At 32.7% G+C, this 121,896-nt stretch overlaps 3 protein-coding genes and 1 long non-coding RNA gene across 7 annotated transcripts; 2 read left to right on the plus strand and 2 right to left on the minus strand.

Annotated features, from left to right (window-relative positions):
• Positions 1-16,303: 16,303 nt before the first annotated feature.
• On the minus strand, positions 16,304-22,794 carry LOC114329344 (nucleolar GTP-binding protein 2). Its single transcript, XM_028278403.2, has 3 exons — positions 22,474-22,794; positions 20,014-20,722; positions 16,304-17,314 (listed from the first exon to the last, which is right to left on the minus strand). Exons 1-3 carry the CDS (start codon positions 22,681-22,683, stop codon positions 16,320-16,322), a joined length of 1,914 nt encoding a protein of 637 aa, XP_028134204.1. The 5' UTR covers positions 22,684-22,794; the 3' UTR covers positions 16,304-16,319.
• A 368-nt stretch (positions 22,795-23,162) lies between these two features.
• On the plus strand, positions 23,163-72,525 carry LOC114329345 (actin-interacting protein 1). Its single transcript, XM_028278405.2, has 11 exons — positions 23,163-23,462; positions 23,570-23,691; positions 28,280-28,370; positions 32,811-33,139; positions 39,056-39,340; positions 39,741-39,835; positions 41,835-42,067; positions 45,947-46,129; positions 52,539-52,732; positions 64,024-64,174; positions 72,268-72,525. Exons 1-11 carry the CDS (start codon positions 23,447-23,449, stop codon positions 72,375-72,377), a joined length of 1,809 nt encoding a protein of 602 aa, XP_028134206.2. The 5' UTR covers positions 23,163-23,446; the 3' UTR covers positions 72,378-72,525.
• Positions 72,526-77,399: 4,874 nt separating this feature from the next.
• On the plus strand, positions 77,400-114,984 carry LOC114329343 (zinc finger protein 664). Of its 3 annotated transcripts, XR_007699458.1 has the most exons (4): positions 77,400-77,682; positions 94,424-94,555; positions 106,980-108,737; positions 113,654-114,687. XR_007699458.1 is itself a non-coding variant. In XM_028278401.2 (3 exons), the coding sequence occupies exons 1-3, from the start codon at positions 77,562-77,564 to the stop codon at positions 112,959-112,961; spliced, it is 1,071 nt and encodes a 356-aa protein (XP_028134202.2). In that variant the 5' UTR covers positions 77,400-77,561; the 3' UTR covers positions 112,962-114,984. The 3 variants fall into 3 exon arrangements, 2 of the variants coding, with proteins under 2 accessions (XP_028134202.2, XP_050512241.1); XM_028278401.2 differs by lacking the exon at positions 106,980-108,737 and having other exon boundaries at positions 112,144-114,984; XM_050656284.1 differs by lacking the exon at positions 113,654-114,687 and having other exon boundaries at positions 106,980-109,521.
• Positions 107,238-112,747, minus strand: LOC126888225 (uncharacterized). Of its 2 annotated transcripts, none has more exons than XR_007699459.1 (3): positions 112,615-112,747; positions 112,447-112,530; positions 107,238-107,363 (listed from the first exon to the last, which is right to left on the minus strand). It is a non-coding gene; the product is annotated as an uncharacterized LOC126888225 (long non-coding RNA). The 2 variants fall into 2 exon arrangements; XR_007699460.1 differs by lacking the exon at positions 107,238-107,363 and adding an exon at positions 107,975-108,041.
• Positions 114,985-121,896: the final 6,912 nt, after the last annotated feature.

The following is a 121,896-nucleotide window of genomic DNA, read 5'->3' on the forward strand; positions in this document are numbered from 1 at the left end:
GCCAAGTATGATAAGGATACGTCAAATAGTTTTAAAGTACTTGGTAACAATCATTTTTAAATTTTTAAATAAAACACCCTGTAACTCAGTAAGTAGCCACATTTTATTTAAAAGATTTTAGTTAAATCTTAATATTTTTAGGTCTAGAATCTACAACTCAGAGATTCGACATTCTTAATAAAATTAACCCTAAAAGGGCCCGTAGTAATATAACTCCAAGAAGAAAAAGAAGAAGAAAAAACGACAAAAAATTTTTTTAATTAGTAAAAAAATCCCAGAAACCCAATGATCGAAACGGCATTTCAAAATACTTAATCCCCGCGACGTTATTAAAAAAACAAATTATAAACAAATTTGAATAATTTTCAAATGCCATTTAAGGGGGGAGTTTAACTGAAATTTGAATTTATCAATACATTTATCGAAAATATACATAAAAATAAAAATATTAAGCAGGTGAATATTTCTTTGGCAACAACCGCGTTTTTGCAATTGAAAATATAGTAACATTTAATAAACAAATTCAATATCTCAAAAACTATTAAATATTTTTCGACCAATTTTTTTTGCTTGATACTGGTAACATAGCGCAACTTAGTCTGTAAAATAAGATATTTTATAGTGCTTATTTAAAACGCTAAAAATAATTTTTTGCAAATTTGTTTTTAAAGCAAAAACTTTAATTTAGTAAGTCTTATGAGAAATATTTACTCTTCAACTTTGCAGAAAAAAATCCTATAGACCTTCGTTGGTAATTGAATGACCTCAGCAGTTAAAAAAGTATTTTTTTGCAAAAATGACCCCTTTTTAATTATTTAAACAATGATCCCCTTGTATTATTTGGATACTTTCTTGAAAATATCTTTTGTACCCACCTAAACTTTGATATAAAATTTGTTTTAACCTGTACGAATTTACATATTGACTTTTTTTATTTTATTAGGCTATAGACCTATAGACTATATATTATATTTTGATATTTTTTACTGGACCACTCAGGGCCGCTTTATTCATTAGGTAGTATAGGCAGTTGCCTACGGCGGCAAATTATGAGAGGGCAGCAACAATTCTCCTTGCAATTTTTTTTTTCGCAAAAATGGTACATGGTACATATGTACCATATGTTTGATGAGCGGCTACTACAATTGGCCCACATCTTAACAACCTAATAATATAATATGTACCTATACAGTGCACTGGAATAGGTGTTAGCACCCCTTATTAACTTATTCATTTTTAGCACATAAGCAAAACGCTCGGACAGGCCGATTTTTAAAATAATCATAGTATGTTATAGCATCAATGTTTCGAACTTTGAGCGATCCCTCTTCAGGTGACAGGCAAAATTTTGATTTTTTTTAATGGAAAAGTACATCATGTGACACCTCATTTAAAAGCTTTTGAAATACTGATTACAAAAATTTATAATACTTTAATTCTTTTTAAGAGCGTAGGCGTAGGCGCAAAATTTCGTTCAAATTATTTTTAAACGCATTTATATGTTTTTCGAATCCTGAGAAAACTAATAAGTGTTTTTGAAAAATTTAAACACATAATGAAATATTACACTTTTATCGAGGGTCGAAAGTCCCTGAGAACTTCTATAATGATTATTTTAATAAGTCACAGGGGGTGAAAAAAAAAAGAATGTGTGTGTACTTTGTACGCACGTAAGAAGTTATACTTCTATTATATGATTATATGATTATAAACGAAATTAATATACTTTTTATTTATATTTTATTTAAATATTAAACTAATTTATACTTACTACTTCTCAAACATTTTTATTAAAACAGTGCCAAAAATTAAAATAATAAAAGAATAAAACACACACAAACACATTAAAAATGCCACAAATGATTTCTGAACATTAATTATCGGAAATTTTTTTAACTAAATACGTATTTTCTGAAAATAAAATTATATAATAAATATACTTACAATCATAAAATGTATAAAAAAATAAAAGTTTCTATTGGGATTCGAACCAACTTATCAGCGTGGTTGGTATTGGCGTTGTATTGGGGTTCATTCGCATTAAACGCTTCGCCACGGAGACAATGTGTCATTATGTGCGAAGATCGACTAACTAAACGGATTAAACTTTTGACATTTTTGAATTAAATCAAATTATTTTGATTTTGAATTGAAATGATTTAGAATTGAAAAAATACAACAAAACATAGAGTAAGAAAACAATATATTAGGTGAATATTGATAGAAATTTTGATGGTAATCAAATTATGTAAATAAAAGTATTACATACTATGTATTTTGGTAGGTTCAAATAGGTAGGTACCTATGATACATTTACAATTATTACGTACCTGTTGCTTTAAAAACTATTTAAAAGTCACTACAATTATAAACTTTTTTGTTTCTGTCCTCACAACAATAAAACTAATATATTATACATTTGTTTACCTTCATATTGAACAATTATTTATTATTGACAGATCATTTCAACACCCAATCAGAGCCCGTATAACGACTAACACCATACTGTCGGTGTGCGCATGCGCGCAGATTAATATAAATTCACCCTCAATCTCAATCGCGCCTAAAGAAGTATAACTTCAAAAAGAGAAAATTCAGTCTGATTTTTAATTTCAAATATATCATTCAAAAGAAACGTTTTGCTTATTCCAAGGGACTTTCAACTCTCGGTAATAACGTAGTCTTTCATTCAGCGTTTAAATTTTTCATTCCCGACAAAATACATTGGACGTTTTCGTAGTCTGACGTTCGAAATCTGTAACCTGTTCCACAATTAAAACTGCCCCTGTTCTAGTGTTCCCATATATCAAAGTTTTTCCGACTAGACATCGTTAAGCTATTAACAAATTTTCAGCTTGCTATTAATAAACTTTTTTTGGTACACGGAATCCAGGCCTAATAAGGAACCTTCCTTATTAACAATTAAAAAAATATATTTTAGAATAAAACATTACAAACATAATGGGTACTGAAGAGAAAAATTACAAAAGACCTTTTTTGTTTATAATGATCCAAAAAACCTTAAATACCTAATATTTTAATTAATAAAAAAGTCAGTTTTTAATTATTCATTAATTTAGTCAGAACAAAATTAGATCGGGCACCTCTTGTTTTTTATAATTGATAACACACTACATTAATATATCCATATAATTTTTATTCATTAAAGAGATGGGTGCAAGTCGACCTTATATCGGATTCTCTACTACAAATACGAGTATATACATATTTGCTATTTTTTACTGACCCAAATATTAGCAGCCTAATGACTCGTTTCAAAAATCCACGAGTTCCAAATATAGATTCTATGCCGTCAATTTGTGACTATTTTGCATTCGAGTTTAAAATCATCGACTTACATGGTTCACTGGGCTGAAATGGATAATGGTTAATTCTCCCACCAATATTTGAAGCACTGTAACCTGATCAAATAAAATAAAATCAAAATTTAGTTCGGTACAGGTTGGAACAAATTTTGTATCAAAATTTAGGTGAAAATACAAGATATTTTTAAGAAAATATATGATTTATACAGTGAGCACGTAAAAGTTGAAATAAATGAATTTTTTCGTGAATGGGTGATTTTGGAAATAAATCCCGAAACTGGTCAATTTTTATATTATGATTTTTTGGCCCATATCATATAGTAGTGACGTCATCCATCTGGGCGTGATGACGTAATCGATGATTTTTTTAAATAAGAATAGAGTCGTGTGCTAAACATTAGCATAATTATTTATACAGGGTGTCCAACAATTTTTTTGAATTAATTGAGAGAAAAAGATGTATGTAATTTAATTCTTTCAAAAAAAATTTGCTGCTGTCAGAAAATAGTAAAAAATGTTTATTCAACAAATAAATATTGTTTTTCGCTTAAATTCACTGTTAAAGCTGCCACGCACCGCTCTGTATCTTCTCAGTTTGAACATATAATTTAAGCGGAAAGCAATATTTATTTTTTAAATAACCATTTCCTTGTATTTTGACAGCAGTATAATGTATTTTGACTTAAATAAATTACATACATTCTTCTTTTTGTGGCAATTATTTTTACTTCAAAATAAATTGTTTTGGGCACCCTGTATAAATAATTATGTTAATGGTTATATTACCCCTGTTCTCATTTAACAAAATAATCGATTACGTCATAACGCCTAGATGGATGACGTCACTAGTATATACTATGCTAAAAAATCAGAATTTAAAAATAAATATCGACCTCTTTCGGGATTTGTTTCCAAAATCGCCAAGTCTTGTTTGAATTTATTGTCTTGAATTTATTCCAACCATTACATGCTCACTGTATAACGTGATCACTGACATAATGAAAAATTACTAATTTTTGCACACAATTTACTTTTTTTACTGCTTCGGTAATTCATGTTTCTATGAAGCTTGTTACGATTTTTTTTCTGCAAAGTTAAATGGAAAAGCTTTCATTTAATACTTGCTAAATTAAATTTGACCCTTAATTTATTTAAAGAATTATAAATAAAGCTTTAAAAACAAATTTGCAAAAAAATTATATTGGCATTATTAATAAGCACTAGGTATATCTTATTTTGCAGGAAATGCTGTGATATACAGGGTGTCCCGAAAATATTGGTCATAAATTATACCACAGATTCTGGGGTCAAAAATAGGTTGATTGAACCTAACTTACCTTAGTACAAAATGTGCACATAAAAAAGTTACAGCACTTTGAAGTTATAAAATGAAAATCAATTTTTTCCAATATATCAAAAACTATTAAAGATTTTTTATTGAAAATGGACAAGTGACATTATTATGGCAGGAATATCTTAATAAAAATTATAGTGAAATTTGTGCACCCCATAAAAATTTTATGGGGGTTTTGTTCCCTTAAACCCCCCTAAACTTTTGTGTATGTTCCTATTAAATTATTATTGTGGCATTATTAGTTAAACACAATGTTTTTAAAACTTTTTTGCCTCTTAGTACTTTCTCGAAAAGCCAGTTTTTATCGAGATATTTTGAATATTTGTCAAATTCACTACATATTTGTATATGGTTTAAATACGATAGAGATCTGGTAATAATATGACAATTTATTTATAATTTACATTTTTAGGTATATTTTGAATCATATTAAACAAGAAGCCACATCTCGATAAAAGGTGCCTTATCGAAAACATACTAAGAGGCAAAAAATTTTAAACATACTATGTTTAATTAATGGTACCGCAATAATAGTTTAATTGGAACGTACACGAATATTTGGGGGATTTAAAGAAACGAAACCCCCATACAATTTTTATGTAAACATTGGCTTATCGAAAAAATACTAAGAGGCAAAAAAGTTTTAAAAATATTGTGTGTAACTAATGGTTCCACAATAAAAATTTAATTGTACACAAAAGTCTGGGGGGATTTAAGGGAACAAAACCCAATTCAATTTTTATTTGGTGTACAAATTTCACTGTGGTTTGTTTTTTAAGATGCTCCTGCCATAAGAATGCCACATGTCCATGTTCAATAAAAATCTCTGAGTTTTAGATATATGAAAAAAAAATCGATTTTCGTTTTGTAACTTCAAAGGGCTGTAACTTTTTTTGTGTGCATCATTGTATATAGGTAATTAAGGTTCAATCAGCCTATTTTTGACCCCAGAATCTGTGGTATAATTTATGACCAATCTTTTCGGGACACCCTCTATATCAAAAATATAAAGCAAAAAAAAATTGGTTGAAAAATATTAAATAAAAGCTTTTCATGAAAGCTTACAGAAACCTTTCCACTGATTCAGTTCTGCTCTCTGTTCCTCAGTAATTTACCACTTCGAAAGCTACTTTTGATATAACTGCTGGCTTATATCATATTAGGCTATGCTTATTTTTAATGACGACAATACTCACCATGTCACGATACTTTTCCTGAGCTTCTGTAGCATTTTTTAAGCTCCGCTTTCCTAAAAGTCATACCCACTACACCGTCCAGTATTGTCGCTGCTTGGTTGAGGACGGCTTATTCAATATATTCGCAGGTAACCTTCATATCTGAAGGCCATACGTGTATTCTTTGGCCATACACTATTCGCCACCTGTCACCCAGCTGGTATACTCTGCAGCTCAGCCTCAGCCGGCAAAGAATAGTTACACAGTTTTGCAGTAAGTAAAAACTCCAAACCACAGTATATGGCTTTGTACAAGAATTCGTAAGCATAAAAACTGTGTCCAAACTGATAATGTATAAAACAATAATAGATTTGTTCCAACACAACGAGAAACCGTCCATGTAACGATCACTGTCCTGCGCATAGTACCATGAAACGTATTATTTCGTTCTCATGGAACGTTAATGATCTAGTAACGTGATCGTTACACGGTTTTTCGTTGTGTTGGAACAAACCCAATAAGACCAACGGTAACTTACGCAGCAGAAACTACAAGTCTTACTTATAAAGAAGAGGAAATGTTAAAGATCTTCGGAAGAAAAATTATTAGAATGACTAACGCCCGGTTTCATAATCAACTTAAAATGAACATTAACTGAAGTCCACTTTATTGTGTATTACAATTCCATATTCCATTGATAAATTGATAAAGGCATAGGCGTAACCAGGATGATCCTAAGGGGGGGGTTACAACTACTGGAAGGTCTCCGAGGGCTATGGTGTTAAGCGTATAGAGCTCAAAGTACATCCCAATGGGGGGGTTATAATCCCCAAAACCCCCCCCCCTGGTTACGCCTATGGATAAAGGTACCATCTTAAAATTCAAAGTCCACTTGAACTATTATGAAATCGAGCGTAAGGGATCCAAAAAAATGAACCAAAACTCACCATATATTATTACACTCACAATTAACAACAACGGAAATAACATGAATGAATTTTGAAACAGCTATTTTTTTCTTAGTACGGACATATAGACTCACCGGCACAAAATTCCGCCACCCAAAATTTTTGATTAAGTTTGACAATTTATAACTTCATTATTTGTGCTCCGATTTTCAAGATTCTTGCACCAGTTTGTAGGTGCATGTCGTATTGATATCGTTTGGTATTATTCCGGTAACACAAAAATTTTGCTTGCATGGCATTATACAGGGGTGAATGGAAGCGTTGTATTTTCTCCTAACTTTAAAAAACTCTGTGGAAAATGGAAGACCTAATTTTGTTTCATAGTCCTGTCATATTCTCCCGGAACTATCACTAAAATTTTTGTTTTTTGAAGTATCCGAATATCTCTTTTCTTGTAAGAGCTGTACCATTTTTTGTAAATAAAAACACTGATGGACTCATAAAACAGAGGTTTGAGTGATAAGATTAGAATGTCCCGCACGCAGCCCAGATCTCAATCCTATTGAGAATTTATGGGATGACTTAAAAAAAACATCAAAGCAGTGTTTTATTTACAGCTCTTACAAAAAAAGAGATATTCGGATAATTCAAAAACCAAAACCTTAGTGATACCTCCGGGATAATACAAAAGGAGTATGAATCAAAAATCAGCCCTCCAATTTTTCCACAGAATTTTTTAAAGTTTGGAGAATATACAACCCTTCCATTCACCCCCGTATAATAGCCCAATAAATGACCGTTTTGGAGTGTAATTTCCAGGGGCAACTCCGAATTGCATGAAAATTTGGATTTAGGTTCTACTTACCCTCCACTTCAAAGTTGAATTTGGGCCGTTGGTTGCTTTTACTTGGGGGGGTGACATTTACCCCTTCTCGGGGGGTGAAACACGCGTGTTTAAAATAAGGTCGGAAATGGATAAACTGACTTATTTTAAGCAACTTTTGTTCTATAAAGTTTTTTACGTGAGTCAATACTTTTTCAGTTATTCGCGATTTAAAATGTTGATTTTTCGACAAAAAAACTACGTTTTCAGACAGTTTTTCTTAAACAACTCAAAAAGTAAATATTTTATCGAAGAAAATATTTTTAGCAAAAGTGTAGCCTACAAAAAAACGAAAAAAATGGTGTACCAGTAAAGTCTACAAATTGAGTAGAAGCAAAGTTGTAGCTCATGAAAAATACATTCTTATTCGTCTAATTCCAAATCGAATAATTCAACGCGAAATCACCGAAGAAAGAAGCGTTTTTCGGGAAAACCTTATTAACATTTTTAAAGTATCGAAAAAGGCTTATTATTTGTTTTTTACAAAAGTATACAGCATCAAAAATAAAGAGTTACACTGAAAAAAAAGTTGGCCCTTTTTTTTGGTTAAAAAAATCGTGAAAACCTCCCTCTATTTAGCACCCTAAATGAAATGAATCGTTTGGCTTTACCATTTATTTTAACTGTATGTGTATTGTTTATATGATCTGTAAGTTTGATTGGTTTGAAGGGCTTATTTTTGAAAACATTTGGTTTTACAGTAAAATAAAATTTTCTAAAAATTTTTGAAAATTTTCATTTTTTCAAAATAACTTAAAAAGTATTAGTGATAAGAAAAATCTTAAAGAGTAAAAAAATGTAGATTTTGCTATTATAAATATGCTAGTTTTATTTTGTTTCTCCGTAAGACAAAAATTGGTTAAGATATGGCTGTTCAAAATTTGCATACGCTCGTGATTAGTGACCCATTCAAGCTTTCTCAATTATAACCCTTTCAAAAATAAACACTTTAAACCGGTGAGACTGACAGATCATATAAAAAATAGATAGGTAAGTAAATTGTTTGTAAAGCGGTAACGATTAATTTCATTTGGGGAGCTAAACACGGCGAGATTTTCATGATGTTTTACAAAAAAAAAAAGAGGGCCAACTTTATTTTGAGCGTAACTCGCTTATTTTTAATGCTAAAACTTTTATTTAAAAATTAAAACAAAGCTTTTTATAAACACTTTAAAAAAGTTTGAATGGGTTTTTCCCGAAAAGTGCTTAATTTTTCGGTGATTTCACCTTGAAATATTCGATTTGGAATTAGACGAATAAGAACGTATTTTTCATGAGCTACAACTTTGTTTTTATTTGATTGATAGACTTTACTGATACACCATTTTTGGGGGTTTTTTATAAGCTACACTTTTACTAAGGATATTTTTTTCGATAAAATATTTACTTTTTGAGTTCTTTGCGAAAAACCGTCTGAAAACGTAGTTTTCTTGTCGAAAAATCAACATTTTCAATGGCACATAACTCGAAAAGTATTGACTTAATTAAAAAACTCTATAGAACAAAAGTTGCTTAAAATTAGTCAGTTTATCCATTTCCGGTCTTATCTTGAACGTATGTTTCCCCCCTAGAAGGGGTGACTGTCACCCCCCAAGTAAAAGCACCCAACGGCACAATTTCAACTTTGAAGTGGAGGGTAAGTAGAACCTAAATCCAAATTTTCATGCAATTCGGAGTTGCCCCTGAAAATTACACGGTATCGCCGAATTTCCCGTTCATTTACTGGGCTATAATGCCATCTAAGCAAAAAATTTTTGTTACCGGAATAATAACAAACAACATCAATACATGTACCTACAAACTGCTGTAAGAATCTTGAAAATCGGAGTAAAAATGAGAAAGTTATAGATTGTCAAACTTAATTAAAAATTTTGGGTGGCGCAATTTTGTGCCGGTGAGTGTATTTAGGAAGGCAAAAAACGCAGCTCAATGAAGATTAATGAAAGAGATAGCAGAAAGAAAAATACCAGAAAGGAGACCAAAAATACGATGTCAGAACCAAGTTGAAATACACTCCTGGCCAAAAAAATCGGGACACCTTAAAAATGGGTCATTTTTGATGTCTCGAATCTCCTAAACCTGTTGTCCGATTTTAGTGATTTTTTTAATATGTCATAGCCTTATTTTCTAAGAATGTGGATGTAGTAATAGTGTTGCCGAACAGGTAAATATCATTGTATACCGGGTGTAACAATAGTACTGTTTTTTCCTGAAAGTTCGAAACACCCTGTGGAATATTCTAGCATTTAAAAAATATTGAAATTAAAACTCAATGTAGCCCTAGCCTTTCTTAACATTCTGCTTTTTGACTCATTCACTTATGTTGGATAATGAAAAAGTTAGGTACTTTGACAACTAGCCATGTTCTTCATCAATACAGGGTGTTTCTAAATAAGTGCGACCAACTTTAAGGGGTAATTCTGCATAAAAAAAAGAATGTGTGTGTACTTTGTACGCACTTAAGAAGTTATACTTCTATTATATGATTTCTTAAAAATAAATATACTTTAAAAAGTTTGTTTTAATTTTTTTTTAAACACCAAACTAATTTTGTGCTTACCGCTTTCAAAAAAATAAAAAAAAAAGTATAGGATTGCTCCGGAATCGAACTCAAGACCTCTCGATCTCTGGCCGAATGCTATACCAAATACGCTTACGACGACTGTGTCTGTATCGGTTCGGACATACCTAATGACAATTCACGGTAACAGACAGACAAGGTGAACTATAATAAATATACAATAAAATGTTTTATTAATACTCATCTTACTCCTGAGGAAGACAAATCCAAAGACACAAAAATTATAATAAATACATTTACTAAAAATACTAATATATTCTTTTCACAACTTTTCTTGCACTGATATATTTATACATAACTTGAAAGATTTAGCAACTAAACGCTATACTGTATGTGTGCGCATGCGTGCAGTATTATGAAATTTTACTCTCAATCTGGCCTAAAGAAGTATAACTTCAAAAAAAAAGAATGTGTGTGTACTTTGTACGCACGTAAGAAGTTATACTTCTATTATATGATTATATGATTATAAACGAAATTAATATACTTTTTATTTATATTTTATTTAAATATTAAATTAATTTATACTTACTACTTCTCAAACATTTTTATTAAAACAGTGCCAAAAATTAAAATAATAAAAAAATAAAACACACAAACACATTAAAAATGCCACAAATGATTTCTGAACATTAATTTTCGGAAAAATTTTTAACTAAATACGTATTTTCTGAAAATAAAATTATATAATAAATATATTTACAATCATAAAATGTATAAAAAAAATAAAAAAATAAAAGTTTCTATTGGGATTCGAACCAACTTACCACGCGGCTGGTATTTGCGTTGTATTGGGATTCACTCGCATTAAAACTTCGCCACAGAGACAGCTTGTCATTATGTGCGAAGATCGTCTAACTAAACAGATTAACCTTTTGACATTTTTAACTTATGTAAATCAAATTATTTTGATTTTGATTTGAAATGATTTAGAATTGAAAAAATACAACAAAACATAGAGTAAGAAAACAATATATTAGGTGAATATTGATAGAAATTTTGATGGTAATCAAATTATGCAAATAAAAGTATTACATACTACTTATGTATTTTGGTAGGTTCAAGGTAGGTATCGGAGCCCGTATAACGACTAATAAATTTCGCAATCACTTGCGTCGTGCAAAGTGGCTATGTTCAAATATCATAACAAAATTTGATCAACTATTTATAAAACACTTACCAGTGAAAGATTCTTTAGCTTTGAATAAGCGAGATCTGCGGCACTCATAGGTACTAGTCACAGTTTGATGAGCTTTCACACTGGCATGCACCAATCATCTCTTCTATGTAAATAAGTCCAAAAATATAATATGAAAACTATTTAAAAAGGCAGTATAACCATTAACTAACTTTTTGTTTGTTGTTTCTCTTCCTACAAATTTTAAAACGCAACAAGCATACATTATAACCAAACCACAGTCCCACAGCTGTGCCACAGCTGCCATATTAGATAATTTTTGTCATGTCATTTGAACATCCAATCAGAACAAAGTTATAATGCGCATGCGCCCGGTCGCTAGGTTTTACCATATAAAATTTCACCGCCATTACGCCCGTAGAGAAGTATAACTTCAATAATGCCCGTTTGATTTATAAACATATGTCTGCAAATTCTTCGTTTCCGAGATACCTACAGGATGTTGAATTTTTTCTTACACACGGACGATTTATTTATTGCTCTAAAACCGGTTGAGATATGCAAATGAAATTTGGTGGGTTTTAAGAGGCAGTTATTGCGCATTTTTTGACATACAATTATGTATTTTATATTCACCATTGGCATGCATACGGGCCATATTACCTGTATGCACGCCAATGGTGAATACAAGATTTTTAGGTGTATGTCAAAAAATGTGAAATACCTATCTCTTAAAACCTACCAAATTTTATTTGCATATCTCCGGTTTTAGAGCAATATATCGTCAGTTTGTAAGAAAAAATGCAACATCCCGTATCTCGGAAACGAAGCATTTGCGGACATATGTTTATAAAGCAAATTATCATTATTTTTTCATGCAGAATTAACCCTTAAAGTTTGTCGCACTTATTTAGAAACACCCTGTATTGATAAAGAACATGGTTAGTTGTCAAAGTACCTAACTTTTTCATTATCCAACATAAGTGAATGAGTCAAAAAGCAGAATGTTAAGAAAGGCTAAGGCTACAATTGCGTTTTAATTTCAATATTTTTTAAATGCTAGAATATTCCACAGGGTGTTACGAACTTTCAGAAAAAAACACAGTATTATTGTTACACCCGGTATACAATGACATTTACTTGTTCAGCAACACTATTACTACATCGATATTCTTAGAGAATAAGGCTATAATATACCGGGTGTCCACTTATATTTTCCCCCATTTTAACTGCCTATAACTTCTAAACGGCTCAAGATAGAAATATGCGGTTTTCGCTGAAATGTTTTATTTTAGTAAAAGTTTTTTCTGAATGGATTGAATTTTTTATATCGCTTTTAAATACGAAAATAAAAATGGCTGATTTTTGAAAAAAACGTTGTTGAATTTTTTTAATGGAACACCCAGTATATTTTTTTATAAATTGAAAGTAAGGTCATTCACCTATCCAGCGATGTAAAGTTTTTTAAAATCGGTTGTCAAATCACTGAGTAATTAATTTTTAAAATGAGAGGTGTAACGTGGATATCACATACCTAAATAACATATCTAAGCACATTGATATTGTTATGTGATTTCCACATTGCATCTCTCATTTTAAAAATTAATTGCTCAGTCATTTGACAACCGATTTTAAAAAATGTTATATCGCTGGATAGATAAAACCCGTTTTTTCAAGTTCTTAGGTAAATGACCATTTTCTATATCGATTTTAAATAAAAAAATGTCTGATTTAAAAAAACGTGGTTGATTTTTTTTATTAAAAGACCCAGTATATTTTTTTGTAACTTGAAAAAAAAACGGTCATTTACCTATCCAGCGATATAAAAATTTTTAAAATCGGTTGTCAAATGACTGAGCAATTAATTTTTAAAATGAGAGATGCAATGTGGAAATCACATAACAATATCAATTTGCTTCGTTATGGTATTTAGGTATGTGATATCCACGTTGCACCTCTCATTTTAAAAATTAATTACTCAGTAATTTGACAACCGATTTTGAAAAACTTTATATCGCTGGATAGGTGAATGACATTTCTTTCAATTTATATAAAAATATACTGGGTGTTCCATTAAAAAAAAGTCAACAACGTTTTTTCAAAAATCCGTCATTTTTATTTTCGTATTTGAAAGCGATATAAAAAATTCAATCCATTCAGACAAAACTTTTACTAAAATAAAATATTTCAGCGAAAACCGCATATTTCTATCTTGAGCCGTTTAGAAGTTATAGGCAGTTAAAATGGGGGAAAATATAAGTGGACACCCGGTATTTAAAAAAATCACTAAAATCGGACAACAGGTTTAGGAGATTCGAGAAATCAAAAATGACCCACTTTTAAGGTTTCCCGATTTTTTTTTTTGACCAGGAGTGTAAATTGAAAAAGAATGTGTGTATACTTTGTACGCACGTAAGAAGTTATACTTCTACTACATATTATGTGATTTTTAAGACAATACCAAAAATTTTTAAAAATAAAAGAATAAAACGCACACAAACACATTGAAAAATGCCACAAAGAAAAAATTATTTCTGAACAATAATAATTGTTGGCAAAAATTTGAAATACGCATTTTCTGAAAAAAAAATTATATAGCAAATATACTTACAATCATAAAATGCATAAAAAAATAAAAACTTGCATCGGGAATCGAACCCGTGAATTTCGCGGCGCTTTGATGCGTAATCGAAGCTTAGACTCACTCGTCCAATTCCACATTATTTGTCATGTGGAAAAATAGGGTAACTGAACGTTTTACTGTTTGACAGTTGTTTTGAATATAATTAAATTATGTAGTTTAAATTTTGTGGAAGAAAATATTAAAATATAACAAAACAGTAAGAAAACAATATATTAGATGAAGATTGGTAGAACTTTTGTTGGTAATCAAATTAAGTATGTAAATCAAAGCATTACATACCTACTAGATAAATAAATCTACGCCAAAAAATCATAATTTAAAAATAAAAATCGGACCTAATTTGGGATTTCTCTCTAAAATCCCCATTCTTGAGAAAGTAAATGTATGTATTACAACATAATCCAAATGTATAATTACAATATGATTATAATAAAAGCTACTTACCAAATTAGAACGAGTTTGCCTTGTCCAAAAATATAGGTATATGAAAACTATTTAAAAAGGCAGTATAACTATTAACTAACTTTGTTTCTTTTCCAACAAATTTCAAAACGCAACAACCATAAATAATCAAACTACGTACAGCTGTGCCACAGCCGCCATATTGAATAATTTTTGACATGTCATTTGAACATCCAATCAGAACAAAGTTATAATGCGCATGCGCCGGGATCATAGGTTTTAACATATAAAAATTCACCCTCATATCGCCGGTAAAGAAGTATAACTTCAAAAACACTGAAAATAAAGAACTGGACACACACACTATTGGATCGAGCAACTTGGAGGCAATTTTCAGAACCAGGACTTTTAACAATAAGACAAAAATGTTATTGTTGAAAACAATAACAATTTAGCGGTTACGCACAGCTTCTGACAAAATTATCTTTTAATCTTTTCTTTGAGGACGATATCCAGAGTGGTAATCGGAACGTCAGTATTTTTTAGGTAATAATGTAATTTTCATTACAACCAAACTCCTGCTCATCATATACAGGGTGTCCAGAAACTCTACCGACAAACGAAGACAGGAGATCCCTCAGATAATTTTAAGACAACTTAACCCAATTCACCTAGTCCGAAAATACTTCCTAAGGGAGCTAGAGCTCTTTGAAGATGGCGTCATGTAATTAGTTTTTCTTAAATACCTCCAGAACGCTTCTATTTAGAAGAACAAAAATTGGTATGCGTATTTACTTTCCAGAAATGAATCGAATTCCATCTATTGCGAATTTCTAGTACCGGTCATAGGCGTCCGTTTTGGGTAGAGCAACGGTTATTTTATCGCCTAACTTTTTTGTCTTTAATTTTTAAGCATTTTTGACTCTGAATTATTAAATTGTTAGGTATTCTAGTACTAAAAGGTGCTCTTACTTTAAGTCGATAGGATATACCGTTTTCTAGAAAAATCGATTTGAAAATTTTTCGTTCGTTGAATGCCAAAAAAAAAGATTAAAAAAAACTATTTAGAAAGATGAAAAACTGGTACATTTATTTATTTTCCAGAGATTAATCGATTTCATTAGTGGCGAGTTTCTACTACCGGTCATAGACGTCGGTTTTGGGTAGGTCAACAGTTATTTTATAGCATAATTTTATTATCTTTCATTTTTAAGTATTTTTGACACTAGGTTATTCAATTATGAGATATTCGAGTACTAAAAGTTACTCTTGCTTTAAGTTGATAAAATACATCGTTCTTTTTTTAATTTTTTTCAATTTTTTTTTCAAATTCCCAAAACTAAAAACTTTCAAATCGATTTTTCTAGAAAACGGTGTGTTCTACCGACTTAAAGCAAGAGTACCTTTTAGTATTAGAATACCTCGCAATTTAATAATCCAGTATCAAAAATGCTTAAAAGTTGAAGACAAAAAAGTTATGGGATAAAATAACCGTTGCCCTACCCAAAACGGACGCCTATGACCGGTACTAGAAATTCGCAATGAATGGAATCGATTAATTACTGAAAAGTAAATATGTATACAAATTTTCGTTTTTATAAATAGAAGCGTTCTGGAGGTATTTAAGAAAAACTAATTACATGGCGCCATCTTCAAAGAGCTCTAGCTCCATTAGGAAGCATTTTCGGACTAGGTGAATTGGGTTAATTTGTCTTAAAATTATCTGAGGAATCTCCGGTCTTCGTTTGTCGGTAGAGTTTCTGGACACACTGTATAAACATAATTGTTAAACTTGAACATGACTCAAGACAACAGCTTCAAAACCTTATTAAAAATAGATATTTGAAAAACCTTTTAGGCCGCAAAGGAACAGTTTGATTAATATACGTAAACAATTTTAAACAGAATTTATTTTTTCTTATTTCTATTTCTATTCTTAACATTAGTAACTTCATAAAAGTTACTACCGACCTTTTTCCGCTTTTGACTCCTATCGATAGCTCTTTTTTGTTTACTCGTCAACTTTTTCTTAACTACTCCCTTCTCACTTCCTCCTTTAGCAGTTTTCGATTTGAGTTTTGAAAGTTTCTTCACTGGTCCACTTGTAGAATCTTCGTTTAATTTACTATCTTCATCGTTTGTTTCCATATCTGAATAAAAGCTGACATCAGAATCTGAACTGTCGCCTTCATTGGTATTCTGTTCTGTAGTGGCCTCTTCTGACTCCTCAACATCACTTTCACCATCAGATTTATCGTTTGTTTCAGAAGTACTATTTAAATCTTTGATAGGTTCTAAGGCTCTAACATCTTCTCCTTCAAATGTCAGATTAACTCTAATCTTTCTATAATCTTGGACTACCCCTACAGGTTCATCTTCAGAAGCTTCTTGTGTTTGTGATAAAGGTTGTTCATATCCAGGCGGGCAACAATAAAATGGTAGCTTACCTCTTTGCCAATCATTCAAAACCATTTTTGATACACCCGTGATATCAGGTTCGCCTTTCTTCAATAATTTTCCAGACTTATGCGCAATCTTTTCCAAAAAGTCAATAGAATCATTCCACTGATCTACTTTGTAAGTTTTTCTAATGTATTCCGGTTTAACTCTTTCCAAAATATGCTTTACATAATCTTCAGGGTTGTTAACTAATTCCACTCTTACTACTCCTTTCAATACCTTCTCTGAGTCTGTTTCTGCTGAAGGATAAACAACACCTGGGCAATCTATGAGGTAAATCCTCTTCATTAGTGTTATGTACTGCCACACTTTGGTCTCGCCAGCTATCGGTGCTACTTTACAAACTTTTTTGCTTCGTAGGGTATTAATGACAGATGATTTACCAACGTTGGGGTATCCTATAAAACCTACTGATATCTGTTTCTTGTCTATGTGCAGTTTTGCTAAAACAAAAACAATATGCATTATTATACAAAAATACAACTGAAAGTTTAATAAATATAATGTATTTATTATAGACCTTTGGATCACCAAAAACATAAACGCTGAGTTGTGATCCCTTATAATATGCAATGAAGATGACTATTGAAGTAAGACAAAGACCTAAAACACTAGACGCTATCACAAACTTAAGTGTACTAAAAAATTTTGTTTTGTGAAAAAAAAATCAGAGATATGCAAAATTTTCAAGTGTCGCTCTGTTTCTAATTTTAATGAGCTTGAATAAAATCCCCCCCACCATGCTGTCCCGATGACCTATCTGGTTTACTAAATTTGTTAATACACAATACATATCCACATTGTTGACTATGCAAATATTATATTTTAATTTTAAGTTTAACTTGGTTAAATTTTAATTGAAAAACTGTTACCTCATTGACCAAAAGCCCAAATTCCAGCTCTTAATATTCAAAAACAATTACGCTGTAAACAAAAAAATTTCTCTGGTTCTATGAGTCATACGATGTTAGTCTTTTTTTAAGATGTGTTTTATCATAATCCTTTACAGTGTGCATTTGATTTTTATTGTAAAGGTTAAAACAGAGCAGATATTGAAGACCTGCCCGGAAAAACGTTACAAACGCCAAAATGAAATGTCTTAGATAATAACAAAAAACTGTTTTCATAATATTACTCACCAAATTTTATGAATTTAGGTGTTGCTTATTTGTATTACTTGACTATTAATAATGAATTGAAATTAATGCTAATAAATAGCGTCACTTGTTTGCTTAACGCATAAAGAATGCTTTTTTCACTAAAACATTACTTTAAAAAAAATTGTCGCTTACAACGTTTTTCCGGGCTGGTCTTCAATTGTTTATAAGGTGAAAAATGTTACTTCATTTTGCATCAATTACACTGGGGTGCAAAATTAACTGAACACCTTAAAAATGGGTCATTTTTGATGTCTCGAATTTCCTAAACCCCTTGTCCGATTTAAGTGATTTTTTTATATATTATAGCCTTATTCTTTAACAATATCTTTGTAATAGTATTGTTGCTAAACAGTTAAATTTTAATTATATACCGGGCACCGGGTCTACCAATCAAACTGTGTTTTTTTCTCCAAAGTTTCCATCACCCTGTGGAATATTCTAGCATTTATAAAATACTCAAATTAAAACCCAACTTTGGCGAATGGATTTAGTGTCCGCAGTCATATAAACCCAAACAAACAACAATAAAACCCAACTATATCCTCATGTTTTCTCAATGTTCTGTTTTTTGATTCATTTGCTCATATTGGACCATAAAAAAGTTAGGTACTTTAACAATTAATCGTGTTTTTCATCAATACAGGGTGTTTTTTAAATCTTCTTCTTCAGGTTCCTTCCCCTATCGGAGGTTGGAAATCATCATCGCTATTTTAACTTTATTAGCCGCACTTCTGAACAATTCTAATGAGCTGCAACCGAACCACTCTCTCAAATTTCTTAGCCAGGATATTTTGCGTCGTCCTGGGTTTTTTAAATAAGTATGGCAAACTGCAAGGGGTAATTCTACAAGAAAAAATAATGGCAGTTTGCTTTATAAACCTATGTTCGCAAATGCTTCGTTTCTGAGATAGAGGGTGTTGAAATTCTTCTTACAAACTAACGATTTATTTATTGCTTTAAAACTGGTTGAGATATGCAAATGAAATTTGGTGGGTTTTAAGACGTAGTTACTGTACATATTTTGAGATACAAGTAAGAATTGAATATTGACCATTGGCGTATGTACGGGTAATAAGACCCGTAAAAACATGGCTACTTGTCAAAGTACCTAACTTTTTTATGGTCTAATGTAAGAGAATGAATCAAAAAACAAAATGTTGAGAAAACATGAGGCTATAGTTGGATTTTAATTTCAGTATTTTATAAATGCTAGAATATTCCACAGGGTGATTCGAACTTTGAGAAAAAAACACAGTTTGATTGGTAGACCCGGTATCCAATGAAAATTTAACTGTTTAGCAACAATACTATTACAACGATATTGTTAAAGAATAAGGCTATAATATATTAAAAAATCACTTAAATCGGACAAGATGTTTAGGAAATTCGAGACATCAAAAATGACCCATTTTTAAGTTGTTCAGTTAATTTTGCACCCCAGTGTATTTGTAAGTATGCAATTAAAAATTAATATCATTTTTCAAAAACATGAAAGTTTGAGACCTTATGAAGAGAATGATAAAAACCATTCTAAATATTGACAATGCACTTGTACAGCCATTTGAAAATGACCTTTTTTTCTCAAATGGAATAAACAAATAGAATTGTTTCAAACAATTGAAAAAATGCTTATTTTCAGGTTTATTTGCAATAACTTTTTTGTTTATTAATGTTTTTTAATTTAAAAAAATATTCTAAAAAGCAAGTATTTTCAAGGTAGTCGTCTGTTGAACGTTTTCATCTTGCAACAATACATATCTTTTTCACAATACATATTAAAATTAATGAAAAAGTCACTTTTTTGCTTAAATGTTAAAAAAAAACCATGATGTAGTAAAACTATCGATACCCATGAATTGTACGCATTTTCTATTGACATCCCTCAGATTTTCCAGTTCAAAAATAGCACCCAGTAATTTTTAAATGCATCGTTTTCTGAGGTATTAACAAAAAAATCAATTTATCTATTTAAAAATAATTACCTAATTGTCGTAGAAGGTTGATGAGAGATCCTTTGCCGAAGGGATGTGTAATGCTAGCATGGAAAGCCACAGTTGGGTATTCTTTATTTAATATAGCAACCCATCTCTGTGTAACCCAAGTAGGAACCAAATCAACTTTATTTAAAATAAATATAAGATGTTTATGAGGTTTCTCTGTCTTCAAATACTTTTCCAAATAAGCTGATCTAGTTCCCATTGGATCTCTGGCATCTAAAACTTGTAGCAACACATCAGAACTGTCGACAACCTTGTACAGTTCATTCCATATTCTTCTGGATTGACCTGCTGCCATAACCCAGTCTCTAGGTAAATCACGGACTCCACCATCATCTCGAACTACATTTGAGTCTTTCTCTTGAGAATATTCATTAGCAGACTTGTCTGCTAACTCAGTTAATTCTTCCAGGCCTTTTACGCCAATATTTGGTCTCTTTCTGCTTTTCTTTGGGCCAAAAACACTTTGAAAACTCTCTGTGTCTAACAGATGTACTCTAGCATTTTTGGCTTTTTCATTGAGCAAAGTTATAGGTAGTGTAGTAGGTTTCATAACCACTTGAAATGGATTTTTTAGTGCGCTTCCTACCTCTGTTTGAAATTTTTGTAAGGTGTTTTGTGAAATTACTCTACTATTTCCGAACCACTTTTGGTTTGGCTCCACTCTAGCTTGTGTACCTGATGGCAACCTTCCCTAAAAAAAAAAGAGAGAATGAATTATCTGAAGTACAGTTTCAAAATTGTAGACAATATATTCATAGAAATGATGTTTTAACCTAATTCGTGAATTGAAAGGGATTCTTAATTATTTATAGGATCCTTATTAACAAAATTCTTAATATTTACAGGAATGCAGAGTGCAAATACAAGGCGATCTGTCATAAGCCTTTGAAACATATGCAGGGTTACAAAAGGGAGATGGGCTGGCCTGTCTTCTCTTCAATATAGCATTAGAAAAGACTATAAGAGATGCCAAGTTACACAATAGACAATCTTTAATATGTGAATGCATATTATGAGTTATGCTGACAATTCGGATTTTATTGCACACATCACACAAGCACTTAAACAGTTTCCATCTTAAACAAGGAAAAATCGAAGAAATCAATTCCAAATAGCAAAGATTGAGCTGGAAACGCCAAACAAAACTTCAGCATAGACCACTATAATTTTGGGGTAGTAATTAAATTCACCTATTTGGGTTTCCTCATAACATATCTGAATAAGTAAAACAAAAGATCCTACAGTAAACAAAGTTATTTTGGGCTAAACAAGCAACCAAAAAACATACATTTAAGCCAAAAAACCAAACTAACAATACGTAGAACACTTATCAGTACACAGTGCTGACATATGGCTCAGAAACATGGACTATCTTCAAAACAGACACACGTTGTCTGCTCCAGTGGAGGATCTACAAGGAGGGAAAATGGGGAAATTCCCCCTTTTCCTAACACTGTCCAAAATTAAAGAAAAAATTGTTGAAACATAAAAATATATTAGCTGCCATGAAACTTAAGCCACAGACAGACAAATCAACTCAATAAACACGCTAGTTATGAAAATTAAGGGAACTTAGTGAATGTAAGATATTTTTACAATTTTTATGTAGTTTGGGTTTATCTTTTTTATATCTTTTGGTTGGTGTTTCATTGGAAGTTCCCCTAAGGCAAATTTCCCCTCCTATTCTAGGATCTAGACAAATGTCTAGATCCACTACTGGTCTGTTCATCTTTAAAAGGAAGATACTAAGAAGAATAATGGGTGTGATCTGTGAAAATGGTATTTGGAGAAGGCGATATAATTTCAAGTTGTACAAGAAGTATAAAGAAAAAGTAAATGGTAGAGATGGGATGGATATATGTCAAAAGCAATGAAAATTACCCACCCAGGTATACCCTATTAGCACTACCAGTAGAAATAGAAGCTGGCAACAGTTGGAGATAAACAGAAAAGACTTTCAAAACAGACTCGGAAAGGTTGAGGCAGAGCTAGGGCTGTAGCACCACTTATGATGATGTATATGCATGTAAAACATCATTTAACTCCATGTCATTTAATGTAGTGATTTCTAGGTTCCCAAAGTTTGGCTGACATAGTTGTGGCTATGGTACTGGCTTATCGAGCCAGACAAACCAGGTTTGGTGACTGGTACCGACACCAGAAATATTTAAATTTCTTGTTTAAAAGTCGGACCTAAATGCATCGGTAATCAATATAATAAGTCATGTTTATTTACATTACATCTCCAAATCTGTTGACTAACTTACAGAAAGCTCTGAATTTTCTTAAGTGATATGATAATGTACATTGTTACACATCAAAGTTAACAATTTTACTTTTCAAAAAGCTTATATTATGAAGACAACTCCAAAATTGAAACCAGAATGCTAGGTTATTCGGATTAAGCATGAATTTACAGGTGAGATTTAAAAAAACATTTACCTGAAAAGGTGCTGGTGTGAGAATTTTACCAGTTTTGTCCCTCTTAGCTTTGAAATTCCTGTACATCTGAAGCCTTTTTATTGTTCCCTTAGTTCTCACTTTAGATACCCCCTTTAATCCTTCAGTCGGTCTTTCGGGGTTCATCGAATGATTCGATCTGTTGAACCCCTGCTTCCGAGGGGCTCCAGTTGTGGATCTCACTTTCGGCATTTTAACAAAAAAGTCCTCTGTTTAACTGAACAGATAATTATTTTATTTAACCCTATTCCACTTCACCTAATGTACACACGTGTGTTTCTTTCAAATATGTCAAATTAACTGACAGTATTGACAGTTCTGACAGGACAGTACGGTTTATGTCATACGGTTGGCCATAGACCGAGTTATTATTTAGCTACCCGCAAAGCTTGTGGCAACACTGTCAAGCTGTCAAATAGAGGGCCGATTTATAGATGTCTATAGCGGGAAGAATCGGTGAAAAGTACAATTTTAAAAAGTTATTAGTATTATAAAGTAAAATATTATTTATTTACTGTTATAATTTCACAATTACAAGCAAAATTTTCGTTTAAGCTAATTAACAACTACTTAATAAATCCAACACCTTAAAATAATACCTTTATACCCGTCTATGACTGGTTCTCCGATTTTTGTATACTCTATGAATAAAGAGAAAACTACTGAAAGTCAGTGAAGTCTATTTTCAGAGAGTGGCAGGGTTTTCAGAGGCCGGCCACAGATTTGATACTATTCCAGTTGTCAAGTGTTGTCAAAAGATTCATCCTATCTACTTTTCCTTATAAGGCAACATAACCGCTAAGATACGGTTTAGTGATTCAGTTCTAAGATAAAACTTTTACTTTTATATAAAAAATACACCATTGCTGTACATTAGCGAAGAAACAAGTTATTTATTCTGTTTATATAGATAAGAAAATATTTAAAGAAATAGAAGAAATCGCCGCCCGGAAAAATGTCCTACACACCAAGTAAATTATCTTTATTATTATTTTTTGTATAGGTATATTGTAAATTTATTATAATAATTGTTTTTGAATTTTATTTGATTACACTAATTCTTTTATTCTTTTTATAGAAAGTATTTATGCCGCTCTCCCTAGAACTCAAAGAGGGCAACCACTTGTATTGGGCGGAGATCCTAAAGGAAAGAATTTTTTATATACCAATGGGAACTCTGTCATCATAAGAAATATCGAGGTAAACTACATTTTTATAATAGTTCAATATGGTCAATAAATTCAGATGTTATAATAATAGAATGAAATGGTATATAAATAGACCAAAACAAGTCTATAATAAACATATTAATAGCAAATTGGTATAATGCAGTGTTTTAAGAGGTACACAATCCTGAGATATCACATTTGATAATATGAAGTTTTAGTTTTTGAATAGCTAAATGTGAACTAAATATAATTATGAGTCATGTACTATATTTAATTTTTGTGCATTATTAAAATAACTAAAATACATATTTTTTGGACATCAATTTTATTGCCATATATTTTGTACAAAACAATACATTTGAGTGTCAACACTTTAAGCACCATGGTGGTCCCTAGGGACCGATGTAGGAAGTTCCTATACTCCATGGAGGTCCCTAGGGGCCACTGTGTATTAATGAAACTGCTATGACGAAATTCCTTGGCCCAGGGGGGACATTTTTTCAATATTGTGTCTAGCGCTTAACATGTTAAGAGAGTGACACTGTCAGTATTCACCCAGTGGTGAATACCAAGAGTACAATAATAATAATAGTATTAATTTTGGGTTTTAGTTTAGTTTCTAGTGTTAAGGTCAAGATTGTTTGCTCGTTTTAGTCTTCTGTTCTGTAAGGTGTCAGGAGATTGATGACCAATATGTTTGGGTGGTCCTGTAGCCAATTGTGGTACTTGGAGCACAGAGAAATAATTTCTTCCCTTTAGTCACTCTTTATTGGCAGAGTTAAAGGTTACAGCTGGATTGATCCCCTTCCCTAATGTAAATGTAATGTGTGTTGACTCAGAGCTATTAACTTTAACTCTCCGCAGTTTGAACCATATTCCAAGTATATTTAGGTGACTTTGTAGTATCTGAGAGGCTGGGTCGGATTTTCGTGGCAGGCCATTGGGACAGTATCATCAGCATATGTTGCAATTGTTGTACAATCTGAAGTTGGTATGTCTGCTGTAAACATCAGGTTGAGAATGTCCTTGAGGTACGGCAGACTGGATGGGATGTAGATTAGTTAGAGCCTCTCGAAGTTTTATCTGGAATGATCTGCTGGTCAGATATGTTTGTATGAGCAACCCGATTGGATGAGGCAGGTGTCTCTTAAGTTTTGATATGAGACCTTTATGTCAGACCTTATCAGAGGCTTGGAAGACATCAGAGAAGGCTGCTGTACAATATTTCTTGTTTTTGAGAGCATCTCTTAAGTTCTGAATGCCCTATGAACCTGTTCGATTGTGCCGTGTTGTTGTTGAAAACTAAATTGATAATGTGATAGTATCTTTGTTTTCTGTAATAAAAGTGTCTATACAAGAGACAGAGAGAGGGAGAGGATGAAGGTTGAATAATTGATTCTTTGTTGGGTTTGGATTAGGATGATTTGAGCTACCTTCCATTGGGAGGGAAGTAGCACAATCTTAGGAGAGCTTTGAATATGTGCATTAGTAGGTTTATTGCTTCTTCAGGTAGTTCTTTAAGTACTGTACTAAATTTACAATAAAGATGCAGTAGAAACCAAGACACGTTAAATGCTACTAGGAGCACTCCCGAATCATAATTTACAATGTATATACATTGTAAATCCCAAATCATGATTTCGAAAGTTTATACATTGTAAATTATGATTCTGGAGTGCTCCTAGTAGCATTTAACATGTCTTGGTTTGTTTATTTCTACTGCATCTTGATTGTAAATTTAGTAAAGTCCTGGTATGAGGTCGTATCTAGGAGATTTTTTCGTATTTGGATTTTAGGTTTTTGTATTTAGGACTTTTTTCTGGTAGAAAGACACGTCTGGTAGAGTCCAGATGCTTTAATAAGAGATTGAAATGGTATATAAATAGACCAAAGCTGTCTATAAAAACAATAATAATAACAATTTGGTATAATGACGTATTTCAAGAGGTATACAATCCTGAGATACGAGATACCACATCTGATAAAATGAAATTATAGTTTTTGAATAGCTAAAGGTGAACTAAATATAATTATGAGTCATATACTATATTTAATTTTTGTGCATTATTAAAATAACTAAATATAAGCATGTTAAAAAGAGCAGAACAGGTCTTGATACAATTTTAAAGTATGTATCTATTTAAATATATTAAAGTAACTGTAATGTAAACATTATTATTCATGCATTACTAGAATCTGCTGACACTGATATGAATTGTTTTTGCAATGTTGCTAATATAATAAATAAATAAGACTATTATAAATTACAGAATAATTATTTTTACTATACCTTTGTTTTTGTTTTTCCAGGTTTGCAGAAAATATTAAAATCATAACGCATGTTATTTGTATCTTAATTAAATAAAAAAATAGAGATATATATCAGGACAATATGCTTAATATCATTGAGAAATTATCCCTTGAAAATCTCATTGTTGTTGGAAAATTTAATTTTCCAGAGATTGGTTGGCCAATTATTTTCAAAACTAATACTATCAATTCCCAAAATTTGTTTAAAAACTTATAAACTTAAATTTGATATAACTGAACCTACAAGGTTTAGAGCTAACAATCATCCTTCAACTTTAGATTTATTTTTCACAAATGGCGATCAATTAATCTATATACTTGCAGAGTCCTCTCCTGTGGGTGTTTTTGATTACTTGCTTATTACTGCTCACATTCAATTTAGGCCAAAGTTTAACATCATTTCGTAACATATGCCACTACTGATTTATTTAATGTTAATTTGGTTTTATCCCAAATCAACTGGCAAACTATTTTTCTTAATCGCTCAAATCCATAGTCAATGTGTCACTCTTTTCTTGTTGTTATTTACATTTTATTTATTTTTTAATTAAGGAACATTACTTATAGGTCTGGATCCCGCATATGAAAAAAAAGTTGATTAATAGCAAGCTAAAAATTTGTTAATAGTTGAAGGGTGTCTAGGCGGATAAACTTTGATATATGGGAACACTGAAACAGGGGCAGTTTTAATTGTGGAACAGGTTAAAAATTTGGAACGGCACATTTATTTTGTCCGACAGAATAGACTTAAACTCTCCGAACAGAGATTAAACTCTCATGCAAAAATCAGACTGCTATTTATCACCTGTCATAATTCCTGTCATTTGGCATATTCTACATGTTCCACTCATTAAAACGCCCATTTGGTGATAAATAGCAGTCTGATTTTTGCATGAGAGTTTAATCTCTGTTCGGAGAGTTTAAGTCTGTTCTGTCGGACAAAATACATGTGCCGTTTTCGTGGTCTGACCGTTCCAAATTTTTAACCTGTTCCACAATTAAAACTTCCCCTGTTCCAGTGTTCCCATATATCAAAGTTTGTCCGAATAGACACCCTTAAGCTATTAACAAATTTTCAGCTTGCTATTAATCAACTTTTTTTTCATACGCGGGATCCAGACCTATTAATCTTCATAAAGCAGTTAGTTGGATACGAGAAGCATATTATGAAACAAGCTTATTGGGACCGTGCAAGTTCGGAAAAGCGACACCTGGTTTCTTTGCTGTACACTTTTATTCGCACTTTTAATTATATGGTCCTGGTTGCTGGATAATTGTCAAGGCCATAGTCCAAAAAAAATAATAAGAAGAAAAAATAAGATTCAGGTTATGTTATTAAAACGTAAACAATTGTATTTAGTAAATAAAATTAGTTATTAAAATGCAGTAATGCAAGCAAAATACAATTACATAATTACATTTACCTTTATATAATAATTGCATATCATATCAATATTGTGGAGCAATATATAATTTTTCTTCTTCATTGACAGTAAATATGAAATATACGTCAATTTGACAATTTCAATTGACAATGAATTATTTAAGAAAGTTACAATATTTCTCCGCTATTCTCGCACGATCGTTTCTCGTATCGCCTCCAAGTACTTGCACACCGCGAATAAAGTGTGAAAGGCACTTACAGAATAAAATTATTTCTGTCCTTGTTTCAAAAAATGATAAAAAACGCCGAGACCCGTCGATTTTTACATATAAATGTGCACTTTTTAAACATAAATTTAAATGTACAGGGTGATGGAACCACTTATGGAATAAAATTGTTTGTGTCCTTATTTTAGAAAATTATAAAAAATACTGGGACACGTCAAGTTTTAAATTCAAATGGGTGCCTTATAAACATAAACTTAAATGTACAGGGTGATACATGCAAGTATAGCATAGTCCATGATCTTTAGTTTTAATGAATCATCCTGTATATTTTTGTTTGTAACAACTAGTTAACAATCTCATCTCAACAAAGTGTATTATGACTAATTCAAGGTGAAATTTGGAAGTCATGTATAAATTTTGTCATACACACATTTTGTCGCTCATACACAAAATACACATATATAGTATTTTTACTACAAAAGCGATATTACGTAGGTCAAAATTTTTGATGTAAGAGAACTGTCAAAACATTAGAATGTGACTTTTCATTATTGCCATGTTTATTATAAAAGTCACATTCTAATGTTTTGACAGTTCTCTTACGTCAAAAATTTTGACCTACGTAATATCGTAAGATCGCTTTTGTAGTAAAAATACTATAGGTAACTACATTGGTATAATTTGAATCTTTCTTTCAGAATCCTTCAATTTCTGATGTTTATACAGAACACTCATGCCAAGTTAATGTTGCCAAGTATTCCCCAAGCGGCTTCTACATAGCTTCTGGAGGTGAGTATTTCATATTATATATAAACCAATTGCTCATATAGCATGTGAGATCACCATGAGATTATACAAAAGTTTAGATACACAAATATCTCTTAAATGATAGTAATTACCGGTTATATTAAGGGGATAGGCGCAAAATTTCGGCTCCAATGCATTTTAAATGCATTCATTATTTTTTAATCCTGAGAAAACTAATACTTAAGGTACTAGTACACTTTAGAAGACCAAAAATAAGCATTTTTTCAATATTTTTTTCTCAGAACCTTTATTAAAAATGAACATAAAACTTTTTACATATATTAATATCTAACTCTTAGAAAGTACAAAAAATATATCATTTTTCATTCGTGCACATACACTAATATTGTAGAGGGTGCAAAAATCGAGGCCTCGAAAAAAAAAATAGTTCCGATGGCGGACAGTTAAACTCAGAATTGGGATCTCTGAAACAAAAAAATCGTGCGGCATTTGAAAAAGGAAGGTTTCTTATGTGACAATTTACTACCATTAGTGGAAAATTCCACAAAAAAAATTTACGGAAATTTGAAAAAATTTTGTGAAGAAAAAACCTTTTTTTTCGCCCTTTTCTTCAGTTTTTCGTGGTTGAAAAATATTTAGTTTTTATTTTTTGGTCAAATTGTGGTAAATTGTCACGTAAGAAACCTTTCCTTTTTCAAGTGCCGTACGATTTTTTTGTTTCAGAAATCTCAATCCTAAGATTAACTGTCCACCATCGGAACTATTTCTTTTTTCGAGGCCTCTACTTTTGCGCCATCTACAATATTAATGTAAGTACATAAATGAACATACAGTAGAACCCCTCTAATCCGCCCTCGGATGGTCCGACGCTCCGGGTAATCTGACCTGCCCGCATGCCCCGGCAAATTCCTTCAGTTCCTGCTCGCAATTCTTTCAGTGTTATTTCGAACCTTGTGGTGTGTACATATGTTTTCAAAATCTCCGCGAAACATTACTCTTTCGTTAAGTGAAAAACTTGCAGTGCTTCAAAGGCTTGATAAAGGTGAATCACTACAAAAAATTGCCAATGAACTGAACGTAGGCGTGACAACAATTAAGGATTGGAGAAAAAATCGGAAAGACATTGAATCACATACAATGACGATAGATGGAGAAAACGCTCTTAAGAATCGAAAAACATTGAAAAAGCCTAAACTTGAACTGCTTGATAGTGCATTATGGATGTGGTTCAGCCAAGAAAGAAGGAAGGGAACTCCGGCCCAATATCTGGCCCAATCATAAAAGAAAAGGCAATAATTTTGCACAAAAAACTAGAAGTCGGAAGTGAGTTTAAAGCTAGTGAAGGCTGGATTGATCGCTGGAAAACCCGTCATGGTATCCGGTTTATCTCAATTTGTGGTGAAAAATTATCTGCTGATGCTGAGGCGGCTAACGAGTTTTCGGTGAAGTTTCAAGAAATCGTAAAAGAAAATGAACTGTTACCTTGCCAAGTCTATTCGCGGTGTGCAAGTACTTGGAAAGGGAAACGAGAAACGACCGTGCGCGAGTCGCGGAGAAATATTGCAACTATCTTAAATAATTCATATTGTCAATTGAAATTGTCAAATTGACGTATATTTCATACCTTCTGTCATTGACGCAGAAAAATTATATATTGCTCCACAATATTGATATGATATGCAATTATTATATAAAGGTAAATTTAATTAATTGTATTTTGCTTGCAGTACTGCATTTTAATAACTGATTTTATTTACTACATACAATTGTTTACGTTTGCTAAACATAACCTGCATCTTATTTTTTCTTCTTATTATTTTTTTGGACTATGGTATTGACAATTATCCAGCAACCAGGACTAATATAATTGGCCGATATAATTAAAAGTGCGAATAAAAGTACAGAGCGTAGAAATAGAGGTCGCTTTGCCGAACTTGCACGGTCCCAATAACATAGACGAGACAGGCCTAAATTACAAAATGCTTCCCAGTAAAACCTTAAGTGCGCCAAATGAAACCGTAGCGGGAACGAAACTGTTAAAAGATAGGTTAATTGTTGCTCCTTGTAGCAATGCCGATGGTACACACAAGCTTTCCCTGTTTGTTATAGGCAAATCTAAGAAGCCTAGGGCTTTCAAAAACATCAATTTATCATCATTGCCGGTTTATTACCGCAATCAAAAATCTGCTTGGATGGACTGCAATCTTTTCAAATCGTGGTTTTTTGACGAGTTTGTGCCATGTGTTGAGAAGGATTTGAAAAAGAAAAATTTTCCCGTTCGAGCTCTACTGCTATTGGACAATGCACCATCGCATCCCTCTGAGGAGGATTTAGTAAAAGGAGATATAAAAGCTATCTTCCTCCCACCAAATGTCACAACACTTATCCAGCCAATGGACCAGGGAGTGATAGAATGTTTTAAGAGGCGTTATCGCCGAAAATACATAAGTTCTATCTTAGAAAAATCCGAAGAAGGATATGACATTTTTCAAGCCATGAAATCCTTCAACATTAAAGATGCTATCTATACAATGGCTGAGTCATGGGCAGAACTGAATCCTGACACGCTAAGAAAATCTTTTATGGGAAATAAGCCACAGTTTTATTAAAAAAATGAATTTATTAACGTTTCGAAGTCCAAATCGGGTTTCGTTGTCAAAATACAAAATACTATTGTATAGTATTTTGACAACGAAACCCGATTTGGACTTCGAAACGTTAATAAATTCATTTTTTTAATAAAATTGTGGCTTATTTCCCATAAAAAATACGTAATTATAAAAATGCCACAAGGAAATAGCTTCAGAACAACATTAAGAAAATCTTGGCGTAAGCTTTGGCCAGAAGTTATGACCGAAATTGACCAGATCGAAGATGAGCAAAACGACATGCAGGAAATCGTTAAAAATCTTCAAACCCTGAATAATTCAATCCCTGCTGGTGAAGTTGAAGAGTGGATTGAACAATGCGACAAAAACTGCGAAACCAGTAAAGTGCTGAATGATGACGACATTGTTGCCGCGGTTTTGGAACATGATGGTGATGAAAACGTGAACTCAGAATCCGACAGTGATGTTGACGAGCCTCCTGTCCAGATTTCACACACCGATGCCAAGAATGCATTTGAAATCGGCCTTCACTACATAGAGCAGAATCCAGCATCAACACCGATGGACATCTTGTGGATCAAAAATTGGAGAAACATTGCAGCTAAGTCCAGAATTTCGTCTTGTAAACAGAAATCTATCACTGACTTTTTTTCCAAGTAGACTACTAATTTTTTCAGTACATATGTACCTTTTTTTTGCAATTAATTTAATAAATACATAACAAAGAATTCTGGCATTTTAATGCAATATAATTATGTACATATGTATGGTTATTATATCACTGAAGAGAATAATACAGGCTTTTTTTTTCTTGTACAGACGTATTTAATGACTTTTTCTGATAATCCGACCTTTTTTGCGTTCCGACCATACTCCTAGTCCCGAGGGTGACGGATTAGAGGGGTTCTACTGTAGATATATTTTTTGTACTCTCTAAGAGTTAGATATTAACATGTAACAAGTTTTATGTTCATTTTTAATAAAGGTTGTAAAAGAGAAATTCTTGAAAAAAATGCTTATTTTTGGTCTTCTAAAGTGTACTAGTATCTTAAGTATTTTTAAAAAATTTAAACAGAGATTGAAACAATACGTTATTACCGAGGGCCGAAAGTCCCTGAAAACTTCTATCTATACAGTTTATTTTAATGTCTAAGTTACAGGGGTGAAAAAGAAAGAGAAAATTTAGTGTGATTTTTAATTTCAAATGTCTCATTCAAAAGAAACTTTTTGTTTATTCTAAGGGACTTTCGGCCCTCGGTAATAATGTAATGTTTCATTTTGAGTTGAAATTTTTCAAAAATATTTATTAGTTTTTTCAGGATTCGGAAAAAATGGACACCATGTCCGTGGTGATATTTTCCAAATCGAACATTCGCTATCTTTGTCATTTTTTGTCTTTTGCCTTTTTTATCGAAAAATAAATCATTTTTAGGCTAAGTACACTCAACCGACGCGACGGGTCTTAAAAGTAGACAAGTTTCGTAAAAGCCTCAGCTTTGCGTGTAAATTTTTTGAAATTTTTTGATTGCAACCCACTGAAAAAAGAAAAAATAATAAACGAAAGAATTACGTTTTTAGGAGCAGGGGCGGGCTAAAACTGCACTGAGTCTTATTTTTTTAAACTTAAGAAGGCAATAAAATGAATAAATGAGTGAGGCATTTTGCCTATTTTAACGGGTACTTTTTCACATCCCTTTTGTCATTTTGATTGCGTTATTCTGGTATGACTGTTTGCTTCAAAATTTTATACTGACACTTCTAATAAATTATTCATTTTGTAACTGATTTAAAATGTAACATAAATGACATATACAATGAATTATAACAAAAACCTGATTCATTTATATTTCAGATCAGTCTGGTAAGATAAGAATATGGGACACGGTGAACAAAGAACATATCCTCAAAAACGAATTTCACCCTATCGGGGGCCCGATCAAAGACATCGCATGGTCTCCAGACAACCAGAGGATGATAGTTGTAGGGGAAGGCCGTGAACGATTCGGGCATGTCTTCATGTCAGAAACAGGTACGTCAGTCGGAGAAATTTCTGGTCAGTCCAAACCCATAAACTCCTGCGATTTTAGACCAGCCAGGCCTTTCAGACTTATTACCGGATCAGAAGACAACACCATCGCTATATTCGAAGGACCACCGTTCAAATTTAAGATGACCAAACAGGTACATAGTTACGATTAAATCTAGTACAAATCTACAGAAATATCTGAAACGGCCAAGGTCAAGAACTTTGGTTACGCAACGTTGTCAGATCAATCCGGTTTCAAAGGCTTTTCGGTTTTTTATTTGTTACCTGTTTCACTGTACAATTTTCTTCTGTTTACTCCTGCGTAAATTTTAAAACATTGTGTATAATTTCATAGAATTGTTAGAGTTTCACGATATTCGATAAAAATATCGATATTGTATTGATATCGTATCGAAAATCAATACGATACCGATACAATACACATCTTAGCAATATTAATGCCGATACGATACCCATTATCTGAAATCAATACAATACGCTTGTATTGTCGATACGCTTGCCTCGATATTATTGAAAATATCGATATCGAGAAAAAAAAATAATAAAACGGCACAGTTGTTTAATTATATTTCGTGGAATAGGCATTTAGATAAGTGATCTGCAACCCAAGCATCAGCTGCTATAATATTTTACACTTGAGTGCTTGAAATTGAAGCTCTTGAGAGTGACTAATGCCTGGTTGCACTAATAGAGCTTAGGCTTAACACGTGCCTTAATCTCCTCTTACGAAACATACGCGTTGCACCAATGAGTCTTAGATCAATTTTCAGCTTGCCATGATGGATTTCCACGTGCATTTTAACTTTAACTTATTATACTCCGGTCAACTTACGCATCCGAGGCTACAAAAATAACCATCAAGCTGAAAATTGGCAGGATTGTTAAAAATACCATCATAAATGAAATCTAAAAAGTCCTCATAAATCCGACCCCTGCTAAAAATTTTACGCGGGGTCAAAGGTCACCAAATATGGTTTTTAGCGATTTTCAGCGAAACGGTAAGTTTTATGGCAAAATTAGTGCTAACAAAAAATGTAGATTAGATAATTATCTATAAAAAATGCCTGATTACTTTTTTTCCTGGGAGCCACCGTTTTTGAGATATAACGATTCAAAAAGTGGTAATCGTCATAATATGCGCACACGTTTCCACACCACCTTTGAGGTAGTGTACTTAGCGCGTTTTTTTAACGTGGTTTCCCCAGTAGGCCTATTCCATGGATCTGTTATGATTCTGTTTAATTTAAAGCTATTTAATAATTGATATTGGCAAGGGTTAAAAATGATTAAACTTTATATAAAGCGGTATAAATTTAAAAAAAGGGAAATTTATCAAACTGGTTCATCATTTTCTAATACTTCTGCTTCCCTTGTTCTTCTTCTCATTGTTCTTCTTCCTCTTCTTCATCTTCTAGTTCTTCTTCTTCTTCTTGTTCATGCTGGGTGCAAGTAAATTGTCCCAATAATGACACATCGCATGGCTCCTCGATAGAATCAAATGAATCCTCAATTGTTGGTGATTCAACATTGGAGCACGACCGGTTTTGACAATTAGTACATGCTACCGAACAAAACAGTCCAACCTTTTTGCAACCACATTTAGCGCTACATCCCTTTTTACAGTTGCAAAAAATTATGTTCAGTTTTTCCGGCGCAGGGGGGAGTAAAGTTTGAATTGGTTCTAATGAACTGTCGACTAATTTCCATCCCCAGTCTTTTGGATCTAGCTGATAACCAAGCCACACTTGAACTTGGTAATATACCCGAAAAAGATGTTGATGAGCAGCCGCTGAGGTTGGAGGAAGACAAGATAACTGCACTTGTTTTTTGTTTCGAGTACTTTTAAAAAAACATGCATATCGAAACTTATCTAAGCACGTATTTTCTTAGGCGCTCCATACATAGAGAGAAGAAAGCTAATTCCGTTGGAAATAACTTCTTGTGGAGTTGAATTAGTTTTTTTAAAAACTTCAGCACATTCAAGTAAATCTTGTTTTTCAAACATTTTAAAAACAGTCGTTTTACCCCTCCTGAAAAATTAAGATGTCGTATCACAGCCAGTTATTGCGTGTAAAAATAGTATATGATTTTGACATTTTGCAAAAGTAGATAAACTTTTCGATGAATATATTTCCGATTGGTGTTGAGCTTTTCCAGGTTTTAAAAAAAAGATAGTTTTTTCGATTGGAGTTCTACCAGTGAGTAATACGAGCAAGTCTACATCTTCACCTACAACAATAGTTGTATTTGTTAAATTGAATTGCTCTATGACTGTTTCAATTATCATTACGTCAAATAATACGCGCAAATACGCGCAAATAAAACAATATTCTGACATTTTTGTTATAACAATGAAAATAACACGAAATACACGATAAAAAAATATAGGTTTAACACGTATTTTCACTTCGGAGTAGTACTCAAGACTAATATATACCTCGAGGGTGTCATCTACCTGAAGGATTTCGCCACCCAGGAAAATTACGGTGTAATTTGCATAAGTATTTATTAGTACTTAGCAATAAACATTTTGCCTAGAAAGTTGTCTTTCATTATTATGTTCAAACCCTTCGGAGAAGAGAATAGGTAGGGTGATTAGATTAGCTGACGAACGTGTTTATTCCGACAAAACCCATCTTTGCAAATTGAACTAAGGCGCATAAATAAAAAGAATTATTATAAGTTAATACTTTGTCATTTGTTGTATTTTGTTGTGTATTTTTGTTGGGATTAAGCCGTAAAATTCAAATAATTCTTATTATTTTCGCGTTACATTCACTTTGTAAAGATTTTTTTGTTGGCACTGTAATATAATACAGCTTATGGATTGCATCCCTCGGTAAACCGCAAGCTGTATAGTAGAAACATTATCATATTTATAATCTTATATTATTATGTGTAATATAAGTTAAGTTGACCGTAGAATATTATGTTTACTTGTATTACAGCTTCAGTGATGTATATACCTGGTGTACTAATACATATATTATGACGATTAGAAGTCTTTCAACTCTTTGAATCGTTATATCTCAAAAACAGTGCCTCTTAGGAAAAAAACTATTAAGATATTTTTTATAGATAATTATCTAATCTACATTTTTTGTTAGAGCAAATTTTACGATAAAACTTACCGTTTCGCTGAAAATCGCTAAAAACCATATTTGGTGACCTTTGACCCCGCGTAAACTTTTTAGCAGGGGTCGGATTTATGAGGACTTTTAGATTTCATTTATGATGGTATTTTGAACAAACCTGCCAATTTTCAGCTTGATGGTAATTATTGTAGCCTCACTCCTATTTTTGAGTCTAACTAGACCGGTCTATTATTTAAGACGTGCTAATATAGACGAGCCCTATCTATAAGCTGAGCTGGGCTACGCTGGAGGTTAAGATTGGTTGGTGCAACCAGGCATTAATGACTGTTATGATTACACTGTTTATATCATGTGGCATTTGTGGCAATATTATGGAAGTAAATGATGATGACGCAAAAATAATTTTCAACAAAAATAATGAATTGCGATTTATTCCGAATCTCCGGGATTTTCCTATCTTTTCAAAAGTAGTTTTTAAACAATAGATACAGAACTAGTATCGAAGAAGCATTCAGCCATATTCAATTTTTATATGAATCTATAAGTTATAAGAAATATTTGTAATATTTTTAGAATAATGCTCATTTGCCAAGCATGCAAAAGTGGGCATAAAGAGCCTACACAGCTCAGATGTATAATTATTCTTTTTATGTCGATATTTTATCGAGTATTGTATCGATCTCGTATCGAAATCAATATCAATACGATATTTTTATAAGAAAGTATTGCCGATATCGATACTCGATACGATACTTCATTGGCATAACCAATACAATACTCAATACTTAAAAAGTATCGATATTGTATCGTATTGTGAAGCTCTAGGAATTGTGCACTTAGTCTCCTATTTTTCACGGAACTTACAATATTCATGTTTATTAAAAAAATATTGAATGTTTTCCAAGTGAACATCTATTCGAAAATTTTATCTGGCAATGTCGCAAAACCACTGATTTCGTCCACAATGCTTTTTAAATGATCGTTTACTTTTTGCACCAAAGCGTTTAACTGAAATCCCCTCTCCTTGATTTGCTACCTGAGTGACCTTCACGGTACATATCTGTACAATTGTAGTTAGTCCATTCTTTCACGGTTTTTGCTCGGGGTTTTAAAGAACCGCTTCTATTGACTTGGAATTTAAAGTATGTATAGGAAAAATGTCAAAAAAAAGTTATATAGTGCCTATGTGTGCTTTTACCCTAGATATGAATGAATTACTCTCTTCTCAGAGGTGAAAATATTTAACCTTTGAGGGTTGCGAAGTAAGGGGTTCTGTAAAAACAGAAACACATGTGTATAAATACATTGGGCATGAGATACACATTGAAAAGAACAACCATATACACGAGATACAGCACAGAATAGGCTTGGGCTGGGCTGCGTTTGGTAAGCCAAGGAAAATATTCAAAAATGACATGCCCATATACAGGGTGTTTGGTAAAGAATGGACCATAGCTTAACCTTAGATTCCTGAGCTAAAATAGGTCGATTTAAGCTAATTTACCTTAGTACCAAAGTTGATAATAACCGAAATACAGGGTGTCAAAGTTAAACTTTAATTTTATTTATTTTTGAATATTTCCTGACAGGCATGCGACAACAACACTAAATTTGGTAACTGGTGCTGGTACTGTACACCCCTACTAAATTATGTTAAACAAACGTTTCTGGCTACCACCAGAGGAGTACGACGGGGGAACGTGAATGGTTGACCCTTCCCAAATTCTTCGCCACTGGCGGAATTTCTATTGTAGTGCAATTTTTTTATTCTCCAATACGTTCTATGTAAATAACATACTCTTCATTCGTAACGATAAAGCCATTAGTTTTCGAGATATTTGAAGTTAAAAACGAAGGAGCATAATACATTAATCAAAATAAGTGTGCCTTTTCATTTTTAACTTTAAATATCTCGAAACCTAATGACTTTATCGTTACGAATGAAGAGTATATTATTTGCATAGAAAGTATTGGAGAATCTAAAAATTATGCTAAAATAGCAGTTTCATCAGCGGCGTAGAATTTGGGAAGGGTCAACAATTTATTTTCTCCTGTCGTACGCCTCTGGTATTAACCACAAACGATTATTTAACATAATTTAGTAGGGTGTACAGTACCTGCATTTTCTGCCAAGTACCATAAGGATATGTCAAATAGTTTTATAGTACCGAACACACATAGTTCTTAAAGTTTTAAATAAAGAATAAATTATTTAAAAAAAGGAATACTTTAAAATAATTTGACATATCCGTGTGATACTTGGCAGAAAGAGTAGGCACTGTACCCCCTACTAAATTATGTTAAATAATCGTTTCTGGCTACTACCAGAGGCGTACCACAGGGGAAAGTGAATGGTTGACCCTTTCCACATTCTACGCCACTGATGAAACTGCTATTTTAGCATAATTTTTAGATTCTCCAATACTTTCTAGGTAAATAATATACTCTTTATTCATAACGATAAAGTCGTTAGTTTTCGAGATATTTGAAGTTAAAAATGAAAAGGCACACTTATTTTGAATAGTGTATTATGCTCTTTCGTTTTTAGCTTCAAATATCTCGAAAACTAATGGCTTTATCGTTACGAATGAAGAGTATGTTTTTTACATAGAAAGTATTGGAGAATCAAAAAAGGGTCAACCATTCACGTTCCCCCGTCGTACGCCTCTGGTAGTAGCCAGAAACGTTTGTTTAACATAATTTAGTAGATTGTACAATACTAGCACCACTTACCAAATTTCGTGTTGTTGTCCCATGCCTGTCAGGAAATATTCAAAAATAAATCAAATAAAAGTTTAACTTTGACAGAACAGCCCATACCTTACCTAGCCTTTCCTTATTATGTCTATGGAGAGAATGGACTAGATGAGAAATTCTAAGAAGTAAGAAACAGTTGTTTATAATAAAGTCACAGTAATACCATGTCACTATTGGCTGAATTTATCCATTTTTCAGGAACACTCTCGCTTCGTTCAAGCTGTAAGATACTCCCCCTCAGGAAACTTGTTTGCTTCAGCAGGTTTCGACGGTAAAGTTTTCCTCTACGACGGTACGTCGTCCGACTTGGTAGGCGAAGTCGGAGCGCCAGCTCATTCTGGAGGCGTCTATGGCGTAGCTTGGAGTCCTGACGGCAAACAACTGTTGACTGCAAGTGGAGACAAGACTGCTAAGTTGTGGGACGTAGAAACGAGGCAAGTAGTGTCCGAATTTGTCTTAGGAAACACTGTTGATGACCAACAAGTAAGTTTAACATTGTGTTTTTAACTTTATTATTATTGTTGTCAAGTTTCTAATATGTGATCATGATTGACGGTCACAGGATAAACAGGGTTTATATCTAAAAAAAGAAACTAGGGAACAAGTTTTATATTAAAAAAATAATAGAAAAACCTTAAGAATGTAATGTTAAAATCTATTTATGGTTTTTATTGGGAAATATGGAGGTTTCATCTAATTATTCTACTTAAAAACCTGCAAAGTTCTTTTCAAATAAAAATACCTATTGCTCAGCTGCCCCCATGTAGATTGTTATAGTGGTAATAAAGAGGAAGAATAATTGTACAAAGCTTAAAATTTAAACTGTTTTAAAAAATCCTATTGATGATTATTTTAAACATATTCACATATTATGTCATTTCAGGTATCATGTCTTTGGCAAGGCGACTACCTCCTAACGGTGTCTCTAAATGGTTTTATTAACTACTTAGACGTCAATGATCCAACTAAACCCCTAAGGTAGGAAATATTGTAAACAATAACACAATTTATTATTAATATTACATCATCATAGCATATCGTAGCTGCGTCTGCAAAACTCGACAAACACAGACTTTTTGTAATATAAAGCTGTTAAGATCCCCGTAACATTAGAACAAGTACTTTTTTTGTACAACTTTTTTTATCGATTCTTGAAGTCACGAGGCACTGGGTGTTAAATCCTCCGCTTAGCCCATAGATGGCACTGTTTCAAATGAAGTATTGTTGAATATGTTTATGCTTTCAGTTTACTTTGTTTTAATAGGAAATATATCCTCATTTGGCTTGTAACGTTACAAACGTCACATCTTTGTTATTTTATTTTTAAATAATTATTTTACTTTATTTTCTTAATATTTCATTAACAATAATTTTCTTCCATTTGTTTTACCAGTTTTCTTCGTTAAAAACTCGTTGGCGCCCTCTTTTATTTTTAATATCCTCTTTTATTATCTTCTATTTAATATATCTCCTTTCATTTAACATCTAATTCATCATACTGAACGTACCCCGTATATTCTTACTCTGTAAGTATCTGTCTTTCAATACGGAACATGCCTGCTACTTCATACGTACTTGGTCGTCATTACAAATGTCGTTTTCAATGACAGTGTCACTCCATTGCCTTTTTTCGTTTCACTGGCGCCCAACGTGGGGATTTTGTAACATTTGAGTGCGTTTCGGTATGGAATCATCAAACTTTCCATAGTTTTCTGTTATTGTTTATTTCTTATCTTATCTAATTACAGAAAATAAATAATTGTTTTAACCCCGATAGTTGTCATTTTTATAATCAAAGTAAAATTCTTTAACTTGGCAATTCTAACATTCCATTATCTACTCTAAAATTACAAGTTAAGAACTATTATGATGAAGTGAGATCTAAAGACTTAAAACATTTCACCGAGTTAGCATTATTAAACAGTAGATCCAGAAATGCATTGCTGGTATTTGACGTATCATTTATTTAAGCAAGAAAGATTCAGCTAGTGAATTAGACTAACAAACTAATCAAGGATGTTGATAAAATACTTTTTAGAGAGAACAGAAGGTTAGGGAGAAGAAAGAGGTATGAGAGAGGGAGATAAGGATATATACAAGGTAGCAAAGAGGAGAGCTAAGTAGCCACTGCCAAGGAAATATCTTCTGCAAAGCTACATGAAAAGTTGGAAACCGACGTGGGGAGGTTAAATTGAAAATTAAGAAAACCCTAATCCCTAATATATTTCTCCAAAATAAAATCACAAAAACTTATACTTCTACTTCTGGAAGGCGAACGAAGACAAAAATTTTTACCTGACTCTCAGATGGGCTAAGCGGAAATTGATGGTACTGGGAGAATCCCATCACCATCTGACTGAATTCCTTATTCTTTGAATCTCCCTGGTACCATACGAAGGGGGAATCTTGAGTTATTTATTTGACGCGTAGAAAAGGAACTGCGAATCACTGGCCGATATAGATTCAAAACTCAGTTATTCTTTTAAATGACTATAGGCGAAACAGAGAAGAAACACGAATTCAGAAAAAGACAATAAATAAAGATCTCGGTAGACGGGTAGAGGTATTTATCAATGTAAACAAACAATTGTAGATTATGTATTTCTACTCGAAGAGACACTCAAGTGTTTTTCTCCGAAGTTTGAGATGAAATTGGCAAGACCTCGTTAACTGCTAACAGAGATAAAATTATTAACCAACAATACAGTCGGAAAATTGAAAGATACTCATGAACGATCACATCAATCACTTATTTTGTATTTGCTGTCTTTTTCTATAACAAACTTTTTTTATTTATAGAAAAAGACAGCAAATACAAAATAAGTGATTGATGTGATCGTTACTGGGTATTCTTTCATTTTTTCGACTGTATGTATTTATTTACATCATTTCGTAACGTGCTATACCCGGATTATATTTGATACTTATTGTTACTATGTATACCTATACCTACCTTATCTATTTTTTTATTTTATAGGGTTATTAAAGGTCACAACAAACCTATCACTGCCCTAACCCTCAGCGAAGACAGAACAACGATGTACACTGCCTCTCATGATGGATTTGTTACCAATTGGAATGTAGAAAGTGGAGAGAACAATAGGGTTACCGGTGCAGGTCACGGTAATCAAGTTAATGGTATAAAAGTCGCAGAAGAAACTGTCTATACATGCGGAATTGATGATAGCTTAAGGCAAATTGATGTAGAAGGTTTGTTAGTAGTTTTTACTTTATCTTGTGTATCTGCAGCAGTTTTGTGAAGATTTAGGTCCCGTTCTAATGACAAGCGCTTAACGCGCGTTGTTTTGATAACGCGCGATTACAGTTATTCTTTTTCTCATGATCATCTTTCAGTGCGTCACAGTTTTTCGATTTCTCTCTAACGCATTAAATTGTATGTGACAGAAAAAAAGGCACGTCTGGGAATACTTCGGTAATTATTCTAGTTCGGTGATTTTTCTAGTTGTCGATAGATGGCGCCATAATCAAAAAAGAATTATTTATTAAATAAAATAATAATATTATCAATATAATCTGTACAATTTATAAGACTATACAAATGAAAGAAAATACCATTTTATAAATGCAATAGACACAATTGATTTGGTTTTATTCCAAATTGAAAATAAAATTTGACAACTGTCAGATTTAACTAAAATGTCACGTTAGAATAAATGTCATAAATGTGTATTATCACGGACTTACCTTTTTTTCTATAATTTGTGACGCACTGAAAAATGTTCATGAAAAGGAGAATACATACATTTTACTTGAGACCGTTCACATGCTAACGCGCGTTTTAAGTCATTACAACGCACGTTGGCATGTGAACGGTTTTAAATAAAATGTACGTATGTAGTTGTAATAGCGCGTTAAGCGCCTGTCATGTGAGCGGACTCTAACAAAGTGGGGCGGTATAATACGACTGCAGTTTCGGGGTGCAACCAAATTGAAAATGTTTATTCATTTTTAATATATACAGGGTGTCCAGAAACTCTACCAACAAACGAAGACAGGAGATTCCTCAGATAATTTTAAGATAATTTAACCCAATTCACCTAGTCCGAAAATGCTTCCTAAGGGAGCTAGAGCTCTTTGAAGATGGCCTCATGTAATTAGTTTTTCTTAAATACCTCCAGAAGGCTTCTATTTAGAAAAACGAAAATTGGTATACACATTTACTTTCCAGAAATGAATCGATTCCATCCATTGCTAATTTCTAGTACAGGTCATAGGCGTCCGTTTTGGGTAGGGCAACGGTTATTTTATCGCTTAACTTTTTTGTCTTTAATTTTTAAGCATTTTTGACTCTGAATTATTTAATTGTGAGTTATTCTAGTACTAAAAGGTACTCTTAGTTTAAGTCGATAGGACACACCGTTTTCTAGAAAATTCGATTTGAAAATTTTTCGTTCCTTGAATTAAAAAAAAAAGATTAAAAAAAACTATTTAGAAAGATGAAAACTGGTACATTTATTTATATTCTAGAGATTAATCGATTTCATTAATGGCGAATTTCTAGTACCGGTCATAGGCGTCCGTTTTGGGTAGGTCAATAGTTATTTTATAGCATACCTTTATTGTCTTTAATTTTTAAGTATTTTTGACACGAGATTATTCAATTATGAGATATTCGAGTACTAAAACTTACTCTTGCTTTAAGTTGGTAAAATACATCGGTTTTTTTTTTTATTTTTTTTTAACTTTTTTTTCAAATTCCCAAAATTTTTCTAGAAAACGGTGTATCCTATCGACTTAAAGTAAGAGTACCTTTTAGTACTAGAATACCTCACAATTTAATAATCCAGTATCAAAAATGCTTAAAAGTTGAAGACAAAAAAGTTATGCAATAAAATAACCGTTGCCCTACTCAAAACGTACTACTCACGTACCCGGTACTAGAAATTCGCAATGGATGGAATCGATTCATTTTAGGAAAGTAAATAAATATACCAATTTTCGTTTTTCTAAATAGAAGCGTTCTGGAGGTATTTAAGAAAAACTAATTACATGGCGCCATCTTCAAAGAGCTCTAGCTCCCTTAGGAAGCCTTTTCGTACTAGGTGAATTGGGTTGTCATAAAATTATTTGAGGAATCTCCTGTCTTCGTTTGTCGGTAGAGTTTCTGGACACCCTGTATATCTAATCTATTTGGAGTACGAAGGGAACCATTCTTGCTGAAAATTTAATGCCTGGGCAGATGGGATGTGAATTATAAATTGTAAAATTCCCTCATCGTCCTATAGTCTCAGAATCCTTATGTCTTGCATTTTTAGAAGTCTCGGAGGGTGTAACCAGAGAAGGTTTTCCATTGTTTTTAATCTGGTGGGATATAAAATAGTATTTTAAATATCATTTTATGTGCTATTAGATTAAAAACTTAAACTTTTTTCTAGCAGATGTCGCTAGGGCAGTGGTTGGCAAAGTGCGGCTCCGAAACCGCATGTATCTCTTTGGCTCCTTAGGTGGGGCTCTGGCACAAATATCCACAAAAGCGCAATAATATTTTCATTTAAAAAACTTGGTAGAAAAAACATTTCCTACATCATGTTTTGATAAATTAGCTTTTATCAAACTTACAAACTTTAGAATTTGTCAAAAATCCTCTTGATGCTACGATAACGGAGTTGAAATTTTCTCCTTTTGAAATTGGCATTAATAGCTTTGAAATAAAATTTCTGGATTTAATAACAAGGAGATAAGGCGCTCTCTAAATTCGAATGTCTTTGTGTTGAATTGGAAATATTGGAGAAGAAAAAAATGTTCACAACACAAGTGATTTGCTTTGAATGACCTGGAGAAAGTAGACATGATCATTTTCAACGCTTGGAATAGTATTCCTGATTCTTATGATCAGCTGAAAAAGCTCGCGTTTGTTGTTCTTTTCCTTTTCGGTTCTACATATCAACATTTAAAGAAATGAATTTTGCGCCAAAAATTTTGTAAAAAATACAGTGTTGTAGGAAATAAAACCTTACAAACGAAAGAAAATAGAAGTTTCTACGATGATCAGAAACGAAGATATCGCCAAAGAACGAAAAAACGCGTTTTAATTTTTTGGGGGTTATGGATGGGGCTAGATGTTTAAAAATTTTTTTGGTCGAATACTTCTTGATGTTGAACATGTGATTTTTTTATTTTTGGAATATGGCTGGAACCATTTTTCACTATCTTAACCCGACTATAACTGGTGAAATAACGTTTCACCTTGTATACAAATAATGTTCGTTACACAAACCAATGCTATATTTCAGGAGTGACCTAACCGGTCCCTTAAAATGCCGCCAAAACGAAAGGTTTACCGCGCTTTTTCTAGTTCCAACAACTCAGTTCGCCACTAGCAATCGAGTAGAAAAGTTCGCTATCAGTCCTCAGAAAGGACAGTCGCCAGTCGCTTAATATCGCAATCTTAATGCCGCTAAAAACAACGCAAAAGTAATGTTGCCAGTGTTACTCGTAGCCTAGAACGTTCCTGTACGCAGCAAACCTTATCGTTGTAGTAATTATACAGTGAAGTGAAGTGACAGTCCAACGTCAGTGTTATCCGTACGTCAGTGTCATACGTTAGTTATACGGACATTACCATCCTAGTTTATTATCCACCATTCTTCATAAAATAAAGTTTGTTGCTTGTAAACCGCTTTTCTTTCCAGCCCATGGCTTGTGGTCCTTCGGTCTATGCTTAACTACGCCCTTTCTGAACCAATAACCTTTAGTTTTAGTGTAATAAAAGTTTGCTGAAGAAGCAGATTTGGCTCCCATTTTTTTTAAATTGATGTAATGTTCATATTTGGCTCTTTGGCTAAAAAGTTTGCCGACCACTGCGCTAGGTCATCCCTGCCATTTCGTTCGTTGCAATTCATGACTGCACGTGGAGTATTATCCTGGTTCCGTCAGAGATACGAGCATATGCATCTCCTTATGAGGGGCTAAGAAACCCCGAAACCGGTAGAGATGCTTGCTGTACTCTCCGATTGAACTAAAATATAATACGACCGCAGTTTGGGGTTGCAACGAAATTGAAAATGTTTATTCATGTTTAATTTTAAGGATATTTTATTATTTATAAACGTTTTGTTTAATTTCTAGGAAACACGTACAAAGCTCAAAGTCTGAAACTCGGTTCTCAACCGAGAGGTATGGATATACTTAAATCCGAAAACGTTATTATAACTGCCAGTGTAAATGAAATTACGGTAGCCAAAGATACCCAAAAACTTAGCACTTTAAAAGTGAATTACGAACCTTCCAGCGTTAGTTGTTCCTCGAATGGTAAGTAACATTGAAAATATGAGTATTTCTGCAGGTTTGTTATACATATTTATACTCTATGCTAATTAGCAAAATACAAGGAAAAGTTATTTACCAGCAATGCTGGAATCGAATCTTATGATTCTATAATATATTAATAATATAGGTATACAAAGTCCGCAGATAGTGTGCTACATTTTTTTATAAACAAAATGGCGCCCCCAAATCGTGTTTTTTTTTCAATTATTGCTCTGTAACTCCAAAGATTTTAAACTTTACATCAAAAACACCCAAATAAAAATTCACCGTAATTAAATTCTGCATAGAGAAATGTTTTTCCCGATTAACTTCGATGAAAATTTTCCCCGGAAAACGCGGATTTTTCCAACAAAATCTTTAATCTTCAACTAAAATTTTAGGTAAATAATTATTTATTAATAATTAAATAACTTAGTGACATAAAAGCCCTTTTGGTATAGATTATATTTCAGAAACCGATGGAAATTGAATGAATAGTTTAGCAACAATTAAATTGTTAATAATATCAATGTACAATTGTGTCCTACATTGTTCTGCTGCTTTATCACAGGCCTAAAGTTCTTCCTTAGGATTTTTCTTTTTCAAATATTAGTCTCTCTTCGTTTGCCTTTGTTATCGCCACATTTCGCTACCATACATCAGTACTGGTCGTATGACTGTTTTATACAGGGTGTCTGTGTAACTTGGAACCATATGGGAAACTTTTTTAATATGAATTTTACGAAAAAAAGTAATTCTTTATAAAGTGCTCTGCCTAGTCTAAAACCTAAGATGCAATCATCAGATATCAAATTTTGTCAACAGTATACGAGGTATGTCAAAAAATATGAATTTCGCTCAAGAGCAAACTACCTTTATATTTCAAAATATCAAAAAATTTCATTATAAAAAGTTATTTGTAATTAAAAACCATATTCAAATATGCAATAACAGCCTTCTACTTGAAAAAAAAAAAATTCTGAAATTTTCCTAAATTACCGATTCCGAACATCATTTTTATTTATTAGACATGTAATAACTCTTTTATTAATAATTTTAGGAAAAAAAGTTATTCTTCATAAAAATCTGTGCATGGTCTAAACCTCAAGATGCAACCATCAGTTATCCAAGTTTGTTAATTTTATACGAGGTGTGTCAATTTGAATTTAGAAAGAATTCTTTCTAAATTATTTAATTCATATTATTTGACACACCTCGTATAAAATTAACAAACTTGGATAACTGATGGTTGCATCTTGAGGTTTAGACCAGCGGTTCTCAATCTGTGGTACATGTACCACTGGTGGTACATTTCATTATTTGAGGTGGTACACAAAACTCAAACAGCCAAAATATCAACACCACTATTGGCACAATTATAGGTAATTAGATCACCTAGCTAGATAGGTATTTTAGTTAGGTGGTACCAAAAATAATAAAAAGTATTTGGTGGTACCTGACTCAAAAAGATTGAGAACCGCTGGTTTAGACCATGCACAGATTTTTATGAAGAATAACTTTTTTTCCTAAAATTATTAATAAAAGAGTTATTACATGTCTAATAAATAAAAATGATGTTCGGAATCGGTAATTTGGGAAAATTTCAGAATTTTCTTTTTCAAGTAGAAGGCTGTTATTGCATATTTAAATATGGTTTTTAATTACAAATAACTTTTCATAATAAATTTTTTTAATATTTTGAAATATAAAGGTAGTTTGCTCTTGAGCGAAATTCATGTTTTTTGACATACCTCGTATACTGTTGACAAAATTTGATATCTGATGATTGCATCTTAGGTTTTAGACTATGCAGAGCACTTTATAAAGAATGACTTTTTTCGTAAAATTGATATTAAAAAAGTTTCCCATATGGTTCCAAGTTACGCAGACACCCTGTATACCTTTATACCTAGTTGTATGTTTGTATGTCTTATAGCCCAATAAATGACCGTTTTGGAGTGTAATTTTCAGTGGCATCTCTGAATTGCATGAAAATGTGGATTTAGGTTCTACTTACCCTCCACTTCAAAGTTGAATTTGTGCCGTTGGATGCTTTTACTTGGGGGGTGACAGTCACCCGTCTCGGGAGGTGAAAAACGCTTGTTTAAAATAAGCCCGGAAATAGATAAATTGACAGATTATAAGCAACTTTCGTTTTATAAAGTTTTTTACGTTAGTCAATACTTTTCGAGTTATTCGCGATTGAAAATGTTGATTTTTCAATAAAAAAACTACGTTTTCAGACCGTTTTGCTCAAATAATTCAAAAAGTAAAAATTTTATGGATAAAAATATTCTTAGCAAAAGCGTAGCCTATAAAAAAATGGAAAAAATGGTGTATCAGTAAAGTCTATAAATTGAGTAAAAGCAACGTTGTAGCTCATGAAAAATACGTTATTATTCGTCTAATTCCAAAGCGAATAATTGAACGCGAAATCACCGAAAAATTAAGCACTTTTCGGGAAAACCTTATTAACATTTTTAAAGTATCTAAAAAAAAGCTTAATATGTACTTGTTTTTTACAAAAGTTTCTAGCATCAAAAATAAACGAGTTACACTGAAAAAAAAAGTTGGCCCCTTTTTTGGTAAAAAAAGTCGTGAAAACCTCCCTCTATTTAGCATCCTAAATAAAATTAATCGTTACCGCTTTACTATTTATTTTAACTGTATGTGTATTGTTTATATGATCTGTAAGTTTGATTGGCTTGAAGTGCTTATTTTTGAAAAAATTGGTTTTATAGTAAAACAAAATTTTATAAAAATTTTTAAAAAATTTCCGTTTTTTAAAATAACTTAAAAAGTATTAGTGATAAGAAAAATCTTAAAGAGTAAAAAAATGTAGGTTTTGCTATTATAAATATGCTAGTTTCATTTTGTTTTTCCGTAAGACAAAAATTGGTTAAGATATGGCTGTTCAAAATTTGCATATACTCGTGATTAGTGACCCGTTCAAGCTTTTTCAACTGTAACCCTTTCAAAAATAAGCACTTTAAACCGATGAGACTGACAGATCATATAAAAAATAGAGAAGTAAGTAAATTGTTTGTAAAGCGGTGTCGATTAATTTCTCTTGGGGAGCTAAACACGGGGAGATTTTCATGATTTTTTTACCAAAAAAAAAAAAGAGGACCAACTTTATTTTGAGCGTAACTCGCTTATTTTTAATACTAAAAATTTTTAAAAATAATTAAAATAATGCTTTTTATAAACACTTTAAAAAAAGTTTGAATGGGTTTTTCCCGAAAAGTCCTTAATTTTTCGGTGGTTTCACCTTAAAATATTCGATTTGGAATAAGACGAATAAGAACGTATTTTTCATGAGCTACAACTTTGTTTTTACTCCATTGATAGACTTTACTGATACACCATTTTTTCGGTTTTTTATAAGCTACACTTTTGTTAAGGATATTTCTTTTATCAAATATTTACTTTTTGAATTATTTGCGAAAAACCGTCTGAAAACGTAGTGTTTTTGTCGAAAAATAAACATTTTCAATCGCAAATAACTCGAAAAGTATTGAATTACATAAAAAACTCTATAGAACAAAAGTTGCTTAAAATCAGTCAGTTTATCCATTTCCGGTCTTATCTTGAACGTATGTTTTTTCACCCCCGAGAAGGGGTGACTGTCACCCCCCAAGTAAAAGCAACCAACGGCACAATTTCAACTTTGAAGCGGAGGGTAAGTAGAACCTAAATCCAAATTTTCATGCAATTCGGAGTTGCCCCTGAAAATTACACGGTATCCCCGTATTTCTCGTTCATTTGTTGGGCTGTTATTAGTTGTTTCGATTATACAGGGTGTCCAGAAAAGAATGGTCATAAATTATACCACACATTCTGGGGTCAAAAATAGTTCGATTGAACCTAACTTACCTTAGTACAAATGTGCTCACAAAAAAAGTTACAGCCCTTTGAAGTTACAAAATGAGAATCGATTTTTTTCAATGTATCGAAAACTATTAGAGATTTTTTATTGAAAATGGACATGTATAATTCTTATGTCAGGAACATCTTAAAACAAAATTATAGTGAAAATCCACCCCATAAAAAATTTATGGGGATTTTGTTCCCTTAAACCCCCCAAACTTTTGTGTACGTTCCAATTAATTCATTATTGTGGTACCATTAGTTAAACACAACGTTTTTAAAACTTTTTTGCCTCCTAGTATTTTTTCGATAAGCCAGTTTTTATTGAGATGCGGCTTATTTTTCAATATATTTACGTAAAAATTTTATGGGGGTTTTGTTCCTTTAAACCCCCCTAATGTTTGTGTACGTTCCAATTAAACTATTATTGTGGTACCATTAGTTAAACACAGTGTTTTTAAAACTTTTGTCTCTTAGTCTTTTGTTCATAAGTCACCTTTTATCGAGATGTAGCTTCTTTTTCAAAATATACCTAAAAATGTAAATTATAAATAAATTTTCAGATTATTAACAGGTCTCTATAACCGTACTTAAGGAGGGGGTATGGTTTGAAATATTTAAATTTTTTTATTATTTCAAATAAAAGTGCATACTTTCAAGAATACTCTCTGAAAATTTTAAAATAATCGGAGTAAAATTACCAGAGATACAGGGTGTTGAATATCCCTACCTTCGACTCGCTTTGCCGCGGCTTCGCGCCAGCACGCCGGAGCGTAGTGAGAAACGTTAAACAACTGTTCGCCTTCTCTTTTGTAGATTACTCCCCAATTTAAAAAACATATTCCAATGTTCATCACTTTACGATTTGGCAGACAAATAGGAAGATGAAGATGCAGTTGTCAAAACTTTAAACGCATTTTTCTCAAAACTGCTTTTTCAAATGCGGTGGACATTGTAACTGAAAAACTACTCGGCCGATCTACCTGATATTTTGCACAGATTTTCTTTAGACATTTCGTGAGGTAACAACGTCGAGATATTTTTCGTTTTGTGCTTATTTTTTGTTCAGCAATATTAAATCTGTTGGTTTTCACAAAATTTTTATCAAAAATTTCGTATTTTTGACTTTTGAGTGATACCAAAAATTCAAAAATCATTAAAAATAGAAAAACTCGACGTTGTTACCTCGTGAAACTCATAAGCTAATAAAATATTTTTGAATTTTTTGTTTCGTATAATCCAGTGATGAGTTCTGATGTCCACCGCAAAATTCATTTTTTTTGAGCTGCCTGCCAAAATTTGTCGCCAATGGCTTATTTTTCAATATTTTGGATTTAATTTTTTCTTAAATATTCTTTGAATTGTACTTAATGTGTTTATTTAATTTAAAAATAAAATAATTCTACCATAGTTTCGAAAAAAATTCACAAAAATGTGTTTGATATGTTGATTTCAAACCATACCCCCTCCTTAACCATATACAAATATGTGGTGGATTCGACAAATATTCAAAATATCTCGATAAACACTGGCTTATCGAAAAAGTAATAAGAGGCAAAAAAGTTTTAAAAATAATGTGTTTAACTAATAGTGCCACAATAATAATTTAATTGGAACGTACACAAAAGTTTGGGGGGGTTTAAGGGAACAAAACCCCCATAAAATTTGTATGGGGTGCACAAATTTTACTTAAATTTTTTTTAAGATATTGCTGTCGTAAAAATGCCACATGTCAATTTTCAATAAAAAATCTCTGAGAGTTTTCGATATATGAAAAAAAATCGATTTTCATTTTGTAACTTCAAAGGGCTGTAACTTTTTTTGTGTGCACTATTGTATATAGGTAAGTGAGGTTCAATCAACCTATTTTTGACCCCAGAAAATGTGGTATAATTTATGACTAATCTTTTCGGGACACCCTGTATAAGGTTTTGAAGGGAATAAAGATATCTCTCTTGCCGGCTTGTATCCTATTGTTCATTTTTTATGATCCGTTATTGTCTTCAGTTATTGTTTTTCCAAGATACTCAAATTATGTGACTCGCTCAAAGTTATCGTTGGTGATGTTCTGTCCGATTCTATCTCTGTTGTGGTTATTGGTGGTCTGTGGTCTCGTTCAGCCTTAATCTGGTGTTATTCTCGTTCATCCTGTGTGTGATTTTTGTTAATTACTTTAGTTATCCCACCACTCTTTTACTTTGTTCTTTCACCTTGGTTTTGTGTCCATTAATATACTAAAATCACAATAAAGATGCACTAGAAATAAACAAACCAAGACACGTAATTCATGATTCGGGAGTGCTCCTCGTAACATTCAACATGTCTTGGTTTGTTTATTTCTAGTGCATCTTTATTGTGATTTTACTATAGTTTTAGTGATCATAATCTATTGTAAAATATTTGTTAGCAATGTTAACATAAACTAGAGCAGCATTTTTAGTCTGCAATTCTCTTGAAAAGTTTTAACATGTTTTTGCATGTATTATTGTTTCTAATACTTGGTTACTTACTTACCAAAATTTCATTTACTATCCATTTTCAGGTCACATTGCTATTGGAGGAACTGTAGATAATAAAGTACACGTGTTCAAACTCGAAAATAATAATTTGGAACCAGTTACAGAGTTGACCCATCTCGGTCCTGTAATGGACGTTGCCTATTCACCGGACGACAAGTATTTAGTAGCTTGTGATGGTCATAGGAAGGTAGTACTGTATGAGACAGAAGAATATAAGGTAAAGTATTATATGCTTCTTTTCATGAGCATTTTTCAGTGCGTCACAAATGATAGAAAGAAAGGTAAGCCCGTGATAATATACATTTTAGTGACATGACATTTTAGTTAAATCTGACAGTTGTCACATTTTATTTGCAATTTGACATAAAAACAAATCAAGATACTCATGTTTATTGCATTTATAAAATGGTATTTTCTTTGATTTGTATAGTCTTATAAGTTGTACAGATTATATTCGTAGATATATTATATAATTCGTAAATATTTTTTTTCGATTATAGTGCCATCTATTGACAACCAGAATAAATGTTATAAATGTCACCGACGAAATGTAATCACCGACGTGAGTTTTTTTCTGTCACATATAATTTAATTCGTTAGAAAGAAATCGAAAAACTGTGACTCACTGAAAGATGCTCATGAGAAAAAGAATAGTTTCACCTAGTCCTAGGATATTCATGGTCATGCACGGAATGAATATTATTTCTATGTTTTATATAATCTACAGAGTCTCATGTAAAAATGCTTTGGTATCTACTATTATCCGTTTTAAGGGGAGGGTATGGTTTCAAATCAGCATTTCAAGCACATTTTGGTGATTTTTTTTAAACCATGGTGCAACTATTTTATTTTTAAATTAAATAAGCATACTAAGTACAAATTAAAGAATATTAAAAAAAAATCAAGGAAAAATATTGAAAAATAAGCCAACGGTGACAAATGTTGTTCTGAAGCTATTTCCTTGTGGCATTTGTATGATTAACTATTTATGTGGGAAATAAGCCACAATTAAATTGAACAAAATACTTTTATTAACGTTTAGACGCCCAAATCGGGGGTCGTTGTCAAAATACAAAATACTACTAAATTAAACAAAAATGTTGTTGCTAAGTGAAATATTCTTCTAATAATTTATTTAATCTGACTCATTTATATTGGCAATTCAGGCATATATTATACATTTTAAAGTAGAAGACTTTAAAATGATATTGCCAATATTTATGAGTTGCGTTCCTGATTTCATGTAATCGAATTAACTATCTTTCAGTAAAGTCGTCCCAGGAACGCAACTCATAAATATTGGCAATATCATTTTAAAGTCTTGTACTTTAAAATGTATAATATATGTCTGAATTGCCAATATAAATGAGTCAGATTAAATAAATTATTAGAAGAATATTTTACTTAGCAACAACATTTTTGTTTAATTTAGTAGTAATTTGTATTTTGACAACGACACCCGATTTGGGCGTCGAAACGTTAATAAAATTATTATTTTTTATTTAATTGAGGCTTATTTCCCATATAAATAGTTTAACGGTGACAAATTTTTACAGGCACATCCAAAAAAAATGGATTTTGCTGTGGACATCAAAACTCGTCACTGGATCATGTGTAATAAAAGATTTTGTTATTTTTAAAAATCTTTCATTTTTTGGTATCACTCTGGAAGTAAAAAAAGCTAAATTCTTGCTAAAAAAGGGTGAAAATCAACAATATTATTGTTAAACCGAATGTATTTAAAACCAATTTAAAAAATTTAAAAAACAAATACAGTGGAACCAATTTAAGTCGGCCTCCGATAACCCGGACCGATTTTCATCAGACAAACATTTCAACAATAAAAACGTAATATTGACAACCGAAACTGACTGAAATTTTTACCAAGGAATGAACAATACTGTATACAGAGTCGGTATTTTGTTATCGATGGTATGCGCATTTAATAAGAGCAACAAAGAGACATGTATTTATTATACATTTAAAACGGGTTAGAAGATGTGGGACGGTCGAACGTGGCGGAACTGGGAAGGGTCACCAAAAAATTTCGGGTCGTAGGTAATGGCTTTGTCAGACAGTGTTGCCAAAGTTGGAAATTATCGAAAGAAAATATTAAAATAGAAAAAATAATATATTTAACTTTTTGTAAACAGATATAATAAACAAATTATTTAAAAGAAAAAAACTTAAGTAAAAAAATATTGTTTTCGCCAATTTTAAAAAATGTGAAAACGTTGAATTATATTTCAACGTTAATTTTTTTATTAATTTTTTCTTTTAAATAATTTGGTTAGTACCTACACTATTTGTTAACAAAAATTAATATAATATGTTTTCTACTTTAATTATGCAAGTTTTTCTGTCCCAGAGACTTTGTAAACACAACTTTTCCGTCATAAGATCAGACAGAAGGACAAATGAGGTGTAAGAGTGAAAGCTCTTAACCCAAGGATGTTATTAAAGTGAGAAACTTGATCGCACAAGTACTATTTTAAAGTCGCCGAAATAGAACAAGCGACATATTATTCGACGCGCCGTAGCAAGATGCTTCCGGTATTAGTCAAGTCCGACAAAAAAATAGAATGACAAATGATGTGTCGAATGAGAGCTTATAACCCAAAGATGGCATTAGAAGTAAGACATTTGACCTCGGACTTCCGTTTATAGAGTTACAACCGGGAGTACGGTTTTAATGACGCCGAATTAATACAAGCAATGTATTATTTAACACGCTTTAGCAAGACGAAAACAAATGTATTGTACTATTTCGGTGATTTTAAAACAGTACTTCCGGTTGCAACTGATACCATCTTTGGGTTATAAGATCTAATTTGATACCTTGTCTTCGTATTGCTAAAGCGCATCGAATAAGATGTCGCTTGTACTATTTCGGCGGCTTTAAAACACTACTTCCAGTTTCAACTCTGCAACCGGAAGTGTGAAGTCCAATTTCTCAGCTTTAATACCATCCTTAATTCGACACCTCATACTTACTACGTACTACGTGACGTTACAACCCTTCGTGGGTTTTAGCCCACTCAACAGCATGCCTTCACTCTTCTCTGTCTTAGACAATATCTGTCCAGTTCTCCACGCCCGTAGCTTTCAGGTCTCCTGCTATATTATCTTGCTACCGGAGTTGAGTGTTTTAATAACGTAGGAGTTATATTCGATATACAGACGGACGGACAGACTTGCACAAAGCCGGAAAAATATAATGGTTTTCGTCTTGCTAAAGCGCGTCCAATAATAAGTCGTTTATAATATTTATTGGGTGACGTTAAAATAGTACTTCAAGTTTCAACTCTAAAACTGGAAGTGCAAGGTCAAATTTCTCACCTTAATAAGATCGTTGGGTAATGAACTTTCATTCGACAGCTCATTTGTCCTGTCTTATCTAATGACGGAAAAGTTGTGTTTACAAAGTCTCTGAGAGAGACAGACATGCGTAATTATCCATCAAAGTAGAAAAAAAAATAATACAGTGATGAGCGCGCTAATAACCGGCAAAATAACGCAAAAGATGGAAAACTTAATACGTTGTGAAATAAAAAGAGATGAAACTAGTAGATGTGTAAAATTATCGATAGGAACCTATAAGTTTACATTACATCAGGTACCTACATAGTTTCCCTCCTTTAGACGTCTGTGACAGAAAACATTTAGAATTTTATAAAATTCTGTCACGGTTAGATTTGTTATACTCCTCAGATATGTCTAAAGGTGCGAAACTATGTAATGTTATGTAAATTTATAGGTTCCTATCGATAATTTTACATCTCTATTAGTTTCATCTCTTTTTATTTCACAACGTATTATGCTTTCCATCTTTTGCGTTATTTTGCCGGTTCTTAATAGCGCACTCATTACTGTACCTATATTATTTTTTGTGAACAAATAAGTACATCTACTAAACAAATTATTTAAAAGAAAAATATAAGTAAAAAAATAAACGTTGAATTATAATTCAACGTTTTCACATTTTTTTTAAAATGGATGAAAACAATATTTTGTTATTTTTAAATAATTTGTTTATTATATCTGTTTACAAAAAGTTAACTATATTATTTTTTCTACTTTAATATTTTCTTTTGATAATTTCCAAATTCGGCAACGCTGTCTGACAAAGCCATACCTACAACGCGAAATTTTTTGGTGGCTCTTCCTACTTCGGCCGCCCAATATCTTCTAACCCGTTTTAAATGTATAATAAATGCATGTCTCTTTGTTGCTCTTACTAAAAGCCCATACCATCGATAAGAAAATACCGACTCTGTATAACTGTACGTAATTCACATGTACTGTGCATAATGTATTTTATGTTTTTGCAATTATAATGGAGCTTATCTCTAAGGATACCGTATTTTATTAATTTTTACTATATTCTACGGCTAACCCGGATCGGCCGCGGTCCCGATTAATCCGACTTATCATCGAAGTTCCACTGTATATCTCAACAGCGTTACCTCACGAAATGTCCAAAGAAACTCTATGCCCCAGGCTGTGGGTGAAAAATCGTGATATAATTCAGGAATTTTTGAAACCTATCAGGTGTTGTAAAGGACGATGCCAGAAATAACTTCTACTAAAATGTGACCAAAAATATTGTGAGCTTTTTTTTATTGCGATTTTCATTTGTTAAATTTGCAATTTTTAAAGATTTTTAATTTTGCAGCTTAGGATATTGATTTTAGAGAAAAACTTTTTAATAGAGAGTTATAGTAAATTAAAAAACCTACAATTTGAGCTATGGTACGTTTAATTTCGTTTATTGGTTATTGCAAAACAGCCTGCGAAAGTTCCAAAATGGTCGTTTTTTACAATTGCGTTATTTATTGTACAAATAATTTTTTTATTTTTTAAAGCTTTAAAATGAAGATCTTTCAATTCCAAACATAAAAAAAATTGTAAGGCCGGATTAACGAATTTGTTGCTTAGATATTATAAATTGTTTATCCCAAGAGGTCGAAGGCTACAACTTTTTGAAAAAAAAATCGTAGAGAGTTGGTGAAACATCCAATCTCCTTCTAAAGAGTTATATTTTCATATTCTGATGTAAATAAATGCGTAAAACATTTTTAAACCTCTAATTTTTGGGTTTGAAAATAAGGGGGCAAATTTCGTTATAAACATTTAGAGCTGAAGCGGCCCTGTACATCCTATGAGTTTTTAACTTACAGATTATTGTTGCTGAAGACGAAACGAAGATTTATAAACAAAATAAAAAATTTCTACGACCAACTGAAGCCAAGCTAAATGTTGGGTTTTAAAATAAGGTGGCAATTTCGTTAAAAACATTTAGAGCTGAAGCGGCCTTGTACATCCTATGAGTTTCTAGCTTACAGATTATTGTTGCTGAAGACGAAACAAAGATTTATAAAAAAAAATAAAAAAAATTTACAACCAACTGAAGCCGAGATAATTGTTTCTTTTTTCTTAAATCGTAGTGCCTTTATTTATAACAATTAAGAAATTATTTTACAGTCATGGACTAAAGAAAGACTTATATTATCTTAAAATAAAAATTATTATAAAATCTAGTTACATTTAATTATTAAAAATTATTTTTAATATCGGTGCTCTTGCGAGCGGCCGAATTTTGCAAATCGCCCGGCTCGCTTCAAATCCGCGCGCTCGGAAAATGTTTACGTAACTTGTATTAAATTTTGGCCGAAAACAATTTAATAATATTACCATTATAATATACAGTCTATTTACCACTGTATTTGTTTTTCTTGATAAACTTTTATATGTGCAATCTCATTTCTAAAGAAATAATATTACAAAAATGATACATATATATGAAACATATAACTATATTTTTAATTTTTTCATTGTTATATAGATATAATAATAATAATGTTACTTCTTATTATACAATATAAAACTTTTTCTTCTTGTAGTGACTATCCGTTTTGGATGTTGGCGACCATCATGGCAATTTGGCAAACCCCATTTGGAAACTGAGAACCAGGAAGGCGAAGGATTACCTTTCTAGAAAATTTACGTACGTCGTTCAACACAACAACTACAAATCTTTTTAGAGCAGCAGTACCGATTTAGTGTGCAAGTACAGATTGCCATGATGGTCGCCATCATCCAAAACGGATAGTCACAACAAGAAGAAAAAGCTTTATATTGTATAATAAGAAGTAACATTATTATTATTATATTTATATAACAATGAAAAAATTAAAAATATAGTTATATATTTCATATATATGTATCATTTTTGTAATATTATTTCTTCAGAAATGAGATTTCACATATAAAAATTTATCAAGAAAAACAAATACAGTGGTAAATAGACTGTATATTATAATGGTAATATTATTAAATTGTTTTCGGTCAAAATTTAATACAAGTTACGTAAAAATTTTCCGAGCGCGCGGATTTGAAGCGAGCCGGGCGATTTGCAAAATTCGGCCGCTGCTCGCAAAAGCACCGAATTTAAAAATAATTTTTAATAATTAAATTTAACTATATTTTATAATAATTTTTATTTTAAGATAATATAAGTCTTTCTTTAGTCAATGACTGTAAAATAATTTCTTAATTTTTGTAAATAAAGGCACTACGATTTAAGAAAAAAGAAACAATTATCTCGGCTTCAGTTGGTTGTAGAACATTTTTATTTTTATTTAAATCTTCGTTTCGTCTTCAGCAACAATAATCTGTAAGTTAGAAACTCATAGGATGTACAGGGCTGCTTCAGCTCTAAATGTTTATAACGAAATTTGCCCCCTATTTTCAGACCCAACATTTAGCTCGGCTTCAGTTGGTCGTAGAAATTTTTTATTTTTTTATTAATCTTCGTTTCGTCTTCAGAAACAATAATATGTAAGTTAAAAACTCATAGGATGTACAGGGCCGCTTCAGCTCTAAATGTTTATAACGAAATTTGCCCCCTTATTTTCAAACCGAAAAATTAGAGGTTTAAAAATATTTTACGCATTTATTTACATCAGACTATGAAAATATAACTCTTTAGAAGGAGATTGGATGTTTCAGCAACTCTCTACGATTTTTTTTGAAGTTATACTTCTTTACCGGCGATAGAGGGTGATTTTTTTATATGTTAAAACCTATCAGCCCGGCGCATGCGCATTATAACTTTGTTCTGATTGGATGTTCAAATGACATGTCAAAAATTATCCGATATGGCAGCTGTGGTTTGGAGGTAAAGGTAAACAAATGTATAATATATTAGTTTTATTGTTGTGAGGACAGAAACAAAAAAGTTTATAATATTGTAGTGACTTTTAAATAGTTTTTAAAAGCAACAGGTACGTAATAATTTAATGTATCATGGGTATAAACCTACCTATTTGATCTGCCAAAATACATAGTATGTAATACTTTTATTTATATAATTTGATTACCATCAAAATTTCTATCAATATTCACCTAATATATTGTTTTTTTACTCTATGCTTTGTCGTATTTTTTCAATTCTAAATCATTTCAATTCAAAATTAAAATAATTTGATCAATTTTCAAAATATCAAAATATCACAAGTTTAATCCGTTTAGTTAGTCGATCTTCGTAAATAATGACACATAGTGTCCGTGGCTAAGCGGAGAAGGCGAATGAATTCCAATACGAGAAGGCGAATGAATTCCAATACCAACCGCTCTTATCAGCGCTGGTTCGAGTCCCAATAGAAACTTTCTTTTTTGTTTTTTTTTTTAATACATTTTATGATTGTAAGTATATTTATTATATAATTGTATTTTCAGAAAATACGTATTAGTTAAAAAAATTTTCGACAATTAATGTTCAGACATCATTTGTGGCTTGTTTAATGTGTTTGTGTGTGTTTTATTCTTTTATTATTTTAATTTTTGGCTGGCACTGTTCTAATAAAAATGTTTGAGAAGTAGTAAGTATAAATGAGTTTAATATTTAAACAAAATATAAATAAAAAGTATATTAATTTCGTTTAAATCATATAATAGAAGTATAACTTCTTACGTGCGTACAAAGTACACACACATTCTTTTTTTTTTCAAAAAGTTATAGCCTTCGACATTTGACCTCTTGGGATAAACAATTTATAATATCTAAGCAACAAATTCGTTAATCCGGCCTTACAATTTTTTTTTGTTTGGAATTGAAAGATCTTCATTTTAAAGCTGTAAAAAATAAAAAAAATTATTTGTACAATAAATAACGCAATTGTAAAAAACGGCCATTTTGGACTTTTCGCAGGCTGTTTTGCAATAACCAATAAACGAAATTAAACTTACCATAGCTCAAGTTGTAGGTTTTTTAATTTACTACAACTTTCTATAAAAAAGTTTTTCTCTAGAATCAATATCCTAAGCTGCAAAATTAAAAATCTTTAAAAATTGCAAATTTAACAAATGAAAATCGCAATAAAACAAAAAGCTCACAATATTTTTGGTCCCATTTTAGTAGAAGTTATTGCTGGCATCGTCCTTTACAACACCTAATAGGTTTCAAAAATTCCTGAATTATATCCTGAAATCGACCTATTTTTCACCCACAGCCTGGAGTACTATGCAAAATTTCAGGTGGATCGGGCAAGTAGTTTTTGTGTTACGATATCCACCGCTTTTGAAAGAGCAGTTTTGAGAACGACGCTTTTAAAGTTTTGACAGCTTTATTTTCAATATATTTTTGTCTGTCAAATCGTAAAGTGATGCACACCGGAATATATCTTTTGAATCGCGGAGTAATCTACAAAAGAGAAGGGGAACTAACAGCTGTTGAACATTTCTCACTACGCTCAAGCGTACTGGCGCGAAACCGCGGCAAAGCGAGTCGAAGGTAGGGATGTTCAACATGCTGTCTCTCTGGTAATTTTACTCCGATCAATCTAAAATTTTCAGAGAGTATTCTTGTAGTAATGCATTGTCATTTACAATAATAAAAAATTTGAAAATTTCAAACCATACCCCTTCCCCTTAGAGGAAGAAAAAACAAAATTGCAAAGTACTCTGGGCTAATTAGCAAAATACAAGGAAAAGTTATTTACCAGCAATTTTATTGCTGGAATCGAATCTTATTATTGTATGTATTAATAATATAGGTATGCAAAGTCCGCAGATAGTGTGCTACTTTTTTTATAAACAAAATGGCGCCCGAAAATCGTGTTTTTTTCAATTTTTGCTCTATAACTCCAAAGATTTTAACTTTACACCAAAAATACTCAAATCAAAATTCACCGCAATTAAATTCTGCATAGAGATGTGTTTTTTCGATTTACTTCGACGAAAACTTTCCCCGGAAAAAGCTGGTTTTTCCAACAAAATCTTTAATTTTCAACTAAACTTTTAGATAAGTAATTGTTAATCAATAATTAAATAACTTGGCAATGTAAAAGCCCTTTTCGTATAGATTATAATTCCAGAAGCCGATGGAAATTGAATGATGAACAGTTTAGCAACAATTGAATTGTTAATTAAAAATTTACGGTCACTATAATAACGACAATAATTATGATGCATAAGAATAACTATGATTTTTTCATAAAAAGACACTATACCTATCTAATGTACTTTACAGAATTGAAATTGGACTATTTAAGCGGCCTAGGGAATATTTTAAAATTATAAACAATTTTTTGGCTTATAAACAAATAGAATATCTCGGGAAATTTTAAACTAAATTAAATTGTGAAAACGATATTCGAAAAGCAGCGGCAGGACGCTTCTTTTAAAAGAAAAAACGTTTAATTATGACCAGTGGTTCCTGAGATACAACCGGTCAAAGTTGACCAGAATTTACGGTAAATATATAAACAATAGGATCATAATTTTCAAACCATCACCTTTTTATTTTTGTCCTCTTTCTCCACACCAATTTTCATATTTTTAAAATACTCATAATATATATTATTATAATAAAAACTATCGATAATACGTGTGAAAATTGACAAAAATAGCAAAATTCCAATCAAAAATTAAGTTGGAGAAAATGTAACCCTCAAAGTTCAAAATCGGTATACGTTAAAAAAATGCATCTTCTCGGCTTCCCATGGAGCAATTTCCTTCATTATTTTTTTGTTCCCTAATAACTCGAGTAGAGCCGTCGAACTAACGTATTATTAAATGTCAAACTTGCTTTTGTTTTGTTATAATAGATTAATTTATTTATAAGAACAGAAAACTACATATTTTTTTCCAGTTGTAGGCTTTTTTTAGATAAACTTACTACAAGTATACCTTTTAAAGTTAAAAACATAAATATTCTCATTTGAAAGCTGTATAATTATTTAAACAATTTTTATTTAAACAGATTAAAATTTTGTGTTATAATAAATAAATTAATTTATTATAACAGAACAAAAGCAAGTTTGACATTTAACAATGCGTTAGTTCGATGGCTCTACTCGAGTTACTTGAGAACAAAAAAAGAATGAAGGAAATTGCTCCATGGGAAGCCGAGAAAATGCATTTTTTTAACGTATACCGATTTTGAACTTTGAGGGTTAGATTTTCTCCAACCTAATTTTTGATTGGAATTTTGCTATTTTTGGCAATTTTCACACGTATTATCGATAGTTTTTATTATAATAATATATGTTATGAGTATTTTAAGGATATGAAAATTGGTGTAAAGAAAGAGGACAAGAATAAAAAGGTGATGGTTTAAATATTATGATCCTATTGTTTATATCTTTGCCGTAAATTCCGGTCAACTTTGACCGGTTATATCTCAGGAACTACTTATCATAATTAAACGTTTTTCCTTTTAAAAGAAGCATCCTGCCGCTGTTGTTCGAATACCGTTTTTACAATTTAATTTAGTTTAACATTTCCCGAGATATTCTATTTGTTTATAAGCCAAAAAATTGTTTATAATTTTAAAATATTCCTGAGGCCGCTTAAATAGTTCAATCTCAATTCTGTAAAGTACATTAGATAGGTATAGTGTCTTTTTATGAAAAAATCATAGTTATTCTTATGCATCATAATTATTGTCGTTATTATAGCGACCGTCAATTTTTAATTAACAATTCAATTGTTGCTAAACTGTTTATTTAATTTCCATCGGCTTCTGGAATTATAATCTATACGAAAAGAGCTTTTACATTACCAAGTTATTTAATTATTGATTAACAATTACTTATCTATAAATTTAGTTGAAAATTAAAGATTTTGTTGGAAAAACCCGCTTTTTCCGGGGAAAGTTTTCGTCGAAGTAAATCGGAAAAAACACGTCTCTATGCAGAATTTAATTGCGGTGAATTTTTATTTGAGTGTTTTTGGTGTAAAGTTAAAATCTTGGGAGTTATAGAGCAAAATTTGAAAAAAACACGATTTTCGGGCGCCATTTTGCTTATAAAAAAAGTAGCACACTATCTGCGGACTTTGCATACCTATATTATTAATATATATAATCATAAGCTTCGATTCCAGCAATAAAATTGCTGGTAAATAACTTTTCCCAAAAATGGCCTATTCTCTGATAATCAGCCCAGACTAAAGCTAATTTAGACAATAAATTAATATGAAAGTTATGAATTCTTTTTTTTTCAGCTTGCCAATAACCAAGAGTGGGGATTCCACAATGCCAGAGTGAACTGTGTTGCCTGGTCACCAGACTCACTATTGGTGGCTAGTGGTAGTTTAGATACAAGTATTATTATTTGGCACGTCGAAAAACCTGCCAAACATATCGTTATTAAATGTAAGTATTAATTATTCATAATGTTCAGTTGTCGATATTAAAATTAATTAAGATCATAGAAACTGAAAAGAAAAAAAGAAAAAGACGGTTTATGCTTTTTTTCGATCCAGAGGGATGCACAATCCCTAGACAGCCGTTTCTGTCTTAGGACTTCTTCAGTAGAGCTAGCGTGCACACCTCTGAAGCAAAACAAAACCAAATCATCTATTTATGTGGAATTTCAAAGATCATTTATAATCCACTCTGGGACGCAATCAGCGACATCTCTTAAATAAAATGAAAATTCTCAGATACAGAATCCACCATTATAATAAAAATTAATAACCATTAAAGATTTTAGGATTTAAATAATTATTTACCATTTTAACTTTTATTATAATGGTTGATTCAGTATCTGAGACTTTTCATTTTATTATCATAGAAACTGTTTGAAACACATAGTACATACATTCTTTCACGGTTTTTGCTGTAAATTTTAAAGAACCGCAAAATTTGGCTTACGCATAGCTAACATGTCAAAGAAAAAAATTGATATGGTGCCGATGTGTGATTTTGCCCTGGGGGGAGTTTCACCCCATCTCGAGAGTGAAAAAATATATATCCAAGATAAATCCCGAAATGGATAAACTGACTAATTTTAAGCAACTTTTGTTCTATAGAGTTTTTTCACCAAATCAATACATTTCGAGTTATTTGCAAGTGAATATGTTAATTTTTTAACAAAACAACCACGTTTTTAAACGGTTTTTCGCAAGTAACTCAAAACGTAAGCATTTTGTCGAAAAAAATATTTTCAGCAAAACTATAGCCTATAAAAAAGTGAAAAAAACGTTGTATATATTAGGTCTCTATACCGAGCAAAAGCAGAGTTATATCTAATGAAAAATAGGTTCATATTCGAAAAATTCCAAATAGAATAATTCAATGTGAAATATCCAAAGTATTCTTGGGGAAAAACATTTCAACATTTTTAATGTGTTTAAAAAAAGCTTTATTTCTGTTTTTATAAAAAAAATTTCAAGCATCAAATGTAAGCAAGTTACGATCAAAATAAAGTTGGTCCCTTTTGTTTTGGCAAAAAAAATCAGGAAGATCACCCCCCAATTAGCAACTTAAATGAAATTAATCGTTACCGCTTTACAAGTTACTTTACTTATGTTGTGTTTATATAATCTGTAAGTTTCATCGATTCAAAGTGCTTACTTTTGAAAAAATTTGGTTTTTAAGTAAAATTTTTAAAAATTTTAATTTTGAAAAAAATGCTTTTTTTTAAAATAACTTAAAAATTGTTAGAGATACCAAAAATCTTAAACAATAAAAAAAGTAGGCTTTACTTTTTGAATATTTTGTATTCTTTTGTTTTTCTGTAAGACAAAAATTGGTTAAGATTCGGTGTTTCTAAATTTGCATACACTCGTGATAAGTGAGTCGTTCAAGCCCTTTGAACTACAGCTCTTTCAAAAATAAGCACTTTGAACCGATGAAACTTACAGATCATATGATCAATACATACGCGAATAAAAAACTTGTGAAGTGGTAACAATTAAGTTCATTTGAAATGCTAATTAGGGGGTGATTTTCCCGATTTCTTTCCAAAAAAAGGGACCAACTTTATTTTGAGCGTAACTCGTTTACTTTTGATACTAACATTTTTTTTTTAAACAAAAATGAATATTTTTTAAACACTTTAAAAAAGTTAAAATGAGTTTTCCCCAAATAAGTGCTTCGTTTTTTGGTTATGGCACGTTAAATATTCGATTTGGAATTTGACGAATATTAACCTATTTTTCATTAGCTATAACTCTGCTTCTACTAGGTATAGTGACCTAATATATACACCATGTTTTTCACTTTTTACATGCTATATTTTTGATAAGATTTTTTTTTTCGACCAAATACTTACTTTTTGAATTATGTGCGAAAAACCGTCTGAAAACGTGGTTATTTTGTAGAAAAATTAACATATTCACTCGCAAATAACTCGAAAAGTATCAACTTGGTGAAAAAACTTTATAGGACAAAAGTTGCTTAGAATTAGTCATTTTATCTATTTCCGGACTTATTTCGAACATATATTTTTCACCCCCAAAAGGGGGTGAAACTCACCCCTAGGGAAAAAGCAAACATTGGCACAATATCACTTTTTTCTTTGACTTGTTAGCTACGTGTATGCCAAATTCCATGTCAATCCAAGCGGTTCTTTAAAATTTAGAGGTTTTGCAATATTTTACCTTTAAAGAACGTACTAACAGGAAACTTACCCTTTTTAAATAATATGAACAAGTCACAAGATGGGGAAAAGGTATAAGTTAGAAACCTCATTTGAATATTTGCTTATCAAAGATGCATACAAAGTACAGTAAGACCTGTGTCAACGACCACCTGCACTAACGGCCAATTTCAAAATTTTCCAAACCGATTATATGTAGATTACTTTATTTATAACCTGGTATTTACGGCCACCTTTATAATAAGGGACGCGGCCACATATTCTAAAATTTTCAAAACACATTTCATAAAAATTTATCTGTTAATATTGGCCAAAATATTTTTGTCTATTTTTTTTTAATGGAAATAGCCAATACGTATTTAAATAGGTATCTATCTAAAAAGGGATGAAATAATTTGCCCAATTAGGGTCAGTCTTTCTGATACACATTTCATTAGTTTAAAGTTTTCTCCGAGTTCGAAAGGATCTTAAGTTGCTATAATAATATGTCGCAAAAGAGAAAACGTTTGTCGCTAAAAGACAAAATAAATATAATCGCTGAAAGTGAAAAGTATGGTTTAAGTCCGCGAAAATTGGCCGAAAAATATGGGGTTGGAAAAACTCAAATTAACGATATTATAATAAAAAATAAAAGTGAGTTAAAAAAGAATATTGAGGAAGGTGTTAACTTGGAGCAAAAACGAAAGTTTCCGAAGTCAGAAGGATTGGTTTTTGCAAAGCCAGAAATATAGCAATTCTAATATCTGGGCCGCTACTTAAGAAAAAAGAACATCAACAGAAGCAGAGGAAACATACGCAGAGTTAAAAACACAAACAAAAATGCTAGGTCTGGAAATGAACACAGAAAAAACAGAAATAATGACTCAGACGAGAAGAAATATAGTCCCACAAAACATTATACATGAAGATGACTTTGAAACGGTTGGAAAGTTTACATACCTGGGAGTAGAAATATATGCCCACGGATTAGAAGATGGAAAAATACGGAAGAGAATAACGCAGGCAAACAGAGCTTATTTTGCCTCTCCCATATATTTCGGTCTAAAAGTGTCCACCAAAATACAAAGCTGAGAATATATAAAACCTTAATTCGACCAATAACATGCTATGGCAGTGAAGCCTGGGTCGTGAAAGAAACATCCAAAAACAAACTCGACACATTCGAAAGGAAAGTACAGAGGAGAATACTAGGACCTGTGAGGGAAAATGGCATCTTCAGAAGTCGATACAACAACGAGCTTTATCAACTTTATAAGGAAACACCCCTGTCAGACTTCATTAGAATACAAAGATTGCAATGGGCCGGACATGTGATAAGAATGGGAGAGGATAGGCTACCAAAAAGAGCACTGAATGCTAGAATGCAGGGAAAGAGACCGGTTGGAAAGCCAAGAAAGCGCTGGGAAGACACAGTAAACAGCGAAGCACAAGCCCTTTAGGAGTCCGTGTATGGAGAAGAGCAGCCACAGACAACCAAGGGTGGAGGCAAAAAATAAAGGAAGCCAAGGCTCAATTTGGGCTGTTGTGCCGTAGAAGAAGAAGACTTAAGAAAAAGGACTCAAAGCAGCACGAAGTTTGAAGATGAAAAATTTTGCAGCATCAAATGGATGCTTGGAAAAATTAATTTTGAAATTTAACATACGTGACGATATTTGAATGAAGTTATTTCTCATCTTATATTATCTATACTTTTTTGGATTGAGGTGGAAAGGTTCTAAACCGACTAGGGAAGGTGTCCCTAGTATTGTTGGATTCGATCCGGAAAGGAACACACGCTAGCACATAGCAATCCAAAAATATGGATTATATGTGCCGAATGCAGCCCTGACCAGTCGCCGACCAACTAAAACCACCCCCTCTTCCGACAAAGCACCCCCGGGCGAGCTCAATCGGTGAACGAAACCTATACTCCGTTCCACCTTTACTTTACAGTATAGGGAACAGAGGCAATGCAGTCTTATGAGAGTTTTTAGCGCGGTGATGCCGATTTTATCAAAAAGAATTTGTAATCGAACATTAGAGAGATTAAAACTGTTTTAGAAAGGCAATCTACAATTTTAGGATTCATATGCGTAATGACTATAGTATAGTGCATATATCAAATAAACTTAAACTCATATGAATCCTAAAATTGTAGATTGCCTTTCTAAAACAGTTTTAATTTAACCTCTCTAATGTTCGATTACAAATTCTTTTTGACAAAATCAGCATCACCGCGCTAAAAACTCTCATAAGACTGCATTGCCTATGTTCTCTATACTGCAAAGTCAAGGTGGAACGGAGTATAGAAGCGATAAGAAACCAGTCAAAATAACGCAAGGACAGTATCTATTGTAAGAATCAAAATACAGGGATGATCAAAAGTTCAGTTGTATGTGACCTGACAAGGGGGAATGTAAAATAAAAGAGAGGATGCAGGTGGTTGTACAGTTATTGTAAGTCATAACTATCGATTTGGCTGTAAGCATGACAGCACTATAAGTAATTAATGCCCGGTTGCACCAACAGATCTTAAGCTTAAGTCGAGAATATCATAAGAATTAATATAATATAATTATAATATATTACAATAAGTATACCATAATATAATAATAGATATAATTGATAATAAGGTAAGAATCTAAAATTATGGTGCAACGTAAGTGATACTCAAGGAGGCCCTATCTATAAGTAGAGCTTAGCTAAGTGGAGCTTAAGATCTGTTGGTGCAACCAGGCATTAGTACCTCATGCCGCACTGTTCCTGTCTCGCTCTTTCTAGAGTCTCCTTTTTCTTGATTATTTACGTAATTGGGTCGACAGTAACATCATAGGATTCTTTGTTCTGCAATGCTTTTTGTATCAAATTGTTGGGCGTTATCGCTCCTAGCGGTGATACTAGAATGTTCCGTTCTCTTTGAGAAGTAGTGCATGCAAAGATGCAGTGTTCTGGGTCGTCTAGGATGCCACAATCTATACACAAATCATTTGTGGTCTTCTTTATTCTGTACGTGTACGACCTAAAGGAGCCATGGCCGGTGAGAAATCGCGTCAAATAATTTAGTCTTCTGAATCTGCATTTGGACCATGTTACCACATCAGGGATTAATATTATCGTCCATTGAGCCTTCGCCGTTTGTGCCTCCCATTTATTTTGTCAAATGATCTTACTTCGTATTTTATTTCCGGTAGATGGCCGTTTTCTCTATTATATAGTATTTCTCTTTCTTTGGCTAGTAGGTGAATGAGGAGTGTACCCGTTATGACCTGTAGGGCAGTCGTAGAAGTGGTCCGGTACTCGCTTGCTACCTTTAGTATGGGCTTTCTTTGTGCATTTGTAAGCAGTTCTTTATATTTAGCCATTCTATACTATCTATGCTTATATATACTCTATATATTATGCTTTCTGTTGTTTTTCGGGTTTGACTCCGCTTTGAATAATTTTGTTTTTGAGAAAAACCATTATTTTGACGACGTTTCGGCAAGAGCTCACTTGCCATTGTCAAGTCAGGTAGTTCCGCTGCTCGCTGCTGCTTGAAGTTGACTGAATTTTTATTTACGATGCCGTCACTTATATAGTTGATCGTTACGCCTGGCCTGCGTGGATTCTCGCTCTGATGATTGGCCCAGTATAAGCTGGGGGCTCCGGAGGGGTGATGCACGTCGATGTTGTTGCCTGATTTATTTTGGTCTTTTTCTTCAGTACCGTTTTCCATGTTGTATGAAGCCGTTGAGCATCATCTCTTTGGTTTAGACTATTGGGATTTCTTTCAACTTCTATCGATTCTCTGATTTCACGTTTTCTTTTTATTTCTATGTTAGCTAACATCGTTGTTTGGTTCAGGTTTATTGTATGTCCTGTATTTGCGACATGTTGTGCAAGGGATTACGTGGTTTCTCCCCTTTCGATGGCATTTCGGTGTTCTTCTCGTCTTACATGGATTCTTCGGTTGGTCTGTCCAACGTACGACTTTCCACAATCCCCACACGGAATCTCTATATACTCCTTGACTTTCTAGCGATATTTTGGTTTTTGGTGTTAGTAGAATAGTTGGGATCTTTCTGTCGGTGTTAAATATCGTTTCTATGTTATGTTTTCTCAGCACTCTCCCTATTTTCTCTGTTGTACTTTTCACGTATGGCAGAATGGTTTTGCCGATCAGTTTTTCGTCTTCTGTTGGGTCATTAATTCTTCTTCGAGCATTTTGAGCTTTTTCGATGGTGTACGTTGAGAAGCCGTTTTTTCTTAACGCTGTTTTCACATTATGCATTTCTTCATTTTGATGTTCTTGTTCTGTCAGTCTTTCAGATCTTGTAATCAAGGTTTTGATGACTGAATGGAATTGTGCAGGATGGTGGTGTGAGTATTTAGATATATATCGGTATGTGTCGGTTTCCGATACACGGTATGGCCTATGTGTCCGTCTTGTTTCTTTATTATTAACACATCTAAGAATGGCATTTGATCGTTTTCTTCCAGTTTCATAGTAAACTGAATTTTATGGTGAATATTGTTGATGTGTTCTAAAAATGCCTTTAGTTTTTCTTCTCCGTGGGTCCAGATTAAATACGTATTTTCCGAAAATAAAATTATATAATAAATATACTTACAATCATAAAATGTATAAAAAAAATTAAAAAATAAAAGTTTTTATTGGGATTCGAACCAGCTATCAGCGCGGTTGGTATATTGGGGTTCATTTGCCTTAAACGCTTCGCCACGGAGGCAATGTGTCATTATGTGCGAAGATCGACTAACTAAACGGATTAAGCTTTTGACATTTTTGAATTAAATTAAATTATTTTGATTTTGAATTGAAATGATTTAGAATTGAAAAAATACAACAAAACATAGAGTAAGAAAACAATATATTAGGTGAACATTGATAGAAATTTTGATGGTATGTAATCAAATTATGTAAATAAAAGTATTACATACTATGTATTTTGGTAGGTTCAAATAGGTAGGTACCTATGATACATTTACAATTATTACGTACCTGTTGCTTTTAAAAACTATTTAAATGTCACTACAATTATAAACTTTTTTGTTTCTGTCCTCACAACAATAAAACTAATATATTATACATTTGTTTACCTTCATATTGAACAATTGTTTATTATTGACAGATCATTTCAAAACCCAATCAGAGCCCGTATAACGACTAATACCATACTGTCGGTGTGCGGATGCGCGCAGATTAATATAAATTCACCCTCAATCTCAATCGCGCCTAAAGAAGTATAACTTCAAAAACCATAAGTACTGAAACTTCTTTCAGTCGCTGTACTGGATGAAGGCATGCTTAATATATCAACTACTATTTTAGTTAATTTTGTTCCGAAACATGTACCTTTTCACCATATGATTAAGTCTAGTTTTTCAATTGATTTTACAACTTATGGTTTTCTAAAAAATCCCTCCTTAGACCAATAAAGTGCCAAATCTGCCATTATATCAGCTGACCTTTAAAGTTGCTAAATTATCTACAAACTCAGTTTCCTCAACTTGTTCTTCTCTGCTTAAATGAACACCATTCTAAATATTTGCACGTTAATATTGCACCAAAACAATAAATATTGACACTGTAAACACCCTTGCTAGTGGTTCATGGGATTGGCAAAAACAATATACCTACATATTTTTTAAATTATCTCGAGAATATTCTCGAGAGAATTTTCTGACCGAGAATATTCTCGAGAATATTCTCTTGAAAATATTCTCTTCTAACATCATTACTTATAGATGAAATAGTATGTATTATTTAAGCAGTGTTTGGTTAGGTTTAAAGTATCTATATATTTATTATCTATACTTATTCCTGTTCTTAATTTGAAAATTGTTGATTTTCTGTAACCATATTAATTTTATCGTTTTGTTTCAGCTGCTCATGCTCAAAATCAAATTACAAGACTTGCCTGGGTAGACAATACCACGTTAGTGTCCGTTGGACAAGACTGCAATACCAAACTGTGGACTATTACCCCTTTTTAGCGCTTTAATATTTATATATCTAACGCATTTGTTATGAACTAATATCGTTTGATAAATTATGTATACTTTCGCTTTCTCATCAATGCATTTATACTAAAACTTATTTATGTACCATACTGTTGACATATTATAACTTTCAAAAAATAAATAGTTATGCTGAAAATTTATTACCCAGTAAAAGTAGCAATAAAAGGTCAACCTTACAGCAAGCCAACATTAAACATATCAAAGCAGTCCAATGTCTCTATAATGGAACGACTGCAAAAATTAAAACTGGATCAAGGATGTCTGAAGTAAGGCCACGAAAGATTGAAGCAGGGTTGCTGTATTTCTCCTACCCTTTTCAAAATTTATCTGGAAGAAGCACTCGAGCTGTGGAAAAGAAAATGTAATGGCATGGGAATCCCTCTTAATGACGAGACAACACTACATTTTTAGTCCATTGAAATGTTACATTTAGTGTGCATTTCTTAGAGGAGTCAATTTTATTTTTTTAATGTGTAGGGGGGTTCAGTAGAAGCTTAAGTTCAAGTTTTTGGTGTTGAGGCCCTTGTCTCCCGGCCGCCATCTTGGAAAAAGAGATGCAAAGGGCTTTCGCGCTGTATCTCGTAAACTAGCTACCCTACAGAAAATTTAATTTCACATAAAATGAAGAAAATTAAATTTTCAACAATTTTATATCTATTACTTTTTATCGTAAAATGACCAACAAAAAAGTTATAAACAAAAATAAGAGAAAATTTTGTAAGAAATTTCCTTTTGGAGGTTTATAACTTTTTTTACGTTCATTTCACAATAAAATAACATCATAGCGATTTTGTAGAGGATTTTTCAATAAACAATTTTCACTATAAAGTTGTTTAATTTTATTTATTATCTAGGTTTTACAGCGCTCCAAACTTGACCAGATTCTCGAATTCTCGTAGAAAAATAATGCTTTTCTATCTATATATTAGACGAGCGGCATTAACCGCTATGCCAACCACGAAAATCAAATTTAAGGTGAATGATCAATTTTGGTCTATTTTTATGTTTTTAAGGTCGCTGAATCCGAATATCAAGTTTATTTTTATCTGGAGTTGGTGGAACATGTTAAAAAAATAAATTTTATACAAAAATGCCAAAAATCAATTTTGATGATTTTTCAAATTTACCTCGCTGTATCTTTGGTCGCTGTAAATATTTCCTTTTAAAAATTTTACTGTGTCATCTTTGAAGTATGTAGATAGCAATGAAATTTGTCCAAAATGTTTAAACACATTAAAAAAGGAGTTGTTAAGAGGATCGGTACGTATTTTCGGCTGCAATGCTATTCAAATGGGGATTCATTTTTTTCGAATCCTGAGAAAACTAATAAGTATTTTTGAAAATTTTAAACGCAGAATGAAAGATTACGTTATTAGCGAGGGCCGAAAGTCCCTGAGAACTTCTATAATGTTTATTTTAATAAGTTACAGGGGTGAAAATCTAAGAGAAAATTTAGTGTGATTTTTAATTTCAAATATCTCATTCAAAATAAACTTTTTATTTATTCTGAGGGACTTTCGGCCCTCGGTAATAATTTAATCTTTCATTCTGCGTTTAAATTTTTCAAAAATATTTATTGGTTTTTTCAGGATTCGAAAAAAATGAACACAATGCCGGGGTAATATTTTCCAAATCTATCTTTGTCTTACAACGCACTCAGCCGAATATAATATTGTCAGCATATATTGTCAGTCAGACACTGACAATTAGTGACAATTTTAAATATTTGACATTGTATCGGGAATATTTTGAAATATTGATTAAATATTATTGATATATAGTGTATTTGATAAATAATTGATTTAAGACGTGAACTTAATAAAAAGTTATTTATTGTGTATTATTTGTGGAAGATCCAAGCAGAGAATACATCAGGATAATATATTCTGTGATCCAAGTATTTTGTTGTTAAAGATGTTCAAAATTGTAAACGTTCCGTAACAATATATTATTAAAAAATCACTTTAACACTTTTCCTCTTTTCTCGATTGAGTATTAGTTTTTGTTGTACAAATAAATTATTACAATCACTGAATACATAGTTAGTGAAAAAATTATCACATTTATTTACTGAATTAATAATTTGCAATTATAAAAATAACAGTTATCCAAGAACATTCAAAAGCCATCTCTTTAAATTAATGATTACATTTTCAAGTAGAATGACATTCTAGTAATGTTTACATATCCATATCAGTGTGAATTTTACTATACGTATTTTGCCGTGTAAAGACAGAAAAAGTAGGGATACATGTAAAATATTTGCGAATTATGTACCCATAGCCTTAATTTATTAACATTTTGTCATCATATTTCGTTAGTTTCATGTTTACTTAAAAAAGTTGAGTGACAAACTTTTTAGTTTATAATTTTAACCAACACTACAATAAAATATAGTTCATGAAGAAGTTTTTTGGAAAATTTTAAGTCAAAATATATAATAGGAAAAAAGTTATGTTACTTCATATACAAGCGGCACACCCCAAAAAACGCTTATATCTCGAGATCCTGACCACGGTGTGGTGAATGGCTAATTTTTATCATACTTTATTATTTTGATATCAAAAATCGTTTTTTACTCTGCTTAAGAATTTTGCATTTTGCGGTTGCGTCATTCTTCTTCTGAAGCGGCGAATTTGTCCTCAAACAACTTCTTGGGCCTTTTCTATATATGCTTAGAGTTATAAGTTTTATAGTGGGAAGAAAGGTCAAAAACAGATTAATAATAGCATAGGAATGTTAAAATCATAATTAATTGTATGAATAAAAAATACATATAGATAGAAAAGTAAGCCTAACTTTTGTTTTTATTGTATCCCTATGAGCATTCGAGAATCTGGTCAAGTTTGGAGCGCTGTAAAACCTATATAAATAAATAGAATTAAACAACTTTATAGTGGAAATTGTTCGCTGAAAAAGTCTCTACAAAATTGCTAAAATGTTATTTTATTTTAAAATGAACTGATAACATCCAAAAGTAAACTTGTTAAAAAAACACATATTTATTTATATATTTTTGGTTATATCTTTTTTGTTGGTCACTTGACGATAAAAAGTAATAGAAACAAAATTGTGGAAAATTTAATTTGCTATATTTTATGTTTAATTAGATTTTCCGTAGGGTTGGTAGTTTACGAGATATAGCGCGAAACCCCTTTGCACCCCATTTCCAAGATGGCGACCCCAAAAACTTGAACTTAAGCTTCTACTGATCCCCCCTACACATTAAAGAAATAAAATTGACTCCTCTAAGAAATGCAAGGTACGGCCTAAAAAATGTAACATTTTAATGGACTATTTATGCTTCGCTAATGACCAAATTCTGATTGCTCAGGATCATAACGACTTGAGTTACATGATGAGGAAGCTAATAGAAGGATATAACAAATATGTGGTCTGGAAGTCAACATTAAGAAATCTGAAGCAATGTGTATTAGAGGGACAAAGCAGTCCATTGCATTAAGACGATGGGGTAGAAATTAAACACTGTCATGAATACCTGGGCATGAAGATAACTCAAGATAAAACACTCAATGCTGGTATAAAAGACAGAAACATACAGGCTAGAAAAGCCATACCCATTAAGAACGGCATTCAGTGCCGCCAAGAGATCGGATACCAAATTGAGAGAATACGAGAAATGATGAGAGTCGCACATACATTAATTCATGACATAAAAGCAAAACAACTAATATGGTACGGGAATGACAGGATTTCTAAACAGATTTTAACGTGGACACCACAAGAGAGAAGGAAAAGAGAAAGGCCGAGAAGAAGCTGAAGGGGGTATTGAAATAGAACTAGAGTAAAGAGAAATCCCTCCAGGTCTATGCATGATACTATAAATAACAGCACTTTATTTATAGTATCATGGGTCTATGGTTAAACAGAGAAGAATGGAGAATTTGAATTGAACATGCCGTCGTATTAGATGTGGCAACGCTCCCGAGCTGTCAAATAGAAGGCCGATTTATCGGCTGTATATAACATGACTACATAACGGGAAGAATTCGCTTCTTTAGGCAAGCCGCACACCAACGAAACGTAATAGCTATTTGTATAACAAGGGAGGAAAGTGCTACTTTTCCTCCCGAGAATGAAGTTTACTGCCCGACGCGTAGCGGAGGGCAGTAATCATTCAAGGGAGGAAAAGGCACTTTACTCCCATGTTATACATATGGTTTTTCCACCTTCCTCAAATAACAAGTCATTTTTTCATTTTAACTTAATTTATTTATGTAACTAACCAACAAAATTTATTAGAACTAAAACTAGCAAGTACGTACAATATAACTGTCAACTGTCAAATATAAGTCAAATTAATAATGTAAACATTGTTAAATCAAAATAACAATTTACTGTTTTTTACCATTCTGCAAAATACAGAGTGTTTTATAAATAAACGTTAAAATGTACAGAAACTTACGTAATAGAAAATAGATATTATACAGGGCGTCAATAAGTTATATTTCATGAATGAAATACCATGACGTCACTTTTACTTTTCCTCCCTAGGGAGGAAAAATATTTTCCTCCCTAGGGAGGAAAAGTACAACTTCGCTCCTTACAATCAGGTCCGGAAAAGTATACTTTCGGTAGAGGTAGGTGGAAAAACACGTTTCATGAAAATTAAACACGGCTAAACAAATCTTGAAGTCCGCCTACCAATGAAACGAGTGTGATTCATGCTCATAACACATTTTTATTTTCGGAAAGTTTCATAAATGGCCGGACGTCTATTTGTTTAGCAGTGTTTTATTTCCATGAAACGTGATTTACGTTTCATGTTTCTTTGATGTGCGGCCTGCCAAAGAGTGTTATTTATAGTATCATGGTATTAAAATAACATTTTACTCATAGAATGAATGAAAACAACGTTCGGCCGTTGTTTGGCAACATTGACATATATTTATGTTTCTGACGTTTCATCTTCATCATATGACATATGACATGTTCTCTGACATCACGCCATCTGTCACACCTGACATGTTATTTATTTTAAGCGTTATCCGTTATCCCAGGAAATTGCTATTTTACTTATTTTTTTATAGTTTTTATCACCAATTAAATAAATTTATTATTTTCAATATTTCAATGTCAGTGTACTAATGACCTAAGGCCACTAAGGGGGTAAAGTTAATTTTTAATTTGTTAGCTATGGAATTTCACATCAAGATTAAGGAAGAGTATGTTGAATATGACCAAAGACTTATGCAGAGTCAGCTATCCACATCAACAGATCTTGGAAACGTGAAAAATGAAGCAGAAAATAACACAGGTAAGAACATTTCAATGAACAATGTACTCGTACTGTCCAAAATTATTTAGAGACTCTTAGAAGCCTGACTTATTTCTTTTCTCCTTGAAACCATTTTATCATAAAATCAGTTCTGCTTTTTAAATAATAAACTAATACTACTGATGCCATGTTTTCTGTACTACATGAGGTTTACCAAGCACTAAACAATAATCTTTACACTGCCACTGTTTTTGTGACTATGCCAAAGCTTTTGACTGTGTAAATCACATTTTGATAAAAAAAACAAACTATTGGGGTACCACGAGGTTCAGTATTGAGTCCTCTACTTTTCCTTATTTTTATTAATGACATCACTAGTTTAAAAATCAATGAAAAATTTTTGCTTTTTGCTAATGATTCCAACATCATCGGAGCAACTCAAGTAGGTATTGTAATTCTTCAGGCTACAATAACTTCTTATCTACTTACAATAAAAACCTGGCCCAATTATAATTTACTCTCTTTTAACATAGATAAAACAGTAGCCTATGAAAGACTCTTCACCAAACAGCCAGGCTCGCTATTCTCGACATCACTCGCAATTAGCGCATATACGTAAGTTGCGAAGGACTGATTTGCGAACATTTCCTAAAAATGGTATTCTTGACCACCATTCGCAGAAACATGTGACTGTTCGCATTGTTCACGTCTAAATACATTTAGCAACACTGTAAATATCTAAAACGTCTATATTCACTGCTGTCTGCTGTAGGAATTCGGAATAGGGTTATGGAACGTTAGGGTTCATTAGGGTTCGATTATTTATTTATCGTTTTTGTTACACATGGTTTTACACAACGTTACACAGCCTAATATTGTTTATATTTGTATTTTGAAAATGGAAATTCCATTAGTTAAAGCAAAACGAACAACCAATGCCAGACGAGAAAAAAAATATGGCTGGAATTTATGAAAACAATCCTAATTTGCTAAGTGCAAACTTTTCAAATGCCTTTACTCAAAAGAATTTTTCTTCTTAAAAATGACTTTAACTTTACCTGGAAAATTAAAAAATGTATTAGATATTAATAAATGAATAAAATTATATAATAACTTATCGCACCAATTATTATTCTACATAAAAGTCACAGCAACAATTAAATATATTATACAATTTCAAAATTCCATTTAAAAATAAACATAAAACATTAGAATCTTCACTTGCGAAGATGATGCAAATGATTATAAGCACTCGTAGCAAGTTTGGAATGTTCGCAGTTGTTGCGAGTGCTCAAGAATACGGAAAACTATTTCATCCGCATCGTTCAATCTTGCGAATGACATTTGTACTTACGAGTGGTCAAGAATAGCGCCCCAGATCAGTACCACTGATTCTGTAAAATGTCTTGGTATTTTTTTAGACAGCAACCTTAAATGCACCCTTTATATCGATTTGTTAAATAAGAAACTAGCCTCAGCTTGCTATGCAATAAGATCTATTTCGAAGAAAATAATTTAGCATCTTCCAAAATAACATATAAATATAAGTAACATGTTCGAGTCCCATCTTCAATATGTTCTTCCTTTTTGGGGTCCTGGTATAGCTGCCCAATCCTATGTTATTTTTAAATTACAAAAAAGAGTAATAAGGTATCTGTTTGACATCAGAAGAACAACACATCGACCCATGCAACGAAGGCTATAGTAACTCAAAAAACGTTCATTTGACTTAAGAGAGAGAGACATACTTTATTGATACAATGTACCAAAAGGCCATCGACCGAAGTCTTTCAGCCAATTTACACAATTAATATACATTATTACAATATGTTTTTTGTTAATATTAATACAATACAATAATTAAAAAAAAAGAATGTGTGTACTTTGTACGCACGTAAGAAGTTATACTTCTATTATATGATTTCAACGAAATCAATATACTGTAAACAGTTTCTCTACTACTTTCCAAAAAATTTTATTAAAACAATACCAAAAATTAAAAAAATAAAAGAATAAAACACACACAAACACATTGAAAAATGCCACAAATGATTTCTGAACAATAATTGTTGCCAAAAATTTTAATTAAATACGTATTTTCTGAAAAAAATTATATAATAATATACTTACACTCATAAAATCTATAAAAAAAATAAAAAAATGATATAACTTGCATTGGGCTTGAACCTACTTCCCGTGTATCCAGCCATACGAGAGTCGAAGCGATTTCAAACTGCACCACCTTCACGTATACGTCATGTGGGAATATACACAAACTGAACAACTTTTTGATATTTTTGTTTATATGAATTTTTATTAGTTTGATTTTTGTCGAATTAAAATACAACAATATATAGAGTAAGAAAACGATACATTAGATGAAAATTTGTAGAAAGTTTGTTCGTAATCAGATTATGTAAATTAAAGCATTGCCTACTAGGGGTATAGCATAGCAAGTACTAGGTAAGTACATTATTTTTTTTACATTTTCCAAATAGGTATGAAGATAATTTTTTATTGGAATACAACTGAAACATTTAGAATTACGTACCTGTGGCTTTTCAAAACTATTTAAAAAGTCACTATAATTATAAATTTGATTTTATTTCTGTCCTCACAACAATAAAAACTAATATACAACAGTTTTGTTTACCGATAACCTCCATATTAAACAATTATTGACAGATCATTTCAACACCCAATCAGAGCCCGTATAAAGACTAATACCAAACTGTCGGTGTATGCATGCGCGCAGATCAATATAAATTCACCCTCAATCTCAATCGCGCCTAAAGAAGTATAACTAAAAAAAAAAAATATTTGTATGTGGCGGTAATCACCATATCACTGACAATTGAGTTGTTTATTGTCTTGATGTGTAGCAGATTTCTTCAAAAAGAGTTCTTCCTGGATATCTACGGGCACTGTCCTCTGGTATCTTCACAATGTGGGGCTCAATCAAATTTTTGTTATTGTCATTAAGAAAGAGATATTTAAACAGCTTATTGAGTCTCTCCTTAATAGGTTCAATTCCAGTTTTCTCGTACAGCATTCTGTTGGATGGATTATGAAGTGGATTATCAGGATGACGCATTCTAGTAATTTGTCGAAGGCTAGTTGTTTCAGCCACTTTTATATTATTTTGGGCAGGACCTTTAGAATTATAGAAAATTGTAGAACCATACTCCAGCATGGGCCTGCAAATCATTTTATAAATATTGGTTGCTGTTTCAATCGTAATTCCCTCATTCTTGTATGTTAAACTTCTGAAGTGTTTTGCTCTAGTTATAATTTTCCTTTTTATAACTGCTGTGTGGTGGTTGAACTTCAATTTGTTATCTATTTCTATTCCCAAATACTTAACAGTTTGGGAGGGTTTAATAATATTGTCGCATATGTTTATAGTTGGTGAGTGATCTTGGATTCTATGGTTAAATATTATTAGTTTGGTTTTAGAAGGATTTATTGTTAATCTCCATTTATTCATCCAAGATATTGTGTCATCCACCTGCCTCTTCAATAAGTCCATTGTCTTTATTAAATTTTTTCCATATGATATCACTGCAGTGTCATCAGCAAATTGTAGCAAATTAGTGTTGGTTAGTCTATTGTCGCATATGTCACTGCAATAGAGATTATACAATAGAGGGGAGAGTGGTGAACCTTGTGGAACTCCTTGTTGCACTGAAAATGAATGGGAATATGTTTCATTGATCTTAACTATACACCTGCGTCTTCTAAGAAATTCGTCAATAATCCATATTAGAGAAGGGGAGCATTTCATTCTGTGAAGTTTATATAACAATCCTCTATGCCAAACGGAGTCAAAAGCCTTCTTGATGTCCAAGAAAACTCCAGCGGCCTTTAGTCCTTGCAATCTTGCTGCCTGTATATTGGATGTTACTATTGAAAGAGGAAGGATTGTAGATGATTTTTCTCTAAATCCAAACTGGTGTGCTGGAATATGTTGGTTTAATTCATTATATAATCTTCCTTGGATAATTTTCTCAAAATTTTTTCCAATTACTGGGAGAAGGGTGATTGGATGGTAATTTTGGGGTAGTTGATGGTTAGTATAACGTTTAGGGATAACTATTACAATGCCTGTCTTCCACTCATCAGGGAAGAAATGATTCGTGATACAATAGTTATATATGCTCATTACCTCCTTATGAATATCTGGATCTAGTTGTCTAAGGATTTTACGATTGATGGAATCTTTGCCTGGAGCTGTATTTTTTCCTTTATATAGAGCCTCGTCATATTTATCTTCTGTGATGTCCTGAAGAGCATTCAGATTACGACTATTTTCATAAAAACTTCCAAACCAACTATCCACCTCCTCTAAGGTATATCTATCAAAATTGTCATCCTCATCAAATTTGTAGGTTTCTTCAAAGTATCTAGCAAAAGCACTACATTTTTCTTCATCTGTACTGTATATCTGGCCATCATGTATCAGTTCTGAAATCTGTTGTCTAAACGATTTATATTTAGACAGTTTTTTTATTTCATTCCAGTATGTTTTTCCTTTCATGGAGTTTATACTTTTACATGCTAGGATCCATTTATGTTGTTTAAATTGTGATATAATTTTTTGAATATCTTTGTTTAGTTCATTAAATTGTGATTTTAATGCATGTGTCTCATTTTTTTGGATCTGCCTGAGTAACTGTCTCTTCAATTTAATCAGAGACAAAATGAAGGGTGGAAGATTGTAATTAAATGGTGATTTCTTCTGTTTGGGCGAATTTTCTATTATTAATTTAGACAACATAGTGTTGAAATTTTTAATGTAATTTGGGCAAATGTCATGCCTTATATTCAAAAATTCTTTCATTCTACTATTTACATTTTGTACATTACATTTTGCTATATTGGGAAGATTAATTTCATTAATGTGGTCAGGATCATGATGTAGATTAAAATCAAATTGCAAAGCCAAGTGATCACTTCCCAGATCTGGAGTTACAAGTATATTTGTTATATTATTTATAATATTTTTAGAACAAAATAATATATCTGGAGTTGTGCTTGGGTTACTTGCCATTATAAATGTAGGAGGAGTAGGTATTTGACAAAAATTAGAATTTTGAAGAAAACCTTTGATTTGCTTCATACATGAGGGGCTTGATTTTGGGTTAAAATCGCTAATGATTATTGAATAATCATAAAGGGATGCTTTAATGAAGATAGTTTCTTCGATTAGTGAGGAATTGTGAATATAGACTACGAAAATATGTAATTTGGAGTTTTTAAAAGGAAATGAGACATGAATGCAGTTATTAAGAGGGTTGTTTATTCGTGGAGGATTTTCTTTACCCATCTTCCATGTTTTTCTGGATTGGATAAGACTGCCTCCTAAGAAGTTTTGGTTTAATATATTTCCTTTTTGTTGGATTATAGACCAGTCACAATATGGGTTAATAAAATCTTTATTTTTGCTTTCCACACACATAAAACTATCGATATTGTTAGCTTGTAAATAGTTGTATATTAAATATTTCTTTGGTTGAAAACTATTGATATTTGAATAAAGAAACCTCACCTTATGAGCCATTATCCTGAAATATTGCAAGGCCTTCCTGTGGCATAGTTGGTGAGTCATTGGTTGGTTTTTCCAGATCGAACATGAGTATAAATAGTCGATTTCCGCTAAATACTGGGGTAGTATCAATGTTATATAGATGTACAAATCTCTTTTTTAGCTTAATTATGATTTCTTGACGATCTTTATTTTTAGGATTATTTAGTTTGTTAGTATATGTTTCAATAATATGATCATGATATGTCATTGGTGAATGTATTCTGCTCGTACCAGTAATTTCTGATGGCATTTCGGAGGATTTTTTGTTCATAGACTTAATGCGTGCATTAGGAATTCCTTCGATAGGTTTAGTTGGTCTGTTAGGACATTTAGGTGACCATGCTTGGTGGTCTTCGGCGTTGCATGACAAACACTTTTCTGGAAGAGGAGAGGTGCACATTTGTGTTGAATGTTTTCCTTGGCATTTCCTACAGCTTATTGATGTGGTGCAGTTCTCTGTAGTGTGGGTATATAGTAAGCATTTGGAACATGGGATAGGAGAAGGTTCGGGTGGTTGACTGGGGTAAACAGGATAGTGGTAGTTCTTAAAGAACACTCCCTCGCTTAATAGTTTTTGAAATGATGAGTAATCTCCCGTAATTATTCTAATCAGAGGTGCCAGTTTTCCGGTTTTTCTTGATGTAATTCTTTTGCAGTATCTGTGTGTTATTCCGATATTGGTAAGGTGGTCTTTTATATGTGTATCCTCAATATCCAATTCCACCGATGATATAACACAGGCGAAAGTTGTATTTTGTGATTTATGTGGTGTTGATGGATTTTGGTTAGAATTTGTTTCTTTGTATTCTTTGACCACACTTGACTGGACTAATGATTTCAGCTTTGTTTTAATATGTTTATTATCCTGATTGCTTTTTAAAATAAAACCACTTCTAGTTTTTATTATGACATCGGAAGAGTTTATATCTCCAACACTCCAATAATTAGCCAACTGTAACCTTGATAATTCTTGATGAGTTGTTAAAAAAAAATTTGTTTATAGTTTTTATTACTGATGGTTTTCATTTGAAGTGAATAGTTTTGTGTGTTGTTGTTAGTTACCTTTTTTTGATGACTTGGAGTGTTGATATCTCTTTGTGAGTTTTGCTGAGTTTGTTGTGTTATGTTTTCAGAAGATTGTGGTCCAATTATTATATCTTGCACTTGCTGTTGAGATAGTTGTGGTTGTGTGATTCTTTTTTTTTTTGCTGGATTATCCAAATGTTTTTTCTTTTTCCTTTTCACTTTTGTCCACTGTCCGGCATCATCCATTTCCATTTTTTCCTCTTCTTCTGTTTCGCTGCTCTCGGAAACCAAGATTCTTAACTATTTTTTTGTATAAATCAACTAGTAACTACCTGCTCACTAATTGCTTTGTAATGAATGAATGAAAGAACTCGTCTTCAATGTGTGTGTTTACACTATGAAGGTTCCAAGCATACTGCATTTGACTTATTATTATGGTATTATTATTCTTTTGAGGCTTTATTTGGTAGAAAAGTATGGTAAATCAGGTATGAATTTTAAGGCAAGCAGTAAATCATTTGCATGTTTATAGTAAGTTTACTGACCCACACTCCTGTAGGCGAAAACGATAGTAAGTTGAGTTACTGTAGTCTACGTTGCAAAAAACAGCGGAAGGTATTGCAAGTTTGAGTCAAACTGTTTGACTTACTATAGTTTTCTCTAGTAAGACGCTAATTTTAGTTATTCCGATTAACTATAGAAATGTGTTTTATTAGAATTTTTTAAATAGTACTGCTTTGCTTCAATAAATCTGTTACTAGTAAATCTAGTCTAGAATAAGTATTTTTTCGTTAACTGTTTCGACGAAAACTATAGTAAGTCTACAAAATTTAGCAAAAAACCTATTTTTTATTATGTTTCATCTGTAAAATCCCTTAAAACCCTTTATATATAACAGAAATTTAAATTTGTAAGACGTATTTCTTCCTAAGATCACGTCATTTACTGTTGCTAAGTCTAGAGTAAGTATTTTTTTTCCTTAATTGCTTCAATGAAAACTATAGTAAGTCTACAAAATTTAGCAAAAAAATGTGTTTTTTGCTATGTTTGATGTGTGAAATCCTTTAAAACCCTTTACATATAATATACCAATTAATTAACATATAATTTTCAGAATAATATTGATACATTGGAAAGAGTCCAGCATAGATTTTTGAGATATTGCGCTTACCATGTTCACACTGCCATTAGAAATCATGATTATTCCTATATTGCACAACAATTATCTTTACCCCCACTTAAGAACCGTCGTGATATATCAGGTGCTATATTTATATATAAGATCATACATGGATTTATTGATTGTCTAAACCTGTTAAATCACATTAAATTCAATGTTCCAAACCAAGCTCTACGTTACCACCAGGTTTTCAACATTCCTTTCCACAGAACAACATATGGCATTCATAACCCATCGGATAGATACATGGGGCTATTAAATGAATTTGATTATGATATTTTCAATTTAACTTTATCTTGGTTCAAAAGATCTCTTGCTTTGTGATATATATGTATGGTATTGTTGAATTTTTTATTTATTTATTTTCAACGGGACACTGCCCAATAAGATTACAAGTTTATAAGTCCAATATACATAATACATGTGTCAATAATAATAAAACTACAATAAAATAGTAATAATAAAACAATAATACAATAAAATATAAATATCACAAACTTAATCACATAAATCAGATTCATATATCACAATAATGAATATCCAACAACTACTCAAACAAACAAACGTCTGAGGCCAGAGATGAATTCAGACTTCGGTGCAAAGAAATCTAGATCAGGTTGAGTGTTTGCCCATCTTAGTGCTCGAGATAAAAAGTTGTTATATGCATAGTTGGTTCTATGGATAGGAACATAGAATGTTTGATTTAATCGAGTTCTGCGGAGAGGTACATGGAGACCAACCTGCTCAAGTAGCTGAGGACACAAAACTGTTGAATTAATTATGCCATAGAGCATCCTTGCATCCTTAATTACTCGTCGGTCACGCAATGAGAGAATACCCAATTGGGTTTCAATTTGATAATAATTTAACTGATTTAACTCAAAAGGTATACCCAGTTTATATGCTATGTACCTTAAGAACTTGTGTTGGACTGTCTCGATTTTTGTTATGTAAATATTGTAAGATGGAGACCAAACAGAGACCAAAGATGGTATGGGGTGAGATCTGAATCGATAAAAATCTTTAGTGACCTATCAATATTTCTTCTGTTTCTGAGTATTGCCAGATAGTCTTTATGATTACGAAGGACAATTCTGTATGAACGGTATCCATTTTTGTTCTTTTTTCCAATTCGTACGGCCTCAGCAATATCAATGGCTGAGTTCATTAATCCAGACAAGAGGTATGTGGCTTTGTTTAAATCGTCATCCTCACCATACTCAGGCATATTAAAAATCATAATGTTGTTGGATCTTTTCTGTCTCTCGATCATTTCACTTAACACTGATTGGTCTGTTGTGATTTTGTTCTAATTATATTTTGTATATTTTTAGTATGTAGTGAACTTTAAATGTAACTTTTGTTATTGTTTTAACACTATAGGTAATTTATGTTTTGAAAACTGATACTGTGTATTTAAATATAAATGGAGTGATAGGTACGCCCAAATCAACATCAATTGGATTGCCTCAAGGAAGTATTTTAAGTCCATTATTGTTTATTCTGTACACTGCTGATGTTACTAGTTCTATTACCGAAGAAACTAGAATACTTCAGTACGCAGACGACTTTTGCATTTATACGGAAAAGAAGTCGATCGAAGCTTCAATCAATGCATTAGAAAACGCCACAGAAAGAATTGTCGAATGGTCACAAAGAAATGGATTCAGCATCTCTCAAGATAAATCAGTCATGTGTTCATTTACGAGAAGACGTTATCAACCACCAAACCAAATTAATATAGGACCTTTCACATTCCCATATAAAACATCTGTTAAATACCTTGGCATAATTTTAAATCAAAAGCTCTCTTGGAAAGAACATATTCATCATTTATCAAAAAAATGTGAAAACGCAATAAATGTACTAAGAGCTTTTAGCCACACAAAGTGGGGAGCCGATCCAAATATATCACTAATCTTCTATAGAGCACTAATACGTTCAGTGATTGACTATGGTTGTATTTTATATGGAAATGCAAATTTAACTCAATTGGAGATATTGGAAAAAATAAAGAATAAGTGTTTACGACTTTGTCTTGGATGTATACAAAGCACACCAACAAATATTTTAGAAATCGAAGCAGCAGAGCCTCCTTTGCATCTTAGACGGCAATTTTTGTGTGATGTTTTTATATCAAAACTCCTAGCACAGAAAAGATCTGAGAAAATACAAAACCTCAATTCAAAAATAGATAGTCCCTTCTGGCGACGTAAAATTCATCCCAAAGTAATAAGCAGTTATCACCTATTAATCCAATTTAATAGCGAGGTTTACAGAAATGACATCCTTTCCTTTTATAATTGTGATTATAACCTATTAGAACTACAAATTCCTTATTATTATCTTAATATTGAACCACATGTTAATCAATTTAACATAAATACGTCTGTTGAGCAAACAATTCTGAAAAGATGGCCGGAGTCCGATTGTATTTATACAGATGGATCCAAATTCGCTGAGTCTACTGGATGCGCCTTTTACCATTCAAATGAAAATCTATCCAAAAAATTTAAACTTTCAAATCAAATGTCTAGTTATACTGCTGAGCTCATCGCAATTCTTCAAGCTTTGAGGTATATTAATGTCCATCACAAGAATAAGTTTATTATATTAACAGATAGCAAAAGTTCGGTAGACACAATAGTACAAACTAAATTATCAAGCACTTCATCAGTAGTAATTATAAAAATTTTAGAAACAATCCAGTTACTTACGAATACAGGTAAACAAATTTCTTTGGTTTGGATTAAGGCTCATTATGGAATTAACGGAAATGAAATAGTGGATAGACTTGTCAAGGATGCTACTACAACAGGGGAAACGATAGAAGAACCATTAATGCCAGTCACTGATCTACGACAATGGTTTAAGAAAAAACAAATGGAGCAATGGCAACTGGAATATGATATCTCTTAAAAGTATACGATTTCATGATATCCAACCAAAAATTTATAGAAAACCGTGGTTTAACGACATTACAAATCGGCACTTCATTAAAACCTTAAATAGAGCAAGGAACAAACATGGTTTATATCCAGTTCACAAAAATAAACTAGGGTTGGCCACTTCTCAAAACTGCACTTGCGGGGAGTTTGGTACATTAGAGCATGTGCTTTTCGATTGCGCAAACTTCCAGATGCTGAATCAACAGTTATATAAGAATCTACAAACAGTAGGAGTTACTCTCCCCACCAATTTAAATTCCATTTTATGTACACGAAATATAAATTTGTGTAAAATTGTTTATAACCACTTAAAAAATATGAAAATTGATATTTAAAAAAAATATATAAAAAAAAAGAAAGAAATATTAAAAAAACAATAACAAAAAACAAAATAAAAAACAAAAAAAAATCACAAAGAAGGCCTAAACCTCCGCGAGGTTGAATCGGGTTTAGGTCTTAGCGCTGAAAAAAAAAATATTTTAATATCAATTAGTGGTTTAGTATAAGTATTTAGTAATAGTGTTTAATATTAGTATGTATTTTTAATGTAATGTATGTAATATATGTTTGTAATTATTAAAATATAATGTATATCAGTTAAAATTAGGAAATTGTGTCTATGAAAATAAAAAAAAAATTTGAGCTGGCCAATTGGTTCAAACCAAGGTCATAAATCTAAACACACACACACACACAACTGATATTGTTTGTAATTCAGGTTGTAAGGCGTATTTCTTCCAAAGATATCGTCGTTTCTTAGAGCGATCTCTTTGCGAAAAATTTTCAAACGCGATTATCTCAGTTCAACCAAAATTGAGTTACAATAGTCTTTGTTGCATGGGTCGACATTATAGAAGCTACTTCAAAGATCACAGGATTTTAACATTTCCTTCTTTATATATTTTAGAAACTGTTTGGTTAATTTGTAAACACCTACATGTCTTTCCAGCTAGACCAAATCATGACTACTCCACCAGAAATTCTACCTTTGATTTTTTGTTGGACTAGTCATGATTTATTTACTGATCCTGTCCACTGAGTTGGTAAAGAAATCTATATTATATTCTACAAAAAAACTATACAACCATTTCTCTTTACGACTTAAATCTGTGACATCTTTTCCTAAGTTCCGTAAAATGGTAAAAGCCAATCTATCTGAAAGACCATATTATTCAGTAGAAAAGTTTCTTCAAGCATTCACTGCCGACCACACCACTGTGTCATGCTCTGCTCTGTACGCCCTGTGCCGACCACGCCATGGTGGTTAGTCCTGTCGCCAGGGGGGGTACAACGGCCTCGTTAATTCAGATGGACTTACCCAAGTTTTTTTTATGTATTTTGACCCGTAGAACCCGAATTTTTTGGGTAACAGTTGATCCGGATGTCGATAAGATTGTTATAGACCAAGAACTTGAGGAATCAAATAACAGCGATTTTTGGCAAAACAAAACAATATTTTGTATTTTTTGGGTCATTTTAAGCAAAAAATATTTCTACAAGTTTTTTAGTAGGATGCACAGTTTTCGAGATAAACGCGGTTGAACTTTAAAAAAATCGAAAAACTGCAATTTTTAAACCCGAATAACTTTTGATTAAAAAATAAAATAGCAATTCTGCTTAGCGCCTTTGAAAGTTCAAGTCAAATTATGTCGGTTTTGATTATTTGCATTGCTAAAAATTTATTGTGTTATTGTTAAACAAAGCTACAAACAACTAGTGCGTGAGTGATGTTTCTATGATTTCTCATTTAAAATCGAACGAGTAGGTAGAATAGGTACTAGTGCAATCAAGACTATTTCTACGTTACATGCGTTAAAACGCATGTAAAAGCACGGGAAACCATACGTGTTTATAGCTTTGTTAAACAATAAAAAAATAAATTTTTACCAACGCAAATAATCAAAACCGATATAATTTGACTTAAACTTTCAAATGCGGTAAGCAGACTTGCTATTTTATTTTTTAATCAAAAGTTATTCGGGTTCAAAAATTGCAATTTTTCGATTTTTTTAAAGTTCAACCGCGTTTCTCTCGAAAACTGTGCATCCTACGAAAAAACTTGTAGAAATATTTTTTACTTAAAATGGCCCAAAAAATACAAAATATTGTTTTGTTTTGCCAAAAATCGCTGTTATTTGATTCCTCAAGTTCTTGGTCTATAACAATCTTATCGACATCCGGATCAACTGTTACCCAAAAAATTCGTGTTCTACGGGTCAAAATACATAAAAAAAACTTGAGTAAGTCCATCTGAATTAACGAGGCCGTTGTACCCCCCCTGGCGACAGGACTAGGTGTGGTGTACCGTTTGTGGGCAACAAATGTTTTTATGTAGTCGGCACCCAAGGTTCTATTCAAATTTTACACTGGTAATGAACTTAATTTAATCAATAACTAAGAAATTACAGTACCCCTATGTTCAAGTACTATTTTTAGCTATATTTAGGTGTCATATGCAACAGCTTAAACTTATTATGGCCATTCCACAAATATACAACTGTTTTGGATTATCGCGATAACACTGGTCAACAAAAAAAATTGAAAAAAAAAATGAACAGACACTCTGATGGGTGTTCTTTACTAATTTTGGGTCGCTGAACTCGAATATGACCTCCGTTTTTTTCCATCACCCTCCATTTTTCCGCTCCCCCCTATTCTTGCCAAAATAGTGGTGAAATAGGTAAATTTCGTTTAATTTGCTCATTTCGCCGCGATAAATGCCAACTTATAGATTAAAATTACAGTAAAATAATGATTAAGATTATGCCCAACGATAAACATAATTGGGGATCCGAGGGGGCGAAAAAAGGGAAAGAAAGGGGTATTTTTCTGAAAAAAACGTAAAAAATCAGCATTTTTCAGTATTTTTTTTGGAAAAAAAGCGACATTACAGGCCTTTTGCCATTTTTTACACCTTCCCAATACCCCCCTTGAACCGCCTTGCATCATCATATCTCTCTTTTTCACCCTCCCCCCCTTAAAGCCCCCTCGTTCTTCAACAAGAAAAAAAAACAGAAATATGGATGTACAAAAAAAAAGAAGTTACCTATTTATTTGAAACAAACTGTTATGTGGTTTTGATTGTATCTGAGAATTATGACAAAAATATGATTAGACAAGGTGGAGGGGGAGAAAAAGTATTGAAATTAATCATAAGGCTAAGCAATCAAAAAGTCTGAAAAAAAAAACATACCTGCATCTACTTGGAAATTTTTCTCCTTTTGTAAGCGTCCTCCGGTGTTTCTCGAATTTGAGTCCAACAGTAGTCCGCCAACATACTAGGGTTCCATTTTCCAGCGTATCTCTTCTCCATTTGGGCAATCTGCTGATGAAATCTTTCACCATGCTCGTCCGAAACGGCTCCACAATTTTCCGGGAAAAAACTCAGGTGGGAGTGGAGAAAATGGACTTTCAATGACATATTGCAACCTAAAGCCTTGTAAGATTTAAGTAGCTCATCAATTCGTTGTTGATAGTCATCTGACCTTTTGTTTCCAAGAAAATTGCGACAAACAAAAACAAAAGATTCCCAGGCTCTTTTCTCTTTTCTTGACAAACTGTTGGAGAAAGCATCGTCATCAAATAACTGTTTAATCTGGGGTCCCACAAATACGCCTTCTTTGATTTTGGCATTACTTATATGCGGAAATTTTTGCTTCAGGTATAAGAATCCTTTACCATCCCTATTTAGAGCCTTAACGAATTGTTTAAAAAGGCCCAGCTTAATGTGAAGTGGAGGTATAATGATTTTTTTTTTGTCTACTAAGGCACCAAAAGCGATGTTTTTACAACCGGGAATATCATTCACGCGCAAGGGCCAGTCTTTTCGCACATAATGTTGATCTTTAGCACGGCTGTCCCATTCACAAAGAAAGCAACAAAATTTAGTGTATCCAGCTTGCAATCCAGTTAATATTGCCACTACTTTGAGGTCAGCACAAACATTCCATTGATGATGATCGTAACTAATTTTTTCCAAAATTTTTCTTAGATTGTCATATGTTTCCTTCATACTGGTTGCATAGGCAACAGGGACCGATGGTAGATCATTTCCATTATTAAGTAAAACCGCTTTTAAACTAGTTTTTGAGGAATCAATGAAAAGTCTCCAGTTTTCAGATACGTATGGTATTTTTAGCTCAGTCATTAGTCCTGCAATGTTGTTACAGCTAATTAAATCTTCATCATCTCGCGAGAAAAAAGAAATGAAGGCGGAATTTCTTTTTCTGAAAAACGTAGTATTGACATCTTTCTGCAGGAGATTTTTCTGCTGAAGTCGTGAACCAAGAAGCTCAGCTTTTATTTTAGGCAGGTCTAAATCGCGAACTAAGTCGTTCAATTCCTCCTGAGTAAAAAGTTGTGGTTCGTTCGAACCGTTAGGCGTGTAGTCTCCATCTTGGCTCCCATGTGAGGTCTCCTCTTCCAGTGGTGACGCAATCTGTTCAGTTGCTGATTCTTCATCATCTAGGGTGTAGTTTACGGGTGGTATGGGAACAGGCAGCATATTACTATGTTCCACGGGTCTAATTGCCGAAGGGATATTCGGATAAGTGATGGTACGTTTCGATTTTCGCGAAAATCCAGATATTTTCGTCTTACAAAAATAACAGTCCTCGGCATGAGAAGTGGGCTCACGCCAGACCATTGGTACAGCGAAGGACATCGGACGTGATTTCCCACGTAACCACGAACTTAAATTAGTGTAACAACTATTGCATGCACATCATTCTTACAAAAACGCGGCATTGTAACTCCAAAAATTTTACAAAGAAATGTACTTGAAGCACAGAAAAAAAACACGTGTGCTAAACGCAAACACCTCACTTTTAAAAACTTCGAGACAGTCTGTCTCGAACAACACGCTCACTGCAACTGACAGGTGCTTGCTTGCGAATTCAAGTAGTGTAAAAGAGAGAAGGGGGGGGTGAAAAAGAGAGATAGGAAGGTGCAAAGGGGTAGTGGGAAGGTGTAAAAAATGGCAAAAGGCCTGTAATGTCGCTTTTTTCCAAAAAAAAATACTGAAAAATGCTGATTTTTTACGTTTTTTTCAGAAAAATACCCCTTTCTTCCCCTTTTTTCGCCCCCTCGGATCCCCAATTATGTTTATCGTTGGGCATAATCTTAATCATTATTTTACTGTAATTTTAATCTATAAGTTAGAGCAAATTAAACGAAATTTACCTATTTCACCACTATTTTGGCAAGAATAGGGGGGAGCGGAAAAATAGAGGGTGATGGAAAAAAACGGAGGTCATATTCGAGTTCAGCGACCCAAAATTAGTTAAGAACACCCATCAGAGTGTCTGTTCATTTTTCCATGTTGACCAGTGTAATGAATATTTTAGTGTGCAACATAAGAAGTACGAAAGTAAACTAATAATTATTCCAATAAACAACAATGTAATTTGCAACTTACTTTCGTTCTTCATATTTTGCCCAGTAAAATATTCGTTGTCGAGATAAGCCAAGACAGTCAATATTCGTGGAATAGGGTATAGTTCCTAAGGTTGATAATAGAATTTGAACTTTATTTAAATTCTGTAATATACAGTGATGAGCGCGCTAATAACTGGAAAAATTAACGCAAAAGATGGAAAACAATACATTGTGTAATAAAATGATATGAAACTAGTAGAGGTGGAAATTATCGATATAAACGTATAAATTAACATAGTTTCCCACCTTTAGACGTCTGTGGCAGGAGTATTTTATAAAATTCTCTTGTCACAGTGACAGTTGTCATTCTCCTCCGATACGTCTAAAGGTGGGAAACTATGTAATATAATGTTAATTTATACGTTTATATCGATAATTTCCACCTCTACTAATTTCATCTCTTTTTACATCGCAATGTATTATGTTTTTCATCTTTTGCGTTATTTTTCAGGTTATTAGGGTGCTTATCGCTGTATTTTTTTTTTGTTATCTTTTATCATTTTTTGTAAATGTACAAATGTCATTGTAAATTGTACAATTTACAATGACAATAAAGCATATTTATATTCTATTCTAATGTAATGTAATTCCCATTTTTTTTAGATGTGGAGGTAAAAACGGACATTAAGGAAGAATTTGTTGAAGGTGACTCCAGCCATAGAGCCATAGAGAGTCAGCTAAGTACATCCATAGATCTTGGAGTCCTAAAGAATGAATCAGATGAGTTTAACTCAGGTAAGATTTAAAGTAGGGATGTAAACAAAGTACCTACCAGTTACAAAGTAACAGGTATTTCTCCAAACCCAAAGTACCAATTCCAAAGATTTGGTAGATATCTATGTTGTGCTGCCAGGCTTTATCTAATATTTATTTTACATTGAATAGTTGGTCAATAGTAGACCGTCCTGGTATGAATCCAGCTTGGTATTCTCCTAGCTGTGTTAATCATATTAATTTTATTTGCAAATTTGATCCTATATTTAATAAATTTATTTAGTTTACCTAACATATGGGGGTTCGGACACAAACCTTCAAATAAAAATCCCCACAAATTATTCCTGGACAAAGAATCCCCAGACAAAACACCCCGACAAATATCCCCACAAAAAATCCCCAGACAAATAATCCCCGGACATAAAATTCCAGACAAATAATCCCCACAAATTTTTTGGACAAAATATCTCCACAAATTTTTTGGACAAAATATCCCCACAAAAAATTCCGGAAAAAAATCCCCAGTAAATATTTGCTGCTGAATAGTTCTCAAAAGTTTTCAGGTGAACGCATTTGACGCAGACATTTTTCAGGTTCAGTGCGTAGTGCATGAGAGTATAGCAATCGCCATGAAACCGCTTTTCGGCACGAAAATAATGATCAGCAATTAAGATAAGCATAAATTGTAATTTCGATTACCAAGTTTTGAATTCCAATTTCATGCCGAAAACTACTCGTCTCCAAGTACCAGATAGCATTGAACAGGTCTTCATTAAGGTTGGATCCAGTGTTTTTAGTTTTATATTAGGAGCAGTCTATTTACCTCCCAACTCTCCGGCACAGTCGTATACCACTTTCTCTGAAACACTGGACTCGCTCGCTCTATTGATGCCTAAGTTAAGCCTACACATGGTTGGGGATTTTAATTTGCCTCATGCTCTTTGGCAAAATGCTCCCTTTAGTTCTGTTGCGACTGCAGGTGGAGCATCATTACAGGAAGTGTCTTGCATCCAGATTATGTCAAATGTTTGCAGTTTCCACAACCTTTTCCAATGTAATCATCATGTTACAATACACAACAGTCTCTTAGATCTTTTCTTGACAAATGACCACCTAGCAGAAACGGAGCTAGCAGACTTTTTTCTGGTTCCTCCAGTCCTTCATCCACCACTCTCAATTACCATTAAATGTAACCTGACTTATGATGAACCTGGACTCGAGTTTGATGGTTACTACAGAGATTTCAGGTCTGCAAACTATCAGAATATTTCCTTATTCCTAGACCAGTTTAATTGGGACATTATCATAAAGAAAAAATTACACAAAAAATATAAGTCAACTGGTTCTTTGAATGACTATTGGGAGTTTTCTAGGGTTAGACAATTGTGCAAGGATCTGACTGGGGAATGCTACTCACAATATGTTCAGTCTACTGAAACAGCTATATCTTTTAATATCAAGAAATTCTGGTCTTTTGTTAATAACAAAAGAAAAAATAGTGCTTTTCCTAATGGACTTAAATATCTCGACAAATATTGTACCTCAGGCAAAGATATTGCAAATTTGTTTGCTGATTATTTTTCCACAGTTTATTCTCAGAGTAATCTCAATATGAATTATTATAATTATTATAATCCCAATCATGAACTATCTTCATCCAATACTCACATCACTAATCATAAAATTTTAATATCAGAAATATACACTAAACTCTCTTCTCTTGATATCAATAAGGGCCCAGGCACTGACAGTATACCTACTTTGTTCTTAAAGGAATGTAGTTTTAACCTTTCCAGGCCATTGTATTACATATTTAATTGTTCCCTTCAAACTGGTGTTTTTCCAGATTACTGGAAAGAAAGTTTTCTTAAGCCTATATTTAAAGACGGGGATAAATCTCTTGTCAATAATTATCGTCCTATTAGCGTCCTTGGTGTGATACCCAAAGTGTTTGAAAGTCTGGTTTGTGACTTTTTAACTCCTTTACTTGAGCCTAAACTTATAGATCAACAATTTGGGTTTAGACCCCATAGATCTACTGAGCTTAACCTATTAACTTATGTAGATTTTTTGTTTGACTCCCTTGAGAGGGGGTATCAAGTGGATACAATTTACACTGATTTCTCCAAGACGTTCGACAGGGTGTCTCATGGTATGTTGGTCCATAAGCTCAGAGTGATTGGTGTTGATGAACCATTGATTTCTTGGTTTGGCAGCTATTTGTCTAATCGTAGACAGATAGTAAAAATTGGTAATTTTCTTTCCAGGTCAATTCTTGTTCCTTCAGGGGTTCCTCAAGGATCACATCTTGGGCCTCTTTTGTTTAACATTTTTATAAACGATATTCACGAATGTTTTTCTTCTTCCCTTTTTTTGCTGTTTGCCGATGACTTAAAATTGAGCTGTCTGATTAAATCTCACAATGACTGTGATAAACTTCAATATGAGTTAATCAATTTGTTGGACTGGTGTACAAAAAGTGGGATGAGTCTGAATCCATCTAAATGCAAAACCATTACGTTTTCTCGATCTAGATCCCCAATCCATTTTGAATACAAGATAGGACAGCATTGCCTAGTACCTTTCATCAAGGACCTTGGTGTTACTTTGGATTCTACTCTACAACTTTCTGATCACTTAAATAATGTAGTCAACAAGGCATTTCAGATGCTTGGCTTTGAAGAAGCACAAAGGATTTTACTGGGATTACTGCCTTAAAAACGCTTTATTGCCTCTTGTCCGTCCCCATCTTGAGTATGCGTCCTGTGTATGGTCACCTTTTTATGGTGTGCATATTGAGACCTTATGTCGTGTTGAGCATAAACTCCTTAAACAGATTGCTTTCAAATTAAACATCTTGGACAACTACAATGATGCAGATTTACTTGCTACATTAAACATGTCACCCATTTCTATGCGTCATAAGAAGAGAGATCTTATTACTTTTTACAATATTCTGCATGGTAGAGCTGCTGCTTCTTCTTTGCTCAATAAAATTAATATACATGTTGCATCTAGACCTACCAGATATATAGCTAGTTTCCATTACCCTATACATCGCACTAACTATGGATTTAACAGCTTCATTTCAAGAACTGCCAGACTAGCCAATCAATACTATAACATAGATTTCTTTGCAACCTTTGGCTCATTTTTGCGTCAGGTTTTGTGTACTCTTGACTTGAGTAATGGATATAGATAACTTTTTGTATTGTATAATAATACAGATTAACTTTTTGTGTAGATAACTTTTTGTATTGCTGTGTATAATAATACAGATTAACTTTTTGTATTGTAACCATAGATATAGTCAGTGTTATGAATTTATAGTTAAACACTATTGTAATTGGGCTTGCCCGTTGATAAATAAAATAAAATAAAACTTCAAATTTTAAATGACAAAAGAGTGTGAGTTTTTCAGAAATTGTGGAAAATTTTCACCATTAAGAAGCGTTGTCATTTTGATGTTTTTTGTTATGCTTTGTATTGATAATCACTCTACCTTTATTTCCTGGTATTTATAACCTCCCATAAGACGTAAGTTTTTAATCAGCGTAATAGGGAACTTGCACATTTTTGTTTTGAGACGTAATAAAGTTCAATTTCGTTTAAAAATAAGATTTCCAAAATTTCACGCCTCAAAAACTTATAATAACTTAGAAGTATTTAAATTTAAAATCTTCTATGTATTTAAATCATTTCAAGCGATCTAAAAAGCGAGCGAACATTTGTGACGTCACCAGGTTATATTCTGCAATGACAGTTCTCCTGTCTCATATAAAAGTATAAACAATTTTGTTTTGTGTTTGATGCAGTTTTTGAAGAGATAGTATTGAATTAAGTGTGTGTTTACCATGGAAAATAGAAGTAAATACTATAAGTGTTGTTTAGTTCTATTGTTTAAAAGTACAAGCATCAAAATCCCCAATAAAATATTTATTAGATCGCCAGTCGATAAGAAACGGAGTTTAATAAAGTGGTTACATGCATGTTGAAAGGGCATTAAATACATTTTAGTTCATTCTCAATGTCTTCATGTATGTGAAGATAATTTTAATGTAAGTATTTAATATCTGTTGTCTGCTTAATAGTTTTTTTTTAAATAAATCAAGTGTATTTTGAACAAAAAGAAAATAGAACTTTTGGTATATTTTGGTAGATGTATATTACATATTGAATTTACCTATGCAATCTTTTTCTGGAAATCTTGTTTTCATATTATGCAATCTTGTTTTTATTATAAAATTAAAATAAACTAATCATAATAATAAAGTTTTATGTTCATAATAGGTAAGTTATCAGACTGCTCTTTAGAAAAACCCTCTTCGATCATTTAAAAAAAATTGTCTTAACAAAAGCACTCAAATGTTATGAAATATATAGTTTACAGCAACTATCTAAAGATTTATAAAACTGAGATACACCATAGACTACAACAAGTAAACAAATATCAAACGTAACGAATTAATGGCGCGGACCTTGAACATTTTTAACTTTATACCGTCACGACCAGATGAAAAATTTGGCAACATAGCTTTCCACTCGTAAGTGCCTCGAGGAAGAGTGTTGTAATGCGCATGTCCAAGGGTACCGGACAGCATATCTAAATATGAGTAGAATTGACTTTTGTTAGATAAAATGTAACGACGCGACTGAAAACGTCAAAATTTGCTAGTATAATTTTCTAGTATTGTGTCTAAGAATTTTTGTCTACTCAGATAAGTATACATACCTAAACGATCCATATCAACCATAAATTAACAGTTGTAGGCATTTTGTGCAAATATGAGCCCGGCATAACAGCGGAATTACTAACTTTGGTTACATTTTAGTGTTTGTGTTTCTTTGTATCTGTTATCTTTTATTTTAGCGTTTGTTCCATTTTCGTGTATTCCTCGAGTTTTCATTTAAAGGACCCCGCACAAACCTTATGGAAAATAGGTCCCAGTGGATTTCGTTCATACTTTGGGAAAATACTCTTTGAAGCATCCTGATAAAAAGTTCTCATGGGCACAACTCAATCGTATGAAGGATTTTCAAGATATAGAGGTCCAAACTCGGAAAATTATAAGATTTACGGGGTATTCCAATTCCGTGAGTTACTGGCTATTTGGCAACATGTAGAAGTTTTGATCAAGGAAAGTACTAGTAGTCTATGATTTTTTCCTGGCTCTCCAATGGCGACCTTTACTTTGACCTTGACCTTCAACGGACGTTATATTCTAGAATTTCGAGGGTTTTCGGCATTCAATTGATATAAACAGATTACTCATGGGTTTTTGGGATCGCTAAACACGAATATGCCATCAGAATTGCCTTCCGGATGACGTGGTGGCCAGGGCCTTTGCAAAGGACGTCATCTTCTAGAGTTTCGATGGTTTTCGGCATTTAATTGATGCAAATGAATTACTGGAGGGTTTTTTGAGGTCGCTAAATACGAATATGTCACCAGAACCGACTCCCGGAGCACCTGGTTTCCAAGGTCAATGAAAGGGACTCCTGGAGTTTCGTGGGTCTTTGGTACTACATTGATGCAAACGAATTGATTATAGGTTTTTGGGGTTGCTGAACACGAATACGTGATCACATTGTGCCATAGGCACAATGTGATTCGTGGGTCGGATCTGATAGTGTATGCATGTTCAGCAACCCCAAAAACCTAAGAGTAATCCATTTGATTCCTCCGAAACTCCAGAAGATAACCTGGCTTAGGTACCAGGTGCTCCTGTGTCTGTGCTGATCACGTATTCATGTTCAGCAACCCGAAAAACCTATAACTAATCCGTTTGCATTAACCCTTAAACGCCCAACCTTTTTTAGGTTCCATGTACGCCAAGGGTGGGTAAAAAATGTCCACCTCGAAAATAGCTAATATATTTATTGAGAGTTGTTGAAAATGGATTAAACTTACGGATCTTATGCTTAATAAACACAGCATTTTGTAAAATATTAATTTAAACAATTTACAAACCTTACAACAAAATTTACAATCTACATCAAAATTAACATACCAGTAAAAGCCAGTAATTCAAATTTGTCTATTTTCTCCACATTCTTCCTTTCAGCCTCCTCATTGGCGGATAATTATGTCGATTATGTAATTATACGTCTATAATTATATGGATTATGTTCCTACCAACGAGAAATTATATAAAAACCTTTAGTAACAAGTTTTACCAAGGGTGTACTTTATATGCCCACCCATATTTAACTCAAGTTATTACTTTTATTTTCAAAAATATCGGTAGAAACAATTTAACATTCGATAAAAGTCTGTCTTTTTAACAATAAATAATTTTTGGAAAATTTTTAAACACGTACTAAATATGTTACAAGGGAATACGCATTAGGTGGACATTTTTTACCCACCCTTGGGCGTTTAAGGGTTAATGTAGTACCAAAGACCCTCGAAACTCCAGAAGCCCCTTTCATTGACCTTGGAAATCAGGTGCTCCTGGTGTCGGTTCTGGTGGCATATTCGTGTATAGTGACCTCAAAAACCCTCCAGTAATTCATTTGCATCAATTAAATGCCGAAAACCATCGAAACTCTAGAAGATGACGTCCCTTGCAAAGGCCCTGGCCACCACGTCATCCGGAGGGCAATTCTGATGGCATATTCGTGTTTAGCGATCCCAAAAACCCATGAGTAATCTGTTTATATCAATTGAATGCCGAAAACCCTCGAAATTCTAGAATATAACGTCCGTTGAAGGTCAAGGTCAAAGTAAAGGTCGCCATTGGAGAGCCAGGAAAAAATCATAGACTACTAGTACTTTTCCTTGATCAAAACTTCTACATGTTGCCAAATAACCAGTAACTCACGGAATTGGAATACCCCGTAAATCTTATAATTTTCCGAGTTTGGGCCTCTATATCTTGAAAATCCTTCATACGATTGAGTTGTGCCCATGAGAACTTTTTATCAGGATGCTTCAAAGAGTATTTTCCGAAAGTATGAACGAAATCCACTGGGACCTATTTTCCATAAGGTTTGTGCTGGGTCCTTTATATTTATTTATATACGGTTACAATCATTTATAAAAAAAAAACAATACATTAAAATACCAATTACAATAAAGAAAACAAAAAATACAAATTATCAATTCAAATGTAATACCAATACAAATTACACAAACAATCATACCTAAGGACAGTCTAACCTCCTAACTGCTAACCTTACTTGATATAGGGACGAATTAAAAATATCTATATTACACCTCGGTAGTAAGCTGTTAGTATTCCTAAGCAATCTGACCAAGTCAATACCAGATCCATAATTGATTCAGTGTGCTTCTACAGCAAAAGTGGAATGAGCTGTAATAGATCTGGGTGGAACATAAATCGTTAACTCTTGAAGGAGTTCAGGACAATCCATTAAGTTTTTAAAAAGTTTAAACACAAACAGAAAATCTAATATCTCTCTACGAATAGAAAAAACAGAAATTGGTTAACAAAAGCATACCTGTGTAAGAATAAAGAATGGAGAACTTGAAAGAACAATACATAAGGAACCTACGCTGAACTCTCACAAGAATTTCAGTATGAACCAAAGTGTAAGGTGACCAAACAACAGAACAGTACTCTAGATGTGAGCTAACCAGAGAATTAAACAGCAACTTCAGTGTCTGCAAGTTATTAAAATCAGATGAGTGTCTTTTAACAAATCCAAGCTGTCTAAAGGCTGTATGAGACTATGCATTTTCTTGTATCATTTCTAATATCGTTTCTGATATCGTTTCTTGTATCATTTCTTGTATGTACATTTGTGCCCTGTATGACACTATGCAAGTTCTTGTATCGAAAACTGTATGAAATTCGGCACGTGATTGGTCGAAATTTTGTTTGTCACCCTGTCACCTTACATTGGTATGGTAGTACTGCGTCTACAGCTGATTTTAAGGATTTTATAAAATTTATAAACTTTTAAAAACAAATATTTTATTGTTATAATAACTAGAATTTTTACGTTGACTGTTGATTATTTGTGTTTTTTATTTTGTTTTGATATTTGTGCTAAAATATTTGCATTATAATTATCTTCAGTTTGATCCAAATTGGAACTATTGTATTTTCCTCTATTAAAAAATTATGCAATATGAAACCCAAAGTTATTCTAAATATATGGTTATTAGTAGAACAGTAGTCCATACCAAACGGTATATTAAGTATCAATAAAATATTTATAAATAATACCTACAAAACACAAATAAATTTATCAAGACATAAATCATATGATCTCATTTTCAGCCGCCATTATGAGATTTAGAAGTTTTACCAGCAGGTTTTACGTTTTTGCTCTTTGCGCAGAAATTGGCGCAGTTATTGTACAAGAATCTGTGCCTGACACAAATTCTTGTATCGTTTCTGATATCGTTTCTTGTATCTGTGTATGACACTATACATTTTTTTGACATATCAGAAACGATATTAGAAATGATACAAGAAAATGCATAGTGTCATACAGCCTTTAGTGCTTTAGCGGATATATATTCTACATGCTTACCAAAATATAAATCACACTGAAATATAACACAAGATCTTTATAACTACATAGATACATTTTGTATATGAGTGCCGAGTAACATATAAGAAAAATCAATTTTATGAAAAGTTTTGTAAAAAGATACATTACATTTAGAGTGATTCAAATTTAATTTGTGATAAGAACAATAGTCCTGTAAACATGTTAATGCATCCTGTAATTGAACAAGGTCAGATGGCTTCTCAATTATTCGAAACAATTTAATATCATCAGCATAAATTATTATTTCACAGTCTCTAATACATTGTACCTATCAGTATCTATTAATTTAAAAGTAAAAATATACACAACAGTTATGAGACCTGTAAAAATGTTTATGCATCATAAACATGGACCCTGACTAGTGAACAAGAGGAACAACTTCTTAGATGGGAAAGAAAAATATATGGAGCTATACAGGAGAATGGAGAATGGCGTATAAGATTGAACCACGAAATAAATAGAGTGTTTAACAGGCCGACTATCATAACCGAATACGAAGTAAAGGATTGAGTTGGTTAGGACACGTAGAAAGGATGGATGTTAAGAGAAATACAAAAAAAAAATTACTTAGAAAAGAATTAAATGGGAAGAGACCGAGAGGTAGGCCTAGAAAGAGATGGATTGATGGTATTAACCAGGATTTGAAAGACCTCTAGGAATACGAGAATGGGAAAAACAAGAGAAAGAAAGAAAAACATGGGCAACTATAGTCAAACAGGCAAAGCACACATAACGCCGAAAAGACCTCAAAAAAAGAAACAAGAAAGTAATATTTTAGATAAACATCGTTTAGAACTTTTGAGGAGTTATGTGTGGCTGGCATCCACACCATATAAAACTTTAGAGCCTAGAAACCCCAACGGGCGACCATGGGCTGTCAGCAAACACCCATGATGATGATACATTGTACTACAAGAAGAAAGAAGAAGAAGAAGAATTTATTCAAAATTAGGTAACCCTAATATACAGTTAAAATTGAGATATTTTATGATATGTATATACAATTTAAATTTAAAGTCATAATAATAAAAATAAAACAAAAAAACACTTAAAATATTCCATTACAATACAAGCAATAAAAATACTACCTTACTCAAAATATTACACTAAACTACACGCAGTTAAAAAACACATTTAGAAGCCACATGAGACATTAAATACGATTTGCAACATAATTCTTTAAATTTTTCCTATACATGTTCATTGAGGTCTTCAACTTGAGTTCCGTTGGCAACTTATTGAAATTGTCAAAACCCTTATAGAGAAGTGAGTTCATAGCACCTGTAGTATTGGTTCTGCTGATGTAAATATTATTAGAATTTCTCGTAAAATAAGGGTGAATATCTGAATTGTAACTAACAAGATGGAGAAAATATTTAGGTGCCAATCCATGTACAATTCTAAAAATCAATATCATGGTCAAATAAAAAAGACGTTGCGATACCGAAAACCACTGCAAAGTATTCAACATCAATGTGACAGGTGTTAATCTACTTGTACGTAAAATGATCCTCATTCCACGATTCTGTAATTTTTGTAAATCTACATTATTATTACTACATTGTACTACATTATCTACAAATAAGATGAAGAGTAAAGGTCCCAGGTGGGAACTCTGTGGCAGACCGGATAGAGATAGATATTCATCAGACGTAGTACCTCTGAATTTCACCCTATTGGGACCGTGCAAGTTCGGAAAGGCTACACCTGGTTTCATAGCTCAGCAACATTTTTCGCACTTTTAATTATGTTGGCCAATTATATTAGTCCTGGTTGCTGGATAATTGTCAAGGCCATAGCCCAAAAAAAATTATAAGAAGAAAAAGTAAGATTTAGGTTATGTTATTAAAAGGTAAACAGTTGTATGTAGTAAATAAAATTAATTATTAAAATGCAGTACTGCAAGCAAAATACAATTATTTAAATTTACTTTTATATAATAATTGCTTATCATATCAATATTGTGGAGCAACATATAATGTTTCTTCTTCAATGACAGTAAGTATGAAGTATACGTCAATTTGACAATTTCAATTGACAATATGATATATTTAGGAAAGTTGCAAGATTTCTCCGCTATTCGCGCACGATCGTTTCTCGTATTCCCTCCAAGTACTTGCACACCGCGAATAACAGCGATGAGAAAAATAAGAGACAAGCCAGTTACGAACACTGTCGTTAATTCCTAATGAACATAACTTTTGCTGTAACAAACCGTGATGCACCCGATCAAAGGTCTTAGTGAGATCTGTATAGATTCTGTCGATTTGGTAACCCTTTTCAACAGCTGAAGAAATATATTCAGTAAAAATCAACAATGGATCTGCCCCGATAAGAACCATGCTGTTTAGTAGTAATCACACCAGATAACTCCCTGCTCAAATGATCACACACAATACTCTCAAAAATTTTAGGAATAGCAGACAGAGTAGCAGTATTCTTTTAGTAAGTGTTAAAAATTGGTTTTCTTAAAAAAAAACAAGTAAATAAAAATACTTATTAAATAAAAATTTGTTTTAAATACTTATTGTTAGATATAAACTAACGCGCGACCGATCAGGGGTTCAATAAATAATTTTACACACTATCCAGTTTTTTGAGAACATACACCTGTTGCCAGTTTGACCTATATTTTAAAAGTGTTAATAAGTCACAGTCATTCTTCAAATTTGTTATTTCTATTATTTTGTGTACAACAGGTGAATCAAATATGAACCGACCTCTGCTAATAACTTTTTATTGAATTATAATTACAATACTTAATTTTTTTATATACAGTAGGGAAAATGAAAGGTTACCCACGAACGAGCATATAAAACACGCTGTATTTTCCTGTCACCGTGTCACAAAAGAAATTGGACAACGCAAATACATATTATGTATGTAATACTTATATAAGCTGTTCTTATAGTACTGGTACTAGTTCATTATTTTCTGGAACAAAGAAAAGATGTGTTTAATATGATCGCTCATGGGTAATTTTTCATTTTTCCTACTATACATTCCTTCCTTCTGTATGCATTTTTCCCAGTGGCTAGAAAGTTTCTGTATTCCATTTTCATTAAAAGAATGAGGGCGGGTATCTAACCAATTGCTCACGAATTGCTCCACTTGATTATCATCATCAAAACGCGCTCCGCCTAGTGCATCTATTAATGGACCGAACATGTGGTAATCACATGGTGAAAGATCAGGATTGTATGCAGGATGTTCAACGAGAGTCCAATGCATTTCCGCTATTTTTTCTTGTGTTAGAGCAGCTGTGTGCGGTCGGGCGTTGTCATGCAAGACCAACACATCTCGTATAGGACATCCCCGTCTTTTTGGGCATATAGGCAGCTCGGACACGGTCCAAAAGACTACCGTAATAGGCGGCATTAATGGTCTCTCATGTAGATAATCCAGCAACAAAACACCATGATAATCCCAAAACACTGTCGCTAAAACTTTGCCTACAGACAAACGAGTTTTTGCATTTATCAGACAATTTTTGGACGTTGCGACGTTGATAACTTTTGTTTTGCATGCCATTCCTCCTTCACGAACTTGTCTATGCCAAAATTTCACTTGTGTACTGGACAGTGTTGATTCCCCATATTGGTTTTTTAATCTTCGCCAAATTTCAGCGGGACCAACATTTTCTTTTGCAAGGAATTTGATAACAATGCGTTGTGCAACCGAACATGGAACTACTCTTTCGCTCATCGCCACAGTAACTGACTGCACTTCATTAGAGAACAGGCGATAGCGTCAGTCACATTAGACTATAACCTATAACCTCCCACCACAGGACTAATTTAGACATATCGCCAGTTTATGCTAAGAGCGGGGACGGAAAGGTCGGTTCATATTTGATTCATCCACGTATTTTTGTGTGCCAATCTGTTATTTTCTAATGTAAAAATTGTTTGTATTTTAGGTTTTACTCAGGACAACAAAACGAAAATTATGGAGACTTCTTTTGAACAATTATCTCATAAAGGACACTATATGAGTTATGTTGAAGGGGAAACCGTAAATAAAAATATAAAAGTTGCGACCAGACAGCGACCTTACACTTGTGAAATTTGTTTCAAACAGATTTGTCGACCATGTGATTTAAAACAACATATGAGAGTACACACTGGAGAAAAACCTTACAAGTGTGAAATTTGTTTTAAGCAGTTTACAAAGAAAAGTACTTTGAATGTACATTATAGGATACACACTGGAGAAAAACCTCATAAGTGTGAAATTTGTCTAAAGCAGTTTGCTACAGCAAGTGATTTGAAAAAACATTTGAGAGTGCACACTGGAGAAAAACCTCACAAGTGTGAAATTTGTTTTAAGCAGTTTGCTACAGCCAATCATTTGAAAATACATTTGAGAGTGCACACTGGAGAAAAACCTTACAAGTGTGAAATTTGTTTTAAGCAGTTTCCTACAGCCTATCATTTGAAAATACATTTGAGAGTGCACACTGGAGAAAAACCTCACAAGTGTGAAATTTGTTTCAAAGAGTTTTCTCGGACAGATACTTTGAAACTGCACATAAGATTGCACACTGGAGAAACACCTTACAAGTGTGAAATTTGTTTAAAGCAGTTTCCTACAGCCAATCATTTGAAAATACATTTGAGAGTGCACACTGAAGAAAAACCTCACCACAAGTGTGAAATTTGTTTCAAACATTTTACAAGGAAAAGTTATTTGAAAATACATTTGCGAGTGCACACTGGAGAAAAACCTTACAAGTGTGAAATTTGTTGTAAGCAGTTTCCTACAGCCAATCATTTGAAAATACATTTGAGAGTGCACACTGAAGAAAAACCTCACTACAAGTGTGAAATTTGTTTCAAACATTTTACAAGGAAAAGTTCTTTGAAAATACATTTGCGAGTGCACACTGGAGAAAAACCTCACAAGTGTGAAATTTGTCTAAAGCGGTTTGCTACAGCAAGTGATTTGAAAAAACATTTGAGAGTGCACACTGGAGAAAAACCTCACAAGTGTGAAATTTGTTTTAAGCAGTTTTCTCAACACGTTCAATTGAAAAAACATGTGATACAACCCACCGGAGAAAAACGCTACAATTAAACAGTTTTCTTGATCAAAGTAATGTTAAGCCAGTTTCCCCCATCCTAGAGATAACTAACCAGTCTTTTAGAGAACGACTCGAGAAGGAGATATCTGCATAACATCTCGAAAGGGTCCCCGCTCTGTTTCTTTCCATCCAGTACATTCACGGGAAAACCAGCCAACGGGATATAAATTAAATTACTCGTCAAAAGTTAGGGATATGGAATATTATGCTCATTTTCATAGTTGATTTTTGTCGTGAACAGATTAACGGATTTTCTTTTGTTTTGAGAACATTTTCTTTTTTGAACGTCCTTGATATCTTTAGAAACAAAGAAGATAGGTGGTTTTACTCTTTAGCAGGTGTTTTAACTGAAACAAAACTAAATTAACAATAAAAAATAACCGTTAACAAAACTTTAAAAACAGAAAGGCACAAAAGGTAAACAATTCTTATCGACACATAAGAGTTATTTGTCGACGAGGTAAGCGGTATGTACAGCGTAATATAAGAGAGAGGAGATTGTTTAATGGGGGCCCTGTGATGTTTGGGGGCGGAATTTCCTTGAGAATAAGTATGGATTTGGTGTCTACGTGGAAGCTCTTTAAATAGCGAGAGGTACATTACACATATTTTTTTCTTTAAACACTCTTTTCCTTTTGCACTATATGTAGAAAATAATTTCATCTGAGTGGTATGACAAGACATGGCCTCTTCACGTATCGCATGTCGTCAGTTAAAACACATACTAAAGAATAAAACCCCCTAGTTTCTTTGTTATTAAAGATAGCAGAGAAATTTAAAAAATAAAATATTCACAAAATATGAGACTACAACATAATATCGATGTATACTCACATTTGTGTCTTTTCCTCCCTACAAGGCGTCTCAAACTTTTGTTTCGGTTAAAGCACATGTCAAACTACAAAACCGTTTATTTTCTTTGTTTCTAAAGATATCAGGGACATTCAAAAAACAAAATGTTCACAAAACATAAGGTTACAAGACGATTCTGATGAATACTCACATTTGTACCTAATCCTCCATACAGGGCGTCTCAAACTTAACATAAGAAAAACATGTCTTTTCTTCCACCCTGTATAAGTACAAAAAAGAAGTTTGAGTAAACCTTGCACAATTGTGTAAAGACTAAAGAAAAAACTAAAATAATAAAAAAAATAGCAGAATCCGTTAATCTGTTTTCGAAAAAATCAGCTATGAAAATGAGCATAATTTTCTATATCCCTAACTTTTGATGAGCAGTTTATATAAGAGAATAATTTAGATTTTAGAACGAGTCTGAATGAAAATATTGTATCCTAAAGTCGGGAATAATAAATTGATATTGTTATGTTAGCTTTGTTCATGATTTTTATTAATTAATAAATAGTGATTTTCATTATGATTTTTATTGATTAATAGATAATTTATTAAGGGCCGGTTGTTCGAACGCTAATCAAAAATGATCATTATCAAATATTTAATTACTTTCACAACTGTCAATGTCAACTTTGATTGGGTTGCTGAAAACAATTTTATTGATTACAATTATGAAATTAATTAATCAATTATGTTAATAATTGTTATGTTAATTGATTAACTAATCTCATAATTATAATAAATTATGTTTTCAGCAACCCAACCAAAGTTGACATTGACAGTTGTGACAGTAATTAATAAATATTTGATAGTGATCAGTGTTGATTAGCGTTCGAACAACCGGCCCTAAAACTTATAATAGCCCAGTAAATGACCGTTCTGGGGTGCAATTTTCCATGTCACCACCGAACTGCATTAAAATTTGGATTTAGGTTCTACTAACCCTCTACTTTAAAGTTGAACTTTCATTAATAATTGTTTTCTCTTAATCGAATTAAATGCCTGTTTGAAGTGGATGAATAACATTTCTAATTCTAGTTTGTATTCATTTGCTTTTTCCATTATTTGTTTTATCGTGTGTGTATATATAGCATCTATTGTCGATCTTCTTTTTGTAAATCCACATTGGTATTGTTCTTCGTGATCTTTGACAATCTTTCTTATTATTGAAATCGAATTTTTTACGTTGTACTTAGTAATGTTATTCCTCTATCATTTTCACAAATTTGTTGGTCTCCCTTTTTTATATATTGTTATTAGCTGCCCTATCTCCCAGTCCGCCGGCGTCTTCTCTTGCTTCCATATATTTTTCAATAGTGATAGTATTTTTTCCCTCAGTTCCTTTCCTCCATATTTTATAAGTTCCATGTTAATTTCGTCTTTTTCTGAAGCTTTTCCATTTTTGCTCCTCTGTATTACTTCCTCGAGTTCATATATTATTGGCTCTTTTGATATTTCAATGTGTATTTCGTGTACTTCTTCGTCCACCGTTTCCTCTTCCTCATGCATTTCTTCTCCACTGTATTCCTCCGTCAAGAGTTCTTTGTAGTGATCTGCCCATACCTGCTTATATTCATTGTCTTCTACTATGACTATTCCCTCTTTATTTTTTATTCCGTTTGTTATATCTTTGTATTTTTTGGTTTGTTCTTTAATATTTTTATAGAAATGGTTCGTGTTTCTATTAGTTCTTTCCTGTTCTTTATTAATTTTTCATAACTTTCTCTGTTTTCCTCTTTATCCGTTCTCAGCCATTTAATTCTTGCTTGCACCTTTTCTGCTGTTAGTTCTTTACATTCGTTGTTATTCCATTCGTTTTTTGTTATCTTCTGGTGTTTGCCTACCTGCTTCTTTGCAGCTTCTTCTATTGACTTTTTGATCATCTCCCATTCTGATTTAATGTCCCCTGCTTTATATTTCTCTCTTATTTACATTGATACTTCTTCTTCATATTTTTTCTAATATCTGCATTCTGCAATTTATTGACGTTCCATTTTTTGTTGATTTTTCTGTTTCGTTTGGATTTTAACTTTTTGTCTTATGGTGGCTGTGACCATATTATAGTGGTCTGAATTTGCACACGCACCTCTGAATGTTCTCACGTCCTTCATTGGTGATTGTTTTCGTTTGTTAATTAGTATGTGATCAATTTGGTTATACGTTTTCTGATCAGGTGACCTCCACTTTATGTATTTTAGGATGTTCAAATTTTTTTGAGCTTATTATCATGTTTGTTCTTGTTGCCAGGTTACGTAGTCTTAGACCATTATCATTCATGTTTTTGTGTACTGTGTCTTACAATTTGCTGTAAAAAATCCTCTTTTCCAATCCGGGCATCGAGGTCTCCTATAGTATAATTATAACATCTTCGGGTATTTTTCCATCTCTTCTTCTATCTTATCATAAAAATGTCTTTATCGTCGGTATTGCTTGTTTCTGTAGGTGCGTATAGGTTTAATAGTGATATATTGAATGGTTTATTATTTATTCTTACATACGCAATTCTTTCACATATCGGTTTGAAGTTTATGAATTTTTCTCTTAGTTGTCCTACAATCATGAATCCCACTCCTTTTTGACCTTGCTTCTTCCCTCGTGAGTATAATATTGTAAAGTATTGTTTATCAATCTGTCCTTGTTCTTCCCACCGTATCTCTTGCATTGCCGCAATATCTATTTTATACTTTTCTAATTGACGATTTATCAAATTTTAGAAAATTGTATTTGTTATTGTTATTTTTTTTTTTTTGACTCTAAGCTTTGTCCATAAAATTGTATAATTTTCAGTGACAATAAAGCATATTTCTATTCTATTCTAGTTCTTTGCTTATTTCCAGCATTTTGCCTGGTGACAACATCGTTCTTATATTCCGTGTGCTTATTTTCAGTTCTTTATGTTTTTTTTTTTATTTTTTTGTTTTTATCTTTTATTTTGTTTACTTGTCTGCTCTTATTTATTTCTCTTTTGTGAGACATCAATTTATCTGCAATCATTTCCTTTTTATTTGCGTCGTCCGTCGCCAAATAAGTATTGTCCTATATTTTAGAAGTGTGAATAAGCCATACAGTCTTTTTCCAATCTTTTATTTCTATTATTTTGCGTCTGGATTTATTTTTCTCTTATCAAAGAATGTTTGTATTTTAGGTTGTACTCAGGAGGACAACAAAACGAAAATTATGGAGACTTCTTTTGAACAATCATCTAATAAAGGACACTATATGAGTTATGTTGAAGGGGAAACCGTAAATAAAAATATAAAAGTTGCGACCAGACAGCGACCTTACAAATGTGAAATTTGTTTCAAACAGATTTGTCGACCATGTGATTTAAAACAACATATGGGAGTACACACTCGAGAAAAACCTTACAAGTGTGAAATTTGTTTTAAGCAGTTTACAAAGAAAAGTACTTTGAATGTACATTATAGGATACACACTGGAGAAAAACCTCATAAGTGTGAAATTTGTCTAAAGCAGTTTGCTACAGCAAGTGATTTGAAAAAACATTTGAGAGTGCACACTGGAGAAAAACCTCACAAGTGTGAAATTTGTCTAAAGCAGTTTGCTACAGCAAGAGATTTGAAAAAACATTTGAGAGTGCACACTGGAGAAAAACCTCACAAGTGTGAAATTTGTTTTAAGCAGTTTGCTACAGCCAATCATTTGAAAATACATTTGAGAGTGCACACTGGAGAAAAACCTCACAAGTGTGAAATTTGTTTTAAGCAGTTTGCTACAGCCAATCATTTGAAACTGCACATAAGATTGCACACTGGAGAAACACCTTACAAGTGTGAAATTTGTTATAAGCAATTTAAGCAAGCATGTAATTTGAAAACACATTTGAGAGTGCACACTGGAGAAAAACCTCACAAGTGTGAAATTTGTTTTAAGCAGTTTTCTCAACAAGTTCAATTGAAAAAACATTTGATACAACACACCGGAGGAAAACGTTACAATTAAACAGTTTTCTTGATCAAAGTAATGTTAAGCCAGTTTCCCCCATCCTAGAGATAACTAACCAGTCTTTTAGAGAACGACTCGAGAAGGAGATATCTGCATAACATCTCGAAAGGGTCCCCGCTCTGTTTCTTTCCATCCAGTACATTCACGGGAAAACCAGCCAACGGGATATAAATTAAATTACTCGTCAAAAGTTAGGGATATGGAATATTATGCTCATTTTCATACTTGATTTTTTTCGTGAACAGATTAACGGATTCCGACAATTTTTGATTATTTTAGATTTTTCTTTAGTATTTACACAGTTGTACAGATGTTTACTCAAACTACTTTTTTGTACTTATACCGCGTGGAAGAAAAGAAATGTTTTTCTTATGTTAAGTTTGTGCCACCCTGTAGGGAGGACGAGGCACAGATGTTAGTATACATCAGAATCGGGTTGTAGTCTTATGTTTTGTGAACATTTTCTTTTTTGAATGTCCTTGATATCTTTAGAAACAAAGAAGATAGGTGGTTTTACTCTTTAGCAGGTGTTTTAACTGAAACAAAACTAAATTAACAATAAAAAATAACAGTTAACAAAAAGAGAGAGGCAATTGTTTAATGGAGGCCCTGTGCTGTTTTGGGGCGGAATTTCCTCGGGAATAAGTATGGATTTGGTGTCTACGTGGAAGCTCTTTAAATAGCGAGAGGTGCATTACACAAATTTTCAACGAAAACTTTTCGTTTATAAATTTGCAAAAGTCTGTGTTATTGCGTTGCCACTCCTGCAATACTTAGAGCAGGTGTATCGATGGATTCCTATGTAGTTTTGCCTTCTGAATCCAAATCTGAAAGCGGCATTTCGATATATCTAACCGTCTTCGAGATAATCGACCTCAAAGTCTAAAATGTGACGTCACAATCCGGTTATCTCCTACAGACGCACTAAACGTCAGCTCAAATGGTTGATTAGGAAGTAGGCTACTTTTTTTTTAATCTCGATTTGCCAAGCATAGGTTATTTATATTTGAGTTTGACACTTCGTGAATGTCAAACTAAATTTTAAATTAAGTATTAATAAAACATCAATGACATTTAATAGTGAATTTAATTATTATATAAAATAAATAAGATGTTCAAAAATACAATTTGAGTATAAATATTTTAAAAGCAATAGTTTATTAACAGTTTTAAAAAGGTTTATACCAGTATAAATACGGCCTCCCCTTTATGATAAATGGACTGTTCCATTTGCTATAAAATTCAAATATTATGTATACCTAGTCGTTCCCTAAACTCGACACAACTGGCTAGTGATTGTAGAAGGTAATTTTTTTGTTTTTTGAGAATTTTGCCGAAATTGGCAAAATTACTAATTATTTAGTAATAATTATTAACTATTTAGAATTTATTTTTTTGTCGAATTGGCAAAATTATTGACTAAAATCACTAGCCAGTATTATGTCTGTGTACATCCTTCTAATGGAAAAAAATATTTGAAGATTTTTCTCAAATTATGGATACCAAGAACATTTTCATTTATAACTCTTTTATTTTTAATTTGACAAATAAAAGTTATTCTTCATAAAAAGCTCTTCTTGTTCTAAGATTTATGATGCAACCGTGTCCCAAAAGTAGGGGAACGGTCGAATATTTCGCGAACTAAACATCAGATGGAAAAACTGAAAAATACGTGTTCAATCATTTTCAAAAATCTATCTCCAAATTGGAGACTCCAATGACACCAAACACCAACTCCCACTACACCCCCTGGAGGTGGGGTGGGGGGTAACTTTAAAATCTTAAATGGAAACCCCTAGTTTTTCTTGCAGATTTGCATTCGTTACGTAAAAGTAAGCAACTTTTATGCAAGACATTTTTTCGAACTGTGGATAGATGGCGCTATAATTGGGAAAAACGATTTATCCTGATAGCATAGGTAAATTATAGAAACGGTCTAATATCTCGAGAAATACACTTCTAAATAAGAAGCCAAAAAACAGGTTTTTCATACTTTTCGAAAACCTATCGATAAACACTAAACATGACCCTCCAACCCACCCCCTGGAGGTGGAGTGGGGGTAACTTTAAAATCTTAAATAGCAACCCCCACTTTTTATTGCAGATTCGAATTCGTCATGAAAAATTAAGCAACATTTATTCGAAACATTTTTTAAAAATGCTGATAGATGGCGCTAATAAATCGTATTTTTCCAATTAAAGCGCCATCTATCAACAATTCTAAAAAATGTTTCGAATAAATGTTGCTTAGTTTTTCATGACAAATCCGAATCTGTAATAAAAAGTGGGGGTTGCTATTTAATATTTTAAAGTTACCCCCCACCCCACCTCCAGGGGGATGGGTTGGAGGGTCATGTTTAGTGTTATTCAATAGGTTTTCGAAAAGTATTAAAAAAATTTGTTGGGTTTCTCATTTGGAAGTGTATTTCTCGAGATATTAGACCGTTTCTATAATTTACCCATGGTATCAGGATAAATAGTTTTTCCCAATTATAGCGCCATCTATCCACAGTTCGAAAAAATGTCTTGAATAAAAGTTGCTTACTTTTACGTAACGAATCTAAATCTGCAAGAAAATCTAGGGGTTTCCATTTGAGATTTTAAAGTTACCCCCCACCCCACCTCCAGGGGGTGTAGTGGAGGTTGGTGTTTGGTGTCATTGGATAGATTTTTGAAAATGATTGAACACGTATTTTTCAGTTTTTCGATCCGATGTTCAGTTCGCGAAATATTCGACCGTTCCACTACTTTTGGGACACCTTGTATAAAATTTTATTAATTTTATACGAGGTATATAAAAAATATGAATTTCGATCAAGAGTAAACTACCTTTATAGTTCATAACATTTAAATTAGAATGATATAATTGCACATTAAAACATAATTATTAGTTCTAAACTACTTTTCATAATAGAAATAAATATACAAAGTTTTCGTTATGACAGTGCTCGCATTTTCAGCTTGTTTTTCTTTAAACACTCTTTTTCTTTCGCACTATATGTAGAAAATAATTTCATCTTAGTGGTATGACAAGACATGGCCTCTTCACGTATCGCATGTCGTCAGTTAAAACACATACTAAAGAATAAAACCGTCTAGTTTCTTTGTTACTAAAGATAGCAGAGAAATTAAAAAATTAAAATATTCACAAAATATGAGACTACAACATAATATCGATGTATACTCACATTTGTGTCTTTTCCTCCCTACAAGGCGTCTCAAACTTTTGTTTCGGTTAAAGCACATGTTAAACTACGAAAACCGTTTATTTTGTTTGTTTCTAAAGATATCAGGGACATTCAAAAAAACAAAATGTTCACAAAACATAAGGCTACAATACGTTTCTGATGAATACTCACATTTGTACCTCGTTCTCCATACAGGGCGTCTCAAACTTAACATAAGAAAAACGTGTCTTTCCTTCCACCCTGTATAAGCACAAAAAAGAAGTTTGAGTAAACCTTTGCACAACTGTGTAAATATTTAAAAAAATCTAAAATAATAAAAAAATTAGCGGAATCCGTTAATCTGTTCTCGAAAAAATCAGCTATGAAAATGGGCATAATTTTCTATATCCCTAACTTTTGATGAGCAGTTTATATAAGAGAATAATTTAGATTTTAGAACGAGTCTGAATGAAAATATTGTATCCTAAAGTCGGGAATAATAAATTGATATTGTTATGTTAGCTTTGTTCATGATTTTTATTAATTAATAAATAATGATTTTAATTATGATTTTTCTTGATTAATAGATAATTTATTAAAACTATTTTTTATAATAGCCCAGTAAATGACCGTTCTGGGGTGCAATTTTCCGGGTCACCACCAAATTGCATGAAAATTTGGATTTAGGTTCTACTAACCCTCTACTTAATTAACTTAAAATTCAAGTATACGCACCAACAGCTGATAAGGATGAAGAGGAGATAGAACATTTTTACATAGAGTTAGACACAATTTTAAGATCTATTAGAAAAGACGACATTACGATAGTAATGGGGGACTTTAATGCTAAAATCGGGAGAGGAAAAGTTGACGAATATTTTGGGGAATTTGGACTAGGTGTCAGAAACGAAAGAGGGGATAGACTCGTGGATTTTTGTCAAAATGAACATTTTGCAGTAACGAACACAATGTTCCAGCTACCCGACAGAAGATTGTACACTTTGAGATCTCCTCCAGACAACAAAGACCGCATCGTCAGAAACCAAATAGACTATATACTGGTCAAAAATAGATACAAAAATTCAATTAAAGCAGTAAAGGCGTACCCCGTAGCAGATGTCAACTCGGATCATAACCCGCTGATAGCAGTAATGCACTTGAAACTCAAAAAGATAGTAAGACGTAAAAATAAACCATCACTTGATTATACGAAATTAAAAAAAAAACAGAAATACATCAAAAAATTATCCAACAAGTCAACTCAAACACAAGTAGAAGAAGAAATTTTAACATCAGAATAGATGTCAATGAAAAATGGAATAAAATACAGAAGGCATTGCTAAAGGCTGGGGAAGAAAATTTAAAGCCTGCGAAGACAAATAAAAAGCAGAAGTGGATGACTTCGGAAATTCTAGCATTAATGGAAGAGAGGAGAAAAGCCAAAGAGAGAAATGAGCCAAAATACAAAGAACTACAAAATAAAATTAAAGTAAAGATAAAAAAGGCTAAGGAAAAGTGGTTAACAGAACAATGCAAAGAAATAGAAGAGTATGACAGAAAATACGACAGCTTTAATATGCATAAAAAAATAAAAGAACTAACAAGTACCAAAAATCGAGCACACTATGGGATACTTAAAGATGATAACGGTAAACTCATCGACTCATCGCAGACATCAAAGATAAATTAAGGTATTGGCAGGAATACATAATGAAACTATTCGACGATGATAGAATGATACAAGAAGAATAAACAGGACCGAAAATAATAATGTGCGAATTAGAACAGGCAATTAGAAATGCAAAGACCGCAAAAGCAGTAGGCCCAGATCAGATACCCACTGAGCTAATTAAATGCATTGACCAAGAAACACTGCATATACTTTTAGATCTGTTCAACAAGGTATATACAACAGTAGTAATACCCCAGGATTGGTTGCTGTCCACATTTGTAACACTACCAAAGTCAATACATGCGACAGAATGCTCCTAGTACAGAACAATTTCTTTAATAAGCCACACACTTAAGATATTCTTCAAAATAATACATGGAAGACTATACAAAAAATAGAGGAAGACATCTCTTGGACCATCACTCCTAGTGGAGTATTGGGCGCATCTGCGTTTCTTGGCCGATAGTGTAAGACGGCTGGTGGCCAGCTCAAAGCATCTTCTTGTGTTTATTCTCTGGTTAATCTGTGTACCAGTTCCTTCCATTCTCCTCTGTTTCTTGCTTTGTTTTTCACTTCCCCCCAACTTAAGCCGATTCTGTTGTGTTCTCTGGTTACTGTTTTCTTCCAAGTATTATCTGGTCGTCCCCTCTTCCTTGTACCCTCAGGTTGATATTCGAGTGCTTGTCTTGTGATGTTACTAGGATCTTTTCTTAACGTATGGCCGATCCATTTCCATTTCTTCTGTCTGATTGTTGCTATTATACTGGTTTGTTTCGTTCGTTTCCATAGTTCTTCATTTGTTATTATATTAGGCCAGTAAATTTTTAAGATCTTTCTTAAGGACCTATTTACAAAAGTCTATAGCCTCTTTGTTGTGCTTTCGTCGTGCTTCCAAGTTTCTGCTCCGTAGAGTAATATGCTTTTTACACATGTATTGAATATATTGATTTTTGTTGACTGTTATTTCACTTGTTTGCCAGATTTTATTTAACGCATTGAAGGCGAATTGTGCCTTCGTTATTCTTGCTTGTATGTCTTTTATGCACCCTCCTTTTCTTTCCATGATTGATCCCAAATACGTGACTTTCTCTACTTCTTCAATTTCTTTGTCTTTTATTTTTATTTTGTTAATTTGCGGGTTATCATTTTTTAAGATTTTTGTCTTCTCTGTATTTATCCGGAGACCAATCATATCAGAGTACTGTGTTAGCTTATCGACTTTTGTTTGCATGTGAGTTCTGTGTTCTGTTAACAGGCAGACGTCGTCAGCAAATTCAAGATCTTCAAGCTGATTAAAGAGGTTCCATCTAATGCCTGTCCGATCATCCGTTACTTTCCTCATAATCCAGTCTACCAAGATAAGGAACAAAGTAGGAGATAAGATACAACCTTGTTTAACACCGCTTTCAATAGCTATTTCTTCTGTGATTGCTCCCTCGTGTTCTAGTCTAGCTTTATACCCATCATAAAACAGTTTGATCAGGTTAATAATTTTTGTTGGTAGACCATACTGTCTTAAAATTTTCTCGGTCGAAAGCCTTTTCAAAGTCGATAAAACTTAAATTTATGTCTTTCTGCCATTCATTAGCTTGTTCTAGGATGATTCTTAAGGTGCATATGTGATCTATAGTAGAGCGTTTAGCACGAAAGCCTGCTTGGTTACTTCTCAGTTTCTTGTCCAATTCTTCTTTCATTCTTTCGAGCAGAATTTTTGTTAGCACCTTGGATGAGGCGCTTAATAGAGTTATTGCACGCCAATTTTTACAGTTACTCAGATCTCCCTTCTTTGGTATTTTTATTATCAGTCCCTCTTTCCATTCTTGTGGCAGTTCTTCGTTGGTCCATATTTTATTTAAAAGTTTATGTAGCATATCTATGGCTTGTTCGGTGTCTGCTTTTATCAGGTCGATAGGTAAATTATCTGTTCTGTAAAATACAGAAGGCATTGCTAAAGGCTGGGGAAGAAAATTTAAAGCCTGCAAAGACAAATAAAAAGCAGAAGTGGATGACTTCGGAAATTCTAGCATTAATGGAAGAGAGGAGAAAAGCCAAAGAGAGAAATGAGCCAAAATACAAAGAACTACAAAATAAAATTAAAGTAAAGATAAAAAAGGCCAAGGAAAAGTGGTTAACAGAACAATGCAAAGAAATAGAAGAGTATGACAGAAAATACGACAGCTTTAATATGCATAAAAAAAATAAAAGAACTAACAAGTACCAAAAATCGAGCACACTATGGGATACTTAAAGATGATAACGGTAAACTCATCGCAGACATCAAAGATAAATTAAGGTATTGGCAGGAATACATAATGAAACTATTTGACGATGATAGAATGATACAAGAAGAATAAACAGGACCGAAAATAATAATGTGCGAATTAGAACAGGCAATTAGAAATGCAAAGACCGCAAAAGCAGTAGGCCCAGATGAGATACCCACTGAGCTAATTAAATGCATTGACCAAGAAACACTGCATATACTTTTAGATCTGTTCAACAAGGTATATACAACAGGAGTAATACCCCAGGATTGGTTGCTGTCCACATTTGTAACACTACCAAAGTCAATACATGCGACAGAATGCTCCTAGTACAGAACAATTTCTTTAATAAGCCACACACTTAAGATATTCTTCAAAATAATACATGGAAGACTATACAAAAAATAGAGGAAGATATCTCTTGGACCATCACTCCTAGTGGAGTATTGGGCGCATCTGCGTTTCTTAGACGATAGTGTAAGACGGCTGGTGGCCAGCTCAGCGCGTCTTCTTGTGTTTATTCTCTGGTTAATCTGCGTACCAGTTCCTTCCATTCTCCTCTGTTTCTTGCTTTGTTTTTCACTTCCCCCCAACTTAAGCCGATTCTGTTGTATTCTCTGGTTACTGTTTTCTTCCAAGTATTATCTGGTCGTCCCCTCTTCCTTGTACCCTCAGGTTGATATTCGAGTGCTTGTCTTGTGATGTTACTAGGATCTTTTCTTAACGTATGGCCGATCCATTTCTTCTGTCTGATTGTTGCTATTATACTGGTTTGTTTCGTTCGTTTCCATAGTTCTTCATTTGTTATTATATTAGGCCAGTAAATTTTTAAGATCTTTCTTAAGGACCTATTTACAAAAGTCTGTAGCCTCTTTGTTGTGCTTTCGTCGTGCTTCCAAGTTTCTGCTCCGTAGAGTAATATGTTTTTTACGGGTCTAGGACGTTTCATCGCCGCCGTTTCGATGCCGCCAGTTCGATGCCGATGCCGGCCGATTCATCGCCAGTCAATTAATCGCTATCTGATATATTTCCGAATTTTCGACAGTTACAATTATTAGTTATTTTTAGTATTAATTAGGAATTCTAGGAAATGCGAGATATGACGGCGATGAAATGGACTGGCGATGAACCGGCGGCATCGAAACGTCCCATTCCGGTTTTTTACACATGTATTGAATATATTGATTTTTGTTGACTCTGTTATTTCACTTGTTTGCCAGATTTTATTTAACGCATTGAAGGCGAATTTTGCCTTCGTTATTCTTGCTTGTATGTCTTTCATGCATCCTTCTTTTCTTTCCATGATTGATCCCAAATACGTGACTTTCTCTACTTCTTCAATTTCTTTGTCTTTTATTTTTATTTTGTTAATTTGCGGGTTATCATTTTTTAAGATTTTTGTCTTCTCTGTATTTATCCGGAGACCAATCATATCAGAGTACTGTGTTAGCTTATCGACTTTTGTTTGCATGTGAGTTCTGTGTTCTGTTAACAGGCAGACGTCAGCAAATTCAAGATCTTCAAGCTGATTAAAGAGGTTCCATCTAATGCCTGTCCGATCATCCGTTACTTTCCTCATAATCCAGTCTACCAAGATAAGGAACAAAGTAGGAGATAAGATACAACCTTGTTTAACACCGCTTTCAATAGCTATTTCTTCTGTGATTGCTCCCTCGTGTTCTAGTCTAGCTTTATACCCATCATAAAACAGTTTGATCAGGTTAATAATTTTTGTTGGTAGACCATACTGTCTTAAAATTTTCCACATTTGTTCCCTATTGACTCGGTTTAAAGCCTTTTCAAAGTCGATAAAACTTAAATTTATGTCT

This window comes from Diabrotica virgifera, chromosome 7, assembly GCF_917563875.1.
Source record: "Diabrotica virgifera virgifera chromosome 7, PGI_DIABVI_V3a".
NCBI classification, from domain to species: domain Eukaryota; kingdom Metazoa; phylum Arthropoda; class Insecta; order Coleoptera; family Chrysomelidae; genus Diabrotica; species Diabrotica virgifera.

Coding starts and splice junctions, on each gene's coding strand:
- LOC114329344 (XM_028278403.2), bottom strand. CDS start 22,683: ATGCCGAAAGTGAGATCCACAACTGGAGCCCCTCGGAAGCAGGGGTTC. Junction 20,723..22,473: donor TCACACCAGCACCTTTTCAG/GTAAATGTTTTT, acceptor TTTTTTTTTTAG/GGAAGGTTGCCATCAGGTAC. Junction 17,315..20,013: donor CAACCTTCTACGACAATTAG/GTAATTATTTTT, acceptor TTTTTGTTTTAG/CAAAACTGCACATAGACAAG.
- LOC114329345 (XM_028278405.2), top strand. Junction 33,140..39,055: donor AATTTAAGATGACCAAACAG/GTACATAGTTAC, acceptor TCCATTTTTCAG/GAACACTCTCGCTTCGTTCA. Junction 64,175..72,267: donor CAAACATATCGTTATTAAAT/GTAAGTATTAAT, acceptor GTTTTGTTTCAG/CTGCTCATGCTCAAAATCAA.
- LOC114329343 (XM_050656284.1), top strand. CDS start 77,562: ATGGAATTTCACATCAAGATTAAGGAAGAGTATGTTGAATATGACCAA. Junction 77,683..94,423: donor TGAAGCAGAAAATAACACAG/GTAAGAACATTT, acceptor CATTTTTTTTAG/ATGTGGAGGTAAAAACGGAC. Junction 94,556..106,979: donor ATCAGATGAGTTTAACTCAG/GTAAGATTTAAA, acceptor TTTGTATTTTAG/GTTTTACTCAGGACAACAAA.